The sequence below is a fragment of the Tachysurus vachellii genome, chromosome 13 (genome assembly GCF_030014155.1).
Source record: "Tachysurus vachellii isolate PV-2020 chromosome 13, HZAU_Pvac_v1, whole genome shotgun sequence".
Classification (NCBI taxonomy): Eukaryota; Metazoa; Chordata; class Actinopteri; order Siluriformes; family Bagridae; genus Tachysurus; species Tachysurus vachellii.
In genome coordinates, this window is record NC_083472.1 from 13842051 (window position 1) to 13986229 (window position 144179).

Here is a 144179-nt window from a genome sequence, read left to right on the forward strand (position 1 = left end):
CAAAATAAAGGAAACATAAGGCAAAATATACAGTAACTAATATCGGTCAAACTTAACTCCCAATGCAACTGCCTTGAGTCAGAAATCAGAAAGTACCACTTTCTTTCACTTTCTGATTTCTGACTCAAGGCAGTTGATCTGATCTATTCTGACATGGCAGATCTTTATTTTTATTTTTTAACCACATTTCTCCTCAAGCCCTGCGATGGGTTGGCACTCCGTCCAGGGTGTATCCTGCCTTGATGCCCGATGACGCCTGAGATAGGCACAGGCTCCCCGTGACCCGAGGTAGTTCGGATAAGCGGTAGAAAATGAATGAATGAATGAATGAATGAATTTCTCCTCAATTGTTTCCTAATCTATTACCTAGTGTTTCTTGTTATTAAATCTTATTTAAAAGACCACCAGCCTGTATTAGATTTCTAAAGAACCCTCAACTACACAAGTAAACACTTTGATACTTCAATACTTGAAAATAGTTGCTTTTATAGATCCAAATGCTACTAAAGGTTTACATGTGGAAAACATTCACACTTGATAACCACAAAACACATGTATGTATTTATTTTAATTATTTTATCAAAACACAGTAATATGTTTTCCATGTATTCTTATTGTAATTACTGATATTGATAGATTTCTCAAAATTACGTTTCCCGAATTAGGAATAAGCCTTCAAAGGGGGAATAGTTGCATAATTCCTTGCTGATTCATGTCTTTCACAAACCTAGACTTTGACATATATTTAGAAGAAAAACATCTTGACACTTGGCTGTTTGATTTATCACTTTGCAGAACCCTACAGTACACGTAGCATGTTTCTCTATTATAGAGCATTCTGTAGAACACATCTAGGAAGTTATTAATTAAATTACCCAACAACTCTTGAAGAACTTATTTTTCTACAGTTAAATTTGTCTTAAAATTAAGAGTTTTGACTTGTCATGACAAAGCAAAAAAAGAAAAAATAATTAAAGGCCCCCTCTAAACTATGCAAAAAATGCAATTAATGAAACTGTTATATGAAAGACTGACCATGTGTTAACAAAATAATCAATAGCTATATAACATGTTATAATGTGTTAATTTATACATATGATAAACATATTACCTTATTTCCATGTTCTAAAAAGTGTAATACAATACCTGTATTAATCTATACAATTTTGTTATGGTTTATTCTGAGATGAGTAAAGAGGTAAATTAGAGCAAGAAATAAAAATCTCATTATACAACAATAAGACACACAATTTGTTCACACAAAAGCTTTGGATTTATTGCTCCTACAAATAGGGAATTGAGACAAAATGTAACACTGCTTTACTGGCCGAACTCCTTGACGGTGACCCTGGTTGCTTTAGCAACAGCTAGGAGGGCAGACAACCCATCCAGCCAGGCTACTTCCTTTCAGCCTTCACACTGTAGCGTAATCTAAGGCTCCAGCACTTCTCCTTAATCCACTCATCCGTCATTCCGTCCGAGTCCATGTGCAATGCCATACATCTCTCTGCTCTTTGCTCTCATCTATTTAACTGTGCCATCCATCTACCCACAGTGTCTTTCCACTTCCATCCGCATACTGGAGATGCCCTGGCTGATCATGATCTTCTGACTGGCACATTGTGGATTTACAGTGTTTATGTTTGATTCTTAAGGAGCCGTTGCTTCATCCAGCTGCCTATAGGGCTGGAGATTTGTATGGGAATTTGCACTTTAATTTTGCTAAGATCTGCATGAAATAATGGCATGAATGGATGCTGTTTTGGAACCGAGTTGAAATCTGAGTGTGTAAGAGCATCAATGGAGGGAAGAAGGGAAAATCTGTCTCTGTCACTAAGCTGATGAGGTGGGGTGATAAATGGGCCACTGATGAGTCAGAGAGTCACTATTCTGTTCCATTCCCAGCTTCGTCTTTTTTCTTCTTTCTATTCCTATCTGCACAGGCACACACAGCCGAATGCAATTCAACACCAGGTGTAGGCTCCTACTCAGTAATTGACAGTTAGAGAGACACAAGCCCTAAGGTAAGATGACTGAATGACATGTTTCATTAATGCACTGTAGGTTTTCTCATCACATGCATCCATCCATCATGTGCTGTCTGAGCACTTTTTATAAAGACAGTACTGAAGAGCTGGTCATGTCAAATCAGATTCAGATCAAATATTACCCCCTTCTGACTTCTGATTCAAGGCAGTTGCCAGTAGAGCTGCTTTGGGAGGTAAGTTGACTGATATATGTGCATCACAGCAGGTAAGGCAAGCACAGATGTCGGTAAGAGCATGTAAGTGTGTGTCTGCATGTAGGGGTATGTAATCTCCACAGAATCTAGAAGTGATGCCAAGTGGCTTAGAATTGGCCCTCTGCTCTGACTCACATAAAGCAGCTGGATATGAAAAGAATATGGTGCCAGCTGAGACAGGGGGAGAGAAAGATACCATGCATAGAATGACTGCTTGCAGGGGCGAGAAAAGAAAGGGAGTGGGATGAAAGCACATCATGGCAGGTGTCATGGAGCTTTTCTTGCAATCGCACACCCCCATGATGTGTCTTCATTATGTATGCTGTTCAGGCCCACACATAGGCACGCGTTACACTGCAGTCATTGTACTGTTTGTAGAAATTAGGAAGCCCAGACTGTGAAAGCATAACACTCTACCTCTGTGGATCTGCCATCAAATGAACAGCTTTGTTTTGACATTTTATTCACAATAACTAACCACTTTTAATGGACAGTGTTTGCAAGGAATTAACCAATATAAATGCAAATCCAATGTTATTTGGGCAACATCTTTCAGTTGGGTCTGAAAGATGATATGTTCTTTTAATTACTTGAAGTTTTGTGTCTAACACTACAGTATAAGGTGTGAGGAAGATTTACATCAACATAGCGCATTAAAGGAAAACTAGAAAACAGTACAAATGAAAACAAACAATCCTCCGTATAGCACCTTCTCTTTGACTAAGAATAAAATAGAAGAGAAAAGAACAAACACTACATGAGGATTTGTTTTGTAAATGGAAAATGTGAGTGTTGTTCTTCTTGTCCCTGCTCATTAGCGATTTCCCTTGAATGAAAAATTTATTTCTTTAGTCCCTGTGGAAAATTATATCATGGGGTGTATGTGATAGTTAATGCTAACTTGTCAGTTTCAGAACTAAACAGCCACATCTGCACTGATTTTTATATAGTAAGAATATGGATTTACCTTTGAACAGATATGTAATTTCCAGTAATGATTTTAACAAACAGCATGCAATAAAACAAATAAATAAAAAAATTGCTCCATCTCTGAAATTTTATTTATATCTTGCAACTTAAATTACTTGTTAATCCCAACACTGTAAAAAGTAAACATTATCTAAACATCATTTATTGGTTCCATTTGGAAATATATTTTTTACAAATCATTTATCAGTCACTTTTGTTACCAAATGGCCAATAACACCTTATATGTCTTTAACAAGAAGTAGAAGTTTCTCAAGTTTTTAATGAAGACTAAACTATAGAAACTAAAATAATTAATAATTATTAAAATTATTAAGACTCAAACCATACAACTGAGCAAGAAACATAAACACAAACCAAGAACACACTTGATCCTACAAAACATTTCATAATAATAACAATAATCTAAGATCCTAAAGTGAAAAGAGAAATAAGAAATATTGAAAACAACCAAAATTCCACAAACACTTATTGAATTGAGTTCAAAAACTTCACCTCTTATTATATGAATATTACATTTATACTCTACAGGACTATTAATTTTAACTTTATGCAACTGTTTTTATTGCAAACTTGTCACTGAACTAATGACGAGAAAATAGCATGTATGCAGCAAGATGATGGTCTTCTTCTGGAAAGCATGTGTTGATATGCACATACAGTACAATAGAGCTCAATTAGTACAAGTAAATATTATTTACTATTTTCTATTTAGCAAAATAATAAAACAAGTCAAATATAAACTTTGAGGTTTAGCCACATATATACATATATTATTTTAGTGTTTTAATTATTTAAGCAACTCTAATAATTAATTAAAAAAAAAGTTAATGTAATGCTTTGTTTGTATTATAAACTTAATATAGTAAGAATGTTTCTTAAACATGACTTCTACAGTTTAGTACAGAGCCTTGATTCTTATTACTTTATTACTGTTGCGTAAATTACTATTATACCATTTCAGCCATGTTCATCCTGGTCACATTCTGTTGTAACACATAATAGCTGGCATCTCAATTAATTTATTCTGACATTTTGAGAAATTGGCATTTATCCTTTGATGGGTTTTCTGTGAAGCATGGCATCCTTCCAAACACTACAGTGAGCAAATGAGCACCTGTCTTTCGCAAAAATGTTAGCTCAGCAGTTAAGCTTCTGAAGGATCTCTGAAATGGGAAATATTGTCTGACTGCCAGAAAGCTGCTGTTGGGCCCTTGATCAAGAATTTCATCCCTCAACGCTATAATAAGGATGCAGTTTGTCACTTTGGATGAAAACATCACAGGATTTTCCTAATGGGGACTTGCAGGGATTCTATTGAGCTTTTTTTTTGTGTCAACAGTCCCAAATGAAGCCTAAATTACAGTAGACAAACAAAATGACAAATATCACAGTAATTGTTTACTGTTTAGACACAAAAAACATCAGCCAACATCTGACTTTCGTTACAAAAGTTTTTTCTTTTTATTTTAAATGTTTTACTCATTATTGATTTTAAATGGTTTCCATACATACCATTTGTTTGCAACCATACCTCTCTGTTATGATCAACAAAATAAAACAAACATAAAATTAACAAATCACATCATTGTGAAATGTAATCACAGAAGATCATTTCTGAATCACAACCACAGAAAAGAGTAAAACTCTTAACCAGAAACACAAAGTCTCAACTAACTCCTCAATAATTCTGACAAATTTCAACCTACCAGTTCATATGAAAAACGGCAAATTTTACAGCATTCAAAAATCCTTACAATACTATTATTCATTGTCATTGTCAGCCATTACAAATCTATTACTGTGTATAAAATATGTTCAGAACATGAGGCCACAAAGCAGCCCAGACTCCTGTGACTTCATAAAAGACATAAAAGAATCTAGAAACAGAGACAGAGGGAAGTACAAAGCACTCTTTGTTTACACAGAGGACAAAGCACGATGTGTGGCATGAAAAAGCATAGCACTCCTGGGAAGCTCCTTTATTTCAGATTCAATGCATCGGAATCGAGCTCACTCTAAGAGTTCACTCCCCAAACATGAGTTAAAAACAGATCTTGAGCTAATTTCCACTGTCAGTGGTGATCTTTTTCTCTAAAAGCTAAAAATAGGTTAATAACAGGAATCATCAATGAACCATTCTTAAATCATGAGTGCAGAGAGAGAATTTAAAGGCAGGCCAACATCCATCAGCATTTGCTTTAATACAGTCTCAGAACATATGATATACTTTGGACTCTAAAATGAAACTCTCTTTCAGGTCTCTCCTGCATAATTTTTTTTCTGAAGTACAAGGCAGTTGAGTATTGTTCTTTTACAATAGACTGATGTGAAAAAAATAATTGTATCAAAAGAAGATCTATACTGTAGCAACACTTCATAAAGGCTTAGCTTTGGCTCTGTGCACAGTATAAATGAATGAACATATCTTATTTGTAGGGAAGAAAAAATACATTGAAATGATATGGGGAAAAATACTTAAAAGCTCCACAGTAGCTTGTAACATTTTTGCCAATGTCCTTCTGCAAATGCTCTTGATGAAACTGTAGATTCAAATACGGAATACACGTCCAAAGTCAATCTTAGCACAAATGAGGTATGGCACCTTAAATGAGGCGTAGCAGCAATGCAAGGTTGTTGAGGTGAAAAAAAAAACACACACACAGCAAGATAATCAACATGTTCAGTATGTTATGCTCTACTGATCAACAACAAATGTTCTTCCATTGCCAGGTTAAGATTTATATCAGACTATTTACACTATTAACAGACTGACAATCTGATATGTTTGTTTAAATTAGGCTAAGCAAAGTTAATTATGGCAGGACACTGTCCACAAGTTCTAGGTTCTATGTGATTTTTTTTTAAAAAAGTTCTGTCCATTCAACAGACACTCTGTAGTCATTAAAACATATGAGCCATATAATAATCTGTGCAAAACAACACGTATTTCATGTGATCCTTTTTCCTGGTGGAAAAAGGTAGTAGTTAACATTATAGAACACTGGTATAAACCAAAATATTGCACATTTATAGACAGAAGTAAACAGCTCTGTGACACTGGTATGGCACAAACACAATTTTTTTTTTTTTTGTTTTATAAATGAACATAACCAAAAAGTGTCCCCTCAGCATCATATTGCACAACATATCTTCCTCTGTATTTTTTTCTGAGAGCATTTGGGATCTTTTTTCTTTTCATATAAGAAAAATGTTTCATAGGTAGGCAGAGAGCAGTCTGAGAGTTCATTTTGGCAGTACAGAGCATCCCTGGTCAGTTGGAGGGCTGTGTCTGTGTAGAATCAGTCACATGCCTGAGGCTCCAAGGCCCATAGCAGCTGTGTGGCTCATGCACGGTAATGTCTGCACAGCTTTTGGGAAGTCATGGGCCATGATGCGACCATTCTCCCCACCGCTGCCATTGCCACTCATCCGAGTCAGTGTGGTGCAGCGCATGGCATCATTGATGGATTGCTGGATGAAGACATGAGTAGAGTTAGACACAGTATGGAGGTGTTGCATAAATGCTGGTTTAAAAAAAGGATACCAAAAGATGATAGAAGCATTTGTTTAAAGCCACATTTAATACAAGGGAACATGTTTGTTTGAATAGTTAATTGAGGGAAGTTTTAGAACATTAATATCTGTCAGTTTAGTAAAAATTCCATTTAATTTGTAAAGCTCTCCCCTTACTGTAAAAATCAGGTAAATGTGAAACCTACTTTCATCTGTTTTATAGGCACTATTGTTTATGAACACACATGGATCAGAGAAGAGAAACAGATAGAGATAATGGTGAACCAGGGTTCCCTTCTGAGGGAACTCGAATGCTACATCATAGCTTACATTTTCAACCATGACGTAGTGTCTTGCTCCTTTCTCAGGAATTATTTATTTCATAATGATGTAATTTTATAATAACTGACAAATTGATGAATGACCATGAATGAATTTTAGACATTTTTGTTAAGACTGATGCTAGAATTACTATGGCACAGCATGTTAATTAATGTTTTCTTTCACCAGGAGCTTTCACCTTCACAGGAAACATTTTTGTTCTATTTCTTAGATTTTCTGTCCTCATACACTGCAGTTAACTATATTAAAATATTAGTTAAATTTAAATATTAGTGCAGTTAAAAATTTTGCAAACAATATATTTTTTTATTTACCTGATTTTATTGACACACAAAAAAAACTCAGACTGATATGGCACTGATATGTATGAACAGACACTGGGCTTGGATACTTGATAGGCATGAAGCATTTCCTCAATTTTCCCCAACTGATTGGAATCATCATATTAAGCAAAGCTGTACAGAAATGGGTGCATATTTGACTGCACTGATTGACAAATGAATAAACCTGTGTCTGATTCACTCTACATTTATGGTAACGTAAAAGGTGAATTTGTAAATAATGAATCAGCTTCAGCTGAACAAGCATCATTACATGTCATCTGGGATATTTTATTTATCCTCATATAGTTAATTTATATGAAACACCCAAATTTATGCAGGTTGCATGAATATGAACAAATAAAATTATAACATTGGGAAAGTATTAGTGGAGAGGGTGTACCTGTACACCTGCAAATTCATGCAGTTATCTAACTAGGCAATCATGTGGCAGCAGCTCAATGCAATATATCATGAAAATTCATACATTCACAAAAAACATTCTCACATTTTATTCAGAATAGTTAGAAAAATAAAAATCACTAAATGTGAGACAGCTCTATGGGTGGAAATATCATTTTGATAAAAGAAGGAGGAAAATTACAGACTGGTTTGAACTGTCAGGAACTATCAGTACATTTTCTATAGTCATATACTAATTATTTATAACTGTGGTGAACACAAAAGTATCTCAGCATTGAGGTGGATGGGCTAAAGCAACTAAAGAACATTACCACATTGGGTTCCACTCCTTCTAGCCAAGAACAAAAATCTGAGGCAGGAATCTTAGGCAAAGACTCACCCAAACTGGTTGATAAGAAAAAGTTCACCTGGTCTTTTTCCAGTCCACAGCATGACCACCTCAGATTTTTTCCCATCCACCTCAAAGTTTGAGGCGCATCTGGCACCAACATCCATGCCACAGTTAACATCACAGAGACAGACTTTTCCTCTATTCTGTTGCTTAATGTGAATGTTAACTGTATCTTCATCTTGTTATGAATTGTGCTGCTGCCACATGACTGGGGATGTGAGGTGGTCTGACTTGCAAATGATGTGCCACAATATTGTTTAACAGCAGAATGAAGTGTGTTATTCAGCTCTCTCTCTCTCTCTCTCTCTCTCTCTCTCTCTCTCTCTCTCTCTCTCTCTCTCTCTCTCTCTCTCTCTCTCTCTCTCTCTCTCTCTCTCCTAAATTCCTAAAAATTGTCCTGTGCTACTAACTGTGCAAAGGACCGTGACTGTTAAAAAAATACCTACAACTGAGACTCTATTCAAAAATTGCCTACTACCAAAAACTTGTCACCATGTCAATGATTATAGGTTTTATTTTTTTAATTAACATGGTTTACAAATCTGTTTTTTATTATTCTCAGATTATATTCAGAGCTTCTACCATACAAGTTCCAGTGAATGAGATGTTACCATGAGATTTTCTCTATGCTCATTTGAATAGCACTACTGCCTGAGTATCTGTTATGAACAAAGGCCAATGTGAGAAGTGATGTATTTTTATTTCTTTTATGGTGCTTGATGACAGCTAGCACATTATGTGATTCTATATCTCCAATCTGGAAATAATTTCATCTTAATACATTTCACTGCACTGGAGGATTAAGTTACCTACCTGATGCAGACTAATTTGCTTGCTCAAATAAATTAATAAACTTTGTCAATATGAAATATGAAATGTGAATCCTGTAAGCGAAATGAACAAGCAAAAAAACATTTAATTATATTCTATTATAGTTTGTAATTTCTCTCTAACTATGGTAGGAGTGTTAAATCGAGTAATTGCCATTAATACTGATTGGTCATGAGAAAGTAAGGTATCTGGAGATGATATTTTTGTGAAAGTGAAAGCAGGAAGATTTGCCTGTTTTTTAATGACTGCTCATTAATGACTGCTAAGATCAATTAAAATAAGCACAGTTTAAATCAGATCTCAGATAGTTACAGCTTAGAGCTTGATTAGATTTCAGAGAAAGCAGATTCAATATTTAAAGAGAGATTCTGAGTGGTGCCATATTTAGCAAGTCTATCAGTGCCAAATTGTGGAAAAGTAGGCATGCTGTCTAGTTTTGAATAATGAGCAGTCATTAGTCTAGGTGGAAACATTTTTTTTTGTTCAGAGAGAGTTGAACACATGGCATTATTGCCTCTGTTCTTTATTTGGAAGCGAACAAAGGCTGTGTTATGTGCACATGACTGCTTTGTACAGCCAGCCTAGATAGAGCATAGAGGGGTGAGAAGGATGGAACCTAGCATGACAAAAAAAAAAACAATAATGGAAAGAGAAAGAGAAGTTAAAGAAAAAGAAAACCACAGCAAAGATAGTTATAAAAGAAGTGAATGCAAAGACAGATGAAAAAATCGGCGAGATGAAAAAAATCAGATGAAAAATCTTATACATTAGAGTATAATGTAAAAGGTGCAGAGAAGAGAGAGACAAAACTACTGAAAAAATGTAAAAGAGATAGGAGCACATATGTTTGTGGTGGGGAGGGTGTGTTAGCTTGTTTTATTACTGTTTGCTTAACGTGTTTTAAATTTGAACTATGTGGCCACTGTATATGTGCAGATCAGTGTAAGTGGCCTCCAAAGCAGGCCGAGCAGACACCTTCATCCTGTGAGACTCAGTCCTTGACTTGTAGCAGAATTCCACCAGTGCTACCAGCATTGCCAGACCCAGGCCCCCGATTAGAATGTAAAAAACGCCGGCCACATTACTGAGACTCAATGCGCTTGTCTTGTCCTACAGGAGGAAACAGAGTGACGTTTTATTTGTATATACATATAATGTATATATACACACAAACATACAATACACTTACAAACACAAACCATAATCAAATTTTATTTTTATTGTAAATGAATGAGGAGACATACAGCAATGCGTTTCACAAGTGATGTTTTAAGAATATGTTATATAGCTTTAATTATTGTCTTCTTATTTTGGTGCTTAGCACTACAGTATATCATGTCAAATGAATATTTGGCTATGCTGGATACCAGTGATGGTTAGTACACCATCTGAAATGGTCTGAAATGAGGTCTGGTTTTATGTAAATGGTGAAACTAAGTTGTAACTGAATATCATTAGGGTGATTATTATTAGGAGCAATAAAAACATAATAGGATTTCTGTCTAACAGCCATCTTTCAATCAAGAGGGAAAAGGGAATTAGTTCCTTTGTGGCTTGATTAATATAATAATAGGAAGCTGGGTGTGCCATCAAGGGGTGTGGTGATATATCTGATCAACGACTTTAAAAATGTATTTCACTTTTCTATATGAACTATACAGAATTTAGTCCACTAGGCCTGTATTGACAGCGCGTTAGTGATACAGTGGCATTCATGCTGACAGGTAAGAATTAGATCATTATTTTTGTTTACTTCTTTCATTTAATCTACAGAAAAAAAACATAAGAAAGTAAAAGAAATGTGTAGAAGTTAATACAAAATTCACTACTTGTGCAGTGCAAAAAGAACTTCTGAATGCAGGTTTATTATGTGCTGCTAATTAAAACCTAACACAATTAGCATAAATCTGTGGAAAAGCAAGCATAAATGTGCTCCCTGAGGCTACTGCATTAGGTTTATGAATCTCATCATTTATAAGCTCATGATTTAAGCATCACTTTAAAGCCCATAAAAAACAAATGGAGTTAATCTTAGCCTGCACAGCAAAGTCTCATTCACCATTTAAAAAAAAAAGATTGCTGTTGTTTTTGTAGATTTTTTTTTAACACTGAGTGTGTAGCTTCTGGTGTTTGTGAAATACATTTTTCACATTGGGGCTGACCTTGGAATCACCTCCTCCGCTGCCGCACTCGCCCTTGTCGTACCACCATTTGTTTTTCAATTTGTCCAGCAGGCCCTGCTCGTTCAGTTTTAACACTGCCAAGTTTACACGGTTTCTTGAAACAATATGACAAAATTGTGGTCAGAGACAGTTTCAGGTAGTCATCACCCACTGTTCAGTAAGGTTTTAACATGTTAATTAATGAAATATGGATTACAATATAGTTGATAGTGATGTCTTGTGAAAGATGAGATATAGAAATTGAACTTATTAGTGTAGCCAGAAAATAGGTCCAAAATATGGTGATCTGGATAACTAATTAACATTTGTTAAATACATTCCTATGGTTTGGTTAAGCTCAGATATAAAGTATTAGTTCTAGGTCAAATATTGTAGCTTAATATGATATCTGTAATGCACATTATACCATTAAATGGAAAATAAAAGCCTTTCTTCAAACAAGTCTTCAATATGTATGTTGTGCACATTTCAAAGGCACAGACTGACATAGCACAGTGTATAGTAAGGTGGTCAGCAATGCAAACAAACATGCACTATGACTATGTCTGTAGGAAGTGATTAAGTAAAACAGAACAGACGAGAAATGAGAAAAACAAATTTCACTACATGTCATACCGTGTATGTTTATGTGACAAATAAAATTTGAATTTAAATTTTAATTTGCTTTAAGTGAGATGATTGTATTGACTGGGTGTAGTGTCACAAGGAGCTGTTTGATACGGATAAATGGGCAGAGACACATCAGTCAGTTGGAGTTAGTTTACCTCTTTTTTAGCCCAGTGTACAATACTGAAACAATACTAAACAATACTATATACATTCAATTGAGTTATGTTGTTAATGCATAACTGCTTAATTATACACAGCATAGGTTGGTACAATTCTAGTGAGTACAATTTTTATTTTGTCTTCAATAAATAGAAAGGTGTGTTACAAATTACAGTCCAGAAATGTTACATAGAAATAGTTACTTCATGCAACGTTCTACTCAAACATATACACTATATGTTGGGATAGGTCAAAATAACAACATATTATATTTACATAATGAGATATTAATCCAAAATACTGAAATGATATCTTCAAATAACCATTAAATCAAAATAATGTGTCAAAATTGACTTATTGTCAAAACACTTGTTGCTCCTGTGTCCTGCTGCTTAAGTGCACATTTTGTAATCCCAGTTATAATTTTTCACCTTTACAGTCAAGTGTTTATGATTTAAGGTAGTGGTCTAGATGCTATTGAAAACCCCCATCTTGGACACCACTACTCAAAAGAATTAACAACCTTAAAGGTAATACATAAAATACATGTAACTAATTAACATAAACCGAATTTTAGTGCCTAGAATATTTACTTAAATATTTATGTACCTTTTGGAATTACGTCACCAACTTGAATGTATACTAGTAAAACAGTAGTTACACATCTTTATGCATTCAATTTAAGATCTAAATAGTTCAACCAAAAATAATCTTATCAGAGTTTATCGGAGAAAAACAAAGGTCTGCTAGAGTGAACCTCACACAACCTTTAGTTCAGATTAAATGGCCCTAAAAGGAGCATACTAAATGTCTCTCCATCCATCATAGCACTATGTGGAGGCAGACAAGTGCATATTCATTTAGAGACTCTGTACTTCTTGCTGAAGCAGTGACGACTGTCAAATAATGAATTAATTTTACTTCTGCATGGCGTGTTGAACACAGGAATTTGTTTTACATCCTGTAGCCAATGTCATTTCTTCTCTTGTCTCTCACTCCATGTTCTATAAGGTGACCTAAATATAACAGTACAATTGCTAAGAGGTCATTCCCCCAAGGAGCTTTTCTTATTAGACGGAGGTAGAGTTTATTGAAGTTATTTTAGCAGCTCTAAATTGCCCTTCTGAGCCCCTTTTGCACTGAAGTGGATATAATATCAGATTTGCAGTAGCGTCTTGGTGGCATGAGGTCATGCTACAAAATGGATGACATTAAGACATTGATGTTATTATAGCGTGCAAATATACAGTATACTGTGTTAATATTTTACTAGCTTCCTTCCAGAAAATCTAACCCAGGCTGTGGCAACGAGAGCATGGAATCCTGCTCTATTAAAAAAATTAATTTCACTTCAATAAGAATTTATGAAGGAAAAACTATTGATAATCACTAAATCTATGCCAACTGTGAGCTTGGACTGATTGATGCAGGTTTAGTCGTGTTGATTGCCAGGGTGCCAAAGTGCTTTCTGAACAGTATGCCACCCTTTCTTATGCAAGCACTTGAGATAAATTCTCAAAAACCTTAGCTCTTTGTGAGAGTTGCATGCGTTCTGGGATGATTCATGCATGCGCACACACACATACAGTACATACCACACACACACACACACAAACCCACACACATCTACCATCCACCCACACAAGCCACTGTGCTGCATGGTGATGGAAGCTCCATGTGGCAGTCTCATAAGGTATAAAAGAAAAAGGGAAATAATTTTGCCACTTGGATGCTATCATATAAATAGCTAAGAACATTCACATGAACAACTAAAAAGCCAAAAGTATCTTTACAGATAATTTGTGGAAGACTTGCACACAGTCTTTGCACACATTTGAAGACAGTATCCATATGCATTTGGTAGCAAAACATGTTTTAATAACTAATTTTCTTAATTCTTTTAAGAAAGGCTATTAATTTATTATTATAAATTGGTGAGAAGACAGTTTTAGGTCTCTCTCTCTCTCTCTCTTTCTTTCTTTCTCTCTCACACACACGCACACACACACACACACACACAGCAAAGCAAAACTCAGTGTACATGTACCAATCCTTTGTTCTGTGTTCCTACTTTCTGGTTTCCAGAAAACAACTGTAGCAGAAACAATCCAAACGCAGAGAACCGTTCTCTGCAATTGGATTGTTTCTGCTACAGTTGTTTGCTGATTGCCTGACCTCTCACTGTTTACTGTTTACACCCTCTGATTCATGTTCTAGATTTGTTTGCCAGTGCCTTTTATATTAAATGTGCAACTGCTCCTCCTTCATGACATATAGACAAAGTACATTTACAATCTAATTTACAATCCACAAAATGCAGTGATCTAAATCAAACGAGTCATTGTGTTATTATTGTATTAGTACTACTACTAATCATGGACTAACTGAAGAAAGGCCTTACCTGCCTTTTGCCTTATCTTACTACAATACTATTACTGCTAGTACATGTACATTTACATTTATGGTATTTGGCCTTATGCCCTTACCTAATGTGGCTTACAGAAGTGTCTCTTATCAATGAATACATCAATTCTAATTCACTAGGTCATGGACTAAGTCTACACACTTTGCATGCAAGATGAGATGGTGCTGTGCTTTACCTGAGTGGTGATCCTTTTGGTGTAGCAACACCATAACCCTTAGAGTCCAAATTCCCGCCCACCTTCATGGTATCACAGGGTTTACGCTGTTCAATATATTCATTCATGGTGGACTCCAGCAGATAGGCATACTTTCCTTTAGACTTCCTAACTTTAATCACTCCTTCGTCAGTGGTTTTCACAAACACAGCTGGGGCTGACTTCATATATGACCACATCTTTTCAAACACAGCGATCTTCGACCTCTGCAGAAAAAAATAGTGTGACTAAGAAGGATTTTCACATTATAAGATTATATTAGGTGGACAGGGTTTAAAATGGAAACTTAATATTAACAGTAGTCAGTTAAATTCTCATATTATTTATATATTAATGTAAAGCATAAAAACATAAAGGACCATAAATAACAAAGCATATTGTTTTACAATAGACAATGAACTAAACATTTTAGGAGAGATGATTCATTGTTATCACAAAGCTATTACTTCTTTCAGGGTTCATTTGCTGAACCATATGAATTGCAATGAAATTCATTTCCTTACCCTAAAGAACTCTTTGGTTGAGCCAGCATCGAGTGTACCATAAGCAATCTCAGTCTGCTTGGCCAAGTCTTCAGCACTCTCGATAGGGGAGACCATCCTCTCCACAGTGAGGAAGGCCGCCAGGTTAGCTGTGTAGGAAGAAATGATGATGAGGGTGAAGAACCACCAGACACCACCCACGATCCGGCCCGAGAGAGATCTACAAATGAATCAGGAACAACACAAATATGCTTTTCTTAATTAAACCTTATATGAAAATGTAACTTGTCAGGATGCATAACTCATCATGAGCCAATGTATTTTTACTTTTTTTTTTTTTTTTTGAATTGCTTAAAGGTCATGCAGTCATGAGACTCAACACAACCTTTATAAGAATTATAAAGGGCCATATTATTTTTAATTATAATATAAATATATAATCTTTATAATATTTTATAATATTTTATTTTTATTTTCATTATAGTGTCACTATTGTACTAATATAAGTTTAGTTTACATATGTAGAGGTGGCAAGGCATTTGTTTTCTATAGCCTCTCCCCTGAAGAAAATTCACTCTGGTCAAGATAATTACAGAAATAATTACTAAAAATTACTAAAAATAATATAAAGAGGACTCATAAATGACTCATAAAATAATTTATGATGTAAATAAATAATAATAGTTAAACATATTATCTTAGTTACATAATTAATTTAATGTTTTAATATTTACATTATAAAATTCAATGAAAACAATACTGTACATATAACAATATCAATATCAGTGTGTTGGCACCTTTCAGTGTGACTGGAGTGAAATCTTTAAAGGATTAGAATCTTATAATGTAATTTTCTCCCTTTTCGTTCATATAATCAGACTTTAATCAGACGGACAGGTCTAGTTAATCATGAAAATTCAAATCTGTGGTCATGCAGCAGACAAAAAGGCTAAAAATGTCTGCTTGATACACTATTTCAAATAATACTCTAGAATAATCTAGAAAGCTGGATATGAATTTAACTCATTTTTACAAGATGCCTACTCAACCATGTGCACTAATTAGCATTTACATAACTTTTGTAATTTTCTTTTACAGTTTTTTTGCAAAGTTCTATTCAAATGTACTTCAAATGTTCTAGTAGTATAATTCAATATTAAACTTTTAATATTATTTGGAAAATAAGACCCACTTATTATAGCAGACACACCCTTAATTTCATGCTGACATTTGGACTGTAATGATTTATAGTTCTAGTTAGCAGCAATGAGTATGATGTCTGATGTAATTTTTCTAGCAGCAAGCTATCAATTTACACTTTCTGTATTCTGAATCAAATAATCTGCTGTATCTGTCCTGAGCCAAGAACAATAGCACATATATGTGTATGTCTATGTGTGTTGCATGCCCCTCTCTGCAGAGTAACAGCACTGTACAGCTACAGAGGATGCATTTTTCTAATGAAAACAATACTGTTGCACATGGCCACATTTATTATGAGCTTGAAATGGAAAATCACTGTCAACATTCAAAATATTAAACACCAATTTAAGGACACAATTAAAGTTAGGACATGTTTTGGATTATTATTGATTACATGGCTGGATAAGAAAGTGACCACAAGTGAAAGCATTATGTGTTGAGTATCTGTCAAGGCATTTCTCCACACAATAAGGCAATTCAATGTGCATAGTAAGGTCCATCCTGGCTATCAGGGAGGTGAAGTATTTATGGTCACTTCCTAAAAACCAAGGATATGTGCTGTATGTTGGAAGGCATTCAGGCCATCACATACTACAAAACTACGTTATTTGTCTGTGATAAAAATCTTTGCTCCTGGCTCCCACTGAATGATTTCTATGCAAGATGTGAAGCACAGAACAACATGCGGGCAGAAAAGATGACCCCAATACCCACAGACCAAGTACTTTGTCTGCAGTAGAAATCAGTGTCCAGAGTTAACCATTGAAAAGCTGCTGGTCCTTCCAATGCACCTGGCCAGGTGCTTAGGGGTGTCATCACAGACATTTTAATCTTAAAGGGCCAAGCAGTTGTCCCTGTGTGCTTAAAAGATGACTACAGCCATACCTGTGCAAAATAAAGAATCTTTATCCTACCCGAATGACTACCCATTGGCCCATTGTACTCACCTATCATCATAAAGTGCAGTCATGAGTGGCCAGTAATATAACATATAAAGAGCAGTCTTCCCAATACACTGGACCCATTTCAGTACGCCTACTGTCCTAACTATTTAACAGAGGCTGCCATATCTTCCAACGTCCATCTTTCTCTGACTCAGCTGGACAAAAAATCTAATTATGTAAGGATTCTGTTCATTGTTCAGCATTCAACACAAACATTCTACAAAAACTGAAAAGCTGAACCTGCTAGGCATTGACTAGAACTTTTTTCTAAGGACCCCAGTCCAACAGGATCAGCACCACCACATGCACTACCACAGCATTGATAACTGGTTCTCTTTATTGCATTAAGCTCAGTCCACTGATGTTTACCCTGCTGACTCATAACTGTGCTGCATTTTACAGTTCACACATAATATCATCACACTTAACTACAGTGACATTGCAGTTGTGGGCCTCATCAGCAACACTGATGAGTCAGTATACAGGGAGGAGATGAATCATCTCACAATATTGTATAGAGACAACAATCAATCACTTAGAGAGAATAATGTTGACTTCAGGATGACCGAGTAGACCACTCATCACTGCACATCATTGGAACAAATATGGTGAGAATAAAAAAGCTCACACATGACAGAGGACTCCTGGAATATCAACCCCATCTAACTAGCCAGGAAGACACAGCAGTGCCTTTACTTCCTCTGGAGGCTACACGGCTACATTTCTTTTTGTTATACTACACAACATTATTGTTCTATGCATTCATTGTCATGCATATTTATTTTTCTATGTGTATTGTTCAGTGCACTAATTTCTGCACTATTCTCACAATGTTGTTTATTTGCACTTTATGTAGCCTTTTATTTTGTGTTCCTATGTTGCACCATGGTACTGTAGAAACAACATTTTGCCAAACAAAGCATAGTGTTGAACAGCCTTCTTACATCTGTTCTGTTTATGATTATTGTCACAGTTAAGTAATGTTAACTGTGCCTTACTAAGAGTGGTAAAAAAATTTGTGCAATAATTCTGCTCTATAATAAATAGAATATGTCACAGTTGATTTTCCTAAATAATTCCAGCCATCTTTTACAATTCTTAGTTGTTAAATTGTATGAGATTATCTGAATACTAGCACAAACACTCCGCACAACCAAGTACATTCTGAACTTAAGACTCTGAAGGTGGCCGGATAAATAGAAACATCTCTCAGACACTAGGGGCCATAATTAGAGTGTGTATAAAATGGGTTCATAAATAATTTCAGTATTTATGCAAGTAAAGTTATTTTTATTCAGAGAGATTATGCACATGCTAAATCAAGTTTCTGGTCAACTTAGCAATAGGAGCTAAGTCTCTGTGTGTCTCCTCGGTGCTGCACTCACATCCACTCTGCCACCATCCCCCTTAATACAGGTGTACCACAGGGATGTGTGCTGAGCCCATTCCTCTATTCCTGCTTCACTCACAACAACAGGCCTGTGCATGGATCTAATTCCATAATCACCAACAGAGATGAGACAGAATACATGGAAAAGATGCAGCATTTGGCCGCATGGTGTGCTTACGACAACAACCTGCTCCTTACACCAGCAAAACAAAGAAGCACATCAAACACATCCTGTCATGGACCACCAACACCTCCAGCCTGGTCAAGAAAGCACACCAGTGCCTGTTCTTCCGAACAACACTGAAGAAACATCACCTGTCTTCAGAGATCCTGTAAACTGCGTCAAAGTCTGGAATGGGAACTGCACAGCTGTAGACCGCAAGGCACTGCAGCGGGTGGTGAAAACCACCCAGCGCATCACAGGAACTCTACTTCCAGCTATTGAGGACGTCCGAAGGAAACTGTCTGTCTGCATCAAGTTAAATACTCACACTGTATAAGAAGTTTCTTGAGGAACATGTGAAACCATCTGTCAAAAACTTAAAGTTGAAGCAAAACCTTGGACCTTACAACATGACAAAAACATACCATTAACTCCAACAAGGTCTGACTGAAAAGTAAAAAACTGGAGAATTCGTGAATGGCCAAGTCAAAGCCCAGATCTAAATCCTATTGAGATCCTGTGGGGTGGTTTGATACAGACTGTGCATGCAAGAAACCCCTCGAACATCACACAGATGAAAGAATTCTTCATTGAGGAGAGGGGGAAACTTTCTCCCAGTCGATGTCAGAAACTGGTAGATGGCGACAAGAAACGTCTCACTGAATGTTATTTCAGCCAAAAGGGGAAAACTAGCTCTTAGGACACAGGGTGTTCTAACATTTTCTTCAGTCATTACTCATTTTTGTTGATTTATTTGTTGATTTTTTTTTGTTGCTTACATGCAATTATATCACTTTCTAAATTCTGATTCACAAATATGGGGATGAGAACAGCTTTCAAAGGGACAAAAAAAGTGAAATGCAATGTAGGAAAACACATTTTATGTTTCCGTGGACAACGGCAATTAGGCTGCCAATCAAAAAAATCTTTTTCAATCAGACCTGTGGCAGAGATCCGTAATCTAATCCCATGACACCCATGTCACTTGAACACACATATGAGAACAACTTAAAAATACAGAGGGGATACTGCAGCTGCTGTGTCTACTCTCTGCTGGAGCCTGTATTAGGTGATGTGTAACAGCATGAAGCAGGCTTCATTTAGACCCAGGCAACAGTTATTTGTAAATGAGAAATTCTACTTCTATGCTAGGTCCATTTTCCACTCAATAAGCCACCACTGCTACTTTATCATTCCTTTCCTAGCCCTTTATGTAACTGATTTGTTCCACACAGACCATTTTTCATGCTGTTGTGAAGTTTGGCTGCTTTTCTGAGACACACATTTTTTGAAGACAGCATTAAAAAGAAAAACTAGCAGGAATATAATTATCAACATTCTACGTACTATATAAATATAACTAAAACTAACGAAATACTCTCTTTGTTGTGTGTTGTTTGTAGATTTATGGGATGGGAATGCTATGCTCTCTCATAATACTGTACTTCTAATTTGATGTAATGTTTTACTTATTAGTGAAAAACAGCACTGAAAAAGTAACAAGCCATGCTCAACCTATGTTTGTCTGAAAAATTCATGCTGTTCAGAGAATCAGCATTTACAACAAAGGTTTAGTACTTCTTAAAGGCACCTGCCTTACAACATACTGTCTGCTAACAAAATATTGAAGAGGATAACTAGTAATATTACAATCAACTGTACTTGGAGAACTGACAATTTTCCTTTTTAACTTATTAACAGTTTGTGTAGTTTTGGTTTTCTGCTCATCACAGTTGTGAAGAGTGATCATTTGCTTAATGCTTCCTCGAAACCAATCTAGCCATTTTCATTAGGTATTTACAGCCACAACCGTCACTCTATTCTCTGCAAACTCTACATTCTGTTGTGTGTGAAATTCTTAGGAAATAACCCATATCTGAAAATACTCAAACCATGTACAAACAACCAATACCACAGTTAAATATCACTGTTTAGATATCCGCTTGAATGTGCAGGTGTACAGGTGTTCCTAAAAAAGTAGACTGTGAGTAGATATTAATTCAGTCAGAAGTCAGACATCAAGTCAGAATCTAGTGTAATATAATAATTAATGTAAGAGATCCACTAAATATTTTCTATTACAATTATAAATAAGAATGTTCAAATCTGAGAGTGCGGAATATTTGATTTAATGAACTCTGATTCTAAATGAGTGTGTACATGGTCAACTGTTGTAATATGCACAAGAACAAAGAGAATGGACAGTTATTGAGTGAGCGTCTATACAAGTGCAATAAACTGATGTTTTCTCAGGCGCAATAGAGATGGCTAAGAGCAGCAGACACAAAATGAATGAGTTGACTTTTTGCCCTGAAAGGTAGATTTTGACTTAAAATAAAAATATGTGGTACTTAAATGAATCCCATCTTTAGCCAATCCTGGTGTGTTCTACAAGGTAATTTGTCCGATTATGCTTTGCCATATGTGGTCTACAAACAAATCCATTATGCAAATGTAACTCTGGGATATATAGATTCCCATAGTGAAGTTAAATAAATGCTTATTTTTCTACACTGTTGCAGACACTGTTCTAGATCTTTGAAATGTGAAAATACAAAAATATTTTTTGCATATTGATATAATATAAAAGAATGCTTTTAAAATGTATATTTATTTAATTGTTTATTTTACTATTTTAATTTACATAATGCAAAGAGAATAAAAATTTAAATCAAATCATTATTTGGTGTGACTGCCCTTTGGCTTCAAACCAGCATAAACACTTGCACACTTTGTACAAACTCAGTGATTTTGTAGGATCAGTGTCAGGTGCATGATTAACCAATTTAACCAAGTAGGTGCTAATGATCATCAATTTCATATCTAGGTTGAAACACAGTCATTAAATGACATGGAAAAAGCTGTGTAGAATTCTTAAATCTGGGTGAGGAACAGACAACTCTGCTAATAAGGTGAGGATGTGGAAGACAGTTTCATTGTTTTGCTGTGCTCAGTTTCAAGATTGAGAACAGCAACAAGACACAAGGTAGTTATAGTGCATTATCAACGCCTCTCCCAGACAAGGATTTCAAAGCAGACTGGACTTTCAAGATGTGCTGTTCAAGCTACTTTGAAGAAGCACAAGGAAACTGCCAATGTTGAGGACCGCAGATGCAGTCATCAGCCAAGGAATCTTAATGCAGCAGGTGAAAAACACATCATGATTACTTACCTTCAACATTGAAAGATGTCCAGCAGTGCCATCAGCAAAGAACTGGCAGGACTAGTGGGACCAGGTTCACCCATCTACTGTCTGGAGAAGTCTTTGCAGAAGTGGTCTTTGTGAAGGAAATGGGCAAAAAAAAAGGAGAAAAAAAGTGACTCTATGCACAAAACATGAAAACAAAACAAAATTGCAGAAAGTGCTCTGGAATGATAAGCCAAAATTTGAAATATTTGGCTGTAACAGGAGGCAGGTTGTTTGGCAAAGGGCTGGAGAGCAGTACAATAATGTGTCTGTAGGTAACAGTGAAGCATGGTGGAGGTTCCTTGCAAGTTTGGGACTGCATTGAGTTGGAGATTTGGTCAGGATTAATGGCGTCCTCAGTGGTGAGAAATCCAGTTAGATACTTATCCATACAATATCATCAGGCAGGCCTCTGATTGGCCCCAAATTTATTTTGCTATACCTAACACTGAATATCTTGTGATGATAAAAGTAAAATTTTTATTCTTCAATTTATCCCAAGGACAACTTAAGGGCAACTTGTTCAATCAACTATATCTTTATATGTAACATCATATGGCAGATGTCTGAATTAATATGAAGCATTATACTGAATAATATACTGAAACAGAAATGATCACTTTTAGTATATAGATCATAATCAAATCACAGAAACAATTTTATGTCAATCCATGCCAATCAATGACAAATCCATTAATCTCCCCGCTGTATTTTCACCTAATGCTTAAGTGACTCTAATACACATTTTCATATATTGGTATTGCCTGCATCATCACACAGTGTATCTCTAATACCCAAGGACCAAATTTATGACCAGATATTGGTCAATACCCTAAAAAAGGTTAAAGGCTATAACTAAGAATCACTGATATGCAACATATAAAAGCTTGTAATTTGTTCACACACACACACACACACACACACACACACACACACACACACACACCACATTTTAGCAATTAGTTTCTCCCAAAAGACAAACACTTGCTTAATGCACTGAAGTTGAAAATAATTCCAACCTCATACATCCCATTTCCATTGTAAATTAAATGCAGCATTCATCCCTTTATACAGTTCAATAAAACCTAAACAACTTTTTCCATACACTCTCACACACAGTAGGGCTGGTAATCGTACTCAGTCAGCAGTGCTCCCACACTGTGCCAATCCAGAGGAAATACCTGTGTCTTCCTGTGTTGCCATGGCAGCAGCAGTGCTGATCAGCAGTGAAGAGTGGGTTTTGGCCTGAGCTTCTCTCAACCACTATAAACTACAGAAAACCAAATGTTGGCTCTACCTGTTGTGGTCTATACTCAGCAGTGTTGTGTCACTGTATTGTTGATATGCCACACATGTGAATCCTTAACTCAGGACTTATATACACTCTCCTTAGTATGCTACCAAGAGAACTAGCTATACTTGACTGCTGCTACAGTAATGCAATTTTTTGATATAGTGATTTTGTTAATTGCTCACAATATGTGTATGGTTTTAGTTCAGATTTAATTAATTAACTAATTAATTAATTAATTAATGTTTTATTCACAAATTTATTCTCTTATCTATTAATAGTAATAGTATACTATAATAATAGTGTATTTTATTTATATGCAGAAAACTTAAAGTATATTGTTTATTGTTTTTAAGTATATTTCTCTGTCTGCCTTTGATTAAAGTCACACTTTTATAAAAGAGCTCACTTTAAACATAAGAGCTCAAAAGGATAATCCTTTCAGGACCATGAAGAGGTCCCAAGAAGGAACTTTTGGCACAAAAAAAGTGAGAAACCAGGGGATGCCTCTCAACAAGAAGGGAAGCAGAGCTATTGGAGCTCTGCCTGAAAAATGGGGCACAAATGCAGTCTGCTCTAATGGTTAATTTAAGAGACCACTGTAGTGTTGTCCAAGCTGACCAACATGTGGGAGACCTTCAGATGTGGGAGGAATTGTTTCAATGCTAGAAACACTGCCCAATTCTTCAGCCATTTTGTGTGCCCAAAGGCCAGGGGCTGGAAGGCCATTGAGAACTGCACCCCAGCCCTTAAAAGAGGTGTCTGTTGAGAGTGTTTTGCGACAGCAGCATGCCCAAAAAGATTTTAAGTTTGGAAACCAGGGTCTTCCACAAATGAAGAGTACAAAGCCACTCGTCATTTCCCTTAGGACCCTGGACAGGTGCTCCAGAGGGTCCTAAGATGCTAAAGAAAGATGAGGGTATCCCCAAAGGCCATGGGCCAGTTGGCCACGAAGGACCACAACACCAGCCCTTTTGGACAGCCACCACAGATAGGTGTCTGTCAAAGGGGTTTGTGATTGCAGCTTGTGCCAAGGGTAAAACCCAAGGTCAGAAACCAGGATCTTTTCCACAAAACAAGGGTACAAAGAGAGTTAGACTGCAGGTTGTTCAGATGGTGAAAACCTCTGCTCTTGAGCCAGATCAGGAATAGTCCTGTGTGAAGTAAAACTAGTGGAATAATGTTGCTACCTTAAGACCCAACATGGTACTGGCTGTAGAATCTCTCAAGAAGGAAAAATTTTATATGGCCCCTTTGCCCAAGAGAGACTGAAGTTCCTGTTTTAGAAAAGGAACCTATTCTGTGAATACTAAAGTGGATAATATGCTTTTGATCCATGCAGGACAAGAGGCGAACTGAATTCTGTAACCTTTCTTTATAGTGTTTAGAACCCATTGAGATACATTTGCCAGTAAATTTAAAAAAATCTGTTATTGCACATGTTTAAAATGCTTTGTTATTGTTTATTATTGCAGGGAAACAGTAATAACGGTGTGTATTATGGTGACTGGTTCACTGGGAGCAGCTTTGATTGTAAAGTCTAATAGCAGAAGGGAGAAAGGACCGTCTGTATCGCTCCTTTAGACACTTAGGATGTAACAGTCTGTCACTGAAGGAGCTGCTCAGAGCTGAAACCATTTCATACAGGGGGTGAGAGTCATTCTCCAGCAATGATGATAGTTTTGCTACCATCCTCCTTTCTCCCACCTCCTGTACAGTGTCCAGAGGAATCTCCAGGTCTGATCTGGCCTTCCTGATCAGCTTGTCCAGTCTCTTTCTTTCTGCAGTAGAGATGCTGCTGCACCAGCATACCACACCATAGAATATGGCTGAGGCCACCACAGAGTCAAAAAAGGTCTTCAGTAGCTCTCCCTGCACTCCAAAAGACCTTAGTCTCCTCAGCAGAAAGAGTCTGCTCTGCCCTTTCTTGTAGTATTGCCTCAGTATTGTCTTTCCAGTCCAGTTTGCTGTTCAGATGAACACCCAGGTATTTGTAAGAGTCCACTCTCACAATGTCCTTTCCCTGAATGTTCACTGGTGGTAATAATGAATTTTGTTTGTGCCTACGGAAATCCACCACCAGTTCTTTGGTTTTCCCAGCATTTAACTGGAGGCAGCTCCATTGGCACCAGTCCACAAAGTTCTGGATCAGTCCTCTGTACTCCCAGTCATCATCATCCGTGATCAGACCGACAATGGCAGAGTCATCAGAGAACTTCTGTAGGTGACAGGTTGCTGAGCTGAACATGAAGTCTGCAGTGTAGATGGTGAAGAGGAACGGAGCCAGAACCGTTCCCTCCGGGGGTCCAGTGTTGCAGACAGCCATGACAGACTCACAATCACAAGTCCTCACATACTGTGGTCGGTCTGTGAGGTAGTCCAATATCCAAGTACACAGATGATGGTCCACTCCCATGTACACCGTCTTATCCCACAGGAGCACAGGTTGGATGGTGTTAAAAGCACTGGAGAAGTCAAAAAACATGACTCTCACTGTGCTCCCAGCCTTTTTCAGGTGCGAAATAGCCCGATTCAGGAGGTCCACTCCAATACCAGGTTGGTAGGCAAACTGAAGTGGATCCATTGATGGGCTCACCAGAGGTCGCAGATGAGTTAGCACTAGCCTCTCCAATGTCTTCATCAGATGCGAGGTCAGTGCTACTGGTCGGTAGTCCCCAAGGTCTTTTGGGCGCGACGTCTTTGGTACAGGCACCACACAGGATGTTTTCCATAGCTGTGGCACCTTCCCCAGCTTCAGGCTCAGGTCAAAAATGTACAGCAGTATGCCACACAGCTGGTCTGGTCTGGTCTTAAGGAGCCTGGAGCTGATGCCGTCTGGACTCGTAGCCTTCCTCGCTTTGATCTTCCTGAGCTCCATTCTCACCTGGGCTTCTGTAAGGGGCAGTGTGTATTGGTTGGAGTGGGAGCTGGAGGGAATTGGCAGGGAGGGGGAGTTAGGTGTGTTGTGTGTAGGCTGTGAGCTGATAGCAGTGCAGAGAGAGGTGGGGCTGGAGCAGATTGCTGTGGAAGCAGAGGAGGGGGGTTGTAGCAGATGGGACTGGATGGGGCAGGGGAGGGTGGCTGATCAAATCTGTTAAAGAATAGATTGAGATCATTCACCCACTTCTGGTCACCCTCAGCCTGAGAGCTGGGCTCCTTTTTGAGGACAAGTGATGGTTTTGAGCCCCTTCCACACACCACTGACACTGTTCTGCTGCAGCTGATCTTCCATCTTCCTCCTGTAGCATGCTTTTCCTTCCCTGATCTTCTTTCTCAGTTCTCTCTGGACAGTTTTCAGCTCTTCCTTGTTTCCTCATTTAAAAACCCTCTTCTTCTCTTTGAGGAGAGTCTTTATATCAGGGTTGATCCATGGTTTGTTGTTGGGAAAACACCGTACAGTCCTGGTAGGTATAGTATTCTTCACACAGAAGTTGATATAGTCAGTAATATGAAATCAAATCAAATCAAAATCAAATAAAATTTTATTTGTCACATACACGTACATACAGGGTACGATATGCAGTGAAATGCTTTATGCAACTGTCCGGTATAAGAATAATAAAACACACACACACACACACACACACACACACACACACACACACACACACACACACACACACACACACATATATATATATATATATATATATATATATATATATATATATATACGAACCAGTCAAAGGAAGTGATGCTACCCGTCAGGACGCTCTCAATGGTGCAGGTGTAGAAGGTCTTTAGCACCTGAGAGGGTAGTCTGAAGTCCCTCAAGTGTCTCAGATGGTACAGACGCTGCCGGGCCTTCTTCACCAGGGTTCTTCAGACAGGTCCTGTGTGATCTGAACACCTAGGTACCGGAAACTGTCCACTCTCTCTACTGGGGTCCCGTTGATGTTTAGAGGTTGGTATGACCGCTCCTGCTTTGTGCTGAAGTCCACTCCTTAGTCTTGCTGACATTCAGGAGAAGATTGTTCTCTTGGCACCATCTCTCCAGGTTTTTAGTTTCCTGTAGGTAGGCTGTCTCGTCGTTGTTGGAGATCAGGCCCACCACAACAGTGTTGTTAGCAAACTTGATGATGTTGGTGGAGTTGGAAGTGGCCACACAGTCATAAGTGTCTGAGAAGGGGGCTCAGAACACAACCCTGGGGGGCTCCAGTGCTGAGAGTGAGAGTGGATGATGTGTGTTTGCCCACCCGTGCAGCTTGTGGTCTGTCTGTCAGGAAGTTGGAGATCACTTAGAGGTGAGTTTGGAGGGAATTATGGTGTTAAACGCTGAACTGTAGTCCACAAACAGCATTTTCACATAATTCCCTTTTCTGGTGGCTCATCATGTTGTGGAGAAGATGAGCAATGGCGTCCTCAGTAGAGCGGTTCTGGCGGTACGCGAACTGTAGTGGATCAAGTGTGTCTGGTAGTGATGCAGTGATGAAGTCTCTGACAAGTCTCTCGAAGCACCTCATCACTACTGAGGTCAGAGCTACAGGGCGGTAGTCGTTGAGGCAGGCGGGCTGGGGTTTCTTCGGGACAGGAACAATGGTGGACTGCTTGAAGCATGAGGGGACAACAGACTGTTCCAGTGAGAGGTTGAATATCTCAGTGAACACCGGTGCTAGCTGGTCAGGCTTAGGCTTTCAGAACCCGACCTGTGATGCCATCTGGTCCTGCTGCCTTCCTGGTATTCACTCTCCTGAATGCCCTCCTCACGTCATGCTCTGAGATGGTGAAGGTGTTTACCTCTCCAGCTCTCTCAGCGTGCATGCTGTTTGTAAAGCTAGCGTCGCTAGCATGGTTAGCTGCAGCCTCGAAACGAGCGTAAAATGTGTTTAGCTCGTCTGCCAGAGAAGCGTCCGCATTCCCCATTCTAGAAGCAGGTGTTTTATAGTCCGTAATGTTCCTTAGTCCCTGCCACAGGCTGCTAGAGCCACCCTGTTGGAACTGTGAGTTTTGACTCTAGTTTCGTCCCGTAGCGCCGCTTGGCTTCCTTCACCACTCTGCGCACACTGTAAGATGCAGCCTTGTACTCCTCCATGTCCCCGGTTGCGAGCCCCGTGTTGTAGGCAGTGGAGCGCGATCTCAGAGCGTTGTGGATGCTTTTATCCACCCACAGCTTCTGGTTGGGAAACGTTCTGATGGTACGGTGGTTTTCTGCACCATATCATCAGCTAGTTTCCCTACGAATCCCACAACCGCTTCCGTAAACATGTTGACATCATCAGAGCTGCACCTGAACATGTCCCAGTCTGCGTCATCCAGAACGTCCTGCAGAGCGGCCACCGATTAGTCAGTCCAGCGCGCAACCTCCCTCTGAACTGGAGCTTCCTGTTTCAGCCTTTGTTTGTAAAAAGGTATGAGGAAGATGGCGGCAAGGTCCGATTTCCCAAACTGTGGACGTGACTGTGCCTTGTAGCTGTTTTTGAACGGTGTGTAGCAGTGGTCCAGTGTCATTTCGCCCCTGGTGGGGCACATGATGTGCTGCTGAAAGTTCGGTAGTGCGCGTTTGAGGTTGGCACTGTTAAAATCTCCCACCACAATGAGTGCAGCGTCCTGATGCTGTGTTTGGTGTAGCGTTAGTGTCTCATGTAAGTCCCATACTGCAGTGTCCGTGTCTGCTTGAGGTGGAATATAAACGGCACTGACTATGACCGAGCTGAATTCCCGAGGTAGATAGAAGGGCTGACATTTGATGGTCAATAGCTCCAGATTTGGTGTGCAGGAGCGTGTATGAGGAACGATGCTCGCGCTGTCGCACCAGTGGTTGTTCACCATCAGACACACTCCACCGCCTCTTGACTTCCCCGACTCCAGTGTTCTGTCCATGCGATGAACCGAGAAAAACTTGGCCGGCTGGATGGCGTGGTCCGGTACCGCTGGGTTCAGCCATGTCTCAGTGAAGCAGAGAAAGTTGCAGTCCCGAATGTCCCTCTGGAACTTGACCATTGCCCGGAGGTCATCGAGCTTGTTTTCCAGAGACTGGACGTTGGCTAACAGGATACTAGGTAAGGGAGCGCGGTGTGCGCGTCCCTTCAGCCTGTTCCTGACGCCGGCTCATTTCCCTTGTGGACGCCGTACTACAATCTGTTAGATTGTCAATATCCTTCCCATGAGGATTACACAATTTCTCCCACATAGTTATTTCAAAACAGACCTTCAGTGCCTCACTGGTATCATCAGACCATGTCCTCTCTGTGCGGGAGGCAGCTGGTTGCCTGCATAGAATGGGTTTGTACACAGGTTGGAGATAAACCAGGTTGTGATCCGATCTTCCCAAGGGGGAAGGGGTGCTGAAGTTTAAGCCTCCTTTGAGTTTGCATAAAATAAATCCAGTGTTTTATTGTCTCTGGTGTGGCACGAAACATATTGGGTGAATGTGGGCAGAGTGGAGGATGGAAGGGCATGATTGAAATCTCCAGAGATAATGAGAAGGGCATTTGGGCTTTGTGTTAACAGTCTGTTAACAACAGAATGCAGGACATCACATGCCGATTCACCGTCAGCAGAGGGGGGAATATACGCAGCTATCGCGATAACATGCGAGAATTCCCTGGGCAGATAGTACGGCCTCATGCTAACGGCTAACAGCTCAATGTCCTTACAGCAGATAGTGATGTGACCAGATTTACACCATCTATTATTCACAAAAACTGCCAGTCATCCTCCCTTCCTCTTACCGCTTTCCATCATTCTGTCCGCGCGCAGTAGTTGAAATCCATCCAGAGCCACGGAATTCCCTCTGATGCCGGGTAAGAGCCGCTAGCTCATCCATCTTGTTGGGTAAAGATCTCACATTTCCCATTACGATGGATGGGAGATTTGGTAATGTCTCCTTTTAGTGCGACACAGAGCCCCAACACGGTTCCCCTGTCTTCTCCTTCTTAGCTCACGGGGAATGGTTTCTCCGGTTTCTCCGGTTTCTCCTGTAGTAACATCACCGTGTTGCGGAACGCTAACAGCTGATCCCTGGTGTAAACAATAGGACCACGGCTGTGAACAGAGTTTCCAGATGCGACTGTAAACAAAGTCCAAAAAAGCAGGAAAATAGAGCAAACTTGGTGACTTTGTTGATGTCCATTGTGCAGTTTACAGTTACACACACATAAACTAAAAAAGAAAAGAACACAAAGTGCATGAACACTATAAAATAAATAAAAAGAGTACAAACTTAACGGGAGCTGCTGCAACAGGCTGCCACTTGGGCAGCGCCAGGATAACATTACTGTTAGGTTTATAGATTTTTAGAGATAACTTTCACATTTAGATTGTTATATTCTTACCACTGATTTTAATTTCTAGCTCTGTGTCTCAAAATGGTAGCACTATATACAGTACATATTGTACAGTCACACAATGAATGGAAATGAATGCTATTGCATTCAGTTTAAAAATGGAGTTAATCTGACACACTAAAACACATGTAGTTAATCGGTTGTTGCATTTTGGGATTCACACCTGTTCCTGAAAAGCTAAGAATATTTTTGCTTAAAGATGAGCTGATGATCAATGTTGTTGTTATTGATTTCACTCTACTCTTACACTTAAATAATTGCTATTTGTATTATGGTAAGAAACAATGATATAATGGTGGTCATTGTTACAAATGTAAAAAAAAAAAAACTACAAATAAAATTCAAATAATTTTCAGCATCCACATCAAGACAGGCACATTGCACTTGTGATTTTAGTCATGTTTCATTTGTTACAGAACATATTTGTATATATTATTCAAATAAAGTAAGACAGCAATTTGCTTTTGAGAAGTTCTTAAATTCAAGGGTGATAGAATCAGAATTGGATTATGCAATCTTGCTTATGGAAAATTTGAGGCCCACTAAGACAAAGATTATGTAGCATATACTGAATGCTATTGTAACCCCTTTTTCAGGGTTAATCTACAACATGTATAGAAATGGCGCAGCAGGAGCCTGGATTCTCAGCGGTGAAGTGGTGAACTGGCTGATCTCCCTGTACTTATGTAGAATTACTCTAAAGCCCGGAATTAGTATTTGTGGTGATTAACGAAGAAACTCCATTAACATCCAGTAGCGCGGTGCCTCCACTGGTGATTACTACACTTACTGATAGTGAGCAGTGCGTTATGTATGTCACCAGAACATGAAAATACAGTAACCGTACAATGTCCTAAACTTGGTGTGCGTGCGCGTGTATGCATTCGTGTGTGTAGGTGTGCGTGTGCGTGTGTGTGCGTGTGTGTGGGAATGAGTTGCCACTACACCCAGTTATAATAACATAGAAACAAATAAGAGTTTATTACTCATTTACTGCAATAATCAGACTGCAGCATCAATGTCAATGACTTCAATGACTTCAAATGAAATAAAAAAAAAAAGGGTCATGTAAAACAATGCCTTTGGATATCAAATAAACAACAAATGTAATAGTTGTTGTTGGGGCCCGTTGGTGCACGTTATAAAACTCACCAAGATGAACAGTTCAATAGCTATTTTTTGAGCTTATCACTCACTACTTTCCGATCCTCTGCTTCACAAAATGTCCGTCCTCACGGCCGAAGCGATGTCTCGTGGTATCCTTTAGCCCGCGAAACTCCAGCTCACCAAACGTGGCTCACAATCCGTGTTCAACGCGATGCGCGAACTCGTGTAGCTAACTCGGGTAGCTAAGTGTTATTAGCATAAGCTACCAGGTACGAAAACCATCCGCTGTTCACCGGTGAGACCTCGATGTTAACGACCGGCACCCCTCAGTTTTTTTTTTAGAGTCAATAAAAAATATTAGAACTCCTTTTCGTTGTCAAACAATTCACTTTTTTTATATGGTTTCTTTTCCAGCTCGCCCCTCGTGCGCACTTCCTCAAAACAAAAAAAAATCTCTCCCCTTCCCGGGCTTCCTTCGTTCTCTCCCGCCCCCCTGCATTCATTGGCAGATGCATCCAATTGACTCAAACAACAAACTTGATTGGATGATGCACACAGTCCCACATCATATCAGATGTTCAAAACTGCAAAGCATTCATGTACATTAAAGCAACTGCAGCAAATAAACATGCAGGGCAACAAAATTGACACAGTTCAATGCTGTCATCCATACCCCTACTTTACAGGTGCTTACACTATGAAAAAATTACAACAACATAAATAAACAAGAATAAAGCAATAAATGCTAAATGTGAAACATTAAGAAGAGAAAATTCATTGCTAATTTTACCAGAATGCAAGGTTTATTTAGAATCCCTAGCTAATATATGCCATACTGAAAATGTAATATATGCCCCCTCTGTGCTCTCACCCATCCATCCTGTGACATTGGCATGAATAAGGTAATGTACTTGGTCAAGAATGTTTATTCTTTTTCCCTTTCTTCTATCATTTAATGATTTCTTTTGATCAACTGAAGACTGGAGCCCATATGGCCTATATGGTTTATAGATACGATTAGAATAATAATAAGAAAAAATTGTTCCCGAATTATTAATTGACTAAGTGAGACAGTGTGGCAAAATACATAATACATGCCTTAATTACTTTCAATGGCTGTGCTTAGGAGTGCAAATTGTTTGTGGCTAGATGTTAGAGGAGAGAAAACAGTACATGCACAAAAACAAAGAGATCCTTTATATTAAAACCTCATCCATGTCAGCACTGCTTGGCAGTTTTTGCAGGTGCTTTGGGTTTGATGCACCACAGTGTGTATATGAAAATTCCCAGAAAGAGCTATCATGAATGTAACAGCGATGTAATGAGAGGGAGAAATTCTCCTCTGACAACTCAGGGTTCAATAGTTTTACAAGCAAAAAAAGATGCCAGGGAGCTTTGCAAAAGAGAACACATAAAGGATACAAAGAATTTTTGTTTTTTTAGAAAAAAAGCAGGTGAATTGTATAAAGCAAGGTCCAGCATAGTAGTAGAGCACAGACGGAGCTGATGAGCATAATAATTAATGGAAATATTAGATTACATCATGTTGTTCACTGGAAGGTCTAATAAAAATAAAGATATATAAAAAAATAAATGAAATGTAATGAGTGCAAATGAAGTGTGTCTATAGGACAAAGGCTGGTTTGTAATAGCAAAAAGCTTAGTTTAATTGTGCATACTAAGATTAAAGTAAAGGGAGACACTATATGTGTGGATTGATAAGGGAAAATGGGGAATGTGGCATGCTGGGGAGGGGGCATGACTGACAGCCCTGACATTTGAGCATCTCTGATGGTCAACAGTGCTTTTGAAGCAAATAAATAGCACCTGGCAAAGGGCTGATTCCAGATCAAGTGTTAACATTGCATTGTATCCCTCACCTTACAGCCTATGGGTGTTTATACTCCCCATCTCTAAAACAGTACTCTTGCTAAAATGTGATGATATGTTGATGTCACAACAGCAGTCTGTGACGGTCACAACACGTATTCCTGACAGACTGTACTAAAAAAAGTCATTATCACTACACAACTGCTGGTTCCACTTGCTGGCAAATAGGTCACAACAGGAAAAAACAACAATGTGATTAAAGTCCTCTTAACCTCCTGCCAACTGCTGACATTTCAGTTCCAATAGAAAGACTTCACAATCAATTCTTATTGCAACTCAGAGATCCCTCAAGAAGGAGAGGCATATATTGGCTACTTTTCCTTTGTGTCAAGATGTACTGATGTGAATGTCAAAATCCTTGAAGCTGAAACAAAGTGAGGCATGTGAGAAAGAAAAAAGATTAACTCAAATTTCCATGATCAATTTTGACATCCCATCACATATTGACCATTTATTACTCTTGTAATTAGGCTGACACAAGCAAAAAACAGAAATCAATATTACATTGATTAAATGACTTATGCAGAGCACCAACTGCTGAAAAATATCACTAAGCAAGCTTAACCACTGGTGATTACTCAATTTATAAAGCACAAAATACTTATTTGTCTAATAGTTGGATGAAATGGTGTATTAGAATATGTAATTAGCCATAAAAGACATTGTCCACTGATAAGAAACCATCTTAGATCGTACCAACCCATATGGCAATACTGACAAAAAACTAAGGTTCTTCAGAGATCATTCCCTACTATTAAAGGCTGTGTTTCAACTCTCTTTTCCCTATTAGAGACTTTCACTTTATAAGTCCAATTTTACCCATGCTAATTCAATTTGAATTGTAAGGGCCCGGAAACACTCCCATGCTCTTTCATGTATCACATACAACACTTTTGAAACTTTTATTTCTGAAATGACAAAACTAGCAGTGCTATGATAAAAATAAGCCTTACATCATACCTATGGAAAACAGTTCTCTCAATGTTTTCCCAGTTTCTGGTGCTGTGATTGTGGGATCACCAAACATGAATCAGCTGTAATGTGTAATGTGATTTATGGGTGATGGCATTCATCAACATTCATAAATAAGGGCCTGATATCAGCTAAATATAATATAATTTCACATGCATTCATTCATGAACACTTTACCAACAATTAAATGCACACAAACTAGCCTAGTAATGATCAGAAACCTCATACCTGGGTGAAATGTCACAGCCTTGCTGCATGAAAGCTCCTAGTGAGAACCATAGGCTATTGAAGATGCCAAATTCATTGGTCTGCTCCTGGTTCTGTTGGGCCTGATTCTGTGCATTTTGGCTTGACAAGGATCCAGCTTGGTTGGTATTGGTCTCTCTGATTTCCTCACAGTCCTCAGCATGCCACTCATATGGGCTGAAGCGACTGACCAGAAAGAGCACCACACTCACGCCAATGTAGGCAAAGACAATACACATCCAAATCTCATAGGCCAGCGGGTCAAGAAAAGAGAAAACTCCTGGTTTGGACTTGGTGGGCTTCTTGATCATAATTGAAATGCCCAGGCTCATGAAGGGTTTGGAGAAGTCAATGACTTCCTCTCTTACCAATGTAATGGTCAGTGGTGCCACTGCAACATCAGCTTTCTGAGGACAAGAAGGTTCAGTAGCTTAAAATAAGGTGATTCAGAATTGCAATAAAAATAACATATCCATTGATTTTTTCATTTACAAATTATGCAATAATCCATAAGAGGGTGTGAACTACAATTAAAAAAAAATAGATAACAGTGTTAAGAATGACATATATAAGCTTATTGATTTAAGGAAATACTGACAAACAATATGATAAAATAAAGTTTTTAATAAATAATTGCATTTATTATATTATTAATTTAAATATTACTATTGCCATTCAATGTTGTCTGCTAATATTAAGCTTTGGGTTCAATTTAACAGACATTTAGAAGTTTAGAGAAGTTTAGACATTCTGTGAAGACAACAATGGCTGTCGTAATAATTAAATACGTGTTTCATTAATACAGAATTCAATTATTGTGATGTTATCACATGTACGCATATCAAGAATTTCACAATCTTCAAATGTGGCTGAGCCAGTTTGATTTTCTTATTTAACTAAATGTTATATTAATTTAAAACAAAATGACAAATGTACCCCTTCAGTGCAAAATAGAGCCGTAATGAAATAATTTTCTTCATTCTAAATTCGTTTCTTATGGGCCACAAATTTTAAAAAGCCATATACTGATGCAAAGAATATGGACAAAGACAGTGTTGAGACTGATTTTCTGAGAACCTTTTCTAACCTCTCTTCCAGGTCTGTCCTTCATAACACTTAAAAAGGGAGCTCATTCAACTGAGTCAATGCAATTGAAAAAATAAAGAAAGAATTTTTTGTCCATGTCATAAAATTATCCTAGCCATAACAGATGTGTAACAGTCTTCTAATCACAATAATTATGGTGATGAATATTACTTATTTAATGCCAGGGCAGTGAATGAAATTATTAACAATAAATGGTGCTAATTAAAAACATGAAATACTTACTCCGTAAACCAGTTCCCCAACCATCCCATTCCACATCTTAGTCTCTGGATCCCTGGCTCCATACTTCCCATCGGAAACAATCTTGAGTTTGTATTCGTATCCTACATGTTTAGCTATTTCTGCTGCCAGCTCCACACAATAACCTTCATACTTATCATTTCCTACAAGTTTGTCATGATTCTTCTTCAGCATAACATATGGAGATTCCTGTAAATGGGAAAATTGGGTACCATTAATGGCATCAACACAATAATATGATTAACAAAGCAGGATGGGTTCTACATTAGGGAATGGCAGTGGGAAATGCATGCAGCACTCAATAGGGAGGCGTAGCCATGGCTGTCAATGTCAGCTCTTAGGAAAACACAGACAGTATGGATGGCCCTGCTCCACCTATTTACATTTTATATTTACACCATCTCTATTTTTATTTTATTTATTTTTTACAACTAAGCAATTAAGGGTTAAAGGGCTTGCCCAGGAGTCAAGCAAAGGCAGCTTGGTGTACATGGGATTCAAACTCTTGACCATCTGGTCAATATTTCAACATCTTAACCACTTGACTAGGACCTCCTCCCTGCTGGGTCTCTTGGATTCCCCTTTGAGCAATCATGCTACATGACCCTGAGGCACACCCAAGTAAAAGTGAGAGTGATTGAATTAGGACAAATGTTGCACTCTTAAGACTGGGATGGTCAACTAGTGAGCAAGGAGAATGGATATTGGCAGGGTTACCATCCCTCTCCATCCCAAATCATAAAGGTTGCAGGTGGAGTTTTCCAATGTGTTCTTTCCTCTACCTGGTCAAACAATTCTGATGGAGCACCACAAAGACACAGCCTCATGGGTGGTGGTATGCTGTTGTCCTGACCATCTAGTTGAGGATTAAAAATCAGGTGATTTGGGGTGAGCTCAATGCTCAAGGAATTGATATAAGAATAATAGAGTCCCACAGTGACTGCTCCAGATTAGTTGATTTAGGTTGCCAAAGCAGTCAGGTCAGTCATATTTTGTATGGACATTAGAGTAGTTCATGCAGTGTCAACATTTGACACATACCCAAGGTCTGGCAACGGTTAACTGCTTGATCAATTAGGTGCAAAAGTACAGTTTCTGCTAGGGCCATAGGCAGGCGTGTCCTCAAAGTGATAAGACAATGATTGCCGCCTGCCCAAGACCTGTGCCAAAGTGGAGGCGAGACAGTTCCTGGACCTGGCTGGCAATTATAGTCGTTTTTTTCATGTCTCCAGCCCATTAATTGATCTCGCTTAAAAGGGAGCATGAGATCCAGTCCAGTGAATGGAGCTGTGCCATTCACAGGTATCTGTGTGCACCATCAATTAAAAAGCAGCTGAAAACTAAACTTGCATATGAGCCAAAAATAAAATTTCCTTTGAGATGTCCTAGGTCTGCCTCCCATGGAATGATCTAATCATTCTGTCCCAACCCAAGGGACTGTTAGAATCTTTTTGCTGCATATTCTTTTTAACTTAAAAAGAAAAGTATAAACAAACCGTGTGCTCCAAATACACCATTGATTTTAATTTTTTTGGCTAATTGTAGTTAACTTAATTTTCATCTTCATAACTGTCAGGAATGGCAGGCAAGGACCCAAATGCAAGACACAGACCAGATTTTAAATCAAGAGTTTTTAATATGAGCTGGCTTAAAACAGGGGATGCACAGTTCGATATTACAGACAGTCCAATAATGCAAAACACAGGCAATCAAGGCAATATAGGGCAGGCAGAAAACAGGGCGATAAAAAGTCCAAACATCCAAAACCAAAAACTGAGCAGTACAGGCCAGGCAGGAAACAGCAACTAGAAAAACAGGCAGGGTCAAACCACCCAGAAGTATCACAGGGCAGGCAGAATCAGGGACCCGGAACAGGCAGAAACAAAGCCAGGCAGAGCAGGACCAGGAACAATGGCGGGATGACTTAACAGTAGCACAAGGCAGACTCAGAAGACCATCGGGCAAAGAACTATGTGTGGGCAGCGTCCTTATATAGTGCCAGGTCTCATTAAATGGCCGCCGCCCCAAAGTAAAATCCAAGATGGCCGTCGAAACCGGAAGTGAGTGCCGTGAACTGAGAAGTGTGAAAAGAAGTGCTGACAATAACAGGCTGCAAGGATAAAACCTGGCTGCCTGCCTATGGTCCTCCATAGGCATTATAATGTGTTTTTTCTCAAGGCACAGGAAAATTAAATGTCCAATTTCAGGATGCCAGGTTTGCCTACAGGGATGCAGGGAGAGCTGATCAATCCCATGTCCTCATTCAGTAATTTTTTTTAATAAATTAGTTAAAAACTAGTTAAATTAGTAAAAACAGTTTTTCTTTTTTAAAAATGCTTTTTTAAAAAAAGCCTTGTTTTGGCCATTTGTGAACCATGTTAAATCTTTTGTGGGTTTGAGCTTTTTTGCCATGTCATCAAAATTGATATCCAAAAAACTGGTGAGTTTATTATTAAAATCTTACTGGAGCACAAAAGTGTTTGCAAGAATGCAAATTTATTCATAGATTAACCTCTTAACAAAAATCTCTTATGGTGAAGTATACCCCCAGACAAAACCCTGTGGGAAACAAACCAAATAATAAAAGTTTGCATTGTGTTACTAAAACACAATATATAACTTCCATCCAGGAGAGCAAAAATTTATTTCTGAGGTCTGCTGGGAATTCATTTGGGACTTTGGGACTTTAAAAATAAGATAAAAATGACATCACATCATTAATATTTACAAACATAAAATAACATTTATTGCAAATTGAATGTTTTTAATCTATAACACCATGCCATAGGTTCTAAATTATTATTTAAATTAAGCTAAAAAAAGCCGACCTATTCTAATACCATACCAAGATGGTTGTGACGATGTATGTGCGGTTGTGAAATCCATAGGTGTCATTACTTCCAGAGATGTAGGCTGCTGTGCTCACAAATTTCTCATCCTCATTAAAGTATCCTACCTGAAACCAAAGAAAAGTGATGAGTGCTACAATAAATCCTTCAAAATGTCCCATAAGAAACAATTTACTTGTAATTTAAGTGATTAATTTAGTACACTCTCAAACATGGTAATAAACTGAACAAATAAAACTTGTAACCCTAGGAATGCTTTATATAAATCAGCAGGATATGTAGATATTTCTGCAAATGTTATTTTGAACCAAGTACCTAGATGGCAGATGCATGTCAGTACCATTCTGTAACAATTTCATTTTATACTACAGACAGACACCTAGCTGTCCTCTTGTCAAATCAATACAGTGTTAAAAAAGTGTTGGCCCCCTTATTAAAGTGTGAAAAACATGCAAAAAATAAAAAATCTGGAAAATCACCAACACTTTTTCACACCTCTGTATATAATCTATAGCTTAAAAAAAACACATGATAATTTTATGTCTGTTTTCTGTGATACCTGTTACATTTTATGCTTAAAATGTCTGCACTTACTTTCTTTGGCCCTGTTGCCTTCAGCTCCATTACACTGATGGTGTAGTTTATTCGCCGGCCTTTCTCATTAAACTGGATGTGTCCTGTTACACCTTCAATCCGAACCTAAGACAGAACCACAAGAGCCTGCTATAGTTAGACAATGATATAAAACATTACATCCCAAATGAACACTAGGCTCAGTGACAGGTGTCTGAGAAGATGGCCTCAACTCCATTAGTCACATCTGACACAGTATGTCTTCAACACTGATTACAGCACAGATCTGGGGACTTCCTCAAACAAAAATATATATATTTATGACAGGAAATACACCTGCAGTTGCAAATTCAATATTTAATTTATATTCTGTATGAAGAGAGCTTATTGAGTTGCAGATTGTTTCCCCCTAGTAAAATAAACTTTTTTTCACAGACCATGTATCATAATGCCTGCCAAATCATTTATTTTGTTTTTGTACACAATATTGCCAAAAGCCCGTGGAGACCTGACCCTCACACCAATATATTGGTTGGGGATGTGGTAAAATAGTGGTTAAGGTGTTGATCGGAAGGTTTCCTGATCTCTTGATTAGTTGTGTAAAGTGAGATAAAATGTAAGTTGCTCTGTATAAGGGCATCTGCCAAAAGTCATGAATGTATAAAATGTATATTGGTATTCCCCACACTGATTCCACAAAGATAACAGCAAAAAATTATATAGGCTTGTCTTTTATGCTGTGGCATTACTGGATTACTGTGTCATTTGCTGTAACTAAGGAGGCCAAACCACCATGGCAATGCACCTGGGCACAAATTGATGATGACCTGTTTTGCCAAAAGTAAGGTAGAAGAACTTGAATGGTGACTTTAAGCCTGAATACTTTTTGGATAATTTAAGATGGCCTCCTTGTATGACATTAGTGCCCAAACTTACAAATTTGCTTATGGTTTAATGGCCCACAGTCATGTTATCTAGAGGAAAGTCTTTCCAAAATGGAGATTATTCTATCAAAAACATAATATGTGATGGTCAGGAGTCCAAATACATTTGGCGTGGCCATATTTTTTATCACACATTTTTAAATCTCTACCAGCACAGTTACGTAAATGTATGTAGGCTCTACTGTACTGTAGGTTCATTTTCTCTCTACAAATTTGTTTAATTGTATACTATTTGCTCTGTTACATTTGATTGTGACATGATCACTGACTAATCAACATGCATATTATAAAAGAAAATAGAGGTGGATATTGTTTTATATAATTTATTCAAACCTCTGAGAATATATTCATGTATCTCTGAGTTTGTATGTATTTTTCTCTTTCTATGTGTATGTGCATATATTAGCAAGAATATTTGTCTCTTAAAGTAGTGTACCTGCTGCAAAGCTCTCTGAATGTCAATGCCTTGACCCCAGGGGGCTGGTGGGTTTGCAAGGCATTCACCAGCATTGCCACGCCGTGATATGTCAATCCTCTGCCTGCGGAGATTCTGAAAAGCTGTAGACATCACTTTAACGCCATCATAAGTGAGAGCTCCAGTGTACTGGAAACAAATCAAGAGAACAATAACAGACTATAATGCACAAACCTTTATGTAATTATGTGTATTATATAGAATGGTGTGATGGTCTTCTCAGAAGAAAATATCCCAAGTAATGAAACTATTTATTTGTGATTTATTTTGTAAAATTATAAATATTGCTGTCCATTGGCCCTGTTTGAGGTCACAAAAGCGGCTCATCCAATCCACATACATTTAATTTGGCACAGGTCTTACACTGCGTGCCCTTCCTGACACATCTGGGCTTCAGATGGGCACTAAGAGTAAACCCCTCAGTGTCTGGGTTGGTTCCCTGCCCAGGAATCAATCCTGGGCAGTGATGGTGAGATGATGGAATCCTGCGGCTGAAACCCCCAGGAACACATTTGGATTAAAAATGTATTAATGTTGTATTTGTTTTCTTTCTCTCTTAATCAACTTCTCATTTACTTTATTTAATAGAACCATTCTAAACTGAGATTTGTTTTCTGTTATTTCAGTATTTAAGTAAATAAAATGAAAGGAAAATGGAATTTTGAGATAACTTCCTTTCCTTAGTGTTATAATTGACATAATTTCACTTTGACAAATTATTCACTCTTCATGTCTGAGAGATTCTCCATACTTGTTAATGAGAACAGGAAATTGTGTGGCATGGTACATGGACACAGATTGCTTACCTTCAGTCCTTTCTTTGGTACTCTGGAGTCTTTATTGTCAAAGTCAATCCACTGCTGAACAATTCTGCTGACAACTGGATCCACATAGTTTACAAGCTGGAAGCCCGTCACATTAGCCTCACCTTTCTTAAATTCAGTCAGGTCAATGTCCATAAAGCCCTAGAAGAGAGCAATGTCCCAAAATGTATAGTTAAATCAGTATGTAATAATTTAAACAGTTAAATTCAGTGGATCATTAAGCCTGAAAGAATTCAAAAATAAGAAAGCAACCTCAAATACAAAAATCAACATGCATTGCAATTTTTATATATGCAGTGCTCACCAAAATTATTGGTGTTGATTATGAAAAAAAAACATACATTTAATATGCTCAAACATGCAGATACATGTTTTTTAAACAAAAGTTTTTGGCATTGGTGACAGGTAGATATGATATTTTGTCAGATAAGACATGTTTTTTTACATGGCAGTCTGAGGCAGTCAGAGTTTCTTTAAGTGAGCCACACTATCTGACCAGGCTGAAATATTGCGGGTGGTATCACCTTTGGGGATTGGCCTGAATTTGTTTGTGGTGGATAGCTCTATGATCTGTACATGAAATTTTTTCTATCCTTCTTTACTTCTCTTGAACCAGTCATCAACTGCTGGAACGTTTAATGTTACCATGACTATGGGAATGAGGGGGCTGGTACCTGTGGACACACTGGAGGAGGAGGTAAGGCCAGTGGATGACTGGGCCAGCAAGTTTTGGGCATCCATACATGGGAGGTATTTGCTCCATCTGTTTTGTTTTTGGCTGCAGTGTGCTTGTAAACAACCACTCCACTTAGTTTAAATGCTCTTTGTGGCCATTTGGATTGTGGATGGTAACACGATGTGAGGCTTCAAAAAAAATTCAAACAATGCCTTAACTGTCTTCATCACAGTAGGTAGGACCTTCAGGGGTAATAAATTGCAGGCCTTAGAATCGATCAACTGCTACTAGAACTGTGGTGTGACTATGAGAACAGGGGAGGTCAGTCACAAAATCCACTGCAATGTCGGACCATGGTCAGCAGGAAGGCCAGCAGGCAATTGTGGAGAGGTTCTAGACTGTGTGCAGTTAAAGCAGGACTCAAAATATCCCATTAATACCGCCCATAAAGGCCATCAAAAAGACATTCTGGACTAACCTAGTTGTTCCGTGAGTGCCTGGGTGACCAGAGCTGGGAAAGGTGTGCACCCCTGGATAGTTCTCTGTCAGAGACTGGTAGGTACATATTGTCAAGTGGATGGGCACTCACTGTTAGAGCTTCATAGAATTGAGCATGCTGAATCTCTTCCACAATATCCCAGCATATAGGAGCTATTATAAGAGAAGGGGGCATGATGGGTTTGCGGACATCTTTGTTTCAGGGGTCATGGAATCAGGAGAGGGCATCTGCTTTACCATTTTGGGTGCCTGGTCAATACATGACTGTAACGCTAAAACAGAGGAACAATAGCACACACTTGGCTTGGCGGGGGTTCAAGGATTTGGCATTCTTGTTAAATTGCAGATTCTTGTGGTCAGATATAACCTGGAATGGGCAGCAGGCTCCATCCAACCAGTGTCTCCACTTCTCAAGTGCTTTCTTTATTGAAAGCAGTTCACGGTTACATCGTAATTTGCTTTAGCCAGGGTGAGTTTTCTGGAGAAGAATGCAAAGAGGAATAGTTTCATGGGGGTTCCATGTCTTTGGGACAGGACAGCTCCTATTCCACAGCAGGAGGTGTCAACTTCCACCATAAAAAGAGAGATTGGGGTTAGGGTAATGTAGAATGGGAATTGTAGTGAAGCTCTGCATAAGCTGCTTAAAAGCTCTTTGGGCCATCTCTGACCAAAAGAGCTTCTTAGGCTTTCCATGTATCAAGGCTGTAAGAGGTGTAGCCATGGAACTATAATTATGAATGAACCATCAGTAAAAGTATGCAAAGCCAAGAAACCATTGTCCTTCATACTTGACAGGATTGGCAACAGAGTTACTGCTTTCACTTCACTTAAGTCCATTTCCATCCCCTGGTTGCTGACGAGGTAGCTCAGAAAGGCTTTGGTGCTCTGTTGAAATTCGCATTTCAACATGGTTAATGTGGGATTCATATGTCATACCATGGGTTTCAACCTCGTTTACAATTGAAAAACCACCGGTGAGTTTGTCAGGTTGTACAGAATCACTAAGTATTTGTAGTGACCTGATAATGTCTTCCACTTGTCCCTCTCTCATATCCAGATTAAGTTATTAATTAATCCCCAGGGCCGAGGGTACCAGAAGTAACAGTAATCAGAACAGGTAGATGTATCAGATTGTAATTGTGTTGAGTCCATCATAATCAATGCAGGTCCTTAGCCCACTGTCATTTTTATCAACAAAGTAAAATCATGAGGCTTTTTTAATGTAATCCTCCATGGCCTATGTCCCACCTTAGCCACCTGCTTGGACAACCTCCTTGGAAACCAGCTTCCTAAACATCTAAACACGCCAGTTCACCATGTTCAAGAGTGGTGTCCCCACTCCCAGCCACTCGAAGCCCATGCAGCCAGCTAGGAAGCAAGTCACCCTGGAAAAGTACCAATGCCATCTATGGTTGCAACTCTGCTTATACTGTGGCCAAGATGAGAACCACTGCGCCTCCTGTCCTGAAAAAACAGCTCCATCTACCTGCACTTATAGGTTACAATTACTGGGGCAGATTCCATACAGTAATTAACACTAGTAATGAATGGAATAATCCATGTGTAGTGTGTTTTAAACAACAGTCAAGCAAAAATCCAAAACAGTGCGTGAAATGCAAAGTGGAAAAAACTGGCAAAAGATCAGAAACCATCAAATAAACACAAATCCAACAAAAAGCAAATCCAAAACACAGGTAATTCAAAATAACAGAGCAAAGTTCATACACAATGGCAAAATGCAATGGAGAACAATGAACAGCTCAGTAAGCAAATAAACCGACAATACTTTGCGCCATAGAACAGCGTTAGCATGGCTTATATGTTCATGAAACCGGATGTGTACTGAGAAACCCAGAAGTGCTCAATATTCCAGAGAGTGCAGGTGGTGACATTACATTACTATTATCATTATTATTATTATTTCAAAAAATATTTTGTGACACCCCTGAGAGAATAACAGAACATCTTCCTGAAGAGTATGTTTCATATTGTTAGATTTTGGCATATTAATGTCCTATTGCAATTCAAATAGGAACTAGATGTGTTTATTTAAACTTTCAGTGATAAGTTGAATGTATGTTTGACTTATTATCTCATTTTAAGTTCTATGCCCAAATCTAAACCTGATATAGCGCTGAAATATCTTATTTTTAACAGTGGATATTTGGTGCCCTACCAGTACCCCAAAGCCCCTGGTGCAGTGCCACTGTAGTCATTCCCAAACCTGATGGCAGATTACATCTGTGCAATGACTTTAGGTAGCTAAATCAGGTGTCAGAGTTCCATAGTTACCAACTAACCCACACTGATGACCTGGTAGAGAGACTGAGTTGACCTGACAATGGGCATCAGTGCTGTGACAATCTTTACACAGATGCTCTCTCAAGGAAGTACGCCCTGTGGGGCCAATGCTCAGTGGCAGTAGACTCGGAGCTGAGGGTGGACTACTGTGACGACGGAGCGCACCCCACCATCAATCAACAATCAACAGATTTTTCACTCCTATTGCTGTGGTGATGAAGGGACAGTGCTGCTTCAGCACCATCATCCTAGACAGTGTGCTCTCTCACAGGAGCAAGGCAAGTGTGAAAAAATACTGTAAAGTAAAAATGCTGTCAAAAATAAAAGTGTTAATAGTTTATTGTGGTCAATTAACAAAATGAAATGTAAATTAAAAGAAGAAAAGTCCAAATAAAACCATCACTTCCAGGACTCTTTGCTCTTCTCTACACTTAAGATAGTTCTTAATGACATTGGCTGTCTGTTTGGGATTGTTGTCCTGCTGCAGAATAAATTTGGGGTAAATCAGATGCCTCCCTGATAGTATTGCATGGATAATTATATGTCTGTATTTCTTAGCATTGAGAACACCATTAATCCTGACCAAATCTAAAACTCCATTTGCAGAAATGTAACCTCATATTTGTGAGGAACCTCCACCATCCTTCATTGCTGCCTGCAGACACTCATTATTCTTTCAACCTCTAGCCTTTCTTCAAACAACCTGCCTCCTGCTATAACTACACCAGGTTACGTATGTAACCCGGTTCCCTGAGAAGGGAACGAGACTCTGCATTAGGGCTGTCGCTATGGGAATCCTTCTTTGAGGAAGTTGTGTCTGAAGCTCTGTGTGCACACACGCCATTTAGTAGCTCGGAAAGGACATGTGACGAAGTGACTACGCGCCAGCAAGTCCATATAAGGGCATCTACGTCACACGTGCTCCAGCTTCAATTTGTCTGAAGGAAGCGCGAGAGGATGGGCGTGGCCAGCGACGCAGAGTCTCGTTCCCTTCTCAGGGAACTGGGTTACATACGTAACCTGGTGTAGGTCCCTTTCAAGGAAACTCGACGCTGCGTCAGGGCTAACGCTATGGGAACGGCAATACCCATGCCGCCATGCACCAGTCGATGACTGCGCCAGAGGCCGCGAGAGAGCACGAGCAGTCTGGAAACAGAACATTAAAGGCCCTGCAGGACCTGCGACCCCGGAGTGGGGTCCAAGTCCAGGTCAGAGGACCATCCTGCCGCAGCACAAATATCTTCAAGGGGGACACCCCTGGCCAAGGCACTGGATGAGGCAATACCCCTAGTAGAGTGGGCTCTGATGCCTAGAGGCTAAGCAAGACTACGCACCTCAATGGCCTCCACTACCCAGTGCACCAGGCGCTGTTTGGAAACCGGATTACCCCTATTCCGGCCCCCAAAACAGACAAAAAGGGCGGAGGAGTTATTCCACAAGCTAAAGCAGTGGACATAACCCCTCAAGGCCCTTACTGGGCAAAGCAAATGCAGCCTCGCCTGTTCCGCCGACTCATGGGGTGGGGGACAGTAGGCCTGCAGAATGACTGGACAACCCGCCATCCTGGGCACCTTAGGGATATATCCTGCCCTGGGGTGCAGAATAGCCTTGGACATGCCAGGGGAAAATTCTAGGAAGGGGGGGCGATCGACAAAGCCTGCAAATGACTCTTTTGAGAGATGCCAATGCTAGAAGCAGAGCCAATTTCAGGGTCAAAAATTTCTCAGAGGCTGACTCCATGGGCTCAAAGGGGGCTTCCAGCAGCCCCTCCATGACCACAGAGATGTCCCAGGAGGGAAGGCATGGTCTACAGGAAGGCCTCAACCGCCTGACACCACGCAGAAAGCGAGAGACCAGAGGGTGCCTACCCAAGGAGGCCCCAAGGACAGGCTCATGGTTCGTGGTGATGGCGGCCACATACACCTTTAAAGTAGATGGAGACAGGCCCCGAGAAAAGCAAGACTGCAGGAACTCCAGCACTGTACCGACCAGAGGCAAAAAAGCCTCCACTTCAGGGCATACAGCTTCCTAGTGGAGGGAGCCCTAGCATTCAGCAGAGTCTCTGCAACCTCAGATGAGAGGCCTGCCTCTAGGAACTGGTCCCCCTCAAGGGCCAGACCCAAAGCTTCCACATCTTGGGGCGGGGGTGTAGGATTGCCCCCTGCACCTGAGAGAGGAGATCCCTCCTGACAGGAACTTCCCATGGAGTGCCGTTCAGGAGGGAGATCAGGTCCATGAATCAAACTCGAGAGGGCCAACGAGGGGCAACCAGGAGAAGGTTGACTCGATCATGGTGCACTCTGGCTAGGACTTGCGGGAGCAGAGCTACCGGGGGAAAGGCGTACAGACGGAGCCTCGGCCACGTCCATACCAAGGCATCCAGGCCCAATGGGGCTGGATGAGAGAGGGAGAACCACAGCATACAGTGGGTCGGCAGCATAAAGTGGATCTGTTCGCCTCGGAGGAGCAAAATCTGCCAAATTTGCTCCACCACGTGGGGGGTGGAGACGCCACTCCCCGGGCCTCAGCACCTGCCTTGATGATTGATATATGACACCACTGCAGTGCTGTCTGTCCGTACTAAGACATGGCAGCCTCTGAGGTGTGGGAGAAAGTGCCTCAACACTAGAAACACAGCCCTCATCTCCAGGCAATTTATGTGCCATGAGAGATAGGGGCCCTCCCATAGACCCTGGGCCGAGCGGCCATCCAAGGCCGCTCCCCAACCCGACAGCAAGGCGTCCGTCCAAAGAGTCCTGCGACGGTGACACTCCCCTAGAGTGGGACCCAGGTCCAGGAACCGGGGTCTCCTCCACATAAGAGGGGTACAAAGTCCATGGCACGTAACCCTTATAACCCTGAGGGGATGTCTGTGGGGATGAAAGCCCACACCCCTGAGCCAGAGCTGGAATGGCCTCATGTGAAGCAGACCCAAAGGGATAACATTGGCTGCTGCTGACATGAGGCCAAGCACCCTCTGTGCCTCGGCAACAGAGAGGCCTCGGCCTAGCCGAATAGCTTTCACTGCTGACAAGATGGAAGCCACTCGAGAGGGAGACAGATGTGCCCACATCCTGGTGGAGTCCCAAACTACTCCCAGAAAGGTGGTTCTCTGAGATGGAGAAAGCACACACTTTCCTGGGTTCAGCCTGAGGCCTAAAGACCTCATGTGGGCAAGCACAGCATCTCGATTACTGGCCGCCATAGCCTCTGACTGGGCCAGAATGAGCCAGTCGTCCAGGTAATTCAGTACACGGATGCCCTGGAGACGCAACAGTGCCAGGGCAGCGTCCATGCACTTTGTGAACGTACGCAGTGAAAGGGCTAGGCCAAAAGGGAGGGCACAATACTGGTATGCTTCGCCCCTGAAAGCGAACCTGAGAAACCTCCTGTGCTCTGGCAGAATGCCTATGTGAAAATAGGTGTCTTTTTTTGGTCAATCGTCACAAACCAGTCGTTGGACCTGATCTGGGACACAATAAGCTTGAGCGTGAGCATCTTGAACTTGTATGTCTTCAATGTACAGTTCAGAGCCCGCAGGTCCAAAATTGGACGCAGCCCCCTGTCCTTCTTGGGAACAACAAAATATCGGCTGTATAAGCCGGAGTCCCGCTCTGGGAGGGGAACATGCTCTATGGCCCCTTTCCTCAGAAGCGAGAGGAGTTCTTCTTGGAGGAACACCGCCTAGTGCCCGCCCACAATCGTGGGCAACACACCCTGGAAGCATGGTGGACGGGAGGAAAACTGGATCCTGTACCCTTTTCTCACAGTATCCATGACCCACTGAGACACCCTGCCTGGCTGACAGTGGTGTCAACCTGGCACTGACCTCCCAGGTGCCCTGAAACAGCGCACTGTCAGGTGCTAACCCAGGGAGATCCGTGCAAGGAAGGAGAACAGGCACAGACCCTACTGACCCCGAAACGGTGGAGGTGGCGGGGTGGGCAGTAGGGGGAGCGTTCCTGAATAGGATGCTCCTAGGAACCCTAGCCCTCGGGCATCAGGACTCCTTCGTGACTCGCCTGGCTAAAATGACGGACCTAAGGTCCCCTCTCACCTGACCGGTCTGTACCCAGGCACGCTGACAGGCCTCCCTAGTCTTAGACGGGGTGGCACGGGCCACCACGCTAATTTTTTTCACTACCCTGAGTGAACTAGAAGGGGGCAGGGAGCAGCTGGATGATGGCCCAGGCTGCTCGCCGCGGCGAGGGAGAAACTCCCTGAACGCTGCCGACTGGCGTTTCACCTCCTGGTGTCTGTCGACGACAGTATTCACTGAGTCGGCGAACAGACCCTGAGGTGAAACCGGGGCTTCCAGGAGAAAGGTTTTATCCTTATCCTTTATGTCAGTTAGATTGAGCCACAGGTGCCTCTCCGTGGCAACTAGCAACATGGAGAGCCTCGAGCATGGAGAGCCGACCGCGCATGCTCCTCTCCCAAACAAACAACACAAAGAGAGTATGTGTCGTCCCCCGAAATAAAGCGGGGGCACGGATGCACACACTTCTTAAAATGCTTGGACTGTAACATATTTTATGTCCCTCGCCTAGCTTTCCCTAAAATATAGATTTTTTTCTCTCCCTGCACTTGACAGACAGTGACAAACAACACACATACATAGAGCGCTTCCTGAATGCAAAGAATGCTGGAACAGCGTGACATAGATGCCCTTATATGGACTTGCTGGCACTTTCTTCACGTGTCCTTTCCGAGCCATTAAATGGCATGTGCACACAGAGCTTCAGACACAACTTCCTCAAAGAAGCATTCCCATAGCGTCAGCCCTGACGCAGCGTAGAGTTTCCTCGAAAGGGAACCAAATATTTCAACTGCACCCCTGTTCCTATGTTTACTGAATTAGTTGTGTCGCTTACCATGTTTCTAGGGTGGGGGAGATTCTTTGCTGATGACACGTGTCTTTCATCTTCCCCATCTTCAAAACAGATTGAATGCTTTTATAAATGAATTTAAATATTTGCCTTTGTCTTGTTGCTGTGCTCAGTCTTCCCATGCTGTATCACCTGTGACATAGCAGAATTTGGCTGTTCTTCATCCAGTTTTTAGCCTCATACACAGCTGTTTCTGTTTAAGTTAATGACTGTGTTCAACCTACATATGCAATTGATGATCATGAGAACATGTTTAGTATAACTAGTTGGTCATACACCTGACTCTGATCCAACAAATTGTGCAATTGTTCAAAGTGTACAAAGTCTTTAGAAGGACCGATAGTGGGTCTCTGGTCTTTCAGTAGAGGTTGAAGATACAACGACATTGGTGTGACAGCACATTGACCAATATGTGATTTCCCATTTCTTCCATGAGGTCTGGGTGTTGTAGGCAGATTTGTGTAGAAAGATGAGCTCTTTGTACATAGAGACGGCATGGAAGGTGATTGGTCCTCCATCCAGGGCCTGAACATTCAAGGGATGTTAGGGTAGTGGGGTGCAGTCTAAAAAGCTGTTCTGGACTCAATCTCTAGAACTGGAGCAAGGTGTGGAGGGTGAAACCTTGACAGAGGGCTGTGCAACATTAGCCCCGTTCACACTGCAAGTCTTAATGCTCAATTCGGATATTTTGCTCAGATCTGATTTTTTTATTTGGCTGTTCATATTACCTTTTAAAATGTGGCCTATATCAGATACCAGTATGAACTGTTTGCTGTTTCGAACTGACCCGCATGCGCATACGAACAATAACAATGACGTCATACGCAGCACGCCGTTGCGCTAAAGTTGGTGGTAGTCAACAAATAAAGGTTATTGAGGAAGTAAGCATTTTCGCTTTTCTTTCTAAATGTTTGTGTAATGGCAGCACAGATCCAAATAGCGTAGTGAACCACAGAGACGCAGTGTTTTGAAAATTTTCAGATGTCGAGGGCAACTTTTGATTATTTGATCCATTTTGTAGGCGTAGTCATGTTTGTGTGCTTACTCGCCGGCGCATAATTGTGACGAATGTCGATGTAGATTGACGTAAATGTCGCATCAAATCCGCCTTGGATGTTCACACTGCGGCCACATTGGAAAAAATCAGATTTGGGTCTGATTCAGGACCACATATGGAAGTGGTCTCAATCTGATTTGAAAAAATCAGATCTGGGCTAGATTTGAGTGTTCACACTACTCCTGAAGAAGTCTGACCTGGTCACTTGACCCCAAAAAAATCAGATTTGGGTCACTTTTACCTGCAGTGTGAACGGGGCTATTGTTTGAAGGCCTGCCACAGTAATAGCATAATTCCTTCTTTCAGTGCCTTTGACTTTTCACATTGTTCTTTTATATCAGGCAGAGTTGAATGGGTTCTATGACTTAGATTTCAAGGAATGAATGACAGTTGCCTCACACATGGACATCAAAGTGAATGTACATATCAATTAAATTGTCAAAGGTTACCTTGTCATTGCAGTATAGCTACACTTCAAAATAAAAAAAAAAATACTTGTTATAGTATAAATTAGATTTAATTGACACTGAGATGACACTGAGAATATACTTTGCAATAAATGAGGGCGCTAAGAGCACAAAAGGAATTTTGCAGTGATTGTGTAATTGAGACCAGGTGCTGTGCAATCAGAATATGGTGGCTGTGAAGATTAGAGAGCTTGTGATGGTTGGATGTAATTATAAACTAATTTCTGCAAGGATTCCTATAGGAAGATTAACTTTAGCATTAATAGGCAAATGGATGTGCAGAGTAAACAACATGGTCAGAACACTGAATGCATGTCACTCCAGTCCATTGAAAAGTCACAACATCCAAATGTTTGTTCCAGAGGTCTTGAAAAAGGACAAAGAAGCTGGAAGCAGAGCACCATTAGCACTGTAAGGCCCAGGACCAGAAGAGATAATAGAACCTGATTAAAGGTGTGCAGAGAGGACCAGCCCACCACAACACAAGTATCCTGGAGGGGAATACCCTAGCCAGAGTGCTGGACAACATAATACACCTAGTGGAGTGAGCCATAATCCCTAGAGGTGAAGCCATACAGCCCATCTCATAGGCCTAGAAGATAGCTACCACTATCCAGCACAAGGCGCTGCTTGGAGAGTGGATTGCTTTTGTTGTGACCAAAGCCAAAGCAAAAAAGGAATAGGACTTACACCACATGCTTGAGCAAAGAGTGTAAGTGCTTAGAAAATGGGCATATGGTAGCCTAGTGTTTAAGGTGTTGAGCTACCAATTGGAAGTTAGTGAGTTCGATCCCAGGTCCACCAAGCTGCCACTGTTGGGCCCCTGAGCAAGGCCCTTATCCCTCAATTGCTCAGCTGCTCAAACGTCTGCCAAATGCAGTAAATGTAGAAAACAAACTTGGCACAGCAGAAGCAGTCTCTCCTGCTTCACCAATAGGCCCTTAAAGAGCTGAGTATGGTATGTATTTACCATCCTGACAATGGTAAATACACCAGAGGTAAATGGTTAACGTAGTCTCCACAACCAGGAGGGACCAATCTTGTGGCACGGGTGGAGAATTGTCTCCTGTGCCAGAGAAAGGAGGTTCCTCAAGGAGCACTGTCCAGAAAGGAAATTAAATCCATATGACAGACTCAGGTGGGCCAAAGAGGAGCCACCAGAAATAGGCAGAATCTGTCATAGCATACCCTCTCTCGGACCACAGTGAGGTGAGCTATCGTGGAAAGCATACAGAAATAGCCTTGGCTATGTGAAAAGTCACAGGGGACAGAGAATCGACAACTCAGATATGAGCAAAGCAACTCCCGGACAAAAATTGCCATATGCAAACCCAGGCCTCAGTCCCTGCCTTAGCAGGAAGCTTGCTTCCTGATCATGGACTCTGGAGTGTAAATCACTATCAGCTATAGAAATCTGGTCTCTACATATGGCCAGATCTAGTGGACCAACCTGATCAGAGGGAGCAAACACAGACAGCCCTAATGATTTATGAAGGGGACCACCAAAGGTAGCCTCTGAGTTTTGATGGAACGTGTTTGAGCAATAGAAACACAGCCCCCATTTCAGGCAATCTGTAGGCGATAAGAGACAAGTGCCCTCCCAAATGCCATAGGCAGTGAGGCCATCTAGGACTGCTCCCCAACACGAGGGTGGTGGGTGTGGGTGGGGGTTGTTGGACACTGGAGAGTTATCCGTGTGTTAAGCACCTTCTGTGCCTGGGCAGCAAAGAGGCATTGGCCTAGCCAGATGTCCCTTATGACAAAAAGTATGGAATCTGCCAAGCAGGAGACCGATGTACCCACATCGTTGCTGAATCCCCAACAATCCCTAAGTAGGTGGTTCTAAGTGAGGGAAAAAGCCCACACTTTCTTTGGTTGAGCCTATCGTGTGGGCAAGCACGACATCTCAATACACAACTGCCACATCCAGATGAGTCAGACGTCTGTATAATTGAATACATGGATGTCCTGGGGTGCAGTGACGCCAGAGCAGCCTCCTTGCACTTTTTGAGAGAATGGTGGGGCTTTATGGCACGGAGGGCTAAATCTGTGGCTAAGCATATACTGTAGTGTCAGCCATGAGGCAGCATCAAGTTCCGATGAAAGGGAACTGTGAATTATCCTTTGTACAACAACATGGAAGTTGCCATCTTGGCTAACTTCAGGGAGAATACTTCAGGCAGCAATTTAGCCTTTGCAAGCCAGTGACTTCGGTTGCCAGTCCCAAGCCAAGATAAACAGAGATGGTTGAATCAGGAAGGGCATCAGTGGAAATTCCATACCGGATCAGTCGAGGCCCAGGGTAATGACCGCAACCAGAACTGTTGACCACCGGTGTGCTGGCTAGGTCTGAGAAAAGCGACATATTGTTAGTATAATGGCAGCAAAAGGTAGAAAGCTGGCAGACAAGATGGAGAGAAGTAATGTAGATATACTGTGTGTATTGGAGGGATATACAAACTGTTTTATTATGGTGTGGGAAGAAGTGATCCTGAAGGATGTTTGTAAGGAATGTTTTAGACGTGACTAGAGTGTCAGACAGGGTAATCATTTTGAGGTTAGAAGTTAAAGGAGTGATGTTGATAGAGAGTATTCCCAGATGGGAGAGAGTAGTGACTGCAGCAGACTTTAACAGGCATGTTGGTGAGGGGAACAGAGGTGATGAGGAGATGATGGGGAGGCTTGTTGTTAAGTAAAGGAACATAAAAGAACGGATGGTGGTGGACTTTGCAGATGAAAAATGGCTGTAGTTAACACATTTCCAGAAGAGAGAGGAACATAGAGTTACATATAAGAGTGGAGGTAGGAGCATGCAGGTAGACTACATTCTATGTAGAACAATGCAATCTGAGAGAGATCAGTGACTGCAAGGTGGTGGTAGGAGTGTAACCATACAGCATCGGATGATGATGTGTAAGAAGTCTCTGGTGGACAAGAAGAAGAGGAGAGAAAGATAAACAAGAAGACCTAGTGGAAGGTATAAGAATATTGTGAGAAATTCAGACAAAAGATGAGACAGGAACAGCTTCCAAATGGAAAGGAACATGGTGGTGGAACGAGGAGATACAAGATAGCATTCAGAGGAAGAGGCTAACTAAAAAGAACTGGGACTTAGAAAGGACAGAAGAAAATAGACAGGATTACAAGGAATTGCAGTGCAGAGTAAAGAGTCTAAAGGCCAAATAGAAAGTATACGATGAGTTGTATGCCAGGTTAGACCCAAGAAGACTTGTACAGATTTGCAAGAAATAGAGATAGAGATGGGAATCAGGTGCAACAGATACTAAGGGTGATTAGAGTGGAGATGGAAAGGTGCTAACAGGAAGAGAGTGCAGAGAAGATGGAAGGAATATTTTTAGGAGCTGATGAATGAGGAAAATGAGATGGAAATATGTAATGAAGAGGTGATATTGTGTAGATATTGTAGAGCAGGAAATAGAAAAGATTAGAAAGGAAGAGGTGAGGAAGGCTCTGAGGTGGATCAAGAATGGAAAGGCTGTTGGTCCAGGAGTTTCTATCTAGACTGTTCAACAAGATTTTAGAGCATGAGAAGATGCCTGAAGAATGAAGGAGAAGCATTCTAGTGCCAATCTGCCTGAGGAATAAAATTGCTGACACAATGAAGCTATGGGAAAGAGTAGTGGAAGCTAGGCTAAGAAAGAAAGTGGATATTTGTGAGCAACTGTATGACTTCCTGCCCAGAAAGAGCCCTAATGATGCAATTTTTGCTCTAAGAATATTAATGGAGAAGTACAGAGATGGTCAGAAGGAGCTGGACTGCATCTTTGTGGATTTAGTGACAGGGTGCAAAGAGAAGAGCTATGGTACTGTATGAGGATGTCTATAATGTTTGGATGACAATAATGTTTGTGGATGACATTGTGATCTGTAGCGAGAGTAGAGAGCAGGTGGGGGAACACCAGAAAGGTGGAGAGAAATGGAAAGAAATGGAATTAAAGTTGTAGTAAGCCAGAATACATGTATTTGAATGAGAAAGAGGGAAGTAGAACAGTGAGGTTACAGGGGGCTGAGGTCATGAAGGAGAAGGGGCAGGAGTTTAAGTATTTGGGGTCAATTATCCAGTGCAATGGGGAATGTGGAAAAGAGGTGAAGAGGCTTGTGCAAGCGGGTTGGAGTGGGTGGAGAACAGTGTCAAAAGTGTTGTGTGACAGAAGGCTGTCAGCAAGAATCAAAAGAAATATGTACAAGACAGTAGTTAAACCAGCTATGCTGTATGGGTTAGAGACTGTAGCAATGAGGAAAGGAAATGAGGCAGCGATGGAGGTAGCGGAGATGAGGATGTTGAGGTTCTCTTTAGAAGTGATGAGCATGGGCAGCTCAGGATAGATTGAGATTGTTTGGACATGTGCAGGGGATGGAGAGTGGTTATACTGGTAGAAGGATGTTGGAGATGGAGCTGCCAAGTAAGAGGACAAGAGGAAGGCAAAAAAGAGAAGATATATGGATATGTTGAAAGAGGACATGAAGTTAATTGATGCAAGAGTATAGGATGCCAAACATAGAGTTAGGTGGAAACAGCTGATTTGCTGTGACAACCACTAATGGGAAAACCAGAAAGTAGAAGTATTTCAGCCAGCATTATTATGACTTTAGGCCAAAAAGCAATTCTCTCTGTGTGTTATTTTATACACTAAAAAAACTCAGGTTACCAATTACCATGTATTAAGGAACAAAATGCAACCTAATTGCTTCAAGAAGAAATTTTAGTATGTGATCATAAGTGATTTTGCCACCCTCACTGAGTGTGATTTGCTCTCTGACCTTTAAAAGTGTTGTTCCCTAGTAGAAGCAGCAGGCAACATGTCCCTGGGAACACATGCACTTTCACAAGGCACTCTATCTCTCTATCACATCCACACACACACACACACACACACACACACACACACACACACACACATAGTAACACAACCCTGTCACTGCCCTAGGGCAAACATAAGCACACTAATGGCAGCAAGTCTAAGTAAGTAAAACACATCCAAAGACCCGTAGCACATTGTTCAAACTTTCCACATCATAAAGCCACACTGTTCTCCTAGCAGAATCGCACAGGGAAGTGACGTGTTTTTTATTATCTGGGATGAAGATTAGCTTTTTCTAAAGATGGGCACAAAGGGGCAGAGAAACTTTTATTGATCTAACAAAGACAGTTTTTCTAAATAAAAAACACAACACCAGAGAAAAAAGTCAAATAAAAAAGACATAAAAAATGTGTCAAATGTGAACATAGACATCATAGGCTGCTCTTATAATAGTGTAGGATTTATTAACCTTATTTTAAAAATAAACTAGAGCCATGCTTATTGAAGGAATTAGAGAACAATCAAGTATCCAGAATTGACAAGGCTCAATCAAGGACAAGGAAGCAGAAAAGCACAAAACTACAGCTAATTTTGCATAGTGAATCATAGCTCCAGAAGGCTTGGAGAAAAGGAAAGAATCTGGAGAACAACTGAGAGTCACTTCAGATCTCACTGATTAGATTGATGCATTGCTTTTTTAAACTGCTGACAATGTAGATACCTTTTGATTCATAAACCTTCCCTTACTAGGACACTCAGTTAGAGGTAATCTTCTAAAATTGTTTATTGTGCTGAACAATTATGTTCCTGTCTCCATTCCCCTACATGCATTATGAGAAGCTGAATTAGGTATTGAACACAAAGTGCTTATGTTCCCATTGGCATTCATTCATTTATCATTAGTAATCACTTGACCCTGGTCAGGGTGGTGGAAGATCCAGACTCTACTTTTGGAACACAGGATGCAGCGAGGTTTGGGCAGTCATCACAGAGTAAATTACAAACAAATCCACACTTATTCACTGCATCATTTTGTACTTAATTCTTTAGCTGTATGATTACATAGTAAATGTCACAAAAATATTACATCCTGATTATGTATAGGTAGCCTCCCAAGCAACAATTTTAGAAATCTGAAAACTACATCCCTACATTATTTCAACATACTACAGAAAGGGTAAGAACAAATAAAATATGAAATCTATCAAAAGTCTTGCATAAAAATATTTTGCCATTTATACTATTTTCTTAAAGCAGTTTCCTGGAGCATTCAATTGCATCATATTTGAAAATTCTCCAAAACTCCAAAAATTATGATGGTGTTAAAAAAATTAAAAAATTAAATTTCTGTAGCATTAAGGAATCCATCCAATGTAACTAAGCCATATAGCCTAAACTGCATTACATTGTCTCTTTCAGAAAGTGAGGTCTGTGAAGACATGGCTTGGCAAGGTTAGTGTGGAAGAACTCAAGCAACCTCAACTCAGTTAAAAACCTTTGGGATGAACTGCATACAAGCACTCCTTGCCCATTATCAGCTCCTGACCTCGCTAATGCTATTGTGGTTGAATGGGCACAAATCCCTACAGACATGCTCCAGTATCTAGTGGAAAGCCTTCTCAGAAGAATAGGGTTATTATAACTACAAGGGGGTGACAGATTGGAAGATCTAAATCTTTAATAGGATGTTTAACAAGCTCCTACAGTATGTGTGTGATTTGTCAGGTGTCCACATACCTTTATCAATATTTTTTATACATGTATCTGGTGGAGCATAAGTATCATTGTAAATATGTTTTTGAGAAAAGGATGTGGCACTGAAATTTAGCTGCCACAAAGTCTCACCCACTCTTGCTCTCTTTGCCCCTGTCCACTTTATGCTTCAGCTATTGTTCTGCCTTTAAATTGCACATTTACAATGTTCACTAAACAATTTGTTCAATGACACATAATCAAACAACTGGATTTGTGAAATTATTTTGCAAAGGAGTGCTCTTAAAAAATGACAAATCTTTGTTCTACATAACAAATACTGAACATTTTAAATTTATATCTTTATTTTAAGTTTTAAAGAGAGTCTCTAAGACTAATACTCAATTTACAGTTTAAATTTAAAAGATAGCTGCAAGTGCTAATCTGTTGTGTCCAAGCATTGCTTGCTTGACAACCCCAATGCCAGATTTTTGCCAAAATACACAGAATAAAGAGATACAATATTTGAACAACTTTTGAAAATGATATTTTTCATATTATGCAAATTACAAATTATGCAAGTGGCCTCATCTAAATGGTTTTGAGGCTTTTTGTTGAACTGTGAAACCCTTTTAAGTTAACCTACAGTATGGCCACCTATGGTTCTTGTGAAGTTACATGCTTTTATACAACCAGATGAATGTACATGTACAGAAACAATCATGCATTTTACTTACCAGATTTGCCAGTATGTAGTGATAGTTCTTAACGTTTTTTCCCAGTTCTACAATCTACAATAGAGAAAACGGTAAAACAAATCAATTTCAAAAGAATATAACTAGATGATACAAACTTAATGACTAATCAATCAAAATTATAATTGGTCAGACTGATTTCATCTGGGGAAAAAAGACTATAATATCTCAGATAACCACTCTGTACAATTGTGGTGAGCAGAAAGGCATCTTAGAATGCATAGCACATCAAACCTTGAGCTGGATTATCTAAAACAGCAGAACTCCATGTCTGATTCCACTTATGTCATTCAAAAACAGAAAGCTAAGGCTGCAGTTTACACAGGCTCAGCAAAACTAGATAGCTGAAATAGAGAAATTTAGTTTGGTCTGAGAAATCTTGATTTCTGCTGAGGTATACATATGGTAGCATCAGAATTAGCTTCCATGAATCCATGTTCTTAGCTTGCCTTGTGTCAACAGTCCAGTTTGGTGTTATAATGGTGGTGTAATTGCGTGGGGAATGTTTTCTTATAACACTTCTGGCCTGTAACAATAACTCAACAATTTACCCATCTTCTACTGGCTATTTCCAGAATATATAAGCATAATGCACTATGTCCCAAAGCAAAAGTTGTCTCAAACTGCTTTCTGGAACATATTGATGATTTATTAATATAATGTTCTTCACTGGGCATCCTAGTCATAGGATCTGAATCCAATTGAACACCTTTGGGATGTGGATGAATGGAAGATTTAATGCATAAAAGTGGACCTGAAAAATCGGTGGGAATTCCAGGATGGTAGACCATGATCTCATAGGATTATTATGAGCAGATTCCAACATTCTATGCTACGAAATAAGTGATTCTATCCTAATTAAGTGATGAGTTGATTGAAGTAATGAAGTGATGATTCTTCTGTATGTATGTATATGTATATATGTATGTATGTACCATATTTTCCGCACTATAAGGCGCACCTAAGAGCCTTAAAATTTCTCAAAAATCGGCCGTGCGCCTAATAATCCGGTGCGCCTTATGTGTGCACTGAGTTCCAAAAATCTGTAAAAATGTTGTTGTGCGACTTTGGTAAGCGCTCCGCTTGATTGACTGTCGGACCCTTTCCCGCTGACACAGGGACGTAATACACTACGTACGCTGGCAGCAATAAACTAATCAGAGAACATTACTTTACGCCTCCGGTAGGTATACTACCGGTATGTTGCAAAACAACATTTGTTTCTTCCTAACCATTATGCGCTCCACACTCCAGTCCAGTAGGTGGCGGTAAATGCACCTTAAGTTGGTTTGCCATCCGCCAATAAAAATCAGAAGAAGAAGACAACATTTGTTTACATAAGAACCCCCAAAATGGCACCAGTGAAGAGACATGCTTATGAGGCACAATTCAAACTACAGGCTATCAGTTACGCGGTTATAAATGGGAATAGAGCAGCTGTGAAAGAATTCAACATCAATGAATCGATGGTTCGGAAGTGAAGGAAGCAAGAAAATGAACTGCGTCAAGTTAAGAAGACACAGTAGATGAGGAATTTGATGGATTTGTGGGAGAAGATTAATTAAAATTGTTAAATGGTAGAATAAAGTTGAACTAAACTCACTGTTTTGCTTCCGTTACCTTTTTTGTAGACCATATATTTTAGCATGCGCCTTTTCTCTCAAAACCCAGTTTTTCATAGCATAGAATGTTGGAATCTGCTCATAATAATCCTATGAGATCATGGTCTACCATCCTGGAATTCCCACCGATTTTTATTTCTTTTGTTTAATAAGTGAAAACAGGGCTTTTTTGTTTACATGCAGTTAAATCAATTTCAAATACAGGTACAAATTAAAACAAGCTCAGACATTAACATGTCAATTCATAATAAAGAACTAAATATTTAATAGGGTGTTCTAATTTTTTCATATGACTGCTATATACTGTATGTGGTATATATGTACAGTATATATGTGGTGATTGCAAACAGGTGTGGCAGTGCGGGTATGTAATGTAGATGGATAAACAGTCCCCTGGTAAGGTACTGGAACAGCTTAACACCTACATTATAAAACAACTTCCTTCAATTCTAAGGCATGTGTTACTCTGTGTCTCTAATGTTAAAGGGTAACGGGTGAATTACTTAAAGTACTTACTAATTATATTCTTAGCGTTGTATTTTGATTACTGACAAATTACTAATCTGTCTGAAAATTGCATTACTTATTAATAATTAAGTTTTAAAATGCATATCAACCTAACATTAACCACATGGAGAACAGAAATAAAACTTCTCATTCTTTACATGTGAAATAAACATGGAATAGTTTATACTATTAGTTTCAGTAAATGTATACACAAATCATATACAATTAAAAATAAAGACACAATTAAAATACAATTAAAAAATAATAACACCTAACCTTGCTTGTGGGCATAACAGACAGTGGCATTATTTATAAATAATGACCTCAGAAAGCTTTTTCTTCAGGCCACCTCCGAGCCAGACAAAGCCAAATCTAACTTGAAACTCAAATTGACTTAAAATAAATTTTATCCCTAATGACCTCAATACAGTGTTAATTTATCAAAAGAAAATTACAGAAATTATACCAATAAACAAGCAAAGATTACTGGATGCCATATCATATTGAGCCACAAAAGAGGAAAGGGGAAAAAACTCAATAAATAATCCCCAGAAGGTGAGTTGTTGTTAAATGTAGTTTCAGGAAGCTTCTTTACTCTTGTGAAGAATAGGTGACAAAAGGTGATGAGGGGAATTGCAACTCCAAATGTCACTGGCATGCTCATTATCTGACTAGATCTTAACTAATAAACCTTGCCAAAGGCTCTTTGTGAACATTTTAAAAAGTAGTATGCCCGCCAGTGCACAGTAAGATGATGGTAAGAGTGATTAAGTTTTTTTTTTTTTTTTTTTTAAAACACACAATTACAAAAGTTTTATGATAAGTTATTAGTTATTTAGTTATTAAGTTAGTTATTAGTTAGTTATTATTAGTTAGTTATTAAGTTATTAGTAAAATGAACATTTTTTGTCTTGTAATACAAGCAATGGCTCACATGAAGAAATAGCATCATCTCATCATATTCCTGATAATGATCCTTTTTTGACTCCACTTCAGCAAATAACTAAGAAAACTGTTTCAGCAAGTGACTAAAGACGTAGATATGTCTCTCTTCCTAAAACTAGGAGGAGAGAATGACTGATTACCTTCTTCAGGATGGAGCTGAGACGCTCCAGCTCACAATCAATTATGATCTCGCCTTCCTTTCTCTTGTCTAGGTCCTGAAAGACTTTGAGGAAGGATGCCTCAGTCATAGTCTCCACATTCACCGAGGTCACCAGCCAATTCCGCTCTGCTGCTGTGTCCAGAACCTTCTGCAGAACGATTAGTCCTTTAAAAGCAGCAAAAGGCAAGCATTCTTTAGAGAGACAAATGCACAATGAAAAACACGTGTCTGACAAACACATTACTGTGAAATAAAAATAACATAAAAATAAACAAGAAATTATGTGAATAGAGCTGAACACTAACCAATCACTTTAACAATGGCCTTCGTCCTGCAAGTATAGTTTTCATTAATTTTTTTTTACAGAATTTTGAGAACATAGTTAAACAAACGGTCATAAAATTGTGACAATTATTTCAAAGCAAAAGAAACTGAAAAATGTGGAACAAGACTGTATTTATTGCTTTTTTATGAGGGAACAAACTGCTTATCTAATAAAGCATTGCAACTGATGTCACTCAATCATATTTTTTCCAAAGTGTTTTTGTGAATTTTACTTTGAATTTTAGTGCTTTGAAATTGTATCGTATATTGTGGTTTTGTGTAACAAAAGAGAACATAGAGTTTTATATACTGTAATTTTTATTGTTTTTTAGTGTTTATATATTACTTTGTATTGTAATTTACAGCTACGTTGACCTAACAAGCCATATCATACTGCTTTAAATAGCTTCATACAAAAAATGGTCAAAATGCGTAATAAAAAAAAAACACAAACAAAAAAAAAAACACATAACCAGAGTGTTTAAATGTGTATAAAGTCTGTACTATATGAACAAAGGTATTTAAACATCTGATTCAACATCATGTGCTTTTTAAACATTTTATTCCATTACTCTAGTCAGGCACTGTTGTGTGGTGATGAGGCCTGTGGCACATTAGTTGTTCATATTCATCCCAGAGGGGTTTAGTGAGGTAACTGTGCAGGCTGTAATGTATTTTTGTATGTTAGCCTTTATTGTGGACTTCCCTGAGTTAATCTTACGTGCTGATGTCTCATGTTCACATCAGTATTAAGAAAGAAATGAATAAAAACAAAGAACTCAATATTGTCTCCTAATCTGACTTCACATTTATTTTCAGTTTTGCTGTAAGGTTGTTTATCAAAGCACCTACACAACACATGTTGTGTCACTTATGTTTTATGGAGGAGGGCTTTGGATATGAAGATGAAGTTTGGCTACTAGCAAAGAGGAAAAAGAAAAGGTAGCCACTGCTAGCATGACAGCAGAGAGTAGCAGCTTAATAATAACTCCACCATGGTCTGTAATATTGGGAAACGAATGGCGAATGGCTTGCAAAATAGCTTAAAGTGCCCCAACAAACCTGTGGATCTTATCTTCTATGTCACTGACAGGAAGAGGGATCCATCATCATACCACATACTAAGGCTTGCCTGTTTTTTTATAATCCACAAACAGTGGTTCTTCCGCCTGCAATGGCTCAAATGCAGAGATTCCTAGATGGTGTATTGATTCTGGATTTCATTCAGAACACACAATCATGTAAATGCTGATTGTAGAGGTGAAGATAAAGGAATTTGCCAGAATTTTCATGTGTTGGCATGGCTTCACCAGCAGAGACGCTGTCAATGCAGTGTTTAGAAGATGCCTACGAATGCATATCAACATCCCTGGGAATGGCCCACACTCCATTGGCAGAGAATTCATGTTGACTGTTTGAACCAGCAGATAGAAAGCCATGTAAATAAAGAAGCTCATCACTTCTAAGTAGGACAAACTGTTCTGTCAAGAAACACAGGGAATACACAGGGAATCAAAAGTGGATCAGGACAGTAACAGGACAGCCTCTCTCTCTGACAGAATAGTGGTCACTGGGTAACGAATGCCGATTTCCCTTAATTAATAATTATGTCACATGTACACATTCTGTATGCAATGTATGTTTATTAACGTAAAAACAAATATGCTTTTTAATTGTCTCTAAATCTGCCTTTAAATTTTGTTTCTGTTTCAAGAGAACACAGGTCACTTGAGTTTTTTAACACCAGTTTTGGCAAACTATGTCTGCATGAAACTCATTTTGTAGTGGTCCAAGTGGACAATGTTTCCTGTAATTTTTTTACTATGAAATCCAATTGATAATGACCAGAGCATTCTTTTATGCAGAAATAACCTATGAGCAGACTGTGGCTACTCTGTCCCACAGTTTAGTTAGCATTAACTGTGGAAGACCTGGTAACCTGGCTTTCTAAGCTCACAGGCTCAAAGATCTCTGTTTGGATATGTGGTTTGGACTATCAAAAAATACAATTTTGTTAGGAAAGTCAAGTATACCTTTTGCTAGGCAGAATTGTGTTGTAATCATAGACCTTTATATAGCATATCGCACCTTTTGGTGAGAAAGTGAACCATGGCAGCAATTACAGTTGCAGTAATGTTGCAGAGTCTCCAAATAAAGCCAACAATATCTTCAGTACCTGCTTTTGCTGCGGAGTATGAATAGGAAGCGGTTCCTCCTCCAGATATGTGAATTAGCTACAAATGACTTTAATCAAGGCATTGTTTTGGTATTTCAGAGTATTTCTGCTGAAAGTGTTATGCACACTATTGGCTTTTCTCAGTTTCTTAAAAGCATTTTGCCAGACATGTTTGAGCTGCCCAGTCAAATAGAGAGGTACAACCCCATCTTTTAGATATCTATGGCTAGTGATTTTTGAGTAGCCAGACTATTTGTACTGCTGACTACAAAAATACAGTATATGCTGCTTCAAAAAGCCAAATGTTCATTCCAGTGAATAACACAAAACCATTGTTTTTTTCATAAGCATATTGATGGGACATGAGTGAAAGATCAAGCAGAGCTGTTTGCTATTTTTTTTCTGTACAGTGATGCCTCGTATCTCGAGGCATCACTGTATTTGGGAATGCTGCAATGATTGTAAGGTATATTTGACATCTTTTTCAATATCAATGCAGCGCTACTATTTGCAAGGTTTTGGACTGTGGGAAGAAACTGGACACCTACAGAAACCCCTAAGTCCCCCCTGAACCCCAAGAACATGCAAAAGTCCACACAGATAATGTGAGCTCAGAATTGAACCCTGGGGCTATGAGGAGGCAACAGTACTGATTGACGCATACTGCTTCACCATTTAAATAAGATTTTTTAAAATAAATTGATTTCATAACTCAGGCAATTCGGAAACGCAGGCAATTCATGTAGGCTCTGAGTTTTGAGGGGATGCCCTGAAAACCAATATTAACAGCTCAAAAATGTCAAATCGTACAAAAGAGTGCAAAACTCCTCCATTCTGCTTAGTTGTAAGAACCTAATTAATAGTAACAACAGTGTTCCTGACATTAGATTAATAAACATACAAAGCCACATCCAACTGGACAATCTGCGCTCTTTTGAGACTTGAGGCTAATAGTACCATCAGAAAATAGAAAATGTATATTAAATACCTGACATGGGCACAGATGAATAGTTGTAATAGACAGTTCTTTTTATTGGGGAAGAAATATACCTCTCCCCATCCCCATTGGAAAATATGCCCCTTCCTCACTGATTAGTCATTGATTAGTGAAGAAACAGTGTATGACAACTTTAATATTTAGGTAAAAGCATGAAAACATAAAAACATAATTGTGTTTTCCTTTGCTTTGCTGTTTGTTAGCTGTTAATGTGGTTGATCCTTTCTGACTTGTTTTTTGTTTGTTGGTGGCAGTTGGTCAAGGCTATTTCGAGTCATTTAGACAGCACAATCAAATTTGTCCTACTACTAAAATAAACTAATGTATGTACTTACATCTGTGGAGACAATGCAGATATTAATAGATAAGTTAAGAAAAGTTATTGCTTTGGTGCAATCAGTTATGCTGCAAGCAAAGTAAGGACAACAGATCAACACTTACTGTACAGTACATGCCTCAGCAGACATTTGTAAAGGGTTTTATAAACAAGACTATTTCATGACTATTTTACATTTGGGGGAAAAAAGAAAATCACTTGAATTTAACAGCATTTAACTAGTGTTGTATAAAGTACTAGAAAGCAATAATTGAGTAAAAGTACAAGTATCATACTAGAAAAAGACTTTGGTAGAAGTGAAAGTTAAATTATAGAATTTCATTCTATACTTAAGTTGATACTTAAGTACCAAAAGTAATTTTCTGATATTTAATGTACTTAAGTATTTGAAGTAAAAGTAAAAAGAACAATTTCAATGATTTTCGGTAGGCATAAGAGGCACTTCATCCGGTAGGAAGAATCTTTCATTCCAATGTACACAAACATTTCTTGCAAATAGGGTGGCCAGGGGACGGCTAAGGCAACTTTAGGGGGTCCACAGAATTATGACACAAATTACCCTAACAAGGAGCATGGATGAATCCCATAATTGCTCATTAGAGGTAGAATATATCTCTCATAATCTATTTTATAATTTATAATATATTATGTTATAATTTTATTTTGTGTATGTCACACATAAATCAACACCTAATTACATTTTTATGTAAAGCCTAAACTGATGAAACCATCTATAACAAGCTAAACTTAAATTCTGAATTGGACATGTGACTGACTAACTGACTGACTGCCTGGTGGGTTCTCAAACCTGTTGGTGGTTCTTGTGAAGTCTGACTACTAGCATCAGGCAGGAAGCTGCTCTGGGGTACTGTGGTGATGCAGGGGCTGGAGGCTGGGCTGGGGTCTGTTTGCACCTGACCTGTATGTGTTTGCTTCATTAAAGATAAGTCTGATATCTCTGCCTTTCTTTTCATTTCTTTTTATTGACCCTATGTAAAAATATGACACATGAATATAATACATTTAAGCATCAAATACAGATTTTTTTAATTAAAACTCAACTTTAACTACAAATCCCACTATAATAATTGCACTTTAAAATCAACTGTCAGCAAAAATGACTACTTTAATCACCTTTATGATAGCTAACAGGCTGTCTGCAATTGCAGTAATCTTCTCAGTAACATTACCAGATACATAGTTTAATAACAACATTCAACACTGACAGCTGTAAAACTAGTTACCTCATATTAGCTAAACAGTTAAAGACTTACACACATACACTGCATACGTGTATAACTAGCACAAATGTCAACGTAATGTATATTATGGCTAAACTGGGGAACGAACCGATTTCTCTTGTCTAATTAATCTGTTAATAGCGTCTAACGTCAATTTATATAGCGACTTAAGTATTTTGAAGTATTTTTCTGGAAAACTAAATCCTGATGTTTAATCTCAAAACTTACCAAAATTTGATCTTTTAGTATTAGACTGTTACAGTATTCTTTTCTACCTCTCAACTCTTTCTTGTCATTGATTGACGGATTTGAAATGTTGAGCGACGCCGCGACCAAACGTCAAACGAAGACTTCTTTTGATAAGTGAAATGAGATGTCAATCATCACCAAACTTCCAATGCTATCAAATAAAAATTCGGGTGGCACCTGGAGTGGTCAATCAGATGTCAGGGGTGTTCAGTGCCACCCCAGACACCCCTTTGGCTCCGCCACTGCTCCTTTGACAACATTACGCTGAAATAGAGCGTTCGGAGCTGCGTAATGCAATCTAGGAGCAGTTATTCGCCAAACCTCCCTTATTGTATTCTCACACATTTCTTCTGATTTTATTTTGTAGTAACGAGTAACAAAGATGCTTAGTGGAAATATATCGGAGTAAAAGTATACATTTTATCTAGGAAATGTAGTGGAGTAAAAGTGAAATTTGACATAAATTTAAATAGCGAAGTAAAGTACAGATACGTGAAATTTCTAAAGTACAGTAATGAAGTATTTGTACTCCGTTACATTACAACACTGCATTTAACAGCAACAAAACCCAGTACAAAACCACCATTAAAAGTGCTATAGAAAGAATAGATCTGCAGTGTATGTGGGGTAATTGTCTCATTTAACTTTAGTAAAAGAGCCACCATACTTACAAAGAATACTGCCTGTTCTATATACATGGGGTGGCTATAGTTAAAGTAATCAGAAATTAAATACCTCAGAAAAGGTTAGACAAGTTGTGTCACTAAAAGTGTTATTTTTTTTTACTAATAATTAAGCTTTAAGTACATTTAGTACAGATATTTACACATCACGTTAATGTGATTCTTGAACAGAATTTGAGTGTTATCAACCATTAAATTGCTGGTGTATATCAAAGTTGCATTTATTGAAACAAAAGGTTTTTGAGATATGAGAGTTTAAGAGTTTGAGTGTTTGGTAGATACCTATGGAATTAATGAAAGATAAGTATGTACCTTTCTGCCAGGTATAAATCCATTTGCAGAAAATAGGAGTACAAATTAATGTACCAAGTGCAATATTATGTAGTAGTCAATAAACACTTCATAGATCCATCCCTTCTTGACTGGCACTAAACAAGAATGGCCTACCCTGTAGGCCACACAAGAGACAATGCTGTATGCGGTGTCAAAATTCACATTTGTGACATATACAAACACACACAGACCTCTCCACAAACAAGTATTTCCTTAAAGGGCTTAAAATAACCCAGGAATGGTGCAGGGCTGTATCTAGGCAACAGGAGGTTGGTAATATGGATTCCTGCAATATGGTTCCTCTTAGTCACAGAGAGTTAATGGCCCTACAGCCCTAAACCCTTAGAGCTTCCAGCAGATAAAACCATCAGCAAGTCACAGAGACATACATCAAAAGCCCAGCCATCACAATAACCCAGCAGAGACAGAAGCTCATCCTGGGGACAGGGCAATAAAAAAGATAACAGAGAAAGAGATGAAAAAGAGTGAAATAGAGTAAGGTTCTATAGCTGTACTTCTCACTCTTTGTATTAAAGGTATGCTGCAATATGCAGTTAAAATGATTTTTACATTCAAAGCCAGTGACAGGTGAATACATTATAGGGCTAATGCAACTGAGTGGATGTTGGTGATGGAGGTGGAACACCTGGTGTTGGCAGCTGGTTAATGCAACATACATGAAAATAAATAGAACTGAAAATAGTTTCAGCTACTTTTCTATGACAAGATGTGATTAAGGGATTTCCTCCAGTGCAGAAATAAATGGTTGTTGAAGCTCAGCATAATATACTGCCTGGCCAAACAAAAGTCATACACTTGAATAGTTAATTCGACTGCCTTTTGCTTTGATTAAGGCACATATTCAACATAGCACCATTTTGATAACCTTATGCAATGTCACAACACTTAATTTTGTCCATATCAGAGAACAGGGCTTCTTGACAGATAAAAACCCAGACCCAAATGCCGGGATAGCTAAAAACTTGAATTGTTAAATAAAACATAACACAAAAAAAAAGAAAAGAAACCAAAACTCAAAAGACACAAGACAGAAACACAAAACAGAGAACACGAAGACAACACAATGACGAGGATTCCGTGTTGCCGGAATAGAAAGGGAAGACAATTAGAGACATAAAGAACAGGTGTGCAGAGGTGGGAAGGAATCAAGACTAGGGCGGGGCAGACACGTGAAAAAAAACGTAAACAAAAACACAGGGCACAAGATGCAAAACACAAGCCAGAATGCCCCCTAATGCCACAAAAGGTAAAATGTCCAGGCATGATCCTGACAGTCCAGAGTTGTATTCATTTTTACCAAGATATTGAATTGATGAAGGGAGAGTCGGATAGCTGCGTAAATTCTTCTCCAGCGCAACCCATATATTCTCAATGGGGTTAAGGCCTGGACTTCACAATTTGAACCTGATTAATCCCGGTATTATCATCTTATATGATATGCTCACAAAAAACCTGGTTATTCAGTATATACAGTACAATTCAAGTCAAATTCCTAATTTTTTATTCTAGATTCTGCACATAATGTGGCAGAATCTAGACCTGACCAACTGAAGTAGCCCCAGATTATAACACTGCCACCAAAGGCTTGAATGGTATACACTAGGCATAATAAGGGCATCACTTCATCCAACTCTCTCCTTACAATGATATACCAATCATTCTGGAACAACAAAATAGACCACATCACCTATTTCAATTGCTCCAGAATCCAATGTTTATTCTCCCGAGCAAATTAAATAATTTTTTCTGATTAGTCTCACCGATACGTGATGTTCAATTTTCAATCTAAGGGATTATCTTTATGTGTAAGGACTCTGCCCGGACTCTGGCCATGTGCATCTGTTTATGTTTCTCGTCACGTGTCTGCCCCGCCTTCGTCTGCTCCTCCCTGTCATCACACCTGTTCCTTATTGTGTTATTGTCTTCTTGTATTTAACTGTGCCGCGTTGCTTCGTGCAGCGCGGCATCTACTGTGATTTGTCCTGTCTAGTCTGCGTCCTGTTTCATGTTTTCAGTTATTAAACCCTATTTTGATTTATGCTATCCTGCGTTTGGGTCCGCTCTGTTTCCCGGCGTTACAGAAGATGCCGCCACATGAGGACCCAGCGGGATAGCAGCTACTTGGACCGGCTAAACGGGGAGTACTTTTTTCGTGTTTGTTTTTTTTTCCCCCTCTGGGTCCGCCTTTTTTCGGTGAGGGACGCCGCCTCGCTTTTGGTTTTTTCGCGGGGGGCGCCGCCTCACTTCCTGGTTGCGGACCATGTCGCCAGCCCAAGGTTTGTTTTGTTTTTTCAGTGTCCTGTGACATCGCCCCGCACTTTCCGGTGGGGGGCGTCGCTTCACTTTTGGTTTCCGTGGAGGACGTCGCCCCACTTCCTGTCCGCGGGGGGTGTCGCAGGCCTGTGTTTTTTCCTGTTTTTGGACTTCCCTGTTTTGTGGAGGATTTATTTTTTTTTCCCTCCCGCCCTCCCTTTCCTGGACTTTGGGGGTGGATCTGGCCGGGGTGCGTCTGGGGTTGTGCTCGGCCCTTCAGCTCGGCTGTGGACGTCGCTCGGCCCTTCAGCTCGGCTGTGGACGTCGCTCGGCCCTTCAGCTCGGCTGTGGACGTCGCTCGGCCCTTCAGCTCGGCTGTGGACGTCGCTCGGCCCTTCAGCTCGGCTGTGGACGTCGCTCGTCCCTCTCTGGCTGCGCTGCCGTGTGCCTTGCTCCCCCCACCTGCCTTGCCGTGTGCCTTGCTCCCCCCACCTGCCTCGCCGTGTGCCTTGCTCCCCCCACCTGCCTCGCCGTGTGCCTTGCTCCCTCCACCTACCTCGCCGTGTGCCTTGCTCCCCCCACCTGCCTCACCGTGTGCCTTGCTCCCCCCTCCCGGGCCCGTCGGGACTGCCTGGACGGATTGGCATGTCGGGAGCCGCGCCTTGGGGGGGGCTCTGTAAGGACTCTGCCCGGACTCTGGCCATGTGCATCTGTTTATGTTTCTCGTCACGTGTCTGCCCCGCCTTCGTCTGCTCCTCCCTGTCATCACACCTGTTCCTTATTGTGTCATTGTCTTCTTGTATTTAACTGTGCCGCGTTGCTTCGTGCAGCGCGGCATCTACTGTGATTTGTCCTGTCTAGTCTGCGTCCTGTTTCATGTTTTCAGTTATTAAACCCTATTTTGATTTATGCTATCCTGCGTTTGGGTCCGCTCTGTTTCCCGGCGTTACATTATGAAGAATGAGGCTCATCCCACCAGTATAGTTCCAGAGACTTCCAGAGTATAGTAAACATGCAGTGAATTTCTTCTGTCACCAAATGACATAACCAACTTTATATTGCTGTTTATTTATTTATTTATTTTTTACTAAACATATACTTCAACCTCAAAAAGTGTTTGAACAGCAAGGACAACTCTTTTATTTTTGCCATAACAATGAAGGCATTTGGCATTTGTGTTAGCTTAGAACATGGCTTTGGAGGCAGGCCACCTAATTTCTTGGTAAGTAAAAGTATGCAAATATAAGGCTTGCAATAACGGCATAGCTGGCAACACATTGACATCACCAAACTTTTGCATTCCCTTCATTTGTCATGCTATTCTAAACTGGTACCACAGATTTGTCAAGGTATTGTTAGTTGTTGTGGGCTTTCTCCCTTTCTCTCAAATGCTGCTCAGTTAGAGTTTGATCTGGTGAGTGACCTAGCCAGCCTAAAACTTTCCAGTTATTTCTAGTGATGAAATCCTTTGGCAGTGTTGGCAGTGTGTTTTGGGTCATTGTCCTACTCTATGAAGAAGTTTCTCCCAATTGGAATGCATGTCTTTGTAAATTGGCAGACAGAATATATCTATAGACTTCTGAATTCATTCTCCTGTTATCATCATGAGTAACAACATGAATAAAGCTTAGTGGTACAGTATCTATTCCAGAAGCAGCCATGCAAGCCCAAACCATGACACTGTCTCCATCAGGTTTGGATAAAAAGCTTTATATTCTGGATCATGGGCAGATCCTCTCTGCCTCAACAATTTGGCATTTCCATTTCTTTGGTAGAGGTTAATTTTTTCTAGGACTTCTGTGGCTCATCTTTGTATTTGTTTGTAAATTCTAAATCTTCTTAATTGCTGGTAGACCTCTTGTCTTATCATTGGTTTATTCTTTTTAACAACAAATGCAGTCTTCACAGGAAAAACCCAGGGTTTAAACCAAGATGTGACATTCAGACATTTTCAATGTTCTAATAAGCATCTAACCTGGGCAACAAGAAACTCCTGTCCATCCCATGTTCCAATTATTTCGATAACTATTTCGATTATTTCGAGAGATGGGTGGCTTAAAAAAGTTCTAAGTTTTTAAAACATCTAGGCAGAAATTACAGGGAATTGCATGAAATGCTTAACTTTTGTCACATATTCACCTTTTAACAGCAAAAAAAAATTCTTTCCAATTCAATACTTTGGCACTATAAGTTAAGTTGTGAATATGGGACTGAGCTATTTAAACCACTGTATAGGTCCGTCCAATCAGTCAAGCCAATTGTTTTAATCATCTCTTCACCATAACTAAAAGGTAGTTTTTACACTTCTATTGTCAACATGGGGAAGAATTAGACATAAATTGAGACCACTCTCAGACAATAAATCTCAGTTTTTGTAGAGTGTAGTAATTATGCTACTAATGTAGGTGTTTCTGTAGAAACTGTCATTATCCAGCTGTTTCTTTAATTGCAAAACAGACAAACAAAAAGTATGGTTTATAAAAAAGGACAGTAAGAGAAGCTGCACTGAGCAGAATTCAGTGAAGAACCAGCAAAGCATATTTCAGTGTAAATAATCTGTCCCAATTATTTAAGCATTATTAAAATGACCTTTAATATACAGATTTGTATAGCAATTCAGCATCATTTTGAAATGAGCTTAAAACATATAGTCAAGACCAAACACAAGATTAAAGCAAGTAAAGCCACATAACACAATTCAGATCTTCACCTGGTAAGGCAGCCAATAATGAAAATACAGGGAGGTACAATTTAACTTTGGTTAGATAATTCTACAACCAATAATTTAGTATATTGTGTGTATATATTATACTTAATATACCATTAGGTTTGAGCTTTGTATAAGAACACAAGACTTTGAAACTTTATTTTTCACAGATCAACACAATTCTCCACACATTTCTGGTGCTACTTCAATAAATATATGAAATATATAAAATAATATTGAAAATAATATTGAAAATATGTCATTTCAATATAATAACTAAAAATATTTATTTCAGCTTTTATTTGCTATATTAGATTTTCTCTGAGATTATATTTCCCCTTTGGCACACTCTGCAACTCTGTATATGGAATGACTCCCAGTGTGAACAGCACATCCATGCTGGTTTTCATTGGTTTGAGCCTTGCACTGTCTTGTCACTGGTTTATTACCAGTTTGTGCCTTAAATGTACTTATGTTTTTTTGTATTAATTTCTTATCTGTTTGCCTATTTATACAACTATTTATATCTTTGTGCAACCTAGTTTTGGTGAAGGGTCAGAATTATCTGAATTATTATTTCCCTGTTTTTTTCCTCTTGTCCTAGAATTCATAGTTACTTTCTAGTTTTGACCAGGCTTTTTGCTTTTGTTGAATGACTATAGATGCTTTTTTATGCTACAAGTATTGGCCAATGATTTGATATGATTTTTGTTTTGCCCAAAATAAGCTGCATGCTATGACGCATTGTCAGGTGTAGTTCCTCGCTAGACTATTAGGTGAGCGGTGCCACACTTTCCAAACCTGTTATTTGTTTCCCTTGATGAGCTGCTCTATATATGTTTGTATTGTTGTCATGATTATTGTCAGTCATTATTTGATATAATGTTGCATGTAAGCTGGTGGATGCTTTTCAGTTAAGTCCACAAATTTTATATGGGATTTAGGTAAAGGCTTTGTGATGTTGTCTTTAAGGCATTTTGTTTCAACCTTGTTGGTATGCATTCTGACTTGGTGAAATACCTTATTGAAAGATTTAGCCTTCTGTTCCACCCATTTCTTTTCCAGCAAAATGCTGACACAGCATAATGCTGCCACCCCCATATTTTACAGGTGGAATTGTTTTCTTCAAATTATTAGTGAGGACTGTTACCCATCAACTCCTGCACATCAAATCACATGCACCCTAGTTACATCAATGTCTAAAAAAGCGCTACTATTTAAGTTCTGTTTCTTTGTTTTGACACATTGACATTACATTCATGTGTTCCTATGTTCATGTTCTTAGTGTTTGTTTTTGTGTTGCATCGATTAAACCTTATCTGCATTTGCTATAACGTGTAAGTTTGGTAAACTTGTCAAAGCACATGCAGCCTCACAGCTTCTCCAAAATCGTGCAAGCCAGAAGCCATGTTCTGGTCTCTCAAGCCATGTTCAAGCCAAAGTCATCAAGCCATAGGGCAACCTTACACACAATGTTCAACCCAGAGGCTAAAAGTCAATCCCATGGTCCATGATGACCATGGCCTTCACTCCACCCTCTGGCCAATCTATGGTTGTCACTCTGACTAACTGCTCAGCACCACTTTGAGACATTTATGGCATTTGACATTTATAGAGAGAAGTCACATGTACATTACATTCTTTCTTCGCATATCCCAACTTTGGAGGCTGGGGTCAGAGCACAGGGTCAGCACCCCTATACAGACACCCATATAACTATATGTTACCTAACAGCCCCTGTACATCACATGATCATGTGCACAAGAGTCACATTATTGTCTAATGAGCATTGAATTGAGCTTTGATTTTTGTAGCACTCTTTGTTCATCTTTTGTCCTTGCCCACTGTTTGTTTTTGTGTTGCACTGATTCGATATTACCTACGCTTTAAGTAATGGATTCTTCCTCACATGAAAACCTTTCAGAATAGTGTTTATATACATTGGTACCTGACACCTTAATCTCTTACACAGCTCCTTTCTTGATGTCTTTGGGTTCATTAGGCTATCTTCCTGAAGTGTGCAGCGTCTGTGTGGTCTCAAAATATTTATATTTGCATACAGCTGTATAGCATTCAGTTGATTAGCCTTCAGTTATTTGAAAATTGCTCCTAAGGAGGAACAGAACTCGGAAGGTCCAAAAAAATTTTCTGTGCCCTTTGCTGAGTTGCTTAGAGTTTCCCATGATATCAAGGACATAAAGACATGTTGTCTAAAGGTAGGCACTTTTCAGCCACAGATGGCCTCCCAATTAATTTCTGATTATAATACCTTGCTAGAAGCATCTAAAAGTCAGTTTCTAGATCCTTCCAGACCTCTTAAGGAGACAGTCAACATGATGTGGGCAAACATTTTACCCACTGGATTTCTGATTTCTGAAATCTGAATTGTACGATTGTTTCATGAACTGCTGTTACATGGATATTCTATTAAAAGGCATGAGAAGATTATGTAATCGAAGTTTCAGAAAATAAATCAGTAGTGTAACAGTAGGAAATGCGGAATTGCACTATAATGTATGCCAATGTGCATGTTATAGTATGCTATGATAAAAAAAATAATTACAACACATTACATTACTATTTAGAAAACAGTGTTTAGTAGCCAAAATAAAGTTTTCTTTTTCTAGTTACTATGGCAACCCTGAAGTGCCTGGACTATATCTTGCCTATCTCTATCTCTATATCTGAAACACCCTTATTAAAACAACACTCCCAGCTAAGCCACACATAGGAATTTTTGCAAACTTTTAATCAAATTTTTAATCTAAATTCTAATACTTTTAGGTACAAAATTTAAATCTTGAACTTCAATGATTCTAACTATATTCCCACCTGTATCGGAGCTATACATGTAGACAAACTTGGTCCACTTGTAATGTTCAATGACCCCAACCAAGGCATCCTGCAACTCGGGCCGCAGTTGAATCACAAATTGGTTGGAGGTTTCAATGGGGAAGCTGGGAGTCACAAAACAGACGTGCAGTGCACCACAAAATGACATCAGCATGCTCACCGTCCTCCTGTCGTACACACCAATGATGGCATACACTCCTTTTGCAAACTGTGAACAAACTGCAACATAACAAAATAAGATAAATGTTAATTTATACAGAATTAAAAACAGAGCACTTTAAAACATTTTTGCAATGTTAAACTTTAAAAGACAAAAGCAACGCATAAAAATAATCTTGGTACTGACATTCAATTATTCAAAAGTCACTGCAGTAGGAAAAAAATAAATGAAAATGCAATAATGTGGCTGTCCATTCATTGCAAATTGGCTCATGCTGAGTGCTTACGGGGGCTGGGTGTCTCATGAAGAATGCTAATCAATACACTCCACTAATCCTAAATACCACAACCCCTGCTTCAAAAGTGAAGCAAAATAGCCACCATCTGTTTTGTCAACACTTTCAAGGTTTACCAGGATTCTCCACTAGATTCATTTTGAATCTGGCAATACTTCCCTTGCTGTGCCCTGGTTAGGATTTTTTTCTTATTGTATCCATAAGCCTCATATTTCACTGCCTGTTTCAAACAGATTGAAATAAAAGTCAGTTTTCTGTTGAAAGGCCAGGGTTCAGAAGGAGATGCCTGAGGGAGTACTGGGGGCGCAGGGAACACTGGCATGGCTGTCACCCAGCAAACAGGCTGAGCCACTACTATGTGGCACACAAGCAGGAGAAAGTTGGCATCCATGTCTAGGATACCGGCAAATGCCTATGTGTAGTACCATCACTGAGCTTCTTGTGCACTAAATTTGATGCAGGCATCTGAGTAAACTGAACCACTTTACACATATAGCAGTAAGGGCAGAGAAACAGAGGAAATTTGTTTTAGCTTCCAATCTATCTATCCTACTTTTACATAAATATTTTTCCATGCAACAGAAATGAGCAAAAAAAAATTGGTCAAAGGAGCTATAATTACCTCAAATAATATTTTATATGTAGTGTTTTACAAAGCTGTTAAACATGCACCTGAACACAACTATCACTATAATTCTGCTTGGGGTGAAAGAGAGAAAATGAGACTAAAAGAGGTGGAGTCTGCCTCCCCCCTGATTTATCTATTAGTGAAGACATATGGCACATCAGATCAGTTTCCACGCATTACTATATGCCATCTGTGCCATGTAGGGTCACTTTTTACCACAAACTACCAACTGCTTTATCCATTGAACTAGCAACATGTATCAGTTTATCCTTCAGTTACTACACAAATATGTAGTTTTATGTAGACAATTATGTAGATAATTAAGGCTTGTTCAGGATTTACAGACACACCAAGTAAAGGTACATACAATGCTAGGTTCAGTTTTCCTTATCTGACACTGATTGAGCTTTCATCTATGAAAACTTCTCAAATAGCTAATATTGTTCTAAAGCATACACTACAAACATATTTTAAATTTGCCTGGTTGTTTTAAAAATTTCAACAAAAACATGCTATTTCAGTGACAAAAAAAGCTTGGCCACCCAGTGTCAAGGTATAAACAACAGTGAGGTTGGAAGCTGTTGAAGCAATAGGATAGAAGACAAACTAACATCAGGTACATGACTCCAGCCTTGCCAGCACTGGCCCTAAAAGTCAAAGGCATGCCATATTCCCTCACAGCTTCTGCCAAACCATTAATATTATTGATAATATTTCTAAGCTTAATAGATGTTCCATCTATAGCTGTGAAACCACTGCTCTTTGGCCATTCTGGCCTGATTTCTTGTGTTCTGATCGAATGAGACACAGCAGAGAGGTAATTATTAAACCTTCTGAGTCTAGCCTATTAGAACTTGGCTAACTTTAGCTACATGTGCTCTGTAGCCCATCAGAGCTGCCATGGTGATGTTCCGGCTGGCATTTTGTTATGCCCATTGAGCAGACTTTTATTCCTCTCAATAGCTCAGCAAATCTCAGGAGCTTTAGCTTGCTCTCTCTGTTTGCTCTCTGTTTGCCAGTGATGCATGTTAAGTTTTGGGTTTGTACTGCTCCCACAAATTGCATTTCTTGAGTCCATGCATTTGTGATATGCCAATCTGTTCTTTCTCTGCATTCCATTGTATTCATTTCATCTACATGAGAAAAAATATATTCAGCTGCCAGTTTGTAAAAAAAAAATCCAATGATTTTCAAAAAGAGACTCTCAGATTTTGGAAGTTAAATAATATTTGACTATTTTTTCCATTTCACTTGTTTACTCTTTCCATTCTTTTATTTCCATACATGTGGGATTTATTTGAAGCTCCAGGTAGTTTCACATCATCTGTTTTGTTTTTCATGCTGATGGAGACATGTATCTGCCTTTGAATAAAGATGATTTGCATGGTTTGCAGCTAAGTGGCTCCACCAAGAATCTCCATTACCTTTTTGCACATTTTCTGCTCTTGTAACTGCTCACATAGAAAAAAAAAAACACTCATGGGAAGCCTTGCATGTCATTACACTACACAGTTGAGTTTGGGCTCAACTAGTGCTTTAACCTCAGCAGATATACAACTTCTTGGTTGTGTCTATGTAGTATACAATTTTAACTACATTATTATCTTTTTTAACTAATGCCTTTTTTGGGGCAGTATAGATGCATTATTTATTGTCGACAATCACATTCATAAATTCTTAAAATGCATGCATAAATCACTTTAAAAATATATATACAAACTTTTCAACAAGAATCTTGGCTACTGTTACTGCTTTCTGGTCATTTGCAGGAAAGGCCTGAGCATAGTAGGTAAAGTGATCAGTGATGACCAGCATGTTGGCAATTCCCTTTGAGTCAGGCTCAATAGACAGGAAATCAATGCAAATCAGATCCAAATGGCCATTGCTGGTTATATGATTCAAGATTCTAGATCGCTCAATAAATGGACGGCAATCGCTTAGTCAGATATTATGCTTCACACCTTTGGCACGTCCAACATCCCACTCCTCAATGGAAAACACGTTTCCACGTTCCGCTAGTTTCTCTCTAAGCCTTTTTTCCCAATCAGCAGGAATAGGTGAATCTCCAAACTTGAATACTTTAGGATCTAATCTTTTTGGATGCTGGAGCATCTGGGTTAACTGTAACGGTGTCAGTTGGAGAGACTTTAGCGAAAACTGTGTCTGAGGGGATACTAATGTCTTTGGAGGTTGCATTGCAGACCAGCACTCTGAAGTTATTCACATTAATGGCAGAAGAAGACAGAATGGTCGGAGGAATAAACAGTCCAGCTGGAAGCTGACTCTCCACAGGGGTTTCCACAAGAAAATTTTCACTTTGCACACTGCATACCTTTCACTTCTTGAAGGGATAGTCAGGACACCTGGTCCTCTCCACTTGACTTGTCCCTCAGCTGTCTCAAGAACTTCCTCTTATAAACAGAGCTGGAGGGGTGAAGGCTGAATTCTCATTGAATTTACTTGATCGACTGCATTAACATTCTGGCTGAGCAAAGTCAGGAGCTTGCATTGGTTCCAATTATTACAGGACATTGCTGAGGGCCCTGGGGTTCAGGGCAGACCAAAGCGAGAATGGAAACCTTTTCTTTCACCCCCGTGATTGAAGAAGGGAGCAAAACATCAACTATGATGTATCCCTTGTATGGATAACTCGAAGAACTTAGTCCCCAGTTGGATAATCTAGTGAGTGGGTGAAGTGGTAGCTGTGATAAATGTTTGGAGTACCACTGGTCAAACATGATGGATACTTGTGACCCACATTCAACTCCATGGAAATGGTTGAGGCAGGGCCCACTAAACCTTTGGGAAGTTGACTTATCCCACATACCTCAAGTTGACTTCTGTTTGAACAACAGTCTGAACTGCTGGGAGTAGTACTGGGTTCAGTCATCCAGTTCTTTTTATTCTTAGCTTTTCGAAGAGCACAAACCAACTTTTGTATTACTTGGGATGTGTTTTCAGGTGCTTAACACTTAGTGGCAATGTGTCCATTCTCACCACATCGATAACATAAGAAATCCGCTTTATGCTTAACAGACGTCTCTCTATTGGAGCTGATGCTTATAACTGTTAACTGTTGTTGCAGTTGCTGAACTTGCTTCTTTAACATTTGTACCTCTGATTCTTCTTGTGTATCAGGTTTTTTCTTATCCTGCTTTTCTTTTTGATTAACCCTCATCGAAGAAACAGAAACTGATTTAAGCTCTTGAATCTCTGCTCAGAGTTGTCTGACCACAAATGAGTCAAGTGTAGTTTCACTCTTTAGTTGTATAGGCTTCACAGATGCCTTGATTTTATGATGCTCAGCTTCATTCTCCTCAGCTTCTTTGATTTCATTTAGCAGTCTTAAGTGCAAAAGCATCAGATCAGTTTCAACTGCACCTCGGATCAGCTGTTCAAGTCTTGTTCTGTTCATCATCTTCCTTCAATCCTCCTTTTCTTACAACTTTAGATAAGGATTTTTCAGATATCAGATAAAGAAAGAAAATCAGGCAAAGCTTCCCCAGGGAATTAACGTAAGAGACGAAAGGCAAAGTAGAGGTCTTCCCCTGACTCAGAAGTTCCAAATGTGTTTTCTAATGCCTCCAAGTATTGGGAAGCACTTGCCGCAGGAGTTAACAACCGAACAGCTTTGATGATGTCAAAGGCTGGCCCTTTCAAAAGGATACGCAAACGTCGGTAAGCATTGGTTTCACCTAGAGGTTTTGTGGTCTTCTCCAGAAACTCACCTACCGAACATATAATGGACTCAGGGGAAGCAGCACTAGAATGGGGTAGCACAGTACAGTAGCATTAAACACCAAAACTCCAGATAAATAGAATACATAATATCAGAATTCACAGAATTCATAATACTCCAAACCACGTCTGAGGTAGTCACAACTGGTCCATGAATTCCGCCCAGTCACATCCTCAAATAAACTAAACGCAATGTTGGACTGTTGGAAAGCAGATAGATAGACCGCTATTTTGTGCTCAGTCATGAAAATTAGCGTAGCGTAGATCATATACACGAATCAAATGAATAAAAGTAGTAATAACACTTGGTCCACCAAATACAGATGCTTTAACGCACTTTGGCAGTGGTTATTTACTCTATAGTAGCCTTAAAACTCGCAGGAAAAAAAAACCTGCGGAGGTGGGAAAAGGTCCAATGACAAAAAAATGAACAAACTTGCTAGGTAAAGACACGCTTTTAGCCAGTGCATTACTAACAAACCTTATACATGCAGTAACTGTAATGAGTCTGTCTGTGTTTCTGTCCTGTTTCTGTCTGCTGTCTTTTCCTGTGGTTAATTGTTTGCCCCGCCCACTCTTTGGTTTCCATGGACATTCATTGTACTCCTTCAGGTGTCTTGTCTTTGTCTTTAATTAGTTCTGCTGTGTGATTGGTCCTTGTCTCTTATTTATACTCTGTTTGTTCACTTCCCTGGTGTTGGTCGTTGTCTCATGTTGGATGTTGGTGTGCCTATTCCTGTGTCCTGTTAGCCCTGTTTGCTGCCTGTCTGTTCTTCTGTTTCTTGTGTTTTGGACTATTAAAACTTGAAAATCTGCATTTGGATCCTCACTCGCCTTTGTCCTGCATCGTAACAGAACGACCAACCACATGGATCCAGCAGAAATTTTGTTTTGTTTGTGTCAGGGAGATTCCCCTATTGAGGAATATACGGAGGTATTCCTGGACTTATCCAATCAGGTGGATTTTGGGGAGAGGGCCCTCAAGGACCTGTTCAGGCATGGTTTGAAGGACGGGCTGCGCTACCTAGTGCCATTGGGCCGAGAGGTGGGGCCTTTCTCGGACCTGGCCAACGTAGCGTTGCTCCTGGGTGGGTCCTCCTTAACCGTGCACAGGACAGAGTCGGACACCGGCCCTAAATATTTTTTGGGGGGGGGCAGTAGGCATCGGGGTCCGTGGGCTGCGGAGCCAGGCCAGCCACGGACGCCCGAGGCCCCTACAGTACCTCGGTCCGACCCAGACCTGTGCACACCAGTGACCGAACCCGTCCACATGGGTGCCAGACCGGAAAGCTCGGGCAAGGCCCGGGGGAACCGGCTGATCGCCAAGCTGGCGGACACCCCGATGACGTCGGTTCGGGCGGCCGGCATCCCTACGGCACCGGCTGGAGCACCGAAGGCACCCGAAGCGCCTGAACCTGCCGAAGCGCCTGAACCTGCCGAAGCGCCTGAACCTGCCGAAGCGCCTGAACCTGCCAAAACGCCCGAGCCTGCTGAAACGCCCGAGCCTGCTGAAGCACATGAACCTGTTGAGGTTCCTGAACCTGCTGAAACGCCCGAACCTGCTGAAGCACTTGAACCCGCTGAAGCGCATGAACCTGCTGAAGCGCCCAAACCTGTTGAAACGCCCGAACCCGCCGAAGCGCCCGAACCCGCCGAAGCGCCCGAACCCGCCGAAGCGCCAGAACCTGCCGAAGCGCATGAACCTGCCGAAAGCGCATGAACCTGCCGAAGCGCATGAACCTGCCGAAGCGCATGGACCTGCTGAAACGCCCGAACCTGCTGAAACGCCCGAGCCTGCTGAAGCACATGAACCTGTTGAGGTTCCCGAACCTGCCGAAGCGCCCGAACCCGCCGAAGCGCCCGAACCCGCCGAAGCGCCCGAACCTGCCGAAGCGCCCGAACCTGCCGAAGCGCCCGAACCTGCCGAAGCGCCTGAACCTGCCGAACCCGCTGAAACACCGGATCCAACCGGGCCGACCAGGTCGACAGAACCAGCCGAACCGACCGGGTCGATGGGACCGACCGGGTCAACCGAGCCAGCCGGACCGACCGGGTCAACGGAACCGACCGGGTCAACAGAACCAGCCGGGCCTACCAGGTCGACAGAACCAGCCGAACCGACCGGGTCGACGGAACCAGCGGTCCCCAGCTTTGTCTCCCTGTCTCTGTCAGTCTCTCCCTTTCCTGTCCGTCTTTACAGGTTCAAAGCGCCTCCAGTACCACCCTGGCCGCCAACGCCGTTATGGTCTCTGGCCCGACCTGCAGCGCCACCCTGGTCTCCGGTCCTGCTCTGGTCGCTGACTCTGCCTGCGGCGCCACCCTGGCCTCCGGTCCTGCTCTGGTCGCTGACTCTGCCTGCGGCGCCACCCTGGCCTCCGGTCCTGCTCTGGTCGCTGACTCTGCCTGCGGCGCCACCCTGGCCTCCGGTCCTGCTCTGGTCGCTGACTCTGCCTGCGGCGCCACCCTGGTCTCCGGTCCTGCTCTGGTCGCTGACCCTGCCTGCGGCGCCACCCTGGTTTCTGGCTCCGCCCTGGCCTCCTGCTCTGCCGGCTCCGCCCTGGCCTCCTGCTCTGCCGGCTCCGCCCTGGCCTCCTGCTCTGCCGGCTCCGCCCTGGCCTCCTGCTCTGCCGGCTCCGCCCTGGCCTCCTGCTCCGCCACGTGGACCTGGCCCGCCTTCCCACCCCCTGTTCCGCCTCCGCTCCGCCACCCTCCAGTTCTGCGTTGGAGTGTCTGGAATCCACTCCTAGGGGGGGGGCTCTGTAATGAGTCTGTCTGTGTTTCTGTCCTGTTTCTGTCTGCTGTCTTTTCCTGTGGTTAATTGTTTGCCCCGCCCACTCTTTGGTTTCCATGGACATTCATTGTACTCCTTCAGGTGTCTTGTCTTTGTCTTTAATTAGTTCTGCTGTGTGATTGGTCCTTGTCTCTTATTTATACTCTGTTTGTTCACTTCCCTGGTGTTGGTCGTTGTCTCATGTTGGATGTTGGTGTGCCTATTCCTGTGTCCTGTTAGCCCTGTTTGCTGCCTGTCTGTTCTTCTGTTTCTTGTGTTTTGGACTATTAAAACTTGAAAATCTGCATTTGGATCCTCACTCGCCTTTGTCCTGCATCGTAACAGTAACTCTTAAAGGGGAAGTGCATAATTATTTTATTTATACACACACACACACACACACACACACACACACACACATATATATATATATATGTATATATATATTTATATTTATATATTCAGAAGGTTTGGTCACCTCTGGTCCAAATCTCTGTTTATGTGAACATTTAAGCAAGTGGAAGATGTAATGATCTAAGGAATAAAGGCATAAAAAGACAACAAGCATAAAGTTAAACATGCACAGTCTTTTGAAATATTTTAAGCAATATCAGTGTACTGTATTTGTTTTCTTCTTCAGGAAGATTTGGTAGACTCTGAAGTTGTGGTACACTATTCAACTTTTAAGCAACACCTGCACAAATATGGCCTTCATGGAAAGGTCATTAGGAGAAAATCTCATTTACACAAGCTTGATGAATTTTGGAAAAAATTCTGTGGACAGATGACATTAAAATAGAACTCTTTGGCTGCAATGAGCAAGAGTATGTTTGGATAACAAAGGATACAGAATTGGAAAACAAAGAACACCAGTTATGCATGGAGGTTGATCAATCAGTTAAGCAGAACACTGTTAAGCATGGGGGTTTATGGATCACACTTGTAATTGCAGCCAATGGCACAGGAAACATTTCATGGTTAGAGGATTAAATTAAATTCCAAAGTCTGGTAGAAAACATAACACCATCTGTAAAAAAGATGAAGTTGAAAAGAGGATGGCTTCTACATTTACATTTACATTTACATTTACAGCATTTGGCAGACGCCCTTATCCAGAGCGACGTACATAAGTGCTTAAATCTCTAACATTGAATACATTAATGCTGGATCACTAAGTTACATACTTAAGATACCATGAGTTTAAAACATTTGTTCAAAGTTACAATGAAAGTGTCAAAGGTGTGTTTTTTTTTTTTTTTTTTTTTTTTTAAATGCAAAAGATAATGAAAGAAGTGCTAGTTGAAGTGTTTCCTGAATAAGTAGGTCTTCAACCGCCGCTTGAAAATAGCCAGTGACTCAGCTGTCCGGACCTCTAGGGGAAGTTTGTTCCACCACCTTGGTGCCAGTACAGAGAAGAGTCTTGTAGTATACTTGCCTCTTACCCTGAGAGATGGTGGAACCAGTCGAGCAGTGCTGGTAGATCGGAGGGTGCGGGGTGCAGTGCGAGGAGTGATGAGGGCTTTGAGGTAAGAGGGAGCTGGTCCATTTTTGGCTTTGTAGGCCAGCATCAGTGTTTTGAATCTGATGCGTGCAGCTACCGGAAGCCAGTGGAGGGATCGCAGCAGCGGGGTGGTATGAGAGAACTTTGGCAGGTTGAAAATAAGCCGGGCAGCTGCATTTTGGATCATTTGCAGAGGACGGATTGCGTTCATAGGTAGACCTGCCAGCAGTGCATTGCAGTAATCCAGTCTAGAAATGACAAGAGACTGAACAAGTACCTGAGCAGCCTGTGTGGACAGAAATGGTCGAATCCTTCTAATGTTGTAGAGAAGAAACCGACATGAGCGAGTCACATTAGCAACATGAGAGGAAAAGGACAGTTGATTGTCCATGGTTACCCCAAGGTTGCGAGCTGTGGCTGAAGGGGAGATCAGATCGTTGTGCAAGGATATAGCAAGATCATGACCTGGGGATGAATCACCTGGGATGAAGAGCAGCTCAGTTTTGCTAGGATTAAGCTTTAACTGATGAGCAGTCATCCATGATGAAATTTCTGCCAGACATGCAGAGATCCGGTCAGAAGCTGTGGCATCTGCGGGTGGGAAAGAGAAGATAAGTTGTGTATCATCAGCATAGCAGTGGTAAGAGAACCCATGTGAGGAAATAACTTCACCAAGAGAGTGAGTATACAGGGAGAAAAGAAGAGGACCAAGTACTGAGCCTTGTGGGACGCCAGTGGAGAGTCTGCGTGGAGCAGATGTCACTCCCCTCCATGTTACCTGATATGAGCGTCCTTCCAGGTAGGAAGCGAACCATTCCCAAGCTGATCCGCATATCCCAAGACTCCTGAGGGTGGCTAAGAGAGTCTTATGGTTGACCGTATCAAACGCTGCTGAAAGGTCAAGGAGGATAAGGACGGATGAGAGATTGGCTGATCTAGCAGCATGTAGTTTCTCAGAGACATCTAAAAGGGCTGTCTCTGTGGAATGAGCTGCTTTAAAGCCAGACTGGTTGGGGTCTTGGAGGTTGTTCTGTGAGAGATAGACAGACAGTTGATTAAAGACAATGCGTTCAAGAATTTTTGAAAGAAACGAGAGAAGTGATACCGGTCTGTAGTTACTGATGTCTGATGGATCCAGAGCAGGTTTCTTCAGGATGGGAATAACCCTTGCTCTCTTGAAGGTAGTTGGTACCTTCTACAAACGGACTAGGTACTAACAAATCATGCATGCATTTTAAGAATTTAAGAATGTGATTATCCACAATCAATAATACATCTATACTGCCTCCAAAAAGTGCAGCTTTTCTTCAAGATGTCATTACTTTAAATTAACTTTTCCCTCCTCTTCACAACAGGGCAAATATTGTTACTACAACAAAAAACTAATTTAGAGAAAGTCCTGTATGTTACCAAGGCCATTATTATCCATATACTGGAAATAGGCTAAATAGATCATCTGAGTCAGACTGCTATTGTTCTGTAGTGGCCAAAAAGAAATCAGATATGAACTCAGATATGGCCAAAAAAGTCAATAGGTAAGACCATTCCATTGGAAAATTACTGCAGTGATGTCTACGTTATTTAACCCTATCTCATGCAGTGATTAGCATTTCTTAAACAACCATGCCTGCATCAAGCAAAGAAATAACTATGGAGATTGCTGAAACTACTAAAATTGGGTTAAGAACTTTACAACACAACCTGGAAGGATAGTGGTGAACTGTAAGAACTGTAAAGATAGAGGTGAAGTGGTAAGAAAGCATTTCCACAACCACAATGCATATTGTGTGAGAACTCATAGGATTGGGACAAAGCATCTCTGTAGAGTTAAGAAAACTACTTGCCAGTGAGGCTAATAGGTTAGACTATTGAGACTCTTTTGGAATGTGCTGGAGAAGACTTGCAGCAATCCGTCTTTTCCATCATCATTACAGCTCTTGGTGCGAAATTAATGCAATTCTGGATGGAAATAAACATTCCATAAGTTTATGAAAACAATGCTGAATTTGTGCCTTAATCAAAACAAAACTAGCTGCATCTTATACATAGTAAAGCAATCAAATATACACTGTAAACCTAAAGGTTTATGGACCATCAGACCCAAAGTGATGCCACAAAGTTTTAAGCATACTACTGTATAGGATGCCCTTGAATGCTGTACCATTACAAATTCCCTTTATTGATCCTAAGTGGTTTAAACATTCTCCAGCATGACAGTGCCCCTGTGCACAAAGTAGGGGTCCAATGAGAAGACATGGTTTGCCAAAGCTGGATTGGAAGAACTTGAGTGGCCTGCAGAGCGCTTTGACCTCAAACCAGCTGAACTTTGGCAAGAACTAGAACCCTGCTTGCCTAACAACAATGCCTGACCTCACTATTAATCTTGTGGTTGAATAGACAATTCCCCACATTCACATTCCAGATTTTAGAGAAAAACTGTCCCAGTAGAGTAAAGGTTATTATAACGGGGCGACTGTAAATCTTGAATGGGGTGTTCAATATGCACATATACTTGTTAATGGAAAAAGATGAATTTAAGCCAAAAAGTTTATAAAGGCCAACATTTAATTGTCAAATCTAACACTTTTTAAAATGAGAATTTTTGATAAATAATTATTCATTTTTACTCATTTTATATAATTTTACTCATTTTATTAATCATTGCCAAACATGATTTCATGATTTCTTAAAACAATAAAACAATATTTTGGAATACTTATTATATTGCAGTCTGACCAAGCCATGATCCAGATCCATTGATGTTGGTTTTTTTTGTTAAATATTAATTTTGTGATTTTTTTTTTGTGAATTTTGTGAATTTTGTAATTGAAAGAGCTAGACCCCTGTCTGCTAACAGCAAATATCAGCTACCCACAACAGGCTCACCCCTTCATGATCTAACAGAGAAGACAGCAGCTCTGTATCAAAGAAAGCATGAGGCACATTTAATAATACATACTATAATCTACAGTGCTGAAGGTTAAAGACTCAGGCTCATATTTTCCTATAGTGAAGGCTGCCAGGAGCAATGCGTGTCCTCATTATCAGAAGAAGAGTCTACTCAAGCTATGTAGGCCAGGCACTTTATGAGCTCTTAATTGGGCTACTTGAATGATTTCACATGGCACCATGTCAGGTAGTCTTTTGGACTAGATAAGAGAAGCTGAGCCAGTCTAAATTACTGATGAATTACCTTGTTCCACTGTAGTAGTACATGTGTGCACGTGTTTGCGTGTTTGTGTGTGTGTGTGTGTGTGTGTGTGTGTGTGTGTGTGTGTGCACGCGCATGGGGTGGAGGGCTTGGGGTGGTATTTCGCTCTGTTACACATTTTATTTGTTGTCAGTGCAGTTGTCAAGCAGCAAATCCCTGCAGATTTGTTCTCCTCTTATAAACTGTTTGATCCTGTGTTTTATTTTATTAAAGAATACACCAGAGGCAAAAACCTACAGCTGTCATGTTGCACAAGCAGGGACAACAGAAAATTCTTTTGTCTCTCATTAATGTAATATGTGGTACAAAGAAAAAGACCTTTCAAAGAGTAATTTGACAGCTCTTTTCCCTTGCATAAAACACATAGATTCAACATCTCAGCCTGTAGCTGTAACAAAAGAAGCAGCTATGAAAACTTTATGCTCTAAACCCATCTGACATTCTACTGACAGCAGATCAACCATCTGATTTATGAAAGTAGAGTGGAAACAGAGCCTATCCTGGGAACACTGGGCACAAAGAGGGAATTCAGGAGGGGACACCACTTCGTAGCAGGGTGTCATGCACACATATTCACATGCTCATTCACACATAGGGGAATTAGAGTTACCAATAAACTCACACCATATTTTTGTGAGCTCACTGGAACTGGAGAAAATCCATGCAGACAGGGAATATATGTACAGTAAAACTCCACACAGTAACCTAAGGTGTGAGGTAGCAATGCTAACACAACATAACCACTGTTGACCAGAAATGAATTTTGTCAATGACAGTCTTATGGCAATGATGGTGTACTATATTTCAGCAGCTCTGCTGCAGGTTTCAAGATTTTTTTACTGGCCACATTGTTAGATACAACTACCTTGTCCTTATGTACATGAAATTATACCTCATCTTTTTGCCATACAGTATTTATCCATTTATGAAAGTCTAATCACAGCTGTACAGTAGGAAGGGAATGGAGTTTGTAGGACTTTTCTCAACTTAGCCCTGACATTAAGATACACTCCACTGCGTATATGGTCCTACCACCCAAATTATGTCTGGTCAGGGGTAGCTCTGTGGTGTTGAGGGAGAAAGACAAACTGCAGTTTTGCTAGTTAGTCCTTTCACATCTACAAAGTTGATAATGTACCTTAAAAAAGTACCGTATAAAATGATAATTGAAGGTGTGGAAGGAAGGTGTACACTGTACAAAATACAAAGTCATATGATAAGACTGCATCATTAAGGCTGTAACAATACAGCATATTACATCACTTAAATCAAAACAAGGTTGTCGATTCTATACCTCAGTGTATCAAATTGTAAAACAAACTGCATACAAGAAAATGATTATGTTTTAAATAGCCCTTATAAAAATCGCCCTTATATTAACAGATGTAATAAACAAATAAAGAAGGACACACTCCCATTTCTGAAAATATCAAATCAGAAGAGTCTACCAAGGTTTAAAAAATATGCTTCCCTCTATTTATGCTACTTTTCAGAAGCTAATAGTATACTAGCTGGCATAACTCTGTTCTATAAAGCCTAGATCTTCGGTTCTGGTATAATATACACCCTGGACAATTAAAAATTTTTCATGCCATCATTACGACAACCTTATTATATTTCACAACATTTATTTCTAATGTTGATTTGTTATGGTGTGAGTTCAACAAGAGTCTCTGAAAGCACTCTGATCACAATCATTCAAGATTTTTATCCAAACTACATTTCTTCCAGAAAGTTGACCACTATCTCTCCAGCGTATAATGTGTTGAATAGGTCTTAACCTTATTTCAGTGATTTCAGGAATCTACCTGAGTTTTCTTTGTTTGAGGCTGGCCAATAACTTGCCCCTTCTGAAACACAATATGAAGAATGTCTTTTCCAAAATCATGGGATACATCTTCTTACATGATTATTTAAGAAATTAAAAGCTGCTGCACCAGTCATTGTTAAAAGAAATCTGTAATCATTGTATTCATGATGTTGGATAATGGTAGAAAAACTAATTTAAAATAGAGATTACCATGACTGAGTTTAATAATTCATCATGTTTGTTTTTATTTATTCAAACATAAACCCATTGCACTACTGTGCTTATTTTAACATATAGACTGATCAAAATCCCTTTGGGCCAGATGTACTAAGCTGTTTTCATGTCTAATTGGACCTTTTTCTGCACAAAAAACTTTGCATGTTTTGTATGAAATAAACATACAAGTCTTAATTTACTTTCTCCCCCATGCATATTCACACGACGAAAGATATAAAAAGTGCGATGTTGAAATATAAAAAGGATGGGGAACTACAAAGTGCAACTGCTTACATATTCATCAAAAAGTTTGTAATTATATGTTACCATGTTTTCCCACATAATTTGGCTATTTTTGAACAGCCATATTCAATATGTCAGGGTCACATGAATCAATTTTCATCACCAAGGAATTCAATATATTAAACAGAATTTTTCTGCCCTTTGGCAGTTTTGCCATGTTGAAGAATCAGTCAACCTCAAGAAAAATTGAATGCTGTTTAATTGCACACTTTCTGTGACTTTAGCCACTTTATTTTGTAAAATTAAAAATAGTAATTAAATTGTATATCAACTACAAACCCAAACCCCTGTATCAAACCCAAAACTAAGGGTTGTTACAGTTACAGTTTGGTGATTTCTGTGAATGTGAAGGCAACTCAGATCTGCACTTTTTCAGAAAGTAAAGTAACCTGAGCTTGAATCACACTCAGATTAGGACAGCAGAAAACCACCTTAATTATAGACGCACTGTGACTCTAGCTACATCAAGTCGCAATGCACCACCTGACGTCTGACATACATAATGTACTGTATTGATACCGCCTGTATTGTAGTGCATTTGCATACTTGTATTTTTTAGTAGCTTTCTAAGGCTGAATCTATTTCTGATTTTTATTCACTCACACATAGTTACACACACACACACACACACACACACACACACACACACAGATTCTCTCCGACTCATGTTTTGTGTTTGTTGTTTCTTTTTGTATCGAAAAATTGATAAATAATGCTATATTTAAATAAGAAATACAAAAACTCAAAATAAATTATTCTGACCACAAAGAAACAGCTTCACTTTACTGAAAGACATAAATTGTTTTACCTTTAACAACCGATAGCCTAATACACAATTCATGACGAAACACATTACATTTGTGTGGATGAGAAAAGTGTATAGGTTATACTATATAAGTAGCAATACAAAAAATGTTCGCTAGATGCCCAATGTTAAAAAGTTGTTTTTTTTAGGGCCATGGGTAATAAAAGACAGGCAAGATACCTTCTTTTAAACTAGCTGCTGTATACAAAACTGTAGACCTGTTGTGCTATGCTTCTCCAGTAAAAGATGAATGTAACCAATACACCATTGGGTGATAAAGGTCTGTTACGAATTTGCACGTCTGAACTAAATCCGGGCATCTCATATGTATTATAGCGACAACAGCAGTTCGATTTTACCCTGTCAAAAACGACAAAACTGTCTACACCCAAATACCTGCAATATTTATCATTAATAAAATGTCTTGTGGACATGCAAAGTGGCTAATCAGGCCTATTAATACACCGGAAATAAAGAACTAAATGTTTCACTGGTTTGATTTTTTTAAACTGTTCTTTATTTTAGTCGCATATATGCAAAACAGGCCTACGTTTTTTTTTTTTTTGTGCGCTTCACTGAGCGCAGCCCAGATAATGCAGTGGCATCTGCAGTCTGACTTCGACATGTCAAAAGCGCCCAAATTCGAATATATATATCATATATATATATATATATATATATATAACTCAAAACAGTCACATATGACATTTACGTATGTACATCGTCCATATGTAAATTTCACTAGACCTGCCTTATTCTAAAGCTTTAGCTGAAGACTACACATTAATCGTTTCCATACACTACACAAAGACACTCACTCACAACAGTTGATGAGCGTAGGCAACAGGGATATAAGCTAAACTTTTGAAGCGCAGTGTTTAATTTTTTCTAACACTCATCTTAAAAAAAGAACAGAAAGTGTGAACATTTGAAGTCTAGTCGCGTCTGTTTCCATGGTCATACTTACAGGCATAAGTCATGGAGAAGCTGTTGCCCATCTTCACCATATCTACTTGAGGTACCAGTTTGGGAATGTCCTGATGGTGCGAAAGCGCAAATCGGAACACTTCATATTCGTGCGACTCGGCAGGGAATAATCCTCCTGTGTGTTAAAATAGACGAGAAAAATGTAAGCGATCATGCGTAATAGGTAAGATCCTAACGTATAAGTGACATCGCCGTTGTTGTTCGTGTGCATGAAATGGAGTAACATTGATCAGCTTTTAGAAGAGCAATCGTAATCACAAACTGTCCATTTTAAGCACTTTGGGCACCTACAGGTGACTATTTCCGTGCACCCACCTATGTTGATGTTACTTGGAAAACTCGAACCAAAGCAGAGTCCGATAACGCTGGTGCAGAGCAGAGTGATGCTTCGTTGCATATTTTTTCCTTTTGCATTTGCGTGAAGAAACAAAGCCAAATTCCCAGCATGGGTATAGCACGATGGTTCCGTATGAAATCTGCCCGGATGTTCTAAGACAAAACCAACACCGAGTGACCGAGCTCTCCTTGCTCGTGCCCGCTACTGACGTCTTTTGTGAGTGTGTGTGTGTGTTTGTGTGTGTGCGCGCGCGCGAGAGAGAGAGCGTTCCGTTATTCTGGGCTGTTATGTACGGCTCTGCCTGCCAGCTACAAGAACGATTAATGCTGAAGCCCATATCCGAGGTATCCTACTCGATAGTCACACCATTAATTGGTGTCTTATATATATATATATATATATATATATATATATATATATATATATATATATATAAAACAATGTATATTTGATATTTGTGTGAAAATTGATTTTACTTATCTACTGTAATGTTTTTCAATTATTTTTTTTTTATAAAACAAGCTACTGTACCATAGTTCTTGCATATGCATTCACTGAATATGTGAGAGACAATATATACAACAACATTTTAAATATAAACAAAAAAATTGGTGTAGTAAAAATTACTATTGGTAATCCTAGCTGCAACAAAACATAGATTTACAGCATTTGGAAAACACGTTTATCCAGAGCAACTTACATTTATCTTATTTTATGGCAACTGAACACTGCTGGTCAGGGGCCCAGCAGTGGCAGCTTCATCTTACTAGTATTCAAGCTCCCAACCTTACAATGAGTAGGCCAACACCCTATCCACTGAGCTACCACTACTCAAGTTGTACATATGTATGAGTGCACTTTGTTGGTCCTGATTTGTATGCTTTTAAATTAAATAAAATCACATAGGTAACAATGACAAAGTCAAATGTAACTTAAAAATTATTAATTGCACTGTACATATGCTCTGTTATATTTATTAGTAGCTTCACTCTGAACCAGATACATATGAATGTACAGTAGCTTTTATCCTATGCTGGTTTTAGTGTCTGGACCCCTCATATTGGAACCCAACTATGCCCTGCCATTCTACAGAATGCTGCAGGAAGTAAATAAAATTGCAAACGTGTGGTGATTCACCTTGAAATGGAAATGATAAATTAAAAACAGAATTCTAAAAATAACACATCTGCTAGGTTAGTTTAAAAGAAAATAAATATGCATTACTGGTGAGTTATTCATGATATTCATGATATTCATGATACAGATTTTTTAACTGATTGTTTTTTTGTCATTACATTTTGTTATTACAAAACAAGGATAATGAAACCATTATCCATAAGACAGAGGAAAAGGTATCCCAGTCACAGATGATTAATCATAAGTAGTACATCATTCTTTTCCACATTTTAGACCAATGGCCTATTTACACCTGGTTGTGAGCATCTTAAGAACAAATTTGACATGAGCAGTAAACTATAACTGAACCCTTTGTCTTACTGTGTAAAAGTAGACACAGATATCATATAACACCACAGCAAACATTACATGATGTCATTTCAGAAACTGTTTTGCTGACTGAATTTATATGGTATATTTTATATACATGTCTGACAGTATGCAAATTTATTTATCATTGTATACCATCATACCACACCATAGTAAGAATTTGCAAGCTTGTACAGTATATTTTGACATTTAAGCTTAGGTAAATGTAGTAGTTGTCCCAGATGTCTCTAATTTATCACAGAAATGTACACAGATCTTACATACTATGTTATATATGTTACATTTATGTTATATTTATACCATGAATACATTTTCATATGTTTAATTTAAAAAGTTGTTTATTGTAATTCATCTTATTGTAACTTTATTTAATTCTTTTTTTATGTGTATTATGTCTTTGAAGTATGATTTTGCAACAAATAAGTTCCCTTGGGATCAGTAAAGAATTTTATTTATTTTATTTTATTTTTTTTTATAAAGGGAAGCTCTTTTTAACAAATAAACATGTAAGTGAATCACATTAATTTGGACATTTTCAAATAGGGGTGTACTCACTTTTGTGCCCAGCGGTTTATACATTAATGGCTGTGTATTGAGTTATTTTGAGAGGACAGCAAATTTACAGTTATACAAGCTGTACACTCACTACTTTACATTGTAAAGTGTCATTTCTTCAGTGTTGCCACATGAAAAGATATAAAATATTTACAAAAATGTGAGGGGTGTACTCACTTCTGATAGATTATGAAATCAATGATGATCACTAGAGAATAGAACTTATATAAAAAAGGGTGATGTTTCTTAAATATTAACAAGTAGAGCTCAATACAAGATTAAGGAAATACAGTCCTAAATTTAACCACTTATTTATTAAACACTTATTAGTGAGACGTCCGAAGGATTTACAGACAGAATGTTGGCAAAAATCTTAGAGGGAAAGAATGGGCCTTGAGGCCCTGAACATGAATTTGTAATTAACATCTAAATGATATCAAGAAACATTGAAGAAACTTATTTGATAAGTAATTGACTTGCTGTGACTTTGAACCAATTTAAATAAATTCCCTTAAAGGGCTTTAAAGGGCCTTAAAGGAAACACGTAAAGGGCTGCATGGACAACCCGAAAACATAACTGAAATAAAAATAATAGTAATTTAAAAAACATTTAAAAGTACACCATGGATGCCATTACCATCAACAAGTCAAGTTTTCCTTGCTTCTAATCCATATACCTCAATACCCTCAAACCCTTAAAATATAATTTTTGATCAATGCCTAAATGTAATCGGCTCGTCTGGTGGTCACAATGATACAATCCTACATTCACTGACCTATTTTTGATATAATGCACTAAATAGAATTTATTATCATACCTTTCCATTATGCTGCCTTAAGAGAGATATAGGGCTTTTAGAATGTTAATACATTTATTCTGATTGATGGAGTAACTTTACATGGTTCCACATCAGGTGGTCCCACAGCCAAACATGACAATTTTTGGGGTGGCAAATTATAATCATTGACTTTGTGAAGATTGTGAGTATATGGGAATATTGTTAGTAACTATAAATCGGATGACACCTAGACATTTGCAGGGGAAGGGTACACAAAGCAAACTTAAACTGTATCCAAATTATTTCTCACACATTACTGCAATAAAAAAACACACCTTACAAAAAGCACATCTTACAGTATATATATATATATATATATATATATATATATATATATATATATATATATATATATATATATATATATATATATGTTTTTAGCCAACTTGAGAACGCTTAGAAGGCTTTTACAAAACGTACACACCATTGTACATTTTAGTTACAATTAAAATCGATTAAAACAAATTAGGCACTGACAGTGATAACTGACTATGGCTAAATAAGGGTGGATACTATAGAAAGCAGGCCCAAGATTAGTAATGAAAACCAGCCACCATACACATGTACAAAATTGTTGTTACCCTTCCATTAAAGAAAGAAAACCCTGCAATGGTCACTGAAATAACTTGAAAATGACAAAAGTAATGATACTTAAAAAAATTGGCTAATGAAAATCAGACATTGTTTTGGATTTGGTTCAACAGAAGCATTAAAAAAACTAATATCTGGCCTTGACATAAATAATGGTACATACAGTAGGGACATGTTAAACTAAAATGTGTCCTGTAATCACAGTTGTCTTCAATCTTATCAGTCAGACTGCCTATTTAAAGGGTAAAAAATAGTCACTGTGCTGTTTGGTATCATGGTGTGCACCACACTGAACATGGACAACAGAAAGCTAAGAAGAGAGTTGTCTCAGGAGGTTAGAATGGAAATCAGAATGCTTGGTTTCAGTTGCAGGTCATGGGACCTCCAACAAGATAATGATCCAAAGCACACAGATAAAAACACCCAGCTATATCTAAGAACAAAACATTGTACTATACTACATTGTACTACAAAACATTGTACTACATTGGCTTTCTATGAGCCCTGATCTAAATCTTAATGATCATCTGTGAAAAGAACTGAAACATGTAGTCTGTAGAAGGCACCCTTCAAACCTGGGACTGACAGTTTGCTTACGAGAAGCAGGCCAAAACACCTGTCAACAGGTGTAAAGTCACATTGTGAGTTACAGAAAACAGAGTCTCCCAAACCTGAAGGGAGTTTAGGACCAACAAATTTTCAATGCTACTTCTGGGCCTGTAACATTACCAAATTACTCTACTGGGTTGGCCACAAATGTCGTACTGTACCTCTAGCCCACCTTAGTGAAGCATAGAGATGTCTTCTTCCAGTTCACTGCTATCTAATATTTGCTCTCAGCCCTTGAAGTACACAAAATTTCGAACAACCCAGTAGTTATAAATACTATTAAGATCTGGCTTCAATTCAGGAAACAATTTGGTTTGCATAAAGACTCTATTTACATGCCAATCTCAAACAATCACTTATTTCCCCATCCCTCTCAGATCATGTCTTCGATATCTGGGCAAGTAAGGGTCTCTCTACTCTGAATGAAAAAGAAATCTTCTCTTCCTTCTCTTTTTTATCAGTTAAATGTAATCTCCCTAACAGCCACCACTTTCATTTCTTTCAAGTGAGACACATTATTCAAAAGTTATTTTAATCATTTTCCTAATTGGCCACCTGAATCTGAACTTGATTCAATCATCACCCTTAACCCAGCTGATATCCTTCATCTGTGGCAAAATAATCTCTCTAACCTCATCCTCAGTTGACTCTCTCAAACAAACCTCAGAACAAGACTTTCGGATTGACATATCTGAAGACCAGTGGAAGGACATTCTTAGTTTAATCCATAATTCATCTATCTGTGCTAGACATGTCCTAATACAATGTAAAGTGCTTCATAGAGTTCACTTTACTTATGTGTTGCCTGTACCGGATGCAGACAATCTCCAGCTGATCACCTTCATATGTTTTGTTCGTGCTTGATTTTAATGGGCTACTGGTCAGATATTTTTGGAACAAGGGTCCCTCACAGTCCCTTAACACCAGCATTGCCCCTTACACATTGACAGTCTTGTTTGGTCTTCCCCCTCTATCAGCTGTATCATCCACAATATGTGACATCATTGCCTTTACCACCTTGTTGGCTAGGCGTGCCATTCTCCTCAAATGGAAACATGTTTCCCCATCACACGAGGATTGGATTTTTTTGGATTGGATATTGTAATGCCCTATACTGGGTTTTATTGAGAACCCCACAGTACCATCTGGAAGTTCCCATTAGAGCCTTATAAGAGGACTACTTTTGAGACCCCTTTTTATTTATTTATTTGTTTGTTTGTTTATTTATTTATTTAAAAATATATATATAGAATAGAAGATATTATATTTATACAAAATATTATGTTTAGGGTACCAACATTTTTGTCTAGGCCAGTTTCATTACCTTGTTTTTAAGCAGTCTTTTTTCTCCTTTGTCTTATTTTGTCAGTTTCAAGTTATTTCAGTGACCATGGGTTTTTTTTTCTTTACTGAAAGGGTACCAAAATGTTTGTCTATGTGTGCAGTTGCCAATCATTTCAATACTCCTTCCAATCCTGGGGCAGAAGCATGACTGACAAATGGATGGGTGGATGGATGAATGGATGAATAGATGGAAGGAAGGTAAGGAAGGAAGGAAGGAAGGAAGGAAGGAAGGAAGGAAGGAAGGAAGGAAGGAAGAATGGAAGAAAGATTAAAAACAACAAAAAAAAAAGAAAGCCTAAATATTTGTGATAATTTAGTTTGTATTTTAATATTTAATTACAAAGAGTTCAGTTGTAACTGCCATAAAGCTCTACTCCTGCTAGAGTCTTCATTATTCCAAGTACTAACAAAGAACCTGTGCCTCTAATTGAAGCAGGCATGGTGGTTCACAAAAGACCAAAAGTGTACTGTAAAGCAGGACCATTGAAAGCTTTAAATTTCATCAGTAAAGTTTTATAATCAGTGTGACGTTATGCTAAGAGCCAGTGCAGTGGGGATAAGATAGGGGTGATGTTAATATTTTGAATATTTTTTCCTGCATCACGTAGTGAAACTACAGTGTAGCTCAGACACTTACAACCCATTGCTCCACCATCCATTCACAAACCAGTAGTCAACCATGCAAACCATGGATGGTAAGAACTGCCCTCTTGATGGTGAGGCATGTCTTATTTATTGTGCTGTACTTTCTCTTCCAAACACAGAGCTTGTGTATGCCATGGGCCAGTCCTCCCCCTTCACCATCTGGGACAATACAGGCCCCAGACTGAGGCATAAGTCAGGAGTAAATGCTGCAGACCCTGCTAAAAAAAACAGCATTGCTGGTCCAGCATAAGGCATGCTGGGACCAGCTTGGGATGGTGGTATGCTGGTCCAGCATTAGGTGCTGGTTGCTGGTGTGCTGGCCGACCAGTCTGGGATGCTGGTGTGCTGGTCGATTAGCTTGGGATGGTGGTATGCTGGTCCAGCATTAGGTGCTGGTTGCTGGTGTGCTGGTTGACCAGCCTGGGATGGTGGTATGCTGATCCAGCATTAGGTGCTGGTTGCTGGTGTGCTGGCACCCAGCCTGGGATGGTGGTATGCTGGTCCAGCATTAGGTGCTGGTGTGCTGGCCGACCAGCCTGGGATGCTGGTGTGCTGGCCGACCAGCCTGGGATGCTGGTGTGCTGGCCAACATATGTTGTCTTTTGGATGCTAGTATAATCCCAGCAAGACCACAACAAAACCCATTTGTTACATATCACATTTCTTAGTGCATATTCTCATAGTTAAATAAAGACCAAGACAATTTTCTAGAGAATTGCAATTCACTTTTTAATAAAGAAAAATATTCTGGATATTCCTATCATTTACATGGCTTTCTTATACATATATGTATAAGTTTGTTTAAAATATTTATTGGACAATGACATTTGCCATCACACTGTAATATACACACCTGCACAAATAACATTACACAATATAACCTTTACAACACACATTTTTGGTCTTAGCGTCCACTCTCTCTTTTAGCGAGGAACAAGTAGTATGTGGTGACGATGACCATGTTTTTTTAAGAGGTGCTACCCGGAGTCGTTTGCCTGTAGAGAACTCCTGCTCTATGTCTTCTTTATTCTCTGAAAAATTATAGAAACAAAATAAGAAACAAAACTATATATCACTCATTTGTTTATATTGTGCAGTGAAGGAGTTACGATAAAACAGCTACTGCTTAAGTTACATACTGTACCTTTAAGCATCAGTATTTGTGCCCTGAAGAAATCTTGCTTCCATCGTACCCAATAAACCTGAGTTTGGTCAAACATGTCGTAGTTAATGTCCTTAATTTCGCTAGTTGAAACAACTTCCGTGCCGCCGTCATACAGGTACCTCACGTATGCCAACATTCTGATTCCCAGTGATCAGCAGATTCGTCGTGTAGAAGCGGAAGCTTTTTATTTACCCCAAAACAAAATCCTAATTACGGTGGCAAAAACATGATGATCTGGAACACGTGCACTTATACTAATTTTGATAAACACTGTAAGGTATATAATGTAGTAGAAAACATTGCAAGATTTATTTTAGGAAAGTGCAGAAACTGCATTTACCTTCGTGAATATAGTTGTTTTAAAGGTTGCATAGCAGCGCTGATGCTGGGTAATATCTCTTCACATTACCACTTTACTAATAAAACAGACAAACAACTACTTCTTATTTGAGACAAATGGATTATATATATATATATATATATATATATATATATATATATATATATATATATATATATATATATATATATCTTTCAAAAAACATCATTCTGTATAATTTATATGCTGCTTCCCTCATGGAGCCTGGGAAGTCAACATTTGTTGGTATTACTATATTTAATTTGTGGAGACACTTTAATCCCTAACGAACGATTTTTAAATGTTTTTATTCTATTTTATTAAAAGCTTTTTGAGCTTTGTTATTTCAGTTCTTTATTCAAAAGAGGGAGCAAAAGAAATAACACACTTCTAATTAAATATATTCCAATATATTGTGTTTTAATCTTATATTAATGTGTTACATAGAAACATACACAAGCAAAAATAAAGGTTGTTCCCATAAAGCTCATTCCAGCAAGATCATACTGGTTAACCATCTATACCAGCCCCGTTTTGCTTGAAAACACCATGACTATGCTGGCCACCCAGCTATACCAGCAATATACCAGCATTATACCAGCACTATACCAGCATGAACCAGTACAAACCACCCTGGACCAGCATGGAATTCATGCTGGTATATGCTGGCTTTTTCAGCAGGGGAATGCAGCTTTGACCTGAGCAAATGCCTGTTGACATGGCTCTGTCCACTAGACTGGACTTAGATCAGTCAGCAGGGTGGTCCCATCAACTTCCATTTTGGTCTTGGGTCTCAGACAGGCTGCACAGACACATCTACCCTTGACTCAAGTCTATATTTAGTCCCACCCAAACTGCTTGTGGTCTGTCTGACAGGAAGCTGGATATCCAACTCAGCAAAACAGTCCCAGGACATTCAACTTTGAGGTGAGTGTGGAGGGAATTATGGTGTTAAATACTGAAACATTGTCAATTTCCACATAATTCCCATTTCTGATGTACCAGAGGCTCAGAGCTTTATGGTGCAAATATGCGATGGCATCCTTGGTGGAGCGGTTGAAACGGTATGCAAACTGAAGGGGGTCCAGTGTGTCAGGTAATAAGGAAGTGATGAAGTCTCTTACTAGTCTTTCAAAGCACTTTATCGTGACAGAGGTCAAATGACTATCTGCTACAGGCAGATAGACATTTAGGCTGGCAGGCTGGGGTTTGTTCGGGACAGGAACGATGATGGATTGCTTGAAGCACATAGGGATTACAGACTTCTCACGGGAGAGCTTAAATATCTTGTTGAACACTGGTGCTGGCTTGTGATGCCGTCTGGTCCCGCTGCCTTCCTGGTGTTTACTCTCCTGAACGCCTTTCTCATGTCATGCTCTGTGAATGCGTTTTCCTCTCCAGCTCTCTCAGCATGTGTACTGCTAGCACTGTTAGCTGCAGCCTCAAAACAAGCATAGAAGGTGTCCAGCTCGTCTGCCAGAGAAGTGTCTGCATTCACTGCTCTAAAGCCCATCATGCTTTGTAGTCCGTGATTGTTCTCAGTTCCTGCCACCATGTTGGAACCGTGACTCTAGTTTCAAAGCACTGCTTTGTCGCCTTCACTGCTTTGCGCATGTTGTAGGATGCAGCTTTGTAGTCGTCCATGTTCCTGGTAGTGAGCCCCATGTTGTAGGCAGCACAGCAGGATCTTAGAGAGTCACGGATGTTTTTACTCACCCACAGCTTCTGGTTGTAAAATGTCCTGATGATGGTTTTGCAAACTGTATCATCTGCAAGTTTAAAGATAAATCCCATGACTGCTTCTGTAAACACGTTAATGTGATCAGAGCTGCGCCCAATCATGTCACAGTCTCCCGAGGAAGGTAGAGCGTTCCAAATTGGGAGAGCAGGAGTGTGAGAGAGGAACAATGCTTGCACTGGGTCACCAGCTGTTGGTTACCATCAGACATACTCCACCACCTCTTGTCTTCCCTGACTCCATTGTCCTGTCCATGTGGCATGGTCCAGCACCTGTGGGTTTAGCCATGTCTCAGTAAGGCAGAGAAGATTGTAGTTCCAAATGTCCCTCTGGAACTTTATCCTGGCCCAGAGGTCTTCAAGCTTGTTTTCCAGAGACTGGACATTGGCTAACAAGATTCTAGGCAGGGGAGGGCGGTGTGCTTATGCTCTTACCTTGTTCCTGATGCTGATTGTTCCTGATTGTTTTCCTCATGATCGTCCCTTCATGTCACATCTTTTTTTGTTCCTCAGTATCTCGCTCCGCCAGCGGCCAGGTCCGGGTTTTAAAACAAAGGTTGGTGTGTTTGTTGTACACCAATAGAAATAAGAGTGTCTCTGTCATATGAAATGCAGATGTCTGGGATAGCAAAAGTGCAGAAAATGGTACAAAAACAAACAATGTGTGATCGGAGCAGTCATAAAGACAGCCAACCTCACAGTCGCCATCTTGGATTCCCATCTTGGAAGTGTGCACTGATGCCGAGAGGCAGAGTAATAGCCTGTACCACCCTCATAAGCCAGAGTAATAGCCTGTACCACCCAGTGCACCAGGCACTGATTAGAGACTGAATTACCCCTGTTCTGACTCCTAAAACAGACAAACAGGGAGGAGGAGTTACACCATGAGATCTGATCACATCTGATCACATCTGATCACATCTGATCCCTCAGGAGACTACAGAGGGTAGTTCGGACTGCTGAGCGAATCATTGGCACAACTCTCCCTACACTCCAAGACCTGTACTTCTCCAGAGTGAGCAAAAGGGCAAAGAAAATCGCTCTGGACCCCTCACATCCAGCACACTTACTATTTGAACTGTTGCCATCTGGCCGACGCTACAGAGCCCTGTGTACCAAAACGACCAGATATAGGAACAGTTTCTTCCCTCAGGCAATACATCTGATGAACACTTAACATACATCTGATGGACACCTAACATACACAGAACAATACCTATTCTTACATTGTCTGCAAGTACGCATTTATATTTTATTTTGCACATCTATATTTGAATTTGCACATCTTTACTTTAATTTGCACACTTATATTACAATTTGCACATACAACTGTCTATTATTTATATGTTCATGTCTTACCATTGCTACAGGTTTACACTGTGGAGCTCCTGTACTAGAAAAAATTCCTTGTATGTGGAAACATACTTGGCAATAAAGACCTTTCTGATTCTGATTCTGATTCTGATCACATTACACACACACACACACACACACAAATGTGAAAAAAGTTCTTAAGGCCCTCACTGGGTAAAGCAAATTCTGCCTCTCCTGCTCCGCCAGCTTGTGGGGCAGAGGACAGTGGGCCTGTAGGACGATTGAACAACCCGCCATCCTCGGCAACTTGTGGACATATCCTGCCCTGGAGTTCAGTATAGCCTTGGACATGCTAGGGGCAAATTCTAGGCTTTTGAGGGAGGCAAGACTAAGAGCAGGGCCATCTACAGGGTCATAAACTTCTCAGAGGATTGTTAGTTTTTCTCCATCACCTCTGATAAGTTATCTGCCTCTAAGAACTGGACCCCCTCAGGGAGCCAGACCCAGAGCTATTACATCTTGGGGTGGGGTTCTAGGATTGCCCCTGTGCCTGAGAGAGAAGATCCTTCCTGGCGAGAACCTCCCATGGAGTGTCGTCCAGAAGGGAGACTAGGTTTATAATCCAAACTCGAGAGGGTAAACAAGGAGCAACTACGGACAGTTGACTCAGTCATGGTGCACTTTGCCTGGAACTTTCAGGAGCAGAGCTACCGGGGGAAAGGCATACAGGCAGAGCCGCGGCCACGTCTGTACCAGAGAAACCAGGCCCAAAGGGGCCAAATGAGAAAGGGAAAACCACAGCGGACAGTGGGTTGACTCCTCGGAGGCAAACATCCACTTCTCCCCAGGTGGAGGAAACACCACTCCCCAGGCCTCAGCACTTGCCTCAACAGGATGCTGCCTCCCAATTTACATGCCCTGAGATGAAATTTGTTTTCATGGTCTCTGCCCAGAGCAGACTCTGATATGCCAACCTGAACTGGAGGCAGGAATGCAGACCACCCTTATATAGGATATAAGAAACCTTCCCTATAAAGCTGAGGAGAATAAACAGGCAGAATATGGATCATTCCACAGCCTTGACACCACAGTTGGAGACACCGGAATGGAGGTGGAATGCGGTGTGAAGTTAGGTAACAATTGTTAAGCTCAGAGCTGAAAACGCTAACCTTTCATAAAGCCAGTCTAAGCTAAGCTTAATAACGGTGATCACCAGGAGCTAATCAAACAGAGAATGTGGTGGCAATTTGACCTAATTGCTTAGCATGTCCTCTTGCTTGCTTCTCATTTCCCACATCTTTTGCACTATTCTTAGACAATAAGACAGACAATAGACACCAACATACACAAAGCGCTTCCTAAAGACAAAAGATGGTAGATAAATGTTCAAAGAGGGTAACTACCCCTGGGCCAGAATACTCAGTTCCTTGCTTGTTCAGTGCAATTCAGCCTGTGAAAATAATCAAAAATGTAGCTGCTTGATTTGTTCTTGATCTTATGAAGCAATTACTGCACTCCCTCCACTCAAAAGTTGATGCACAATTACAGGCTGGTATATTTCAAAGCCAGGAGATTGTTTTGAAACCATTTTGACCATTTTTAATGTCAGCAAATAGTAAAACCTGTTTTTTTCCAGGCCAAATTGACTTGAATGCTTATAAATCAAATATACAATTATCACCATTCTGTGTGATCAGCCCTACATTTGTGAACATTTTACACTTGTTATGTCTATTTTGCCTACCAGATGTCATCTGATCACATTACACACACACACACACACACACAAATGCAAATACTGTAACAAGTGTGAAATCTTTACAAATGAGTAGATTTTGCTTTTTCTGGAGGCCTAATGAATTGCAATGCCCAATGCTTGTGTGTGTGTGTGTGTGTGTGTGTGTGTGTGTGTGTGTGTGTGTGTGTGTGTGTGTGCGAAGCTTGTCGGTAGATCAGATTTTGCCCCCAGCTGGACAAATGCATATTACAAGTGCAAAATATTTACAAATGAGTAGCTTTTGTTTTTTCTGGAGGCCCAATGAATTGCAATGCCCAATGCTTGAGTGTGCACGCGTGTGTGTGTGAAGCTTGTTGGTACTGTAGATAATATTTTGCCCTCTGCTAGGCAAAGGCATATTAAAAGTGTGAAATATTTACAAATATGTAGCTTTTTTTTCTGGAGGCCTAATGAAATGCAATGCCCGATTTGTGTGTGTGTGCATGTGTGTGTGTGTGTTTTGGGTGCGTGTGTTAGTGGACATTTTATGTGTACATTTTTGTGTCTGTATGTATGTTCATTGCGCTGAAAAAAGCAAAAGTGACTAAATGCACTAAAAAGCACTAAATGTGGCCGGGTCAATTTGACCTCATGCTCTTGAGGAGGAAAGTATTTATTTTAAAAAACACATAGTTAAACAAAAATAGACAAAATTAATTTTACTTGCATAGTTCATCATTTGGAAAAATCCTGGTAATTTTCAGGCAAATATGTGGAAGAAAACCCAAGTTATGACACATTAAGTTTCCAGCAGAGGTCAAAATTGTCCTGAGGAAAACAGGAAGGTTAATTAACACTTGGACAATGTGGGGCTTTTATGCTTGCCAACAAAACCAAAAATGGACCAGCACCCCCTTACCTAAAAGCTTTTATTACTGCTTGACAGGTCACACTATCAGGTACAAGGTACAAGGAAGATCTGCATCAATACTCTTCTCTGTTATGGTACCTAGGTGGTAAAATAAACTTCACCTAAATGTCTGAACAACTGAGTCATTGTCAGTTTTTAAATGGCATGATTACCTATCTCTTCCATGAAATTCTGAAACTAGCAGTTGTTTCATATATAAAAAGTGTCTCTTTTTTTTTTATACCTTCCAGCAGAGTTTTATACTGATGGTATTGCTAGTTCAGTCTTGGAGGTTTATTTGATTTGGTAAGAAAAACCCCAAAAAATGGCCATTGAGACTAAAAACTGGCCATTGAGACCATTCCTTCACCAATAAAAAAACTCTACACTGTTACAGGCCGCTATTGCATATTCTACTGGTGAGGTTGGAGCATAAATAAAACACAGATAAAAACAAGAAACTGATTTTAAAATTGGGCTCGGAATTTTAACAGTTTGTCTTTCACTACTGTATCTACTCTATGCTCAATGAAACTGGTGTGAAAGTTTTTTTTATAATTGCCACTCCTCCACTTGCATCAGACACATCACTTTCTGCATCACTTTCAGTTTGTACAAGTTCTCTGTATGCTTTTTTGAATGTTTCATTGCTGCACCTTTTTGATGGTGATTTAAAGACAACCTGTTTATTTTCCATCATCAGTGTCTGTGTTCTCCTCCAACAGAGAAAAATTTCCACTAGTGCTTTTCTGTGTGTTTTTACAACAACATCAGTGTCAAGCTCTGCATTACACTCCTGTAAGGGTCGTTTTCAGTGCTTAACACTTCGATGATTGAAAATTGTGCATTTTCTCAATGATTCTGCTCTTTCTGAGGCCGGAGAAATCGCTCCAATATCACCTTCCACCTGAGCAGTTCTTTTTGGCTCAGCCCTGCCCTGGGTCAAAACATTGCTTTCACCAGATGTACCGTCTTCCCCCCTGCTGCCTGGGGACACGCGTGCACCAGGTGTATAGTTTTAACACAGCCAAAAAAACTACATAGAGTTGGTCGATACAAACATAACCTCACTAACAGAACCTTTTCAGTAATGCTTAATGATTATTCTTCCTTGGTTGCTCCTCTGTCATCTGGTGTGCCTCAAGGATCTATTCTTGGTCCTACTCTGTTCTCACTCTAGTATATGCTGCCACTTGGTCAACTCATCTCCAATCACAACGTTCAATTTCATTTCTATGCTGACGACCTCCAGATCTATCTTCCTGTGATCCCAAGAAATCGTTCTGCATTGGACCCGCTCCATAATTGCCTTCAGGATATCAAACAGTGGCTTTCCCAGAACTTCCTTCATCTGAATGAAGAAAAGACTGAGTACATCCTGTTTAGCCCAGATTCACCCAGCAGTTCTCTTAGTTTTGGTCCTCTAACACCTCAGTTTGCTCCTACCGTGCGTAACCTGGGTGTTATCTTTGACAAGAGTATGCACTTCAATAAGCAGATCAGTGCAGTAGTGAAGGCAAGCTTTTACCAGCTAAGACTACTCAGCAAGGTAAAATCATTTTTGTCTCAAGCTGACCTTGAAAAAGCTATACATGCCTTCATCAGCTCAAGGATTGACTACTGTAATGCTCTCTACACTGGACTAAATCAATCACTTCTCAATCGGCTTCAAATGGTACAAAACGTGGCAGCACGTCTTCTCTCCAACACCTCCAAATGCTCACACATCACCCCTGTCCTCCACTTGCTTCACTGGCTTCCGGTGCAGTTTAGGGTGGAGTATAAGGTCCTTCTCTTTGTGTTTAAGGCCATCAGTGGTCTGGCCCCAGCCTACCTCACAGAATTAATAAAGGTCTAACAACCAGCCAGATCTCTCCACTCCTCTGTACATACCTCTCTGGTCACTCCCAAATACAAATATGAGAAGTTTGGAGGCCGGTCATTTGCCATCAAGGGACCAAAGCTGTGGAACGCACTTCCAGCACACTTACGATCCATCACTGTGCTGAATGTTTTTAAATCGCAGTTGAAAACTCATTTATTCATACAAGCTTTTAACATGTAGACCCTGTTTCAACTTCTATTTTATGTTCATTGTGTTCTTATTGATTTTAATTTTTATTGTTGTTTCACTGGAAAGCACCTTGTGCTCCTTTTGGCTGTTGTAAGGTGCTCTATAAATAAAATTTGATTGATTGATTGTGTGACGGAGTGGTAAATGGAAGGAAAGCACAATATGCAAACCTAAATATGTAAATGACAGACCACGCCACCCTGGGACTTTCACCCAGGGAAATATGAATCACCTCACAATACTATAAGGATCACAAATTCGTTCTACCAATTAATAAATGAGCAGGAGACGTTGGTACAAAAATGGAATTTAATTTATTGACAACCCGTAAAATAAAGTTTCAGGATGAACAAAAAAAGGAAAATCAAAAGCTCATGCAGGGCTGCAGCTGATCGGCACAAGACAGGCTGAAACAGAAGTAGGTTTAAATATCCACACCATGCATGTGCTCAATCACAACACACTCACTCAGTGCTCAGTGAAATTTCTGTCGGTGGTCACACAGCACACGGTGCACAGAAACACACTCAAAAAGAGGGAAAGTCAGGCCTCTCGGCCTTTTGGCCTACAGCTCCTGCAGAGAGTACACAAAACAAAAAAACAATACATGTTAAAATTGACAATGCTCAAACCAAGAAAACCAACTGACTACCACACTGACTTCAGCAAAAGGCTTCCTACCTCAAGGTAGGACTTAAAGCACAGTAACAGTGCAAGAGAGAGAAGGTAACAGTGTGGCTATAAATCAAGAAACAAATCTGAAACCAAAAATAAACAATTACAAGAGAAAGCAATTTAGCGAGGAGCAAAGCAATTTAACACGGAACACAAAAATTAGCACGGAACAAAACAGCAGCGTTGTCCCGGGAACAATATGCAGCATCAACTGCACATACAGCAGAAATTCCCCGGAACCTAACAGAAAATATTACGCACATTAAGGAAGTGCAATTAAAAAAAAAAAATCTAAAACCCACAGAAAAACCCTTAAATAAAATGCTAGTGCATACCGGAGAAATACAGCCGTCCGCCACACCAAATCACAGATACAGTACTGGTTCGGTAATAAACCAGATACGGATGAACATCGGGTGACGAAATAACGCTGACTGGGGGAAATACAAAGCAATTAACACTACACCCCCTGGCATTTAAACTAGCGTCCCACGTAAAATGGATAAAACAAACTCACATACCTGAGGGAAGACAGTCTGTCACAACAAAGTTTGTTTTTGACCCTTTTCTTTCCGTTGCGAAACACTACAATGACGCATACGTGCGGCATTAGCCTATTGTACGACCACAACAAAACAGCGTAACCATGCTGCTAACAGCCTCTTACATCCCAGGCGACTGAAAGTAACTGGAACAAAACAGAACCGCCGTGGAGCTAGCCGCACCATTAACACCCAGCGGCCTCTGTTGAAGCACGGAACCGAAAACCGGAAGAGCACCTCAAAATGACGCACGTTCAATCACCATGAACCGGACACCCTCCCTTATACGCATCGGTGCTCTCCGATAGGCTATTACTACCTGACGTCACAACAATAAACTATCCTGCCACAATCGGTTGATTGATAACCTACTTGAAACTGTCTATTTTGAAAGCTAATGTTCGCTCCAGATCAGTGATGTTACTGTTCAGGATCATGTATGTGAACTTTCTCAACGACACCACATGCTTCACCAGTTCAGACTTACTCCTGATAGAGATAATTTTTATCGGGGAGATGAGCTTGTCAAAGCGGGAGAGCTCCCTCTCCAGAGTCTAATCTTAATAAAGGGAGGTACGTTAGACATTGTAAACTTTCGTAGAAGGGGTTGAAAGGCGGAACGCATGGGTACAGTAAGTGAACCCACGACTGCAATCCCCTTCTGGCCCAGTATGGTCTCTATGGTGTTCAGAAAAAGAACCACCGCAGCCACCGCATTCTCATGCCCAAACACCTCCCCAGCAGCCAGGCTGCACCCTCCACTCTAGCACTGGTCGCTACTCTTACACAGTGGTGCCAGTGTGTTGTACACCGAGTTCTCTGTATTTAGAGAAAGCCCTGGGCCGCAATGCTCTCAAGTTAGATGCCGGCGCTGAGGCCCAGAGCTTTATCGGTGTACTGAGAAGTTAGAAAAAAATTAAAAATAAATAAGTAAATTAATAAATAAAGCATAGTTAACCAAAAAAATCTATCAAAAAAGATAGAAAGATAGATACTTACTCCCAGCATGCACTCTGCAGGGAGAGTGAGAGAAATATTTCTCAGTATATTTCTTTGTACATTGTTTTTAGACATCAATTCTAATTAATTTCTCAGAATTTTCAGTCTGATATTAAAAAAATTACCATTGAAAAAAACTATTTATTGCTACTAATCATTGCTACTAAACACTGTTTAAATTTGTACTTGATCATCTTGCTCCGTGTTAACTTTTTTGGATCGGTATCGACACCGATCCAAGCATTTTGAGTGGATCGGGTATCAGTGGTGCGTGACCGATCCAAATCCGATACCCTTGGTGGTTGATTAATGAACAGCAAACATCAAAGACTATTGCTTGAACTTATAAGAAAAATAGACTTATATATTAAATTGCATTAATGAAAATAGATATACTAAATCTTACAGGAAATATGTTGCACAACTGCCTGCGACAGACAGGCACGTTTAGCAGGCACCCTTTCCATTTACCTCAGCGCGTTAAACATGTCGCTCATTTTGCCATATTCATAGAACCACTTGCTGTAGCAATATGCCAAAACCAAAAAATTAAAGGAATTCAAGTCAACAAATCTCAACACAAAATTAGTTTTTATGCAGATGATTTATTATTATATTTACAAACTCCATCCCAATCACTCTGCGAAACATTCAACCTCATTAATGAATTCTCTAAAGTCTCTCATTATACAATTAATTGGAACAAATCAACTATACTTCCGCTATCAGGAGACGGTGTGGACTCTGCAATTCATGATCTCTCCATCCCCTTTAACATAGGCAACATCAAGTACTTAGGTATTTCTATCTCCCCTAAGATGTCAGAACTATACAATCTCAATTATGCCCCACTTCTCAAGAGTATAGAAGATGATTATAAACGATGGAACAAGCTCCCACTTACACTCATAGGCCGTATCGCAACAGTTAAAATGAAGACTCTCCCACAGATTAATTACCTATTCTCAATGATTCTGACTACTCTGACAGACTGTTGGTTCAAAAAACTGGACTCTCTCACCACTAAATTCTACTGGAAAGATAAAAAACAGAGGATAGCACTTACAACACTCCAAAACTCAAAACAGTTAGGTGGACTTGAAGCACCAAATTTCTTGCAAATTACCTGGCAAACCAACTACAGCACTTATATAAATAGACTCAACAACATACATATTCCAACTCATGGCTTGATCTTGAGCAATATCTGTGCTCCCCGAATTCAATCGCAGACCTTCCCTTTTTACCACAGTCAATCAAAAAACTAGATTTCTATAATAATATTACAATTTCAACAACTCTGGCAGCCTGGTGGAAAACCAATAAAATTACAAAATCACTTTTAGCACCATGTAGATACACCCCAATTTGGCACAACCCTGACTTTCATCTTCACAATGAATCGATCCATTTTCCTAAATGGCAGCAAAAGGGCATCACCCACCTCCACCACATATTTGAAAATCACAAATTTATGCCATTCACCTCAATTATCCAGAAATTTGGAATCGAGAAAGACCAATCTCTTCACTATCACCAGCTTAAATCTTTACTCAAAAGTAAAATAACTTTAACTAATACCTTACAGCCCTCTAAAACCAGCGAACAGTTAATGGAAATATCCAACCACCCAAGAAAACTCATATCTAAACTGTACAGACTCATCACTTCATCTAACCCCACAATTACCCTGCCCAAGGAAAAATGGGATATTGACCTCACGCTACCTTCAGACCCGGATTTATGGACACAGATCTGTAGAAACACCTTCAACATGACTACCAACACCAATTTACAACTCATACAATATAAAACCATCCATAGAAACCACATCACTCAGAGTAAACTATTTAAAATGGGACTATCTGACACAGATATCCGCTCACAGTGCACCTCTGGGAACACAGACACCTATCTCCATGCTACCTGGCTATGCCAGCCCGTTCACTCTCTCTGGACTGCAGTAACTAACAGACTGTCTTCAATCCTGGACTGCAGAGTTCCACTGTCTCCTAAACTCTGTCTTCTAGGAGTTATTTCAGATACCCCCATCCCTCTCAAATATAAAACCTCAGTCCTTGTCTCTCTAGCTGTCGCTAAGAAAATAGTCTTTCAAAACTGGAAATCGAAATCATCTTGTCATATCAACCATTGGACTAATCTAATCACAGAATTCATTTTGACAGAAGAAACCATTGCGCATAAAAATAATAATATATCTGCCTTTAAAGAAACCTGGAAACCATTCATAGTCTCTCTACAAATTCAACAGTTAATGTGAACCAAGTGCATTCCCATTACCCTCTTTTCCACCTCACCTCAACCACCCCTATCCTTACCCCCCATAATAACTAATAGACACACCTACAGATATACCAACCCTACACTCATAAATTCTCGCCTGTCTGTCTGTCTGTTTCTGTCTGTGTGTTTGTCTATGTCTGTCTCTGTCTGTTTGTTTGTCTGTCTCTCTGTTTTTCTGTCTCTATCTATCTGTATGTTTGTCTATTTGTCTGTTTATGTCTGTCTATGTCTGCCTGTCTCTCTGTCTGTATATGCGTACCCAGCTGGTGTGTACCCCCCCTGAAATCCCCTTTTTTAAATTTTTTTTTATTTTTATGTTTGTTAAATCTTCATATGAATAAAAATAAAGTTGTCCTCCGAAGTCGGGGTGGTGGTGGCTGGGCTTAAAAAAACAAACAAAAAAAAAAAAACGTCGCTCATTTGGAAGTAATTTCTTCTTGATTCAGCAGAGAGTAGCACTGCAAATTGTAATGTCTGTAAAGCCAAAGTTTCAAGAGGTGGATGTAGTATTTCGAATTACAATATGACAAATTTAATCAAGCATCTTCAGAAGCATCATGCAAAAGAACACATGGAGTTCACGCAAGTTAAGCGGAAAAAGGATGATCCGTCAAAGCAGATGACCCTGACCCTGCCCGCCCCCTTGCCTGCCCCCGGACCTGCCCGCGGAAACACCCCCCCAGAGGGGGAGAACCGGGTGCAGGACAAAGGGGGACGGGGGAGAGGGCACGGAGGTGAGTGTCACCCGCGGCCCTGGAAGGTTTACAGGTTTATGTCATTGGTGACGTCTATATTCTTAGACATGGTTGTTCCATTGGTTGTTGCAATGTTGCATTGCACTTTTTTTTGATGAGTGCAAGGTTTACTGTTTAATTAATTTTGCATTGTGTTCCAAGAGTTCTAATTTAAGATTCACTTTAAAATATTGCGTTTCTTTCAGAAAATAATTGAAATGAATAATTGCAGTACAGAGGGGGGGCACGGTGGCTTAGTGGTTCGCACGTTCGCCTCACACCTCCAGGGTTGGGGGTTCGATTCCCGCCTCCGCCTTGTGTGTGTGGAGTTTGCATGTTCTCCCCGTGCCTCGGGGGTTTCCTCCGGGTACTCCGGTTTCCTCCCCCGGTCCAAAGACATGCATGTTAGGTTGATTGGCATCTCTGGAAAATTGTCCGTAGTGTGTGATTGCGTGAGTGAATGAGAGTGTGTGTGTGCCCTGCGATGGGCACCCCGTCCAGGGTGCCCATCGCACAGGCAGTAGAAAATGAGTGAGTGAGTGAGAATTGCAGTACAGTGATGCCTCGAGATACGAGTTTAATTTGTTCCGTGACTTTGCTCATATCTCAAATTGCTCGTATCTCAAAATAATTTTCCCCGTTTAAATGAATTGAAATCCCATTAATCCGTTCCAGCTCGCAAAATTCCACTCCAGTTGTTTTGTTTATGTGTTTTGAATATGAAAAATTTACAGTACCTGTATTTATAAATGACAAATATTGTATAAAAACATACAGTAATAAAAGAGAATGTTAAAAAATCAAACTGGTTTTACTTTACGGAAGATGCGCACGGAGGTTGAGGAGGAATTTTGTCTCGTACGTACACTTTTGCTTTCGTTCACTTACTCGCTACTGTACACTCTTAATGCTACTTTACACTTAAATGGAACTTAACTAAACTTCACTAAAATTAACAAACTTAAATCAAGCATCGCGTTAGTTCTGGCAGGCCGTGCATCAGCTGTTAATCAGCTGTCCACGACGCGCACCAATCCGGTTACGACATCCATATTACCCAACCATTTAAATTCCCATTCATAGAGCCGCTCTAGCGCTTCGCTGCTGCTGCGATTTAAACTCCCTCCTCCAACCCTGACTCCACCATGCCGGAAACCCATGGACGGGCGCGTGGATTCTTGCCCAGAACAGAACCATACCGCCAACACTAACTGTATGCATATCATCTAATAAATTCTCATTTGACAAAGTGGTCCTGACTGAACTGAAATTCTCTTAACTGAACTAATTGCTACAATTTCTGTTTTCTTTACATTAATTTTGCTTAATTTTCTTTATCGCTTTTCTCTTCACTTGTTTTTTCCTTTTTTTGTCACTCTTTCCTCACTAACATCTGCCAGTCGTTTTAATAAAAACCTGTCCGGTCGGCATATCAGATGCGCTGTAGTCGCACAAGTTTAAATTTTTTAACGGATCCAACGCTCAAAACGGATCCGAAAATTACTTATCCACAGTTGGTCGGCACCTCATGCAGCCCCTTTGCGACTCTCCATAGGAAATGAATGACTTCCTGTTTATCTGCCGTCGTTTGTCGTGTGCAGTGGAAAGGCAGCTTTAACCGAGTGAGACGCGGGAAGCTGAGGCGGGGGAAACAAAGCACACGTGGTTGTTGGGGATCTTTTTGGCGGCGGCCAAAATTTGCTCGTCTCTGAAGCCAAATTTTGGCCAAATCACAGCTCGTATCTCAAAAAATTCGTATGTCAGAGCACTCGTATCTCGAAGCATCACTGTATATATGGTTTAGATCAGGGGTGTCAAACTCAGGTGTAATTATATTTGTCCTGCGAGATCATATCAAATGTGCATTACAGCTGGCTAGCCGCATGCTCCGCTAAAACTACAAATCCCAGAATGCCTTGCCACTATATTTACGCGTTGTCACGAACAGCAAGCACCCCTCATTCTCTGTTGACAGTCGTTAACAACCATGCTACAGTCACATCGGGCAAGTTAACTCCACCCTCCACAAAAATGGCCAAACGAAATATGGACAATAGGAGCTTTCAAGACAGGTGGGAGGCAGATTATCTGTTCACGAATATAAAGGACAGACCTGTTTGTCTTGTGTGCGGAGCTAACGTGTCTGTAACGAAAGAATATAACATAAGAAGACACTAGTCGAAAAGTTGGATTTTCATTGAATGAAATTATTATTTTTGGTTGTTTTGTTGTTGGTTTTGAAAAAGATCCACTTCAAAAAGGAATGTAAAATGATACAGTGAAAGGCATAATGTATTTTATTTATTTAAATAAGAAATGAACATCACTGATGTGTCTTTTATTTCAAATGTAATTTCTTATGTGTTTGTAATATCAAGCTCTGGTTGTTCCAAATCCTGTGTTCAAGCAAAACTAAAGTTTGTTTCCATATGAAAAAGGTTGAACATTACATATCAGTTGCAGTTAATTTTTCAATAAATATTCAGTTTGGCCCATGACTTTATCTCAGTTTTATATTTTGGCCCACTGTGAATTTGAGTTTGACACCCACTGGCATTTTTGTATTTCTTTACCAGAAACAAATAAATCTTAACAACTAAAGGAGTTGTATACATTCTTTAGTTGTAAAGGTAGAAAGGAGCACAGATATCGGATCGGTATGGTATCTGCCGATACTGGCAAACTCTGGTATCGGAATCGGATCAAAAGAGAAAAAGTGGTATCGGTGCATCCCTAGTAATATGCACCTTCAAGTTATGAACTTACATGCTCTTTTGAATTTTTGGCCTATACCTGCTGTCAGACCCTTTTTGATTTAATAGCTTACATCAGTTTATGGTAATGATTCTTTTAGCAAGGTACAAGACAATAATTCAAAGGAGCATGCTGAATGAATTCAGGCTCTCTGTGCTTACAGCCACACATGTCTATATCTTTGCATCTATACTCCCAGATGAGCCCTGGGTCTAATGTGTTTTATGAATACATGGAGTACATTATCTTCTGTTAGGTTCCTCTTTTATCATTCTTTCATAGACAGTCTTGGCTGCGTGTGATTGTTTCTTGGTGTATGACCAATTTTCACTTGAGATTCAGTTCATGGACAGATGACTTCATTGTAACAGTCACATTTCAGTGTCCTGGCAAAGATTTAGCAATACAAGCCCAAAGAATGATACTACCACCACCATTGCCCCTTTTCCACCGAGGCAGTTTGAGTGCTGGTTCAGAGCCAGAGCCTAAATTAGAACCATTTCTTTTTCTTTTTCGACACCCAAAGCACCGGCTCTGAACCAGGAAAAGTGGTTCTTAAGTAGCACCAAAATGTTGCTGGTCTAGACTTAAGAACCGCTTGTGTCAGGGTCTGTGGGTGGGGCTACTGTTAGAGCATTTGATAATGTACCTTTAGTATACCAATGTTTAATACACTTTTACTTTACCGCAATATGATCAATTATCAGCACACATGACAGTTTGCCGCTGCTGCGCTAACGTTGCTGGGAAACGTGACACGTATACAGTGACGTCAGACTTGGCTCTGTGATGGCTCTCTAGCCAATGGAAAGGCAAACCGGTTCTTAGAAGGTTCGCCAGTGGAACCAACTTTGAACCAGCACTAGCTCTGAACCAGTACCTGGTTCTTTTTGGTGGAAAAGGGGTACATGTTTCACAGAAGGTACAGTATAAGATTCTTATGCTGGAATTTAGTATTTCCTTTCTTCAAAAAGTTTTATTTTGGTCTCATTCTTCCACATATTATTTTTCCATTAGTAAACTTAATGGGCAGCAATGTTCTTTTTTGGAGAGTTCTTCTTGCAACTCTGCCTTGCACACCAAGGTTTTTCAGTGTTCACCTATTGGCAGACTCATGAACATTAACATTAGCTAAAGTAAAAAAGGGCTTTAATTTCTTAGAAGTTCCTTTCTGAGCAAACAGACTATTACATGTCTTGCTTTTGGAGTGACTTTTGTTGCTTGACTACTTCTAGGGAGGGAACCAATGGTCCTAAATTTATTCCATTTGAACAGAATTTGTCTGACTATTGATTTTTGGAGTCTAAACTTTTTAGAGTTGATTTTGGTATTCATGGACAGGCATTATAATGGTTTACAGTAGATCCTCCCTCTCTGATCAATACAATTTTAAATGGAGAACTATCCAGATTAATGGGAGTGAAAAAACATATGGCCCATATAACAAAAACAGCCTTCTTCCACCCTAGAAATATTGCGAAGCTAAAAAACATCCTATCTCTATATGATGCTGAGAAGCTATTTCATGCATTCATGACCTCCAGACTAGACTATTGTAATGCTTTACTAGGGGATTGTCCTGCATCCTCAATAAATAGGCTATAGTTAGTCCAAAATGCAGCTGTTGGAAGTTCTTACCAGGTCAAGAATATATGATCATATAACCCCAGTTTTATCATCCCTTCATTGGCTACCAGTTAAGTTTAGAATTGATTACAAACTGCTGCTACTTATGTACAAGGCTCTAAATGGTTTAGCTCCTATTTATCTAACCAGTCTTCCAACATGCTACAATCCATCATGCTCTTTGAGATAACAAAATTTCAGACTCCTTGTATTCCCCAATATGTCAAAGTCTACTAAAGGCGGTAGAGCATTTTCGTATTTAGTTCTCAAACTTTTGAATAGCCTTCCTGACAGTGTTCAGGGCTCAGACACACTCCCGCAATTTAAATGTAGATTAAATGCATACAGTATCTCTTTAACCATCCATACACATAATACATTACATAACCCTGTGCTTCAGTAGATCTGATCAAATGCACATTATCATCTAGTGATAAACAGCAGCTAGGCTAATTCCTCTCCATTTGTTTCTTTTTTACTACCCATCTCGAGGCATCCAGAGATTGTGCGAGTTCCAGTTATGTTCTGCTTTATTAAAACTTTGGACCTTCAGTGAGTAGAGGCCAACCCTGTGAGGATCCTGAGGCATCTAGAGATGTACCAACTACAGTTATATTCTGTTTTATGAGGATTCACATATTCAAAGCGGAGATGCCAATTACTTGTGGTCTTTGATGACAACAACCTCCTAATCAATTCACAATTGTTGGACTGCATATGACTGTAAAAAAATAACTTTATGCACAATAACACTCTCCAGTGTTTATAACAATTTATAACACCCTCCACTGTCACTAAAATGAGGATTGGTTTCCTTTTGAGTCCTCTCAAGGTTTATCTCTTTTACAGAACACTCCCTCATGGCTATGGGAACGGTCCTTGTGGAAGTGGTTTCTGAAGCTCTGTGTGAAATCAAGCCAATCTTTGAATTGGCTAAGGAGGTCATATGATGAAGAGGAGCACACCAGAAAGACCATAAAATGGCATCAAGGTCACATTACTCCAGCTTGCATAAGTCCTGTAAAACCCAGGACCGACGGGTGGGGTCTCAGTCGAGGTTATGTTACCTGATAAGGGTGTGCAGAGAGAACCAACCCACAGTAGCACAAATCTCCTGGAGGGGAATGTCCAGATTACTTGAAAGGCCAATATACCTTGTGGAGCAAGCCATAATCACTAAAGGCAAGCCACACAGAGCACCTTATAATCTTAGGAGATAGCTACCTCTACCTTGCATAAGGTGCTGCTTGGAGACCTGATTGCTTTGTTGTGCCTGCCAAAGCAGACAGAAGGGATAGAATTTACCCCATGCGCTCGAGCAAACTCTAGCACTGTACCAACAGGGCAGTGAACTAGATCCTGATGACACAGATTACACCAGAGGTTTAATGTAGTCTCTACAACCTCATTTGGGAGACAGGAGTCTAGGATCTGGTCTTCCTCAGGGGCCAGACAAAGAGGTTCCAAATCTCAGGGCGGGGGTAAAGAATCAGCCCCTGTGCCTAAGAGAGGAGGTTCTTCCTGATGGGAATCTACCAAGGAGCACTGTCTTGAAAGAAAATTGGGTCCAACAGCCAATGAGTTGGGTCAATGAGGAGCCGTTCAGCATACCCTAGCTAGGACACCTGTAAGCCAAGCTATCATGGAAAGTGTACAGACAAAGCTTCAGAAGCACCTGATCATACCCTCTGGAATGTAAATTGCTTTCAGCGAGAAAAACCTGGTCTCGTCCTAGGGCAAGATCTGGTTCACTAACCTGAACAGATTGCCTGAAGATGGGGGCTGTGTTTCTACTGCTTAAACACTTCCTCCTCAAACCCAGGAGCTACTTTTATGTGATCCCCTACGTCAATCATTATGGCAGCCATCTTCAGGCAATCTGTGTGCCTTGAAACAGGAGCTCATCCAAATTCCATGGGCAGGGTAGATATCTATGACCATTCCCAACCTGAGAGGGAGGCATCCGTTGGAAGAGCCTTGCGACAATTACATGCCCTAACACTGGGACCCAAGGTGAGAACCAGGATCTATCCACATAAGAAGGGTACAAAGCCTGAGACACGTAACCCATGTGGGCAAGCACAGCATCTTGATGCCACATCCCTTGATTGAGCCAATGTGAGACAGTCAGCCTGATGCACTGCCTTGACAGACCTGGAACTCCAGCCTGGAATGCAGCCAGGCGGGAGCAGATATTGCAAAGAACAATTGCTCGCAATGCACCCTTGAGAACCGACCACTCACCATGATAAAGAAGAAAAGACCCTAGTCTTTATATACAGTGTTTGTATATAAAGAAAATTTATGAACCCTTTAGAAATTTCTGAATAAAAATGACCCAAAACATCATCAGGTTTTCAAAGTGAACACAATCAAACAATCAGCCAACAATATTATACTTTTTAATTTAATTATTGGTAAAAGAGTCCTTTAGTTGATTGCAAGTTACCTTTTATTTCTATTTATTGTCATCTCATTGACTGAAGTCAGATGGACTCTAATTTGACCTTGAAATTAAGTACTAAACCTAGAGGTTTACATACGTTTGGCATACTTTTTTACATACTTACATACTTTTCACAAATATATAATATTGGAACATTTTTCTGAATAAAAAATTAACAATTATTATTTATCTTCATCTGTTTTTGGCACTTGTGTGAAAGACAAGGGTGTTTGGGTCATATTTATGCAGAAATATAGAAATTTCTAAACAGTTCACAAACTTTCAAGCGACACTGTATCTTCTTTTGCCCTAGTCTTAGAATATAGTAGTGAAGTAGTGAGTGATCTGCTGGCCTTTTATGTAGGTGTCCTGAGGGCCATATGTGCATTTGTGCTAGATGAAGCCAAGAGTGCTTTTCTTTTTTGCCTCAGTTACAGGCATCTTGGTGGTACAGCCAAGCCTAGTTCCTCAGCTAGAGCCTTCTACAAGTTGCTAGTGAATTGCTGTATCTTTAATGGGCTGCTTGTGCAGCGGATGTTAATGTGTGGGTGGCCCTACTTTTTGGTGTGATGCAGCTTTTTCAGGATGTGGTAAATTTATTGACAGATAGAGGGAGAGAACCCTCTCTGTGTTCTATAAGGGAAATTCAACAACGTTGGGGAGCATGGCTTCTCTTCTAGTAGACAGTATAATTATCCTCTCTGATGGTGTGGCTGTAAGCCAGTTGGGCCTTATGTAGGCAGATGATGTTGAGCTCCCTGTCATAAACAGCAATTTTGCATGCATCTGCAGGTCAGCAGTAGGGCCAAGACACATGGTCTTGATGTTCCAACTTGTGAAATGAAGAGCTGGAATCTTCTTTCTATTTAGGTTTTTGCCTGGAGTGGTGTTTGTGGTCCATGTCCAGGACAGCACCTTACTGACTGGGGGCTGTTCAGCTCAGGTGGGCAGTAGCTGTCTAGTGAGATGTAATGATCTCTCAGAAAGTCAGAAATGACATCTGGCACTCATTTCCTTCACCGATCCACATTAAAATCCACATTGAATTTTGCAAGTGACGGAATCAGAGTCTAGGGTTACATTCTTTTGGGACTATGAAAATATCAAGACAATTAAGGGATCCTTAATGGGTCCAGTTCAGTATGTCTAGGTAGTTGTTATGAAAACTTTTAAATGAAGAAGTGTTTGGTGTTGGCATGGTGTGCTTCTGCTAAACTTTAACTTGGGCACGGCTAGGTGAGTCAGGAAGATTCAGAAGATAAGACAAAAAAGGTAAACAAATCTTTGTGTGAATTTTTGAAACCAGCTGGAGAAGGGATGTTATGATGCAGAACATTGACCAAAATCCTAGCAACAGCCCACTCAGCACAGTCTGGCATTTAGTGGAGAAAAAAGACAGAGGATCTGCTTTGGCAGTGTTTGGAGTCTCTGCATAAGGCTCTGGATCAGAACCATGTCTAAATACTCTGAGTGGGAAAGAGATAAGAGTATTCCAAATATACCCTGTTTCAGAGAGCCTGAGCCCAAGGTCTGGTAAAATTGTTTCAATGCTAAAAAGTTAAAGGGTGTTAAGTGGTATTTAGGTTACAAGTCCAGAAACTCTTATTATTTGTATTTGGTTACATCCTTAAATTACAAGTGGTATTTTGTGCTGTGCAGATAAACTAAGGGCCTTTTTACACCTGGTCACTTCCTGTGTTTTCTCTGATCCGATAGCTATCTGATTTGTTAAAACTGTTCCATTTACATTAGGCCACATAAATGCGTCTTGGCGAATCGGATATCAATCCAATCTTTCTATTCCCGCCCAAAATGCAAATATATTTTACCTCATTTCTGGGGTAATTGAAATGGAACACGCTTTGGAAGACGAAAAAACTTGTTACGGCGGTTATGCTACAAAAAACAGCATTTACTGTTTGCTGCATTTTCGCTGGCAGCAGCAGTGCATTTTAAGACCCAACGAGACACCTGGGTGAAAGATCACTTGCGAGTGACGTACTTCCATCTGTATAACACCATGTCGCTTGTGTCTCTGCAGGTGCAGGTGAGGACACATTTGAGCTGCACTCAGTGGAACTGGAGCTGGAGGCCGTGGGGAAGCAGATCCGTGACCTACAGGTGAAGCAGGCTGAGCTGCGGGAGCAGAAAGCCGCGCTGGAAGCTTCCCAGTCGGTCTCTCACCTGTCTCATTCCCGGCATGAAAACACTACTCCCTCCACCTCTACTCTGTGTATTTCTCTGTCCAGGCCCAGCGCACCCAGGAACCGGCCTGCCCAGATGCTGTTCACTCTGGTGCCAGGGTACCGCAGACCCTGGGTGCAGCAGCGGAAGATGCGAGCCGAGCGCCGGTCAAGGACCTCTCCCCCTCCTCTGCCACCGGTTTTCGAGATCCCCAGCTGGAACCGCTTCACCCCCCCTTCACGAGACGAACCGCGACGCTGTGATCATCGGAGACTCCCTCGTCCACCACGTCCATGCTACTGTGGCTAAAGGTAAGGCTCGCACTCACTGCTTACCTGGTGCTCGTGTTCTTGATGTCGCTGCACAGGTACCTTGGGCCGTGAGCAGGAACACTGGAGCTGTGGTTCTTCATGCCAGCACAAACGACACCAGCCTGAGGCAGTCGGAGATCCTGAAGAGGGACTTCAACACCCTGGTGGAGACGATTTGCAGCACAGCACCCACGACAAGGATCATCGTGTCTGGTCCGCTTCCCACGTACCAGCGAGGAATCGAAAGGTTCAGTAGACTTTTTGCTTTAAATGAATGGTTACAGTCATGGTGTCAGGCTCAGAATTTACTCTTTATTGATAACTGGAATGTTTTCTGGGAGCATCCTAGGCTATTCCGTGCTGATGGCCTTCACCCCAGCAGAGTTGGAGCGGAGATCCTCTCGGACCACATCTCCAGGGCGCTGCATACCTTCTGACTGGTAAACTACGAATTAAATCTAAATCTAAATTTCAATAGCCATCCTTCACCTCATCACATTGACACAAATGCACACATAGCTCATCCTATAGAAATACTACTGTCTGTTCCCCGAGTAGTGAGATCAAAAAGTAAATGCATGAGAAGTTTTCGAAATAATCTTACCGTAATTAGACCAGAAAAATGCCAAAGGAACAAACAAAAACAGTTCCTAATGTTTGGGCTTCTGAATATTAGATCACTTGCACCCAAAGCACTTATTGTAAATGAAATCATCTCAGAAAATAGCCTTACTGCATGCTGCCTTACTGAAACTTGGATTAAACCAAATGATTACATCAGTCTAAATGAGTCTACCCCATCAGGATATACAGTATGAGCACATGAGGATACATGAGCCTCGTCAGACTGGTGAGGTGTGATATAGATATCATACCTCAAAGTGATGACATCACAGACCATTACCTCATAAAGTGCACACTACCTGTGATTTCCTTACTGTTACCCAGAGAACACAGTATAGATTTAATTCTTTTGAATTGCTTGTTCTTAATGTTACACTCTCGCACATGCACATGAAAAAAATCACTGATGTCTCTTGCTCTAGCGACCATGTACAGACCCCCAGGGCCCTACACTGATTTTCTTAGAGAATTTGCAGATTTTCTTTCAAACGTATTGTTTAACTTTGATAAAGCATTAATTGTAGGAGACTTTAACATTCACGTTGACCATACAAATGAAGCTTTAGGACTCACAGTTATGGACCTACTAAACTCATTTGGGCTTAAACAAAACATCACTAGAGCAACTCATCGTCTTAATCATACACTAGATTTAATAATATCACACGGAAAAGATGTCACCAATATAGATATCATACCTCAAAGTAATGACATTACAGACCATTACCTCATAATGTGCACACTACCTGTAGAACAGACTAACTGTGTCTCATCATGTTATCGACTTGGTAGAACTATTATTCTGACCACTAAAGACAGATTCACAAATAACCTGCCTGATCTGTCTGGACTTCTTACTGTACCCTTAAACACAAACAATCTAGAAGTAATGACGAACAGCATAGGCGCTATATTCACCAGCACATTAGACAACGTTGCCCCCATCTGATTAAAGAAAGTTAGAGACAAAACACCTGCACTGTGGTATAATAGTCACACTCACACCCTCAAGAGAGAGTAACCTCGAGCGAAAGTGGAGAAAAACTAAATTAGAGGTTTTTAGAATTGCGTTTAAGGACAGTATGTCCAGCTATAGACAGGCTCTAAAAGCTGCTAGGGCTGAGCACCTGAGCAAACTCATAGAAAATAACCAGAGCAATCCCAGGTTTTTATTTAGCACAGTGGCTAGATTAACAAAAAAAACAGAAAGCCAAACACATTATTCCATCACAGTTCAGTAGTGAGGATTTTATGAGATTCTTCACTGATAAAATTAAAAGCATCAGGAACAAAATAGCCCCCGGTCCAAAGACATGCTTGGTAGGTTAATTGGCATCTCTGGAAAAATTGTCCCTAGTGTGTGATTGCGTGAGTGAATGAGAGTGTGTGTATGCCCTGCGATGGGTTGGCACTCCGTCCAGGGTGTATCCTGCCTTGATGCCCGATGACGCCTGAGATAGGCACAGGCTCCCCGTGACCCAAGGTAGTTCGAATAAGCGGTAGAAAATGAGTGAGTGAGTGAACAAAATAGAACAAAATAGGTGATGTTCAACATGTGAGGGCATCTTGTGACCCAGTCTCACCTAAAGCTCTACACTCAACAACTACAGTGCTTTACAAGTACAGGACAGGAAGAGCTAGATAAGCTTATTACTACAGCTACACCACCAACTTGTTCACTAGACCCCATTCCAACTAAATTACTGAAAGAAGTGTTACATAAAGCCGGTGAGCCTCTTCTCAATATTATTAACTCCTTGCTATCTTTAGGTTATGTCACTAAATCTTTCAAGTTGGCAGTTATTAGGCCCCTTATTAAGAATCCTAATTAACCATCAAATTACAGACCTATTTCCAGAGGTGGGTAGTAACGAGTTACATTTACTCCGTTACATTTACTTGAGTAAGGTTTTGAAAAAATTATATTTCTAGGAGTAGTTTTAAATCACTATACTTTTTACTTTTACTTGAGTGGATTTGTGAAGAAGAAACTGTACTCTTACTCCGCTACATTAGGCTACAATGATCTCGTTACTTTTCTTTTTACCTCTTTGGTATTCTACGCATCAATTTTAATGTTTAATTTTGACAGATAGAGAAACTTCCGCTAAGGCTCTACCACGTGACTGTTTCACCAATCAAACGTAGTTGTGCAGTCTCGTCACGTTACCATACTCAATCTCAGCAGCGGGACGGGATAGTTAGCAACACAAACATGTCAGAATCAACCGTCGGCAATGCAGACACAAACGAGGAGGAAAACCCGCACCCCTGGCCTCATATTGAAAGCATGTTTACCGTAGTAAAAGTGCGAGAGAGCAGCTACTGTACATTATGAGGTGTCTTCTGTGTCTGCCAAAGCAGATAGGCGCATGTTTGTCTTTTAGGTTACATATGACCATGGGCGTCACTAGGCCCTTTTTCTGCCCAGCCCCCCAAAAAAATTATTTGATTAATCATTTTTTGATCGCTTCAATCCCATTTTAAAACGCATGTGAAGCGGAGACAAGCTGCGTCATGTTTCGGCTCCTCCCCTGAACTGAGTCTGCATGGATTCAGCGCGTTTTTCAATTCGCAGGGACGCCGAGCAGAGCGAACATCAGAGAGTACAAGGTGTGTGCTTTTATTGATGGATTGCTATGATATGACATCTGCATTGGTGCAGTTCTTGTAATTGCAGTTTACTGGACCAATACACAGTTCGGTTTCTCGTCCAATGCGTCTTCGCTGCGTTCAACTTCAGCCCTTATCACAGTGTGATAGTTGTTTTTTCTTCAAACAAAAATGAAGCGATTAACACCCATGAAAACATACTTTAGAAAACGACCATGATTTATTTTAATTGACCTTTTAAAATGTAAAACATTATTGTGTATTTCGGCATTACAAATATGCAGCCATGCACAGAAATGATTAGACACACATCATTATATTGTCTGAAAGCACTAAAGGGCAGAGAGAGAAACATCATTAATTTTTTACAGTGAAATACACGGAATAGTGGATTGCAATAAGGTTAGTAGTATACAACCCTACCCTGGGGGCTGAGCCCCCCTAAAATGAAAATTCTAGAATCGCCCCTGCATACTGTATGACAGAGCTCTCAAGTCTTCACCGTGAGACACGCATTTCAGTCAGTTCACACCTTGTATTTCTTACGCTGAAAAGTAAGGGAGAACTTTTTCTGCGATATACTATTGGATTAATGGACGAGGCACAGTACACAGAACAGTTTTGTCTAGTTCAACTGTTTCGAGTTTTTTTATGTGCTCAACTTTACTCAGCGCCGCAAGAGCCGACAAACAGATGACATCAGACGTGTTGTTTCTTAGGCCACAGTTAGTCCAGAATGCAGCTACCAGAGTTCTTACCAGGACAAGAAAATATGATCATATAACCCCAATCATCTCTACACTGGCTACCTGTTAAGTTTAGAATTGATTACAAACTTCTGCTACTCACGTACAAGGCTCTTAATGGTTTAGCTCCGATGTATCTAACTAGTCTTCTAGCATGTTACAATCCTTCACACTCTCTGAGATCACAAAACTCAGGACTTCTGGTAGTTCCCAGAATATCTAAGTCTACTAAAGGCGGTAGAGCGTTTTCATATTTAGCTCCCAAACTTTGGAATAGTTTTTCTGATAGTGTTCGGGGCTCAGACACACTTTTCCAGTTTAAATGTTGATTAAAAACTCATCTCTTTAGTCAGGCATACACATAATACATCCCATAATATTGTGCACTATTATATCAGACTTGCACATTTTATGAACTGAAGATATGTTAATCCCTTTCCACTGCTTCTCTCTTTCTACCCATCCCAAGGGATCCAGAAATTGTACCAGCTCCGATCGTCTTCCGTGCGACGAAGATTTTGGACCTCCACTGTGATGAGGCCGACTCTGAGAATCCTGAGGCATCTAGAGATCTACCAGCTCCAGTCAGACTATGCGTTACTAAAGAGATGTGAACTCCATGTGCTCTTTTGCATCTATATAACATTTGTTTGCCTGTATATTTATATTCACACCCTCCAGTCTTACCCATATGAGGATGCTTTCTCCTTTAACTCTGGTTCCTCTCAAGGTTTCTTCCTTTACCGTCTAAGGGAGTTTTTCCTTGCCACTGCTGCCTGTGTCACCTCAGACTTGCTCATTGGGGATAAATACATACACATTGTGAACTAAATCTATCTAATATAAATCTTGAATTTTGTATTCTATTAATCTTTATATTATTCTTTATATTAACCTTTTGTTCTATGTTTATGTTCTGTAAAGCTGCTTTGAGACAATGTCATTTGTAAAAAGCGCTATACAAAATAATTTGAATTTGAATTTGAACATTAAAACCCTCCGAAGAGTGTTACTCTGCTAGAAAAGGAATAAAATTAACTGCAATAGAAAAATAAAGAATGTAATAAACGCAAGTGACAGCGTAAACTATTAACCAAAAAGAGAAAATAAAAAACAGGCACAAAAATAAATAAATAAATAAATAAATGCAAGATGTTAGTCTTCTGCTGTTATAGCCGATCTTCCTCAAAGTCTTCCCTAGGCCTATTTTTGAGCATCTTGCTTGAAAACAACATGCTCAAATTAATATGAGTATATCTCCAAAACTACAAGGTTTATTCTGGTACCAAAATCAAGACAACATATGTGAGACTGCTTCAGAAGTGTTAAAATAAGTTTATATTACCAGGTCAGAGTAAGAGAAAATGGAATACAGCAAAAAAAAAAAAAAAAAAACTTCCACCTGACAAAATTTTATCTTAGAGATCTTAGAGAGTATATCTCTTGGAATTCATGCAGTGAAAACCTGAAAACTCAATATCTATTTTATCTTTTATATATTTATCTGGCACATTTTATCTTACTATTAATTGTTTCAAGTTTCATTTATCTATTGTGTATCAGAGGTATTATTGAGAGGTTTTTATGCGCACTCTCCGGTGCCATGTTGGCTCATGTTGGTACACCTCTGTATCTGAGTTTTCTCAACTATCAAACTATACAACTTAATTTATATTTATATGTCACTATAGGTGTTCATTCCATTCAAATATAACTATTTAGGGTTTGTTTTGGAATCTCCCCACCATACCATACAGTAAATGCAGTATTGTGCGTCATGCCAAAGCTGAATGTGCTTTTGGGTTGAGGTGAGCTCTGAGAATCTCAGCTTTCTGGATCAAGCGTTTATTTGTAACTTGTAATGGGCAAATTCTTGGGTCAGTTTTGTTACACAATGTTTATGTATATTTTCTGTCTGTTTTCAGGAAGAAAGTTTGGTCTTGGGGCGAGTAGACGCATTCCAATTTACACGACTACTCTCTTAGTCCATTCTGGTCTCCAAATCGATCCATTTTTCTTTCCAAAGCAGTGAGCTTCTCCATGACGTTATCCAAAGCAGTGAGCTTCACCATGATGTTATCCATATTGCGGTTAATAGTCCCAGCCTCAGTGACCGCCCTGCCCACTGCATCAATCATGACGGGCAGCTTTGGGAGGTTTTGGACAGCTGTTACCGTTTTCTGATTTCCTCGATAAACCAGGGCAATGCCTAATCCAATCAGCAGAACTCCTGTTATCATGGTTCCGAATAAGTAGATATCGTCAATGTCCTCCACGGAAAGAGCCGCCAGACACACAAACCGCCACCTCTCCCACGCATCCATCGTATAGCCAGCTGCAAACGTTCCGGCAGGGCAGTCAGGTTCCCCTGAACCCAAGCTTCTCGATGGTGTCAATTGCGTTGAGAGACCAGTTTATCAAATCCAGATTTTAGTTTGGAGAGCAGTGCAGAGAGAGTCTCTCAAAGTATAAGACAATAGACGAGACGAGAGGAACAAACCAGGGAAAGTAAGGGGGAGGGAGAGGGAGAGAAAATGCGACTGCCTTCGTTTAGAGCCAGAAGAAAAGGGGGTTTTTATTTTTGAGTAAATCATACAGGTATATATGCTGCTGAAAGGATTTTATTTGGACTGGCATAAGCAATGTTATTGAACCCTAAAAGTAAAACTCTTTGGTAATTAGGGTGCAAAAATGTTAAGGGCTGTCATCTAAATCAGGATCAGTAAGTGTGACTTCAATCAGTGATGCAGTATGAACAGTACATGTTATAGATTTGCAGTAGCAGATAATATTGAAGGAAATCTCAACATGAGATCTCAAAATCTCTTTCTGGTGGAAAGTGTGTGATTAAACATAGTGAGTGAAGTACTTTGACTTTCAAGAAGTAGCATGCATCCAAAATGTGTTCCAATATGTACTTTAACATTTCCCCAATGAGGCCTGAAGCAATGTGCAAATATTTACCAAAGCACTAACATCAAAGCATGTAAAATGATGAGGGATAAAAACTGCAAAGTATAGTTGCCTGTACTTTTCTGGATAACACTGATATAAGTGAAAGATGATCAGACAGAATGTAACTGCTGATGGTATACAGAGCAACATTCACAAAATGATGATCCCGTTCATTCTCCCCATTTTTGCTTTAATTGGTTTCATTTTTGTTGCTAAGGAAACAGTGGGAACACATTGGAAACCATTACAGGTTTTATACTGGTCTCAAGGGAAGAAGTTACTGCATGGTTCCGAGTCTGATAAACATAACCACCTTAATGGGTAGAAAGAAGTCAAACAGAATTTAAACAGTCTAAAAAAAGAGTCATGAGTGGAGTGAGGAGTGGATCTTTTTGATAGACAAATGTAATAACTGCATAAACAAACTGCAAATTCTTAAAAAAAATGATATGCATAATCTTATCCACCAGTAAGGTATTAGACCATGGTTTTTGGTTTCTCACTTTCAAAACATTACTGACTATTTCCTTTTGATACCATGGCAAGCTGGATCTTGTTAAAAATCTAAAAAGCAAAAAAGAGTTAAATTACTTTAATTACTTAATTCGCCCTGTGATGGGTTGGCACTCCGTCCAGGGTGTATCCTGCCTTGATGCCCGATGACGCCTGAGATAGGCACAGGCTCCCCGTGACCGGAGGTAGCTCGGATAAGCGGTAGAAGATGAATGAATGAATGAATGAATAATTACTTAATTCCTCAATTTTCCACAATACATGTACTGTAGTCTGGTGATCAGTTAGTTACTTTAGAGATGGCTTGGGGCTGTGTATGGGCCACCTGATGTTTCTACTGCTTTATTTCCACTCTGCTGTTTGCGTTTTATTGTTATTGCTTAGTCTGTCTTCTGTCTCTGATTCCCCTTTTGCCATTAAAAAGACTGAAAATGAAATTGAAAGATTGTAGTTTGTAGGAACTCACTCGAGAGTCGAAGACAGCGTGGTGATAATAAAGATCCTGACAATATCCTCTGGTGTAATGATCAGACATTTTGGATTCATACTTTTGTTCTATCCATCCAGGACAATTCATCCAAATTCTAAAAACTCTTCACTGTTACTTCCTGTTCAGGCATTTTATCAAGTACATGGTCACAAATGTAATTTCCAATGAACCATGTAGGATTTTCAGGGAGAAATATGCCAATGCAGCAGTTTTTACCATATCAATGGTAGAGAAAATAGATTTGAAAAACATTTTTGCATTCTGACAGGATTTGACAGGATGCCACTGTAGATTAAAATGCATCATTAAACAGAGTGGGCCAAACAATTTAATGTCTTTTTCCTATGTTTCTTTTTGTTTGATATGGTTTCCTCATGACTGCTTGCTGTTAGATAACATTTCAGATAAAAATGTAAAAAGTGTAAACATTTTTATGTATAAAGTTTAAGCGTTAGTTGCATAGTAATCATAATGTTTACTGCTTAATAACTTCATGATCATAAACACCCTTCATTATGACAGTAGATGAAGAAACAAACAAAGTCAAATAATACAGAATCCCATTTTGGTTTTACATGAAAAAGGAGTAAAGTAAAACAATTACAACAATAACAATAAAAAAAAATAATGGAAAGGAAGTAAAAAGAAAAAGAAGAAAACAAACCACCCCCCAGCCACCCACCCAGGTCCCAGTAGTCCATTCACTTTATCCCCATGTTCATAATAAGTGCCACATGTCTGCAATAACAATCTACTTCCCTAGTGGGGATGAGATCAAATTCTGTCTTAAGGTTAAGAAGTTTCTTAAACAGTTCTTGGGAGGGATTGGATGCGCATTCTTGGTCAAGGATACCAATAGCAGAAGTGAGTACTGTAAGCTTGGCCTTATGTTTTTTTATTATAATGAGAAGAGTATGAAATAATCTGCCCCTAAGGAAAGCCTACAGTGACTCCCAAAGTAAAGATGATGTAAGATTGTTCTGATTTTCTGATTAAAAAGGAGAAACTCATCAATAGAATTAGACAGAAATTTGAAGGGGGGGGGGGGGGGGGAACCATTCTGATTCATAAAGTCAGAAAAGGATTTTGACATAGCTGACTGAGATATTGGTCATGAACTAGATCTATCTAGCATAGGGTCAAGTACACAATTCAATTCACCTCCAAAAATTAACAAATGAGAATTTAAATGAGGTATGTTACTAAGTAATGCCCTGCGATGGGTTGGCACTCCGTCCAGGGTGTATCCTGCCTTGATGCCCGATGACGCCTGAGATAGGCACAGGCTCCCCGTGACCCGAGGTAGTTTCAGATAAGCGGTAGAAGATGAATGAACGAATGAATGTTACTAAGTAATCTGTTGGAGAATTCACCATCAAATTTAGGTGCATAGACATTTACCAGCAGCAACTTTGTTTGCATTAACATGCCTACAACCATAAGATATCTGCCATTTTTATCATCAATAACATCAGTAGGTAGAAAAGTGTTTTGTGTTTTTTTATTGATCAAAATAGCAATATCCTCTTGATTTTTGAGTTAAAGTTAGAATGAAAGACATAACCTATCCAAGAAGTCTGCAGCCTATAATGATCTTTAAATTTGAGATGAGTTTCTTGCAAAAACTCCAAGTCGAAATTAAGGCGTTTTAAATGGCTAAAACGTTTACCAGGTTTAGATGGCCTACTAATGCCACGTATATTCCAGCTAATTAAATGAACAGATGCGCCTACACCAGGATTACCGGAATTCAACTTAACAGGACACATTTAAGTATAAATGAATTTAAGAACACATGAATAGTGCTAAATGGCCAGGACCCCCCCACACCCCAATACACACACACATACACACACAGACCCATGAACATATACACACCACAAAAAAAGAAAAGAAATACTGTAGAAGAAAAAAAAGTCTCCAAAAGGAAGACAACTATACAAAAACAAGAGAAAAAAACATACAGAAACAACAGAATTGTGACATCAACTCAGAGAATAGCCTGAGATTAACCTGAAGTAGAGAGATGGATGACTCCCACAGAGTCTTAATACTTAATAGTAGGCACTTCTAGTAATGTAAACCCCATTATATAACAGTAAGAGGGAGAAAACACACCCTGATATTACGGTATTACTTCAAAACAAAACACTACACGATGTTCATCATTTTTATATACTTCTTGGCCTCTTCTGCAGAAACAAAGTCTTTTTACACACCCTTATATGTGATTACGCAGACGAGCTGGAAAGAATGGACGAACCCATCCTGTTGACTCTCTCTTGCACACCGTAGAATATTCTCACAGTTTCTATAATAATGAAACCTGGCAATAACAGTGCGTGGTTGCTCACTGTGTTTTGGCTTCGGCTGAGAGGTTCTATGTGCTCGGTCTAACAGCGGTGTTTCATCTAATTTAAAAGCTTCCTTACGCAGTGTAGTGACAACTGTAGTGTTGATGACAGTATCCTCAGGAACCCCGACTATCCTAGCGTTTTTCCATCGCAACCGAGATTTGAGGTCCTCACACTTATTTTGCAGTGAAACAAACTCAGTGGTTAAGTGTGCAAGCTAGTTTTTAAGCTCAACTACATCGTCAGTACAGACGGAGACAGAATCCCCCATTTCTCCCACTGTACCACTGAGTTCACCCAACTCTGCATCTGCACCTTATCGTTTGCCAGTTGTGTTTTTACTGATTGTAGGTCAGCTCTAATTGTGGACTTCACCCAGTGTCACGCAAAGTTCGGTTTTAAAAATCTCAGCAATATCTTGCTTTAACAAGCTTAGCAGTTCTCGCTTCAGCGACTCTGCATCAATTACCCGCGGGGTGAAGACGGAGCCCTAGGTCCGGGGTCACTACCTGTGTAGCAGGCCTCAGTTGTTGGGTCATGGTGGCACAGGTTTTAGATGTTTTACCAGCCATGATAATATGTCCAAGTGGTGAATAATGTATAATATAATGTTTACATACACACAATTATGACAAAAGTCAGCCATTTTAAAACCTCTCTCAATCTAGTATAGACATTTTTCAACACCCAAAGACCTGTTGTTATTTGCCATTGTCACCCTTTATTTTAGGGGAGGACCAGCTGGCTTTTTTATGTGCTTAACCCAGAGGAGGCTGAGATGCTAAAAATTGAACTCAAGGTGCACTGCAGCCAGTCTTCCAACCAACAGAGCCCACCCCTGAGACCTGATGGACAGTTTACTGAGGACAGCAAGGTGGTGGTTCCAACGCAAGAAGTACCAGGCTGCGGAAGTAGTCGAGAGAGTTGAAATGGACACCTTCCTACAAGCTCTGCCAAAAGGGGAGCGCAAAGTTATATGGCTAGAAGGTAGCACCACCCCTAGGGAGAGGCTCTGGGTGCACCCTGTCCATCCTAGAGATTGGCAGGGGAGAGCAACAAGATAATCAGCCAGACCCACACTGCTCCTACTAGACCAATTTAGATTCTATCTAGTCTCATGTTTGCATGTGATGCACATGAGGTCCCCAACACACAGGTCAAATTCCACGGATTCCATCAATTGGTCTAGCAATAATGACTAATTCCCAGTCCACCAATCCACCAAATAAGATTTCATAAAATTTAAGAGTATGGTTGTAATTCCATGTGCGGAGAGGTGTCTGGGTTCTTCTACTGCTAACACATACAGCATAGCTGGCCCCACTACTGTCTTGTACACCTTTCCTTTGACTCTTGCTGATACCCTTCTGTCACACAATACTCTTGACACTTTTCTCCACCCACTCCAACCTGCCTGCACTCTCTCTTCACCTCTTTTCCATACTCCCCATCGCACTGGAAGGTTGACCACAAATACTTAAACCTCTGCACCTTCTTGAGCTCAGCCCCCTGTAACCTCATGTCAGGAGCTTGGACAGTTCCCTGCCAAATCACCAGAAGGGGGCTGTGACGTGTTTCATTTCACTATTTTTGCGCATTGGATTACTACTGCCCTGGGCTTTTATTATAAAACACTTCGCCTTTGTTGCAGACCCAGCTGGATATGCTCAGTGAATTTTTTCAAGGACTCGGGTATTAATTTTTGCTGTGGATTATTTACAAGTACATCTGGTTATTTATCTGTTCAGGACATCCACTTTGGATGAAGTGAAGGTTGTGGACTTCCCATTCCTTTTTTTCCTAGGGATGCCAGACAGAACTCAGCCTTATGTTTGGTGGAGGGCATATTCATTTTTATGGTATCCCACTGGAAGCGAGGCTTCGTCACCTTGCCAGTTGAGAATGCCACTCCACATGATGGTCCCGTGGAGGACGCCGCTTGATAAACACATCAGTCTGCAACGGTCTGCAACACATCAAACAAGGCAAGGATCATCGTGTCTGGACCGCTTCCCATGTACCACTGAGGAATATTTTCTGGGAGTGTCCTTGGCTATTCTGTGCTGATGGCCTGCACTCCAGCAAAGTTGGAGCGGAAATCCTCTCGGACAATATCTCCAGGGCCCTACACTGATTTTCTTAGAGAATTTGCAGATTTTCTTGAAGGCCTATTGGTTAATTTTGATAAAGCTTATTAATCATTAATTTAGATTAATTGTAGGAGACATTAACATTCACATTGACAATACAAACGATGCATAAAGACTCATGTTTATGGACCTACAGTACTAAACTCATTTGGGCTTAAACAAACAGAGGTCTGTTAAATCTATATAATTAGGCTATATAATAACCGCAGTGAATGGCAACAGATTTTGTGCTTTTAATTCACTTCTTTCATATTATTCTGCGAGAGATCCGTTCAATTATTGCAATAGAATTCCATTGAAGGTGAAAGTCAGCTAAGACGTTGCCTCGCAAATACCTGCAGACAATACCCCTATTATTACCAATTTACAATTATCCCTTACATACAGTAAGCAGCTGATTTTATACCAATGTATTAGCCTCTTCAAAATGCGTTGAACAGAGAACTAAATTTGAATGATCCTGTTGTGGCATTGTTCCAAAAATGAACTGAAGCTATTTCACCCTCAACTCTGGGTTCTTGGGCAACATGTGCATTGTTGAACTTCTATTCCTGCATAGAGCACAAGCCCGTTGACATTCAGCCATCCTTGCTGTATAGGAAACTCCCTGAGCTACATGAATTCTGTGGGCGCGGTCTCAAGTGGGAGAGCTCATGAATAGTAATGAGCTTGATCAATTCCACGTCACACTGAGCTTTTCTAATTGACCTGATTTCTCCGCTTATTTCATTTCAGTGGCTAGAGATGACAGGGGAGGTAGCAGTTCATTTTCACATTCCCGTCACAACACAAACACATATGGACCTAACACATATCAAAAAATACAAGTAAAAACGGTTTTGTGTGGTAGGGCACCTTTAACTCATTTGTTTTGATAGTATGTTCTTATTTGGTGTGTTTTTATATCTTACTTATTTTGACGTATTATTTGTATAATTGTATGCTTCCTTTTTCTTCTTTGAAGGGCTTTGAGATGCTACTTTTAAAGGTGCAATAGAAAATAAAGTTTATTATTATTATTATTATTATTATTATTATTATTCTTTACTGATAAAATTTAAAGTATCAGGAACGTTGATGTTCAACCCAGGTGAGCATCTCATGTTCCAGTCTCACCGAAAGCTCTACACTCACAACTACAGTGCTTTACAAGTACAGGACAGGAAGTGTTAGATAGACTTGTTTACTAGATCCCATTCCAACTAAATTACTGAAAGAAGTGTTGCATAAAGCTGGTGAGCCTCTTCTTACTATTATTAACTCCTCCCTGTCTTTAGGTTATGTCCCTAAATCTTTTAATTTGGCAGTTATTAGGCCCCTCATTAAGAAACCTAATTTAGATCTTAATAAACTATCATATTACAGACCTATTTCACACCTTTCGTTTATGTCTAAAATACTAGAAAAGGTTGTATCTGCTCAATGTTGCATTCTGCAGGAAGGCCTCAGCCGCCTGACACCACGCAGAAAGCGAGAGACCAGAGGGTGCCTACGCAAGGAGGCCCCGAGTACAGGTCCGTGGTTTGCAGAGATGGCGGCCACGTACACCTCTAAAGTAGATGGGGACAGGCCCCGAGAAAAGCAAGACTGCAGGAACTCCAGCACTGTACTGACCAAGCAGTGAACTGGATCCTGACAGTGTTCATAGCACCAGAGGCGAAAAAGCCTCCACTTCAGAGCATATAGCTTCCTAGTGGAGGGAGCCCTAGCATTCATTAGAGTCCCGGAGACATCAGATGAGAGGCCTGCCTCTAGGAACTGGTCCCCCTCAGGGGCCATACCCAAAGCTTCCACATCTCGGGGCGGGGGTGTAGGATTGCCCCCTGTGCCTGAGAGAGGAGATCCTCCCTGACGGGAACCTCCATGGAGTGCCGTTCAGGAGGGAGGCTAGGACCGTGAATCAAACTGGAGAGGGCCAACGAGGGGCAACTAGGAGTAGCTTGATCCGGTCATGGCGCACTCTGGCTAGGACTTGCGGGAGCAGAGCTACCGGGGGGGAAGGCGTATGGACAGAGCCTCGGCCACGTCCATACTAATTTCGCTCCACCGCGTGGGGGTGGAGACGTCACTCGCCGGGCCTCAGCACCTGCCTAGACAGGAAGTCTGCCTCCCGATTTACATGCTCTGGGATGAAAATTGCTCTCAGCAAAAGGAAACTGATTTCTGCAGAGAGCAGAATCTGCTGTGCCAATGTAAAATGGGGGCACAAATGCAGACCGCCCTGATGATTGACATGGGGAACCACCGCAGTGCTGCCTGTCCGGACTTAAGACATGGCAGCCCCTGAGGCATGGAAGAAAGTGTTAGAAACACAGCCCTCGTCTCCAGTCAGTTTATGTGCCATTAGAGATAGAGGCCCTCCCATAGACCCTGGGCAGGAAGGCCATCCTAGTCTGCTCCCCAGCCGAAAGCGAGGCGTCCATTGAAAGAGTCCTGCAATGGTGACACACCCCTAGAGTGGGACCCAAGGCCAGAAACCGGGGTCTTTTCCACATAAGAAGGGTACGAAGCCCACAGCGCGTAACCCTTATAACCCTGAGGGGATGTCTGTGAGGATGAAAGCCCACACCCCTGAGCCAGAGCTGTAATGGCCTCATGTGAAGCAGACCGAAAGTGATAATGTTGGATGCTGTCGACATGAGGCTGAGCACCCTCTGTGCCTCAGCAACAGAGAGGCCACGGCCTAGCCGAATAGCTTTCACTGCTGACAAGATGGAAGCCGCCCAAGTGGGAGACAGACATGCCCGCATATTGGTGGAGTCCCAAACTAGCCCCAGAAAGGTGGTTCTCTGAAAAAGGAGAAAGCACACTTTTCTGGGTCCAACCTGAGGCCTAGAGACCTCATATGGGCAAGCTCAGCATCTCGATGACTGGCCGCCATAGCCTTCGACTGGGCCAGAATGAGCCAGTCGTCCAGGTAATTCAGTACATGGATGCCCTGGAGACACAACGGTGCCCGGGCAGCATACATGCACTTTGTAAACGTGCGTGGTGAAAGGGCTAGGCCAAAATGAAGAACACTTTTGCCCCAAAAGTGAACATGAGAAACTTCCTGTGCTCTGGCAGAATGCCTATGTGAAAATAAGCATCCTCAAGGTTGATCGTCACAAATCAGTCTCTGGACCTGATCTGGGACGCAATAACCTTGAGCGTGAGCATCTTGATCCTGTAAGTCTCAGAGTACAGTTCAGAGCCCGCAGGTCCAAAATCGGACGCAGCCCCCCGTCCTTCTTGGGAACAACGGAGTCCCGCTCTGGGAGGGGAACATGCTCTATGGCCCCTTTCCTCAGGAGCAAGAGAAGTTCCTCTTGGAGGAACACCACCTGGTGCCTGCCAACGATCGTGGGCAAGACATCCTGAAAACACGGCGGACAGGAGGAGAACTGGATCCTGTAGCCTTTTCTATAGTACCCAGCACCCACTGAGACACACCTGGCAGAAGTTTCCATGCTGCCCGGTTGTCTGATAGTGGTGTCAACCTCACGCAGACCTCCCGGGGGCCCTGAAACAGCACACTGGCAGGTGCTAACCCAGGGAGATCCATGCAAGGAAAAGGAGCAGGCACAGACCTGCTCCCCCTGGAAGGCTCCCCCTACTGCCTGAATAGGATGCTCCTAGGAACCCCAGCCCTCAGGCATTGGTTCTGGGCCCGGGTATGCCGACCGGCCTCCCTAGTCTTAGACGGGCAGCCACACTAACCCTCCTTACTGTCATGTAGTGAGCTAGGAGGGGGATGGGTGCGGCCGGCTCACTGCATTGCTGAACAAGCCCTGAGGTGACAACGGGGCGTCCAGGAGAGAGGACCTATTCTTATCTTTAATATCAGTTAAATTGAGCCACATGTGCCTCTTCGTGGCAACCAGCGCAGCCATTGCATGGCCTATGGAGCGGGCCGTCTGCTTTGTGGCACAGAGCGCAAAGTCAGTGGCTCGGTGGAGCTCAGATACCACCTGAGGTCCCAACCCCTGGCCACCATCGAGCTCTGCCAGCAGGTCAGCCTGGTAGGCCTGCAAAACTGTCATGGTGTGCAGGGCCACACCTAGTTGGCCTGCTGCCATGTAGGCCTTAACCACAAGGGCTGAAGTAGTCCCACATGGCTTGGATGGAATGCAGGTTTCCTCCATGCGGGCGATGTAGGTGAGAGATAGCCTGTAAGCGTCTCTTCAATCCAAGGCATCGCCCCATATCATGGCTTTCAAGCCCTGAATATATATATTATAATGTATATAATAGTAATATAATGTATATTATAAATATATATAAATAAATATATACTATAATGGCTGAATAGTCAGACATGGCAGGAGAAAAAATGCGTGCTGAAAATGGATTTCTCCAAGACCTCAAAACCTCAGCGGCATGCTTCCGGGTCGGGAGAAATCGCAGCGCGAGTCGGGGAAGAGGGAAAGACAAAGAGAAATACCCATCTTTTTCTCCGCTTCCGCTAACTCAACCTCATGATCAAAGCCGCCACACTGCCTCGGCGGACGTGGGACCCGAACTACGAGGCACAGCTGAAGCTGAAAATATAGCCAGGCGGGATCGGAGAATACGCAGAGGGAATCCCTCACAATGCACGCAGCCGGCTCCCTTGAGAGCCGACCGCGCATGCTCCTTTCCCAAACAAACAATGCAAAGAAAGTGCGTGTCATCCCCATGATAAAGCCTTGCCTAGCTTTCCCTAAAATATATATTTTTCTCTCCCTGCACTTGACAGACAGGACAAACAATTGACACACATACACAGAGCGCTTCCTGAAGACAAAGAAGCTGGAGTAGTGTGACGTAGATGCCCTTATATGGACTTGCTGGCGCATAATCACTCCGTCACGTGTCCTTCCCAAGCCATTAAAATGGCGTGTGTGCACACAGAGCTTCAGATACAACTTCCACACAGAAGCATTCCCATAGCGTCAGCACTGATGCAGCGTCGAGTTCCCTCGAAAGGGAACCTGGGTGTTATATTAGACATATGTTTATATGTTATATGAATATATGTTATATTAGCAAATTATCTTTTGAAAATCATATCACCCATATTAAAAAAAGCCTTCTTCCACCTTAAAAATATTGCCAAGCTAAGAAACATCCTATTTTTATCTGATGCTGAAAAGCTAGTTCATGCATTAATGATGTCTAGACTGGACTATTGTAATGCATTACTAGGTGGTTGTCCTGCATCTTTAATAAATAGGCCTTCAGAGTACCTTAGTGCTGCATTCGACACTATATGCATTCGACAGTTGCCAGAGTTCTTACCAGGACAAGAAATTATGATCATTTAACCTTAATCCTATCATATTTACACTGGCTACCTGTTAAGTTTAGAATTGATTACAAACTGCTGCTACTTACGTACAAGTCTCTTAATGGTTTGGCCCCCAAGTATATAATTAGTCTTCTAACACATTACAATCCTTCATGCTCTCTGAGATCACAAAACTCAGAACTTCTGGTAGTTCCCAGAATATCTAAGGCTACTAAAGGCGGTAGATCATTTTCGTATTTAGCTTCAAAATTTGGAATAATCTTCCTGATAGTGTCCAGGGCTCAGACACACTTTCCCAGTTTAAATGTAGATTAACTTATCTCTTTAGTCAGGCATAAACACAATATCCATAATCTTGTGCTCTAATACATCTGAAAAAATGCACATTATAATCTAGTGCTTGCTAATATTATGAACAGCAGATATTTTAATCCCTCTCCACTGCTTCTCTCTTTCTACCCATCCCATGGCATCCAGAAATTGTACCAGCTCCGATTGTCTTCCGTGCCATGAAGATTTTGGACCTCCACTGAGATGAGGCCAACTTTGTGAGGATCCTGAGGCATCTAGAGATTTACCAGCTCCAGTTAGAATCTGCTAAACAGGAGATGGTAACTACATGTGGCCTTTGAAGACAACAATCTCCTAATCAATACAACATTTATCAGATTGTATATTTATAATCACACACTCTAGTGTCACCCATATGAGGATGAGTTCCCCTTTGAGTCTGGTTCCTCTCAAGGTTTCTTCCTTTACCATTCAAGGCAGTTTAAAGGTGCCACTGCTCCCTGAACCCCCTCAGACTTGCTCATTGGGGATAAATACAAACACATTCAATTAGATATCTAATATTAATCTTGAATGTATATTATATTAATCTTTATTATTCTTTATTATAACCTTTTATTCTATGTTTATGTTCTGTAAAGCTGCATTGAGATTATGTCAATTGTAAAAAGCGCTATACAAATATATTTGAATTGAATTGAATTACTATGACTGACTTTCATTCCTCTTCTTTCCAGAGCAGACCTCCACCTTTTCAGGTGTTCCTCCACCTGCTCTCTACTCTCACTACAGATCACAATGTCATCCGCAAACATTATTGTATACTTCTGCCAAAACTTACTTCTACAAGGTAAAGCTTGAAGCTTCAGCACGAGACCCTCGTAAGCTACACAACATTATCTCTTCTCTACTCAACCCCCTGACTCCACCTGCTTCATCCTCCCTGACTGCAGAAGACTTTGCTTCTTTCTAAAGAACTGTAAGTAAGAACAAAACATTCTATACTGGATTGCAAAGAGTTCTGGTAGCATAGACAGGTTAAAACAAATCCCGGGTATTATTGTTTTCTTCTGTTATTTTTTTGTTAGTGCTATTGGTTCATTTCACCACAATAAGATGGAGTCTATAATAATGATGCTAAGCACTGTTTGATAATAAATGTTTTTTTTGTTATGCATGTCCAGTATATGGGGGGGCACGGTGGCTTAGTGATTAGCATGTTCGCCTCACACCTCCAGGTTTGGGGGTTTGATTCCCGCCTCTGCCTTGTGTGTGTGGAGTTTGCATGTTCTCCCCGTGCCTCGCGGGTTTCCACCAGGTACTCCGGTTTCCACCCCGGTCCAAAGACATGCATGGTAGGTTGATTGGCATCTCTGGAAAATTGTCCGTAGTGTGTGATTGCGTGAGTGAATGAGAGTGTGTATGTGCCCTGCGATGGGTTGGCACTCCGTCCAGGGTGTATCCTGCCTTGATGCCCGATGACGCCTGAGATAGGCACAGGCTCCCCGTGACCCGAGGTAGTTCGGATAAGCGGTAGAAAATGAATGAATGAATGAATGAATGAATGAATGTCCAGTATATGTCTGTGTTACAGTATGTAATGACCAATGACCTTGTCAAGGCTGGCATATGAACTTTAGTTGGCCATATGTCAATTGAAGAGCCTTGGAGAAGGTAAAGCCAGTCTCGGTAAACAGGTGGACCTGCAACAAAGATACAAGGGACAAAGCAATCAAAATAAACTACACCAGGTTATGTATGTAAGCCAGTTCTCTGAGAAGGCAAAGAGATAGCTGACACTACGGGAATGTTCCTTGTGGAAGTGGTGACTGAAGCTCTGAGTGAAATCATGCCAGTCTATTAGCTAAGGAGGTCATGTGACAAAGCAATGAATGCTACACAGACCATAAAAGGGTATCTATGACACATTACTCTAGCTTCTACCTGCTTGGAACAGCCCCTCCAGGACCATTGAGAGGTCCCAGGAGGGAAGACATGGTCTGCAGGAAAGCCTCAGCCACCTGGCACCATTCAGAAATCGAGAGACCAGAGAACATGCATGTGACTCGCAGCAATGGCTGCCACAAATGCCTCAATGTAGAAGGTGATAGGCCCGCAAATAGATGTGTCTGCAGGAACTTTAAGCTGTACCAACAGCACAGTGAACTAGATCCTGACAACACTGATTACACCAGAGGCAAATGTTCAACAAAGTTTCCACAATCTCGTGGTCTGGCCAGACCAAAAGGTTTCAAATCTTTTGGTGGAGGTGGAGAATTGCCCCCCTGTGAACTGATGCTATAGGAATGTCAATACCCACGGCACCATGCACCATTTGATGACCATTCCACAGGCTTTGACAGAGCATGAGCAGACTGGGAACAGAAAATCAATATCCCAGCAGGACCTGGGACCCTGGAGTGGGCCTGGAGAAACTCCTCTGGTGCCTACCCAAGGAGGCACTGAGGACAAGTTCATGGGTTGCAGCTAGGGATCCACCGATACCACTTTTTCTCTTCCAATCAGATTACGATACCAATGAAATTACAAGAAACCTTAAAAAAAAATGAATGCAGTGGCAAACAGTACTTTTAACAGTTAGCGGTATAACAATCTAAACCATATATACTGCAATTATTAAATTAAATTATTTTCTGAAGAAAAGGCAATATTTTAAAGTGAAATTAAATTAGAACTCTTGAAACTCAATGCAAAATGTATTAAACAGTAAACCAAATGAGCGACATGTTTAACGCGCTGAGGTAAATGGAAAGGAGCCTGCTAAACGTGCCAGTCTGTCACAGGTGGTTGTGCAACATATTTCCTATAAAATGTATTATATTTATTTTCATTAATGCAATTTAATATATAAGTGTATTCTTATAAGTTTAAGCAATAGTCTATGATGTTTGCTGTTCATTAATCAACCACCACGGGCATGGGCGTCGGAAGCAAATAAAAAGTGGGTGTGTCCTGTCCCACCTACATATAATGGTTCCGACGGCCATGGATTTCAGGAAGCAGGAGCATGGTCAATGCTGTAGGTAAAACACAGAATGGAGTTTAATTTATTAGGGCATTCCTCAAGCAGAA

The 144179-nt window shown here is 40.3% G+C and overlaps 1 protein-coding gene across 1 annotated transcript; it reads right to left on the bottom strand.

Moving 5' to 3' along the window:
• Positions 1–4860: 4860 nt before the first annotated feature.
• On the bottom strand, positions 4861–93333 carry gria1a (glutamate receptor, ionotropic, AMPA 1a). The gene is made up of 16 exons (XM_060885345.1): positions 93121–93333; positions 92786–92920; positions 76361–76600; positions 62188–62372; positions 58956–59009; positions 41798–41956; positions 40953–41120; positions 39594–39698; positions 38996–39106; positions 36133–36339; positions 34786–35210; positions 15146–15344; positions 14604–14848; positions 11215–11329; positions 10028–10162; positions 4861–6703 (listed from the first exon to the last, which is right to left on the bottom strand). Exons 1-16 carry the CDS (start codon positions 93200–93202, stop codon positions 6536–6538), a joined length of 2733 nt encoding a protein of 910 aa, XP_060741328.1. The 5' UTR covers positions 93203–93333; the 3' UTR covers positions 4861–6535.
• Positions 93334–144179: the final 50846 nt, after the last annotated feature.

Coding starts and splice junctions, on each gene's coding strand:
- gria1a (XM_060885345.1), bottom strand. CDS start 93,202: ATGCAACGAAGCATCACTCTGCTCTGCACCAGCGTTATCGGACTCTGC. Junction 41,957..58,955: donor ACTACATACTGGCAAATCTG/GTAAGTAAAATG, acceptor GCTCTCTTCTAG/GGCTTTATGGACATTGACCT. Junction 36,340..38,995: donor ACATCGTCACAACCATCTTG/GTATGGTATTAG, acceptor TCCCATTTACAG/GAATCTCCATATGTTATGCT.